The 144,179-nt window shown below is 42.5% G+C and overlaps 6 protein-coding genes across 12 annotated transcripts; 5 read left to right on the top strand and 1 right to left on the bottom strand.

Moving 5' to 3' along the window:
• Window positions 1–12,927: 12,927 nt before the first annotated feature.
• On the bottom strand, window positions 12,928–21,048 carry LOC306922379 (monocarboxylate transporter 13). 3 transcript variants are annotated; one of them, XR_013789914.1, is made up of 6 exons: window positions 20,913–21,048; window positions 17,970–18,201; window positions 17,417–17,560; window positions 15,919–16,707; window positions 13,769–14,740; window positions 12,928–13,300 (listed from the first exon to the last, which is right to left on the bottom strand). XR_013789914.1 is itself a non-coding variant. In XM_079499936.1 (5 exons), the coding sequence occupies exons 2-5, from the start codon at window positions 18,169–18,171 to the stop codon at window positions 14,519–14,521; spliced, it is 1,362 nt and encodes a 453-aa protein (XP_079356062.1). In that variant the 5' UTR covers window positions 18,172–18,201; window positions 20,913–21,048; the 3' UTR covers window positions 13,375–14,518. The 3 variants fall into 3 exon arrangements, 2 of the variants coding, with proteins under 2 accessions (XP_079356062.1, XP_079356061.1); XM_079499936.1 differs by lacking the exon at window positions 12,928–13,300 and having other exon boundaries at window positions 13,375–14,745; XM_079499935.1 differs by lacking the exon at window positions 12,928–13,300 and having other exon boundaries at window positions 13,382–14,740.
• A 39,141-nt stretch (window positions 21,049–60,189) lies between these two features.
• On the top strand, window positions 60,190–61,404 carry LOC306921212 (kelch domain-containing protein 3-like; the record flags this gene model as incomplete). The annotated part of the gene is made up of 1 exon (XM_079498323.1): window positions 60,190–61,404. The coding sequence occupies one exon, from the start codon at window positions 60,190–60,192 to the stop codon at window positions 61,402–61,404; it is 1,215 nt and encodes a 404-aa protein (XP_079354449.1).
• Window positions 61,405–63,964: 2,560 nt separating this feature from the next.
• Window positions 63,965–106,674, top strand: LOC306921582 (growth factor receptor-bound protein 2-like). 4 transcript variants are annotated; one of them, XM_079498770.1, is made up of 6 exons: window positions 63,965–64,047; window positions 79,503–79,608; window positions 98,357–98,454; window positions 100,384–100,506; window positions 102,593–102,803; window positions 103,945–106,674. In XM_079498770.1, exons 2-6 carry the CDS (start codon window positions 79,531–79,533, stop codon window positions 104,125–104,127), a joined length of 693 nt encoding a protein of 230 aa, XP_079354896.1. In that variant the 5' UTR covers window positions 63,965–64,047; window positions 79,503–79,530; the 3' UTR covers window positions 104,128–106,674. The 4 variants fall into 4 exon arrangements, with proteins under 4 accessions (XP_079354896.1, XP_079354895.1, XP_079354897.1 ...); XM_079498769.1 differs by lacking the exon at window positions 63,965–64,047 and adding an exon at window positions 79,147–79,350; XM_079498771.1 differs by lacking the exon at window positions 63,965–64,047 and having other exon boundaries at window positions 79,147–79,608; window positions 102,593–102,767.
• A 2,901-nt stretch (window positions 106,675–109,575) lies between these two features.
• gga3a (golgi associated, gamma adaptin ear containing, ARF binding protein 3a) lies at window positions 109,576–125,209 on the top strand. The gene is made up of 17 exons (XM_079499801.1): window positions 109,576–109,682; window positions 111,269–111,353; window positions 111,592–111,667; window positions 111,777–111,875; window positions 112,518–112,641; window positions 113,048–113,151; window positions 113,944–114,024; window positions 115,718–115,855; window positions 116,345–116,426; window positions 117,050–117,172; window positions 118,057–118,290; window positions 118,779–118,855; window positions 118,948–119,360; window positions 119,490–119,776; window positions 121,392–121,561; window positions 121,987–122,097; window positions 123,443–125,209. The coding sequence occupies exons 1-17, from the start codon at window positions 109,646–109,648 to the stop codon at window positions 123,551–123,553; spliced, it is 2,352 nt and encodes a 783-aa protein (XP_079355927.1). The 5' UTR covers window positions 109,576–109,645; the 3' UTR covers window positions 123,554–125,209.
• A 2,215-nt stretch (window positions 125,210–127,424) lies between these two features.
• LOC306921530 (small ubiquitin-related modifier 2) lies at window positions 127,425–131,393 on the top strand. Its single transcript, XM_079498694.1, has 4 exons — window positions 127,425–127,558; window positions 129,311–129,442; window positions 129,759–129,830; window positions 130,961–131,393. Exons 1-4 carry the CDS (start codon window positions 127,538–127,540, stop codon window positions 131,024–131,026), a joined length of 291 nt encoding a protein of 96 aa, XP_079354820.1. The 5' UTR covers window positions 127,425–127,537; the 3' UTR covers window positions 131,027–131,393.
• Window positions 131,394–133,184: 1,791 nt separating this feature from the next.
• On the top strand, window positions 133,185–143,129 carry jpt1a (Jupiter microtubule associated homolog 1a). Of its 2 annotated transcripts, XM_079498541.1 has the most exons (6): window positions 133,185–133,330; window positions 135,535–135,677; window positions 139,212–139,303; window positions 140,400–140,433; window positions 141,532–141,575; window positions 141,618–143,129. In XM_079498541.1, the coding sequence occupies exons 1-6, from the start codon at window positions 133,275–133,277 to the stop codon at window positions 141,714–141,716; spliced, it is 468 nt and encodes a 155-aa protein (XP_079354667.1). In that variant the 5' UTR covers window positions 133,185–133,274; the 3' UTR covers window positions 141,717–143,129. The 2 variants fall into 2 exon arrangements, with proteins under 2 accessions (XP_079354667.1, XP_079354666.1); XM_079498540.1 differs by having other exon boundaries at window positions 141,532–143,129.
• Window positions 143,130–144,179: the final 1,050 nt, after the last annotated feature.

Genomic DNA, 144,179 nt, shown 5'->3' with positions numbered 1-144,179 from the left:
TTTTAAACACTGTAAGCAACATGTCTATTGTTTCAAATGTTGTTTTTTGTTTCAAATGTTTAAAAGTAATAGTTGAATGTCTTGGTGTAGGCATTTTTTGCACACGTATATTGTAAGTGCTATTGTTCATTATGCACAGAAATGGGAAAAATGGACAGTGAAGGAATTAATTGTGGCAGCCGTCTTCTTAACTAAATAAGAATACATTCCAAGTCCAATAGCCAGTTTTCAAAAAAATACAAATAATACAAATAATTGATAATGCCTTTACTTTAAGGGATCCTGATTGATTTATAATACTGTATTATGTTGCTTGTGTTTAAAAGAAACGGAAAGTCAGCAGATGTACTGACTTTATTTAGGCCTAATTCAATATAATCACAGACAAGCATGAACAAAACCCCAGCTCTTATATGTTCAGAATGCTAACAAACTCAGTGATTCTCAAATGTTTGAATTTCAAGGACACCCAGTTTGACATGTATCATGCTACAGACCACCGTTTTTGGTGGAACCCTGTTGCATTCTACACTGTATCCTTTGCGTTAATTTAACTTTGGTCCCTAACTATCAATCATTTAGCTGCCCCCTCCCCCGACTGCTCATATACTGTACACATGTAGGCCTTAAAGATGGGGACCACTCAGTAAGCCTAGTATTTAGTGAATATTTCCCACAATTAAATGTTTAAATATTAAATTACCTTTATAATAGTTCTTACTGTTATGATTCAGAATACGCACACTTCTCGCTAGAAAATCACCCTGGCTACCGGAGAGTTTCCATCTCTTTCGATTTGTTCTGAAGAAAGAACTACAGTCCAGCATGCATCAATGTGAAATCCAAGATAAGGGCACAAGCTCTTTCTTGGCTATGGGATATTTTAGGAGTTCATTAATGTAGTCAGAACTGTTCAGGGTATAGGAGTAAAAAAATAAGTATGTCAACCAATTTGCAATTTGTATTGTCCTTATGTCTACCTGAAGACAAAGAGGTTAAAAACAAACCAATAGAGATTTATTTGTATGTGACGGACTAACAGTTTTCTTCAAACAGGGATAACGAGTCTGCATTGCTCATAATCAATATATATGAGTTTTTATTTCCATGGCTCAATATGTCCAAATAAGCACTGTACTAATCTAAGCAGGTGTATTGGGAAAGAAAATGAAAGGTGTATTTCTAGCAAATTACTTTTTTACAAATGTGGGTTGAAATGTTTTCTATACAGCTCTTTTATACATTTTATAAATGCTTTGTAAATATATGGATTATGCTGTAGGCTTGCGTGCATGTGGTTTTGTATGCACTAGCATCTATGTGTGTGTGTGTGTGTGTGTGTGTGTGTGTGTGTGTGTGTGTGTGTGTGTGTGTGTGTGTGTGTGTGTGTGTGTGTGTGTGTGTGAATTTGTATGTACTAAAGACAATTTGAAGGAATCGCCCCGTGGTTGATAACCATGGGCCATTATAATCATGGGTTGGGAAATGAAGTGAAGGGAAATGCAGCAGTATCCGGTTGAACACAAGGGCAATATGATCTCTGCACAAGGGTGTGGCAAGTCTGCTACAATAATACAAAGAACCTTTTCCTTAATGTGTGTGCTACTGTGATCACATGATCATTCAATAGAATTAAAAGAAAATATGAATCACTATTCTGCTGGACTGGTTCATTTTAGCACATTTTCTTAAGTACAATTTTGAGGTATTTATTTTTTACTTTACTTGAGCATTTCCAATTTCCAATACTTTTACTTCTATTCCACTACATCTCGGATCCAAACATTGTACTTTTACTCCACTACATTAATTTGAAAACTTTAGTTACTAATTACTTTTGGACTTTTACTTGTAACATAGCATTGCAGTATTTTATATCTTTACTTAAGTAAAACATTTGAGTACAGTTTTCCACCACTGGCTACAGTATACAGTGGATTGTATTGACTACTGACTGTAAAACAAAACAAACTAAACTACAAGTATATCCACTGTCTGCCAAGCATTCATTCAGCAGTTTACATACAGTAAGAAATTATGAACGTCATCAATAATGATTTAAAAATGAATACAGAGGCTACACTGACAAGGTTTGATGGCAGTTGGAGACTGAAAGAATATACTTAACATTGGTAGGAAAGATTTATTTAGAACATATTTTTGCCCTTGCTGTTTTACTGTCATTATCTGCATCAGGGGATCACGGTTTGTGTGTGTGTGTGTGTGTGTGTGTGTGTGTGTGTGTGTGTGTGTGTGTGTGTCTGTTTGTGAGTGAGAGAGTGCAGAGTACAACCATGGCTGTAACTACAGTGGAGGCATCAAATAGGCATCAAACCTTTTTTGTCTGACAGACTTGTCTGCAAATGTAGAATAATTAAGGCAACACTGCCACCCAGTGGTAATAGAGGCCCACTCAGAATGTTTGTGTAGTTCTCTTAATGTCTTCCAGCATGGATGCCTGCAAGTATTGAGTAAAGCAAAACATTGGAGAATCATGAAATTACTGTTCCACTGCACCTTGATAAGAAGCCTCAAATTATTACATCTGTGTTGATGTATATCTCACATATCATTGTCAACTCATACTGTAGCAACCATAGGTTCTTCCAACATGGAGGATAAAGGGGCATTTTATGCATTCTGAGAATGGTGGGTGGTACACACAATCTCAAGAAACGGCAGCACTTAAGGACTACTGATTGACCTCATCCCAACATACAGGCAGGATTAGATGTCAGGGAACATAAGGAGAGCCAATTGCCTTTAGCAAGTCAACATTTAATAGGCCTTCGACCCATTACTGTAACAAGAACTGTCCAGTACATTGTTCTACAAAGCAAAACTATGAGATCATGTGGCAAGTTCATCCCCTTAATTCACAGGGCACACCAGACAGTGCAGAGATATTTACACATTAGTTCATTGTGAAGGCTTACATTGTTGGAAACAATGCATGACTGTTCACCATTCACTCTTGTGCAGTTTAACTAGTCTACAGTATAATATTAACTATACATTGGTATCAAATGTTATGGTGATATACTATAAGTTTATGTCCAAGATATGCTTGTTTCCAATTTTAGTGTGCATTTAGTGTATGTATAGACAAATCCACAGAGGGGTTAACACACACAGCACAGCCATTACTGAGATGTACCATTAAGCACAGCTTTACACCCCAGCACTGATTAGTTACACCTGGCTTTACAGGGCACTGAATCCAGAGCCATTGAAGGAGAGTTATGCCAATGAGGGTGCAGAAAACAGCCAGGTCACGTGGTTCATGTACTCGTTTCGTTTGTCACTTGCGCGAGCCCATAGACAAAGAGTTGCCATTGGACTGGCCCCATGAAGTGAACAGAGATGTCGTAACATGGAGGTTACTTTAGTAACCATGGTTCTTTAAGTAAGTGAGCGAAATATTTCGCTCTATGGGAGGTTTTCCTTGCAAAACCGAGGTGCAGAACTTCATTTTAATGAACTCATCGCAGGACAGAAACTCTGCCCTGCGGGTTTAACTCTTTGAGCGTTTCAAGGATTTCTATATAGTAGGTAGACTTCTCTATGGCATAATGCCGTTTTTGAATGATTTATTGAAAATTCTCTGTTGTGAATGTGTGACAACGAAAGACCTTTAGAGAAAGCTTGACTTGTCTGCTTCCAGGGAAAAAATGAACTGAGTTGATAAAATGTTTAGTTTTTGTGTTGGAAGCCATTTAAAAGAGCCTGCATTTACACTGGGTAGTGTTTCTAGGACAACAAAAAAAGTTATGCCCGGTTGAAGTTTTATTTTCTAAATAACTTTTTTTCTGCTGGGCGTACATAGACATGCAATATCTCATTTTAAAGGGTGAGTTGTCTAGTTCAATTAAAATAAAATAAAAAGTTTCTCACATGTACCACTGTAGATATTTTGCCATCTATAAATAGCATGGTCAGTCATGATCAATCTGACCTATCCAGCTAAAAGTCCCCATATCTCTGAATTGGAACATCGTATAAACTCAATTCTTTTTTGGGGTAAAATTAGACATTCTAACGCACATTTTGATATATACCATGTTTACATAGTCTTACCAGTACCTTGGCTATTCATGCATGTATCTCAAAAACCTATTATGAAGAAACACAGTTTTGATAAAAAAAACAATGTCCTTGGAGGACATTGTTTTGATATGACTTGGTGCCCATGAAATGTATCAAAATATAGACTTGAATGTATACTGTATTATAAAAAAGAAATTGAGTTATTACCATCTACCGTTACAGAGTAAATCACAGTTGAAACTCGCTTAGTCATATACAATAAACCTCACAATAGTGAACAAAATAGCCATGACAGGTCTAACTCATTGTAAAAGCGTCTTTTATTTTTTATGGCTACTAACATAATAAAATTATAATAAATATTACAGAAAATAAATAGGCCTACATACAAAACAGTTGTCCCCAAACTCCCCAGTGTCCCCAAACCACTGCATTCCAGTTGTTCTTGACGGTGTGTGTGTGTGTGTGTGTGTGTAGGCTAAATAATAATAATAATAATAAAATAAAAAACTGCCCCCCTGAAATGAATGAATCCGGTTCAGTGTCGGAGAACTCCATCGCAGTCTTGACTCTTCGTCTTCATCATCATCATCCTCCTCCTCATCTGATGTCAGTTCTAAATATATAAAAAATAAACATTTAGCTGTTGTCAGTGCACGCTACTATTACATGGTGTTTGTAGCTGGCTGCTAGTATCACGATAAAATAATAGGCGACGTTAGAATGACACCAATGAGTGCTCGCAGGTATAATATCCAGCACCATCGCGTCGCCACATTCCACTGGCTGTTGGCTAGTTGCTAGCAAACACTGCAGAAATGGTACTGGCTATTGGCCGGGGGGGGGGCATAGGCTATCTGACATCATCGTCATCATCATCATCATCACACGGTGACACACTAAACAATGTAAAATCATGATTGTTGAGTGGTGTAAACCACTCCTACAACTGGCTTTTTTGTGCAGAAAAAATGAGCATGGTTGCTATGTTCACCCTGTTCACCCGGGTGTGATTCCTACAACTGGCTTTGTTTGTGCAGAAAAAATGAGCATGGTTGCTATGTTCACCCTGTTCACCCGGGTGTGATTTCATTACGTCAGACATGATTTCATTACGTCATACAGACCTTACACCACTCAGTTCACACGGGTGTGATTGTATACAATACAAATGAATGCGATTATCATGCAAGCTCATATAACTCATGGACAAAATAAATCTACAAGCTCACAACGCGTCGCGCATGTGACCTGTTTTAGCTTGTAGAGCTGGCTGCTAGTATCACGATAAAATAATAGGCGACGTTAGAATGACACCAATGAGTGCTCGCGGGTATAATATCCAGCACCATCGCGTCGCCACATTCCACTGGCTGTTGGCTAGTTGCTAGGGGGGGGGGGACGTAGGCTATCTGACATCATAGTCATCATCATCATCACACGGTGACACACTAAACAATGTAAAAGCATGATTGTATACAATACAATGAATGCGATTATCATGCAACTTGCAAGCTCATATAACTCATGGACAAAAGAAATCTACAAGCTCACAACGCGTCGCGCATGTGACCTGTTTGAGCCTGTAGATCATCATGTTTGTTCTCCGTCTTTGTAGACAGTAAAAGGTGCTGGCTAATGGCTGGAGGGGGGGTTAGTGTCGGTCGGTGCAGTACAAATGTATCGTAGCAGGCATGCAGCCATACACGCATGGCAGTACAATTATTTTATATTGTAGCGTGCCATATACTAGGCGATCTGATCTGAAGAGTAATGTTCGCTCCTTTTATTTACTGTCTACAAATACGGAGAACAAACATGCATGTTTACTGAAGCAACGCGTGGTTATGCGCGACGCGTTGTGAGCTTGTAGATTTATTTTGTCCATGATTTCTGATCACTATAGAAGGGCATTTTCTACAATAAGATTACCTCAAAACATTCCGGGTTGATCGTCTTCTTTCAATGGTTTCCCGGTATAGCTCATCGGACGACGATGAGGAGACAATGAGTGGTAGTGGCCGGTCCCCGCTCCGGTTCTAAGCCCAGCCACCGGTCCCAGCGACCGGGCTGGTGGGGACTGGAGAAGGCGACTGGGACGCGTATGGATCAATACTACTACCACAAAACTCGCTCAAATAAATATTACTGCTTTCAACTTTTTCTGATAGAAAATCGCTCGGGCGAGACGTCAAACGGGCTGAACACTGAAAACTATGAAAACTCCCTCCGCCCCCACTGTTTACTGGGGTGTGGGATCAGCTTCCAATGGCAAAGCGTACACGTGTGTCACGTGACACGGGTTTTCTGGGAAATGTAGTTGATATTTATGCTCAATACTCTATACAGAGGTGCGGACCGAATTAATCAATTGGTATTAATAAAAAAAGAGAACTACGGAAAATCACGTACAAGTCAGACAGAACTAATGCATAACTCCACGTGTTTTCCAGTAGTAATCTGTCTAAGGGTTAAGAGATGCGTGACGTCAGACGCCAAGACCCTGGGGGCTTAAAAGGGGGGTCTACGTCACCAGCTCTCATTCGAACACTTTCCTTCTGCCAAGAGCAAGACAGAAGGGTGTTCAGCAAAATATTTCGCTCACTTACTTAAAGAACCATGGTTACTAAAGTAACCTCCATGTTCTTTTAAGTTGTGTTCGCGAAATATTTCGCTCTATGGGACCTTATGAACTCCCGTATCTTGAACTAGCCAAGTGAGTCCTAGGACTTAGGAAGTAAGGGCTAGGGAACCTTAGGTTCGTAGCCCGGTCCCACAGGGTGGAAAGGTGCCAGTCTTAGACTGTCACATGTCTTTCCAGAGCTGCTGAATAGGGCAGGGTGGAGTCTGCCCTGGGCAGCTTGGGTTTTATAGAGGGAGCTGGCAGGGGGGGTTACTGCCTTATTTCCTCTAGAGCTCTTATGAAATGGACTTACCTGAAGTACATTTAGGGTGCGGCAGCCGCAGCTCCTAAGACCGCGTGCGCCAGTGAGGGCGCTGCCACATCTAGGTTATAGTATGTGGCGAAGGTCGAGGAGGAGGACCAGCTTGCCGCTGTACAGACATCCTGGATTGAGACACCCTTGTGGAGTGCCCAGGATGCTGCCATACCTCTTGTGGAATGAGCCCTCAGTGTTAGTGGGGGCTCCACTCCCTGGGTAGTGTAGGCCAGGCGAATGGCCTGCACTATCCAGTTTGAGATAGTGACCTTTGTGACAGGCTTTCCCAGGGTTCTGGCGCCCCAGGATACGAACAGCTGTTGACCTATCCTGGAGGGGCCTGTTCTGTCCATGTAAGTGCGAAGGGCTCTCACTGGACAGAGGCAGTTCAGCCTCCTATCTTCTTCGGTAGCGAAGGGAGGGGGGTGGAAAGCCTGCAGATCTACCGGTACACAAACTGAAAAGGCGTTCTTTGGTAAGAAGGCTGGGTTTGCTTTAATGGTGACCTTGGTTGACCTTTCGTCGAATCTCATGCACTCTGGAGAGGTCGAGAGTGCGTGTAGATCGCTAACCCTTTTAGCGGTTGTTAGTGCAACTAGGAGGGCTGTCTTTAGCGTAAGACATTTTAGGTCTGCAGTCTGCAGTGGCTCGAAGGGTTCGGTGGTTAGAGCCCTGAGGACCAGAGACAGATCCCATGAAGGGACCAGGGACCTGTTGACCTTGTGATCCCTGCGTACGCCCTTCACAAACTGCTTTACCAGAGGATGTTTCCATACAGTCTGGTTATTAATACCCACATGGCAGGCTGAGATAGCTGCCAGGTGGGTTTTAACTGAGGAGAGGCCTAGTCCTCTGTCTAGGAACTCCTGCAGGAATGTTAGGACGTCGACTACTGAAGCTTGGAATGAGATAACCTGGTTAGGTCGTTCTGAGCACCACTGCTCGAAGATGCGCCAAGCTGTTTCGTAGCGAGTCATTGTTGACTGGGCTCTGGCTCTCTGAATTGTTGCAACAACATTCGGAGGGAGGCCGGCCTCAGTTAGCATTAGCCTCTCACGGGCCAGACCCACAGGTCTAGGTCCTTGGGGCAAGGGTGGAAGATTTCTCGACCCGCTTGCGTGAGAAGATCTGCCCGTAGAGGGAGCTGCCATGGCTGGTTGTAGAGGAGGGGGGCTATCTCTGACCTCCAGACGCCCCAGGCTGGTGCTACTAGTAGTACCATCAGACCCTGAGTTCTCACTCTGTCCAGAGTGGGAAGAATGAGACTCAGTGGGGGAAAAGCGTAGAGGAGGGACCTGGGCCATTGGTGTGCTAGGGCGTCTAGCCCCAGCGTCGATGGTCCCCCCATCGAGAAGAAGAGAGGACACTTCGTGTTCTGCTCTGAGGCGAACAGGTCCGCCTCGGGTGTCCCGTACCTGTCCCAGATCTGGTTCGCTACCTGGGGATGTAGCGACCAGTCTGCGTAGCGGAGGGGTCCTCTGGACAGCAGGTCCGCCCCTGTGTTTAGGATACCCGGGACGTGACATGCTGTGATGGATAGAAGATGTGCGTCGCACCACATTGTGAGTCTCTGAGCCAATTGGTGCAAGCGAGGGGACCTGAGTCCCCCTTGCTTGTTGATGTAACACATAGCTGTTGTGTTGTCCGTCCTGACCAGAACGTGACAACCTTGTATGCGCGGTTCGAAATCCCTCAGAGCGAGGAAAACCGCTATCAGCTCCAGATAGTTGATGTGGTAGGAGCGCAATTGTTCTGTCCACATCCCCCTGGTTGTAGTGCCTTCCAACGTGGCTCCCCAGCCAGTCATGCTGGCGTCTGTGGTGACAACTTTTCTGGTCAGAGGTCTGCCCATAGGGACGCCCTCTGAGAGAGTCTGTCTGTCTGCCCACCATTGTAGGGCCAGCACGCATTGTGACGTCACTATCACCCTCTGGTGGCGACGGTGCATAGGTATGCGTAACGCATTCATCCACCGTTGGAAAGGTCTCATATGCAGCCTGGCTAGGCGAATTATGTGAACCACTGAGGCCATAAGCCCCGCCATCCGGAGGCATGCATGGAAAGGAATCGAACGTTCCTTTTTGAATGATGCTGTGGAGTGTATTATCGCCTCTATTCTCTCTTGGCTCGGGCGAGCTGTGAATGAGATCGAGTCTAGTGTTATACCGATGAAGTCTATAGACTGTGTCGGAGTTAACATGCTCTTCTCCTGGTTGATTTGAAAACCCAGTGAGTGGAGGTGGTTGAGTACTAGATGTGTGTGTAGCAGTACCTCTCGTGGAGAGTCTGCTGACAGAATCCAGTCGTCTATATACGTGGCTAGACGAATGCCCTGTTGTCGTAGTGGAGTTATAGCTGCTGCTGTGCATTTCACAAAGACTCTCGGGCTTAGGGACATTCCGAAAGGGAGGACATTGTACTCGTACACTCTCCCTTTGAACCCGAAGCGCAGAAATGTTCTGTGCGGTGGGTAAATTGGAATATGAAAATATGCGTCCTGTAGGTCTATTGACGTAAACCAGTCCCCTCTGCGGAGTGATCGCAGTAGGACTGGAGGCGTCAGCATTTTGAAGCGGAATCTCTTCAAAAAACGATTCAGGGCTCTTAGATCTAGAATGGGGCGGAGTCCGCCGCCTTTCTTTTTTACCAGAAAGTAACGGGAGTAAAATCCGTTGAGAGACTGGTTGGCAGAGACCTCTGAAATGGCGCCTTTCTTTAGGAGGGAAAAAATTTCCTCCTGCAGAATGTGCACCGCCCCTCGACTCGCTCGAGAGAAAATAACTCTCTCGAACGTGGGTGGTTTCGAGGCAAACTGGAGCCTGTACCCTGTCGCTATAGTGCGCATGATCCACGGGGATGCCCCGCAGCTCCGCCACTGTGATAGGTGACAGGACAGAGGGCTCCCTGTTCTCGAGGGAGGCTCTGGTGCCCTCTAGTGGCCTGGGCGCGTAGAGGGATGACCTTCCATTTAATTTCCTCTCTCTCTTTGTGAGAGAGTGAAAGAAAATTTTGGCGTGACGGCTCTGGCCTGTGACAGCTTTTAAAGCTGGCACAGAGCGGGTTATGCCTCCCACATTTGGGCCTATGCCCTTCAGAGTTCGTTTCATTGTTGTTTTTTGTGTTTTTTTGTTTTCTCTTTATTGACAATAAAACAGACACATGTGAATTGCACATTACAACATTTTTGGGGATTAGTACAGAGGCAGCATCTGCATGTACGTCCCTCTTGAAACATTTGAGTCTCGGCTCGAGAGTGAGGTCCGAGACCACTACTCTCGGCGTTGACCTCTGAACTGTAGGAAGAAGGGGGGGTGCGGCCTTGACCCCCCTCTGAACCCGGCCGGGCAGGTCATTTACGCTTCCCATAACCACGTCCTCTGGGAGCGTCCTTCTTGTAGGCCGGGGGAGAGCGGCGGCTGTCGGCCTTGGGACGTCCTGGGCCTCTCTGCTGCTGCTGTCTGTCCCCGCCACGGTCCTGGTTCCTAGGCGGGCCCTTGTTGTCCGCCCTGGGCTTCCATGGCGCCTTCTTGGCCTTGATAGGGCGGCTGGAAGCGGTCTGGGTGGCCAGAGGTTCGAGAGCCTTCATGGTTTTATTGGAGGTCTCGGCCTGTTGGATGGAGATGGACATCTTTTCAAGGGCCCCGTGGAAAAGGCTGTCAGGGGCGATGGGGCCTGCCACCATGTCCCTCTTGACAGAGTCGGAGAGGGGGGCCAGGTTGACCCACCTCATCCGCTCTTGTAGGATGGTGGACACAAGGGCCTTCCCTGTGTGGTCCGCTATTTCGCACTGCAGAGACGCCATCTCGTGATTGAGACGGCGGAGCTCAGCCAGTTGCTCTGGTTTGGACGTGTTCCCCATCTCCAGGAGGAGCTTCTCTGCAGATCCCTGCAGGAGAGCTCCAGCATTGACTGCTTTGGCCACGAAGCACAGGTGGCCATGCAGCCATTTGTTGATTTTGGAGGCCTCTTTGTCTGCTGTGGTGGAGAAAGTAGGCTCTCTGTCCATGGGGACCACCCGTGGGACTGAAGGGTTGGCCAGGTATGAAGCCACGGCCTTGTCCATGGGAGGCATAGAATTCAGGCACATGTCTTCCATGCCCACCACATCCATAACGCCCCTGGTGCTGCGGGAGGAGCACTCTGCCTCCACCAGGGGTTTTTCCCAGGCGCTGGTGATGGTTTCAAAGAAGCCCAGACCACGGGGGAGTCTCTGCTTCTTTGGTGGGGGGGGGGGGGGAGATGTTTCTCATTCCTACCTTCCCACTTCAGCCTTTTGGTGGTGGACTCATGCCACTCATGGTTGCAGCGCTGGACCGCCTTCTTGTAAATGCCCATGATGTTGGAATCATACATGAGCATGTCAGTGGGGTCCTGTGCCTCTGGCTGCTGCTGCTGTTCGACCTGCATGGTGCCGTCGTCCTCCTCGGGGAGACGGGGCATGTCGTCGTCATGGCCATCATCATTATTGTCGTCGTAGTACTCATAATCTTGGTAACTAGCCTCGTCGACGATAACGAAATCCTCGTCATAGGGCGCCTGGAAAGAAGGGACATATTCACCTTCTTCTTCCTCCTCCTCCTCGTCGGCCCAGCGTGGTGGGGAAGGATCCTGGCGTGCTGCGCGTTTAGGCGGGGGTTCCATAGTGGCTCTGACGAGCAGCTGGCGAGGTATGGCCACTGGAGCGGGAGGAAGAACCTCCGCGGGCTTTGGCTGCCCTGTTGGAGGAAGGTTATTCCCGCTGTCTGGCTGGCGAGGCCTGGTTGTCACTTTAGGCCTCGCTCCCAGAGCCTCGTATTCGGGGGCGTTGGCAGCCCTGACTGCCGAGGCCTGGGAGGAGGTGGCGGTGGCTGGAGCGCGGGTCCGTGGGGCCGCGACGGGCTGCTCCTGGGTAGCGTTGCTAGCACGTGGCGCCGGGGTGCTGCGTGCTAGCGGCGGGAAGTCCATTCTATGGTCCAATCTCACCCTCGGGGCTGTGCGTGGCTGTCCTCCGGTTGTCAGGACTTCAGACGGCCACGGGTCATTGGGTTTCTCGTACTCGAACTTGGCAAAGTATTCTTTGACCCGGAGGAGACGAGACCTCTTGGTAGCGTCGTTGGTGTGGTCGCAAGGGGAGCAGACCGCTCCGTCCCCGTTGACCGCATTACGGGCATGAGCGAGGCCCAGACAGTAGAGACAGACCTGGTGCTCGTCCTGTCCGGACATCGTGTTGCCGCATGCTCCTACGGCGCATCTCTTCTGGGGTCTTCCCTCGTGTCCACGACGGAGACGGCGTTCCTCAGAAGTGTTCTTGGTCTTCGACGTGTGTTTAGACATTCTGTCGAGGACGAAAAGCTAGCGTTTAGGCGCTAAGGCGTTGGCGGCCCGGCGAGAAAAGCTAAGCTGAGAGAGCAGGCGTTGGCGGCCCGGAGCTCTAGGCTAACAAAGTTAGTCGTAAAAGTTAAAAAGCTGAAAAGTGAAGCTTAGGCGGTGGCGGCCCGAGCTAAACTGTTAGCTAAAGCTGGTTAACTTCCCGCTCGAGCGGCAAGTTTACCTGTAAGAAAACTAGTAGTTTCCGAAGCTTGTCAAACTAATAACTTGCTAGGGAAAAAAGCGTGTAAATTCTTTTTCTTTCTGCAGTTCAGTATCCAGGGATGTCGGAGAGTCTCACGGAGCTCGAGGCCTTCTCTTGCCCGATTTTCGAGACGTTAATCACTCCAAACAAACTTGGCTAGAAATTCTTGCGGTACCTCTTGGCAGAAGGAAAGCGAATGAGAGCTGGTGACGTAGACCCCCCTTTTAAGCCCCCAGGGTCTTGGCGTCTGACGTCACGCATCTCTTAAACCCGCAGGGCAGAGTTTCTGTCCTGCGATGAGTTCATTAAAATGAAGTTCTGCACCTCGGTTTTGCAAGGAAAACCTCCCATAGAGCGAAATATTTCGCGAACACAACTTAAAAGAACTCTCCTTCAATGGCTCTGACTGAATCCACTTAGCAGTTCCCTGTAGGCCAGGTGTAGCTAATCAGTGCTGAGGTATAAACCTCAGTAATGGCTACGCCCAGGGCTACCCTTCTGTGGATTTGTCTATATAATAATTACAGGACCAATCTGAACAGAGAATATGCATTTAAAACAATCAGTGCAGTGATTGCATACAATGTGCAGAAGATGCTGCTAACGCAAAATACATTCATACATTCTGTCCTAAGTATTGGAGTTTGGAAGCACTCGTTATCAGTAAAGCAATCTCCTGCTGCCTCCTGCATTATGTGCAAATTCAAAACAGGTGGTACGCAGGGCTGTTGAGTGATATCCAACGAGCACTCCCAAACTGACACTCTGAAAAAATAATCTGCACAGAATTACTTGACAGGAAGTAGCTCATAACATGTCTATGTTGAATTTTTGTGAAACAAAGACTTTACAGATTGAAAGAGGATAATTCAGCTTTCCGTAGGCCTACAGCTGCAATGTTGGTGAGTTTGACGTTGTTTAATACAATTAGTTAGGACTTTTCTGTTTGGATGAATGGGCTAAAGAGTTAAGTCTTAAAAAGACAAAAGAGTGGCTGCACACACTGATGGCCAAAGAGCCGATTATTTATATATATTAGGATGCAGAGTAAAAACCAACGTTTCGGCAGTACAACTGCCTTCTTCAGGGTATATGGAAGAACCAGGGCTCAACATTCAACCAATCACATACTGATAGTGTTGCATCTTGCATCTGCATTATATTATTGCATCTGCTAAAAAACACAAACTTGTACAGTCCCTGAAGTTTTCAAGTTATCTTGCTAGAGTACATGACAGTCTGCAAATATAATATTATATTTGTGTCCGTAATAACGGACATAACAGACACAGTTATACCATCTGCAAGATGAAGTGCACCATTCAAATCTGTAACATTGTCATGTACTGTATAACCCAAGGACACTTTTACTGCAACTAAAATGACCAGAAAACCACGCCTTCATATAGCTGAGGTCATGTCAGTATACTTTTCAGATAAGGCCCGGTTTTGACAACACCAAGACGCTCTATTCTCTCCATTAAGCTCTGAAATGGATATGTGCGTTCTTAGAACTTAAAGTCTCTCTTCTTTTCTCCATTGATTCCATCAACACTGAATCTGCTGCATACAGTACGTACACATAGATATAAAACAGTAGTTTTAGGCACACATAATGAGTACTTTTGGCATTGGACTGGCACAATCCTATCCTGTGCCACAGAATTAACTTAAGGCATGTTTAGGCTGCTGTGAACAGAGCTGAATTGTGTTGACAACCATTTAACACCTCCTGGTCTCAACAAGTACACAGCAGCAAAGTATGCAGTCACCGACATGTGTGTCAGTGTTTTAACAATCTTTAAAACAATCTTTGGTCAATGGTCATGTCCACAATTTACTGACAGCTTGTATAGACTGACCACCAGGTGAGAGCCATGAGAAGACGGTCAACCATCCAGTTGTGCTCTGACTCAACATATCTCAGCAGTGTCATTCGGTTAGAATGCTAATTATTATGTGACGTGGTTTTCGTCTTCCTTCACACTACATGCTGACCCCTCCATCCCACTCTTCTCGTCCGTCGTTGACGTCTTTGTGTATTCTGCGGACGGGGCGGCATCTGCAGCACCTTCCGTACCTCCGACCTGTCTCTTCTTAATGAGGAGGTCGGTGAGGAGGACAAACAGTGCCGAGGAGACGAGGCAGATACCGGAGAAGTAGAAGGCGGCTCCGTAATCCGCCGTCTGGTCCACCAGCCAGCCTGCGCTATGCAGGGAGAACACAGGGAAATAGGAGATAACATATTAATGCCAGCCAGCCTGCGCCATGCAGGGAGAACATAGGGAAATAGGAGAGAACGTGGTCTGCCAGCCTGGGCTGATTAATAAATAAATATCCCTTTATCTATTCATTCAGTAAACGTGCAGTGAAAAGTGGCCCTGAAGCTTTATCTAAATTCAATGTACATTTAAAAAAACAAAATTGTGCAAATGAGGTGCAAACCCTCCAACATCTTATTATAAGTCTTTTGACCTAGATTGTGACCATGAACTTTGAGCGTTTCATCCCAAAAGTGAACCATTTATTTTGTTTTCCTAGCACTTTATGCACTTCACTCCTTATCCTGTTGTGTTTTGACTAGAGCGCATGCTGCTTATACTGATCTTTCACTTTTAAGTCACTCTGTCTGAACTGAACGAGCGCCAAATGCCTTATATAAATTGTAATGAATATCCGCCATTTGTGGTCAAGTTATTTCTCTGACGGACGGACAGGCAAACGGACACAGTAATGATTAGTCTATGAAAGTATGACCAACGACAAAAACCTCCCAAACACAGCAGCAAGATTTGTGAACTGTTGGAATAAAACATGGTTAGCCAATGGAATACAACCACTCTAAGGACAACTATCTGTACCAAGTAGACCGCCAGACCTACTGCACATGTAGCTGCTACCTTTAAACACATCTTAAATCTGAGGCTTTTTTTTGTATACTATTTAAATAGCTATATGTCCCAAAGTGACTGAAGATTGCTGCTATTTGTTTCAAAAAAGCTGAAATGTATATACCGATGCAATGTGACATAGCTCTGTTTACACAATGCTCCAACTGTATAAATTAGACAGTACTACAGTATACAGTATTTTCCCCATTTTCAACAGTTTTTAATTATATTTGACACTTGCTTTGGTAAACGTTTTCTCATGCCAATAAAGCTCAATTGAATTGAATTGAATTGAATCGAATCGAATCACAAGTAGGGGTGGGTTCTTAACCTCGGAACCAAGCAGGTAAAGGCTTAAAAGAATAAAAGCTTTTTGTTAAACATTTGTTGACCTCTTATTTAAGTAATTTTATGCCATTTTGGAACCGAATCGGTACCGGACTCATAACAATCCTAACGATACCCATCCCAAGTCAGAAGCTCAGCTCACCGGCAGCAGGTGGTCCGACGAAGCCCCCGATGCTCCTGAAGAGCATGAAGAGCCCCAGGCCACTGTCGAAGCGCTCCAGCCCCACAATATCCACGATGGCGGTCACGTGCACGGCCACCACGCAGCCGAACAGGAAGCCGTAGAGCGAGGAGAACGCCAGCAGGGCCCAGGCGCTGCGGCCGACCGGCAGCAGGAGCAGCACCACCCCCTGCATGGTGACCATCATGGTCAGCAGCTGCAGGTTCCTCATCAGCCTCATGTTGGCCAGCCAGCCGCACGCCAGCCTGCCCACCAGGTCGGCGAACGCCAACGCGGAGAGGACGGAGGCCGCGCCGTAATGCTCCATACCCAGGCTGGCGGCGAAGGGCACCAGGAAGAGAGGCGGGATGAAAAACCCTGCGGCCGCGAGGATGGCGAACGCGATGTAGAGGAGGAGCTCACGCTTTCTCAGCAAGGACCAGTGGAAGATGACCGTCTCCTCGGCAGCGGCCCCGGGAGCATGGCGGTCTAGAAGATCGTCTTTGGTTTCGAGGTCAGCTCCGCGGGCGGGCGCTTCCAGGGGTCTCATGAGGGCTCCGCAGACACACAAGTGGAGTTGAAAACCTCCGATGAAGAGCAGGGCGCCCTGCCAGGTGTATGCGTCGATAAGCCACTGGAAGAAGGGACTGAACATGATGGCAAAGACACATTCCCCTGAGCTGGCCAGGGCATAGGCGAAGGGACGCCAATGTAAGAAGTAGTGGCTCACCATGCTGTTGGCTGGGATCCATGAGAAGGCGATCCCCGTTCCTAGAGATAGCACACGGTAAAGTCCTCAGTGTTAATTGTACCAGTAAATAAACTACATACATCTCTCATTTGCAAAAGCATCTACTACAGATAAGGCTGTCACGATTACATGTTTAATTTGATGATTAATTGTCAAACTAATAATTGCGATTAAGGATTTAATTGTGTTTTGGGCATTGAACATTGGAACATATGAATAAAGAATGCATTTCTGTTTGCCTTTTTTTAAGTCTCATATGTTCTGGTGACATCAGATTAATCATGTGTCACTGTCTTGTACTGTGTATTCTGTGGAGTCTCGCTGGGGAACCACCAGACAGCGAGCACTCCACCACTCCAGTACTACAGAGACATGTCTGAGTTCAGCACCGCAGACGGTATTGACCCCTAGGACAGCTCAGATATTTGCCAATGGGCTCTATGCACACACAGCACTTTGGAAAGAACTTGGGCCCTACTTCCTTCATAGGTGTTACCACTGATACTAGTGTAAGTGTCATTCTCCAATCTCCACTATTCTCCGACATGTAGTATTGTTGCTTTTCTCATTGCACTGACTTACCCCGGACCCCTAGAGGTCATCTGGCCCCACGTTCATAACCTGTGCTTTAAGGTGTGTTGCAGTAGCAGTGTGATACTGCTTAAATATAAGAATATTCAAAACTGCAGCATCTCCTGGGGGATACAAGAACACCCTTGAGGTTGTCACCTTGCAGAATGCCCAAACTGAGGTACATCCAGGGCAGACTGAGGTCCAGAGATGCCAGCAGCATACCCGAGGCTGCCAGGAGGCCTCCGGCCATGATCACCACTCTCTGGGAAAACCTCATGCTCAGAGCACTTGCCACAGGAGCTGCAAGGAAAACAAAATATGATAGTAGCTATAAGGTCTGCCACTGTCTAATGTCATAGTAATTATTCTACAGATGCGTTGTGAACTTAGATCAGCAATTTTGTTTCCTTCTCTTGTATTTATATATATATATTTTTTGGAAACTTTTCAGATAGTTTGAGGATCCAATGGAGTTAGGTTTTCACCAAAGGACTTTTTAATACTTTCCATTGGTTCAATATTTTTTTTAACCAACACACCGACGTAAAGGGTGTTCAATAGCACTGATTTATGAAAAAGAAAATAAAACAAATTACTCAAAAAGGGAGTTGGGTGGTTTCTTCCGGACAGCAACGGATCCTGATCACAAACAATCCTGATTAAGGTACCGGTCTCACCCACAAGTTCTGCCAGATACTACATTATTTACCTGCTAAGTGAAACATGGCTATGGTGGTGGAGGTGATCCAAGAGGTGGTGCTGGTCAGGACTCCGAAATGCTGTTGGATGTCCAGGAAGAACAGGCCGATGTTCTTCATGACGCCAGCAGTGAGACCCATGGTGAGGAAGGCGGAGGCGACCACCACCCAGCCATAGCCCCCATCAGGGGGGGACACCTTCCTGGATCTCATCACTTCAAGCTGTTCCCCCAGCAGATGGAGCTATCAGGACACCACCAAACCAACATCATTATTATCAGTGCTGAAAGAAGATTTTACTCAAGTAAAATCAATCAAGTATCAATACTGCAATATACTAGCACTACTTTGTTACAAGTAGTTGAGTAAAAGTATTGGTATCTAAATGTACTCTTTATGCAGAATGTCTCATTTCAAGTTTTCAAAATAATTTGAAAACTAGACAATCTACATTAAAAAGCTCACAATGCGTTGCATTTGTATTTTAACCAAAGAAAATCACTTACACTACCAAGATTAGTGCTTTGGTAACACTTGCTATGCATCCCATGTCTATACATCCCACTGTTTCTCAACCAGTGGTCCACAAGATTACTAGTGCTCCCATGGGCATAATTAAGCCTGCAGCTGGTCCATGGGGAAACGTTTTCAAAAGTAAATACATAAATAAAATAGATTTAATTCATTGCACAATACGTGCAATAAATTTGGAGGGGGGATCATCCTCATCCCTCCTCCCAAGTCCCAACTCTGAACTCATCAGATCTGGGAAGGAAAAGGCCGTTGCGTAACTACATCACAGAACCCCATACGCAGGTCTGCCTTCTGCGCGCCAAGCGTTGCGTCGGGACGAGTGGTCTCCCCTCCCCCGGGGACATCCGCTGGGGTCCCCGCCACCGCGCTGCGCCGCGTCGCTCCTCTGCTCGCCGCCCACCGCCCACCGCCAGTGCGCTGATGCAAAGATGAAGGTCCCCGCCAACCGCAGCCGCACACTGCTCACCGTCTCCCCGCTGTCGATGCGACCGCTCCTGTCCATCCTCTCGCAGGGCAGGGTCGTGAGGCAGCATGTAGCCGGTGAAGGCCTCCATCTCCATGTAGAGTAGACCATAGAGTATATAAAAGGATAGAGACTGAACTGGCGCGACGCTCCGCCCCCCCAGCTATTCATGTCAGTGGAAGTTGCTCAGTGGCGTTTTGAAGCACCCGGAAGACTGCCGGAAGACCCTCCTCCGGACCTCAAATTTGAGGTCCGGGGTGACGTTGGAGTGATGGTCCTACGTCACGACACAATGTTAAAGCCCAGCTGCACGGGGTTTCCCGGTCATGAATCCACGGGTCCGCCTGTAGTCCCTCCTCCTACCACTAGGGCCCAGAGCTTCAACGTTGAATAGCCTCACTGGCCCCTTGAGTAGACGCACTGAACGCCGGATCACGCGACCCCGTCGTCGCTCACAAAAACTCGCTAATTAGACTGAATGAAAAAGCCGCCGGTTCTGTTTGTCTGGCGCATAAAAATGTCCAATGACAACGGATTTCGGTCACCATCTGTTGTATCTGGTCCATACCATACTTGTTAAAACTGGGAGAGCACTCTATGAAGTTTGTGAGACAGCACGACGGCAGATGGAGTGATGAGATGTTTTATTTCAGAGTACACAGCGCAGCATATACAGGTTAAAGGCTCACGCCAGCCAGAATGGCCCAAAGGTCACCAGATCATCTTCACTTTCCTACATTACTAAATTCATGGTCAGGGACCACATACATTACCTTCAGTGGTCCACGAACCACCTGTTGCAAACCCCTGGCTATAGGCTGTGTGTGTGTGTGTGTGTGTGTGTGTGTGTGTGTGTGTGTGTGTGTGTGTGTGTGTGTGTGTGTGTGTGTGTGTGTGTGTGTGTGTCTGAATTTGTATGTATACTGAAGACAATTTGAAGGAATAGCCCCGTGGTTGATAACCATCGGGCATTATAATCATGGGTTGGAACTTGGGAGATGAAGTGAAGAGAAATGCAGTATATCCAGTTGAACACAAGTGCAATATGATCTCTGCACAAGGGTGTGGCAAGTCTGCTACAATAATACAAAGACCTTTTCCTTACGTATGCCTACACATGTGCTACTGTGATCATTGACTACAATAAGACACACACACCCTGTGTGTGTGTGTGTGTGTGTGTGTGTGTGTGTGTGTGTGTGTGTGTGTGTGTGTGTGTGTGTGTGTGTGTGTGTGTGTGGGCATATAAAGTATTGTGTCTATTTTTACTTGCATCATCTTTCTTGTATTTATATTTATTTAGGCCTACTTCTAATTTTGTAGGCTACTATAGGGTTTATTATATTGTAAGAAGAGAGGGGTAATTTACTTGTTTCTTTTCAAATATGAACAATGGCTGTGTGTACAGGTAGCCTATACATAGGCAGGCAGCAGGCTACGCAACTATCTTTGTAAAGAAAATGTTAATGATGACAAATAAAACAAAACAAAACATGAGCTAATGTGCAGTGTAAAACTTCACTAAACCTAAGGGGATGATGAAAAAACGTCACATTGCAAATCGTCAATGAGATAATAAGACGATAACAAACCATATGGCTGCTGCCGTCCAACTAAACATGTGACGCAACGCAACATCTATTTCTGTTAGTGCTTATAATAGATTAAACTCCAACAGACTTCTGTGCCATAGGCCTATGTCTTTGTCTTCATTCAGTGCCAACAGCCAACTAAACTAATGGTGCCAGGCTAGCTGCCAGCCTGGCAGGCCAGGTATCCCCGACAGAACTTCACTGTCGATAATGAATGAGTCGAGTAGGTTTCGTGTCAGGGTCGAACCGTCGAACAAAATTGATTCGCAACATTTAAACATTATTTTACAGTTTGATAATCCAAACAAACCAAACGCAAACTAAATCTATTAAAATAGGCTGATCGGCAACCTTCATACACTTACCCGAGAGAGCGTTTCTTCGGCGATTGCCAGCGGTCAGCTGATTCAGTTTGTTTCCATTGAGTGATACTGTAGGTGACATTCTGGTCCAGCAGCAAGGACCAGTACAGGGAGAGGAGGAAGGACGCGCCTCCGCCCACCCGGCTAACGTCTATGGCGTCATGGAATGATATGTGACCCATAGAATTGTGTAGCAGTTCAGGGCCCGGCCAGGCTTTGCTGCCTGTCACACAACGGCACGTCGTTACCTTACCGGAACACATTAGATTTGCGTTTGTGGTTTGTTTACCCGCGTAATGCCTGTACCATATATATATATATATGACTATATGACTATATGGCACCGTGACATTTTTCTTTTTTTTGACGACGGTAAATTCGTCTTTGCGATACAGTGACCTCTGGAGTAACATACATCGTTGGGTCACCAATTTCGGCATATCCCTCCTCCAACTCCAACGTTATGACATGACACGATCGATCGAGGGGCCGTGGAAAAGAACTATATTGGTCATGTCAAGCATGATGTCAAGGTCGTGAATGGTCCTTTATTTGTAGCCTACCAGTCCAGTCCAAAACACATTTGTTTTGCAGAAGGGAAACACAACAAACAAAAAGCAAGACATGCCTAAATTGAATGAAAAGGAAAACATGTTTTTCCCTGATCTTTCCAAATGTTTTGCATACCGGTATATCTGTGTCTGTGGTAATAATGGATAACTGTAGAACTAAATCGGTGTTGTCCAACAATCTTTTAATAGCCTAATAATACTACTAATAATACTAATAATACTAATAATACTACTACTACTACTACTACTACTACTACTACTACTAATAATAATAATAAAAAATCGTATAGCTGCAACCACTGCAGCTATAAGACGGGGTCAAGCCCATAAACAAAAAAGCTATATGCAAAATGAGCTATAAACATTGATGACTGAAATAATTTGGCAAGTAAAAATCACACCTGTGGGAAGTGAGCGGTGCAACTGTACCGTGTGGGGGTTGCCGGGGGTCCCCGCAACATCCAGACTCCCATGAACGCGTCCAGGGGGGCGGCCCGGTTTCGGCGAGACTACTCGCGTCCAAAATGGTCGAGAAATGACGGAGTTATCGTGTTGCAGCTTTCCGTGCTGGGACACGTACGTGGACGCATACACATACATAGGGACACACATAGCTCCGTAATGGAGCGGAGGCACCGCTCAAAAATCACACTTTGTGTGAAGTGAGGGGCGCTTTTATCATCACATTGCGTGCTCAACCAATGAAATCATCACAAATGGGCTTGCCCATGTGGGCTTTAATTAGATTCTACCCAGGCCCTAGGTCAGCCCGAACCTGCTCATTTTTGTTTGGTTGACATGGCATAGCCGTAGGTAGACTGGAGATGATGTCAGTTTTTTTGTTACGCTGATTGGCTGAAGGGGTTGTTTGTCAACGCTGTTGTCCCGGAACCAGAGTCAGACTCCATTCGCATGTATGAAAATGCAATTCCTGTGACGTGGCCAAAAAAGGCCAAAAAGTGGATCGAACAAATCATAACAATTTACTCATCGAGAGACCTAAAGGTCAAAGGTCTTCAGTTCCTGTGGGATCCTTGTCCCTCTACCATATTGCCGAATTTCGTGAAAAACAATAGCACAGAACTGCCAAAACTGCTAAAATGGCGGAATTGTCATGAAAACAAAATGACGACATGAAAGAAATATGGGCTAAAGGGGATAACACTGTAGAATGCATGGAACACAGCACATAATAGGGAACATGGAGTGAATTACTTTATTTAATAAATAAAATATATCCATCAATAATCACACCTCAGTCCATTTCACTGCACTTTAAATCTGATCTTTATTTTTCTATAATGACAATAAATTTGGATCCCATAATCTCAATGTAAAAATATCACATTATATGAATATAAAGAATATCCTATACAATATCAAGGTAAAACATCCCATAAAATCAATACAATGTATTCCATAATCTTAATATAAAATATCTCACAATGTCAATGCAAAAATATCCTAAGGTATCAATGTAGAAAATATAATCATCCTACAGTATATAGACGTTTAGATATCTTATTTACAGTTAATTAATTAAAGAGAGTGCTATGATTTTGTACTTTTTCTGTTTTGTATGTGTCTATGGAGTTAACATTACTCTAATAGACCACCAGGTGTGGTTATAATATTCAAATAATATGTATTCCCTGTGTATTTTTGTTTTCTTCCTGAAAGCTGCAACGCCTTTTTGTCAAAAGGCCCAATCGAAATACACCACGTTAATGATCATAAGTAACCCTAACCCTAATCATAACCTTAACCCGTCCCCTAACCCCTCCACCATTATCATAGACTAGAGAGTCACACGGGGACTACAAATTTCACGCCCCCAAATGAGACAGCGGCCCCACTTCTGGTCCGTTAGAACGGTGTACTGCAGGCCAGCCCATAGAAGTCCATTGAAATTAAAACTGTAGCCTACTTCTAAAATAATACGAAATGAACGGAAGACTATTTTCTCAATAGAGGATGTATTTCACATTTAATTTACCACTTGAATGAGTTGAAGTTGAAGAGTTCATTCATGTCTATATTTTGAACATGTCACGGCTTATATGTTCTACCTACCGCGGAGCTCTGACGGTACATGTGTTTTACCGTTGTCAACTTGTTGTATAATTAACTTGGCTGAATAGTTGGGAAAATAACCCAGTTACCGAGCTAAATGGATGAGTGACATATCCTGGCATTTTCAACTACCTATAGTGAATTATCCAGATGAGTATTAATAATTAGTCTTGCAAGATGCTGTTTGGATAATTTTCCACTAATAGCCGAAACGAAACACAACAAATATATCTGGGTATTGCAAACCTCAAGGGATGTGACCGTGACGTAAATACCGTGCGACCACTTTAACTTGAGATTTACAATGCTAGCACGTTTGACACACTGATGGAGTATATTATAGTACATTGTGGGTTGTATATTGAGATGGCAGGTTTAAAAGGACAAATCAAACATATGGGACAATACACTTTATTAGAACACAAAAAAATCACTACAGCCTCAGTAATGAACCAGTGAAATTAGGGTATTTTATGATGCCTCTCATAGGGATTGCATTGACAGCTGCAGTACACCGTTCTGACGGACCTGAAGTGGGGCCGCTGTCTCATTTGGGGGTGTGAAATGTGTAGTCCCTGTGTCAGCCTGAGGCTTAAGTTCAGGTGGGTGGGTGGTGCTAAGGTGAAAATCAGGTATACTTAACGAACTGGTTGGTGTGACCACATAAAAACATAATTTTAACACTTTTCTGTACACTTTTTTGAAAAAAGAAAAATGATGCCCATAATAGTACAGTACAGTACAGTACAGTACTTGAGTAAATGTACGTAGCTACTGTCCCTCGCCCACAGACGGCATCTGGGATAATAGCGGAGCTACGGTTTGACACGCTCCTGATTCCTGGACTGGTAGATTGAGACTGGGGTTTCTCTCAACTTGGTTTAGACAGAGACTGGTCTGTCTCTCAGGGTTTGGGGACTTTACAGCATGTTCTGTTGTAAACATGTCCTGCAGAGAGGTCCTTGAGTTCCAGTCTTGTTCTTTGGCAAACTTGTAAACTCCTCCAAACAGATCAGGAAATATCTCCAACAGGTCAATGCGAGCTTCATCCTCGGCACTGTGGACACAAAGCATTGGTTTAACACATGCACGCATGCAAGCACGCACGCACACACAACCATTTTACTACAGCTGCCATATGGTTAAATATATCTAATCCAACTAAAACCAGATTGAATAGTAATATAGTCATTTCCATCACATGAAAGTAAAACGACTTTCTACGTTATTTTACTTCTTAAAACTGCTCCCCCTGGTGCCTGATGGAGGGGAAAGGAACTGGTTGGAATAAAGTGTTCCTTCCACGCGCTACGTCCAACCAGGGAAACTCCCCTCTGTCAGGTGTAAAGGAGCAACTTGGACACTCATGCATGAAGGAAGCATGAGTTCAAGTCCGTTGCTCTCCCCAGGTTGGCGGAGGGTGTGTAGAGCCCAGGATCACATTCGATAATTGACACAGGGGTGAAAAATGGGTTACAAAATCGTGGGATAAAAATGATTTTAAAAAAAATAAAGTAAAATGACGTTCTACGTTATTTTACTTCTTACGCCTTAGTTGTTGCAGTTAATTGGAGCCCAATGATTGCACCAGTATGAAGCCCTATTTAAATGCAAGCAACTTTGCACAGTGGCAAAAAATTACAAATTGTATCCATCTCAAAAAGGGGCTATATGGCTCAATAGGGCTCACTAGAAAATTAAAGCCCAACATTACGGTTTTATGTGTCATGTCCCAATGAAAAGTTATCAAAAGCGTTCGTTTTCATCCGACAGCAAGGCCATTGCAAAGCGTAAAATGTCCATGTTTCGCCTCCAAACAGTAAGTACTTTGTATCTCAACTGTGACAGTTGACACCTAGTTGTATCAAATTCAGTACACACATGTATCACAAGACCAAAAATCAGGAGGATGGTCAGATCCACCTCAAACTTGCTCAGCGTATACATAAAAGACCTTAACGATGAAAGGTGCATCTTTGTGAATCTACTGTGTAGAAGCGCCCATGCGCGTGAACATGTGACATGCAGTAACCAATCAGGAACGTTACACATCGTAGAACATTTTAAATCAACATTTGACATTTCATGTCACATATTAGCAATTACCGGTATATGTATATATATATATATATATATATATTAATTATTATAATTGTTACTCACTAGTTATTAGTGGTACTATTATATAATAATATTTATGTTGGTGGCTTGCTTATTTTAAATAAACTAGTCCTTATCCGTTCTGAATATATGAACAGCAAATGATGTTCAGTGAGGGTAATGTGATGTAATAGATCACATTACTGATAGGGGGGGAATTGTTTACAGATGGTCTTTGGAAGTTGGGTTGGGCACAAAAGTAGGCTAATTACTTGCGCAAGCAGAGCGTGCAAGTAATGCTATCAGTCAGGTGCTATCATGTTATCAGTCAGGGACATACGCATCGTATGTCCCTTAGCAGCATATGATATGACGTCATATGCTGGCACGAAGCAGACCGTGCAGGTATGTTTTCCGTCATGCTACGAAGCGTATGTCCCATGACGTGATGAAGATATGTACCAATGTCCCTTAGCAGCAAAAGATATGACGTCATATGCTGGCACGGGACATACGGAAGCAGATCGTGCAGGTATGTTTTCCGCGTATGTCCCATGACGTGATGAAGATATGTACCAATGCCAGGGTATAATAATGGTTTACGATGGTGACGTAATGATGATATGTTTCAGTGTCAGGTGGATTAAAAAAAGGGACATATGCATCAAATAGGCCATTTATGGCCTACTATATTCTGCCTATAAATGGAAGTTATTGAATATTTTCACGTTCGTTGTTGCACTTTGTAGACGGTCCCTAACCGCTCATCGTCTGATATAAGCTATTACACGGTGAACGCGGAGGTTGGCTTTTTGGGCTGCAAAGCAAGTTGTAGTTTGTTCTTTATATAATCAGGTTAAGAATGAGATGTTTTGTGTGATTTAGGATGCAAACAGATGCAATGCCCCGTCCGGGTGGAGTTAAACCTAGCCCAAACATTTAGACTCTCGTAGAGGTTTTTTTTCGATTCTGACGAATCTCTCTACGAGAGTCTAAAAGACTAGTCCCTCAAAAAAGGGCTCGTGTTTACGTTTGTGCCTCAAAATCACTCTTACCTTGTACAAATGCAAAATCTAAAATCTAAATAATTTTGCCCCACATGTCCGGCGGGTGTCCGGAAAACAATTACACCCGTAGCGACCGTAGTTTTCAATAAAAAAAATATTTTAATCCACTCCGTCCATACTCTGTCTCGGAATCTGGCGGCCATCTTGGTTTTCTCTCCATTGTAAATGCGCAACAGAACCCTGGCCACTAGGGGCGCGGCCAATGTTCTGTTGCGCATTTACAATGGAGGAGTATGGACTGAGTGGATTAAAATATTGTTTTTATTGAAAACTACGGTCGCTACGGGTGTAATTGTTTTCCGGACACCCGCCGGACATGTGGGGCAAAATTATTTCGATTTTAGATTTTGCATTTGTACAAGGTAAGAGTGATTTTGAGGCACAAACGTAAAAAAAAACCTCTACGAGAGTCTAAATGTTTGGGCTAAGTTAAACCCTGTTGTTGTAGCGCGCTAACGGTAGGCGGTTAAGAAAACATCTCCATTGGCCACCCCGAGTCCCCGACAGATAAGCATTCTGTTGTGATAGAGCTGTTCAGAGTGTCACGCAGCCACGCTGGGTGCGCGCAGGGCTGTAACCTGTCGTTGTCAGTGTCCAGGCTTTCAGTGTGCATGTAGCCCATGTGTACGGCACGGCGAAGGAGGTGGTAGAGGAGGGGTGCGGACAGTGTGGTGTTGAAACAGCGTGTGTGTTGACGTGAACATGCCCCGTCCAACTGTCAGAGCTGGCTTTCAGGTGCCTGTGCCACGCAACCCCCGTGTTGGCCGCGATGCTTCCCCAAAGAAGAAGTTATGTCGACGGACGCAAGAGTAGCTGTAGGCTATGGGTCAGAGTTGTTTTCCCCATGTGGGTCTGATGTATAGGTCTGATGCCTGCCTGGGGGCGGTGTGGAAAAGGGGAGGTGTGTTGGAGAATTCAAGGGGAATGTTGCACGGAAAACTGTGTCCCATTATTAATCAGTGTCTGTCCCAACATGCATTTCACTGGTGACACTGGTGACACGTGATTTGCGGGGAGATGAGTTGTTTTTGACGCAAATTAATTTAATGAAGATGATTGTTATGGTAAATAGTAAATGGTAAATGGTGCATTTATATAGCGCCTTTATCCAAGGCGCTTTACATAGATTGTGCATTACATTCACCCATTCACACACACATTCATACACCGATTGCGGCGGAAGCCATGCAAGGTACCAACCAGCACATCGGGAGCAATTTGGGGTTCAGTGTCTTGCCCAAGGACACTTCGACATGTAGACAGGAGGAGCCGGGATTCGAACCGCCGACCCATGGATCATTGGACGACCTGCTCTACCTCTTGAGCCACAGTCGCCCGATTGTTAGAATGTTTGGTGTGTGTAATGCAGGGCAGATTGAGGTTGGAGGACAGGGCTGCACGGCGCTAGGTTCCGTGAGGCTGTCCGTGCGTTGTGGCATTGTGAGGAGGTACTGGAAGCGAGCAGCTGTCTTGCTCTATGCTAGGGAAGTGGACAGACAGACAGCGGTTCTTGAATTTAGAATAGATTATAGGCTGGTGAGGCTGCAGACTTAATTTCTCATTTTTATTCAGGTCAGTGGGATGGTGGTGCGGCACATCAGTGCCCCCCTATGGACGGGCCACCACTGGTGGTCGCCATGGTGGCAACCCATCACATCTCCAGGCAGCAACCATGCACTGATAAGAAACAATGATGGTAGAAAATCCCTTATAGCATGTCTGAAGTAAAATCAGACAGAAGTAGCATGTGCTTAAATTCATATTTAGAAAATGTTTCAGATGTCAAAAATTTCTGAGATGATGGAATGGTGATGGATGATGATGGTCATGGAAGGGGAACCTTCTGAAAGCTTCATGGGCAAAGATAATCAACTTCAAAATCTTAAAAAAACGGTCAAAATGACCTCTCAGACATGCATGCTAGTGTTAAAAACAGGCTGGGTTGTTTTCTTTTATAAATTAATAATGTTCTACTGTACATGCACGCTAATTATACTTGTCTTATTTGAGTATGTTATATATTCATTCACATTTGACTTTTATATAATTGGATGGGTGTGAATGGGTGTTGTTTTTAAATGTAACTAGACCGGTGCCCGGCTGTAGAGCACCGAGTTGGTAATGATGGAAGTATCCATGCCCCACCCGACTATGCAATAGGCCTACCCGTTGTACCCGTGTCAGAGTACCCGTTCCATCCATCTGTCTTTTATGCCCATATATGGAGATTTCTGTATCTGTCTCTCTGTGTCCCTTTATTCCTATATATGGAGTTCTGTGTCAGGCATGCCTAAATATGGAGTGTTGTGATGTCAGGCATGCCCAAATATGGAGTGTTAGAACAGACCAACTCCATATATGTGACCATTTCTGACCGAGGCTAAGTGATTGATTTTTTTTCCCATGTCATATGAAAGCAGGGAATCAGCTTCAGTTCAGTTTGACCCACCAGTTTTGGAGATATGGCTTATAGAGTAATGTCTTGCAGAAAATAGAGAGTTGAGAAAACAGTCTTGAAAGGTTCACTTCTGTGGGATGTCGATTTCAGCTCTGACATAAATTTCAGACATGCTCTAGTATGTGAAGAGTCTGCCTGTGCTATTAACTAATTTTGGATAAAAAAAAAGAGTTAGTCTTGCCGCCCATGACCGTCTCTGTATCAAAAAGAGTCACATATGGACACTGCAGGGGTCCTGTCCAGAGCCCGGGCAGAGGCCCTTTGTGGCGGTTCTGGACAACCATGGGTCCGATCGACTCGACACTTGTGGGGGTGTGGAACGCGTGTGTCGAATTTGAAGTTGCTGGGGCGAATAGTTCTCGAGTTACGTGCATTCCAGATGTACATACGTACAGACTGAGACGTGGTGCATTTATAGATATATGCTGCTTACTAGTGCTGATGGAGATTACGTATGAAGCGCAGCAGTCCAAATGAGTTATCAGGGTAGGGCTTCTTGCCATCCATCTTCTGGACCAACTCCTGTGGGAACTAGAAAAACAAACAACTTAAAGATCTAATGCACTTCAGAACATATGGGCATATGCTGTAGTTAACAATGCCATTTGTTGCACATTTCATATGCACAGTTGCTTAAAGGCATTAAATAGGGTCTTAAAAAGATAAATAATTGACAGAAGGAATAAGATCGAGAAAAGAACAAAAGTTCAAAATGTATTTGTGTTTTTTATTGTTGCTCACACTATACTATTAGTAAAACAAGAAGCTAACCTTGTGTTTCCAAGTGTTGATCTTCCCCAGCTCAGCATCAGTGTTGGGTTTGTTGCTAAATAAAATAAAATAATGTATTACATCATTAATCATTACATTTTTCAAAATAAATGTTATTACTTGAAAAAGTGATAATATTATAGTAATACATTACTTTTACCTCGATACTGCCAAACACTGCTCTAACCTCTTGATGAGGTCCTTGTCAGCCTTGCGACAGTTCCCAACTTCCTTTAGATTTCCAATCTTTCTCAAGTAGTCTACTTTCCTGGGAAAAACAAACAAAATAATATGTCTGAAAGCATTAGGCTAAAATATTTTTTTAATTTTCATTTCTTTTTTAGATGAGCTGAAATAATATCAGAGAATGAATGAATAATGTGTGCCGTGCAATGTATAATGTTGTATTTTACCTCTCATTTGACCAAAAGAAGGGATGATCCAAGCATTCCCCAGCTGTAGGTCTTTTTTTGGGGTCTTCATTGATCATCCTCTCAATGAGATCTGTGGCAACCACATCCTGAACATGGTCCAGGTTGTACTTTCCATCCAGAATGTAACCTTCACATCTAGCACCTTTGCCAAATGGATAAGTTGTTGTTATTTACAACCTGATGAAGTCGTTGACATTATAAGTTGTGTTATTTACAACCTGATGATGTCGTTGACATTATAAGTTGTGTTATTACCAGCACCAAATGGATGGTGTCCTCCAGACAGGATGTAATATAACATCATCCCAGCCACCTTTAGAATGAACATTAGGTGGCATTATTTCATCATTATTTTGTGACAGTAGTCTAGTTTTCATTGATTAAATTGTTCTCATGCAGAATAAGAACTAACCTGGATGTCGGTACTTGTTTTATAACCTACATGTTTATCACAACCGTCTTCATTAATGGTCTCTTTCGCCATCCAGCATTTTGTTCCCTTACTGCTTGTGAAATGTGCTGTTTGTTCTCTGGGCAGCCGCCTGCTTATTCCAAAATCAGCCAATCTGGCCTTCCTTGTAACATCTACAGGGCAAATCGGATAGATAAATATGACAAATGATTTTTAAATTACAAAAATAAATTAGCTGCTTTTTTCTTCTGTAGCTTACCAATGAAGACATTCTGAGGCTTTATATCCCGGTGGATAATTGGAGGATTCTGAGAATGGAGTAACTTTAAGCCATTGAGAAACTCTTCTGCAATCTCACGTTCAGAAAGACAAAATGTAATTCCCAACTTTATGTTTTCTTCGATATATTCTGCCAATGTGTATTCACATAACTGAAGAACAAGGTAACCAAAGTTCTCATCCTCTTCAAAGTCCACATATCGTAAAATTGAAGGATGATCAAGCCTTGGAAGACGTAAAAAGTGTTCTTCATTCTTCAGCACTTCATAGTTTTCTTTAGTCATTCTCTTCACTGCGACTTCAGTGCCATCATCTTTTAACCCCAAGAAGACCTCGGTTCCACCACTTCCCGGTGCTATGCGAAATTCACCACCTTTCCCAATGACAACATTTCCAACGTTAGTAACGTTACAGTCATCAATGTTTGTAAGCTTCTCTAACTGTTGCCTCCATCTTTTACTGATTTGGAGCCATCTTCGTGGTTTTGATGATGTTGTTTTCTTCTTCTTCGATCCTGATGACTCTGTAATGGTAATCATGGAGACATCATCATCATGAGCTTGGCTTGTACTATACTGTGCACGCGCACACACACACACACACACACACACACACACACACACACACACACACACACACACACACACACACACACACACACACACACACACACACACACACACACACACACACACACATGATGTAATCGTAAATTATCATGTTTATCTCATGTTTATCTGCAGCCTTCGACACAATTGACCACTTAGTTTTAATAGAACGCCTGGAACACTGGGTAGGCCTGTCAGGCACGGCCTTATCCTGCCTCACCTCCTACTTAACAGGCAGAAGCTATTTTGTAAATCTAGCTGAATTTGACTCAGACGACCACAACATTTGTTCTGGTATTCCACAAGGCTCAATACTTGGCCCCTTATTATTTGCCTTGTACAGTATATACTGCCGCTGGGCGAAGTTATCAATGCTCACGGAGTAAATTTCAATTTTTATGCTGACGATACACAGCTGTATCTTTCTGTAGCTCCAGACGACCCCTGTGCTCTTGACCCGTTATTGAACTGTCTATCCAGCATTAAATGCTGGATGAGTGAAAACTTCCTCAAACTAAATGAAGACAAGACAGAGATTCTCATAATTGGTTCTAGTTCTAGTGAACAAATATAATCAATAATTAATAGACTTGGTAACCTAACTGTAGGTAATACAGACACAGTAAAGAACCTGGGGGTTATCATCGACTCAGAACTGAATTTGAATGCACATATTAAACATGCCACCAAGACGGCCTTTTTCCATCTCCGAAACATTGCACGAATCAGAGCCTACCTGTCATTAGATGATGCAAAAACATGAATCCTCGCTTTTGTCTTTTCACGTTTGGATTATTGCAACACACTTTTAACTGGCCTCCCAAAGAAATCAATTGACAAGCTACAACTTGTGCAAAATGCCGCAGCCAGAGTCCAAACAAAAACCAAGATGCGAGACCATATCACCCCAGTTTTAGCCTCCTTACACTGGCTCCCGGTTGTTTTTAGAATAGATTTTAAAGTTATTTTACTTGTTTACAAAGCTTTAAATGGCCTCGCCCCCACCTATCTTCAGGACTGCTTGCCCAGGTATGTCCCAAACCGCCTCCTTAGGTCCGCCACTGCTGGCCTGCTTGAAAAGCCACAAAGAATGGCATTGAAGAAATATGGCGAAGCAGCGTTCTCCTGCCCAAATGTTTCACATCGGCTTGTTATAGCGCAACCAGGAGGCAGAATTTTTTTTTTATATTACTCCTACAGATTTTGTCCAGACATCACGCAAATACACATTGGGCCCGATTCACTAAGGAAATTTAAACCCAGGTGTAAATTAAGTGAATAAAGGAGGGTGTATTTTCAATAAGCAAAAACCAACGTAGTTTAGACTAGTCATTGGTTAGACGGTGACCAGTCATTAGTCCTACAACTACAACCCCCAAATCTCAAACCCTCAGCCTAAACCTTTTTGATTGATTGATTGAAATATTTATTAACAGTTTGCAGAATTACAGTACATTTCAAGCACAAACTCAATACCTAACCTCCCACGGGGCAGCACACCTAAACCTAACCTTAACCCATGTCTAACCAATGACTAGTCTAAACTAAGTATGCACCCCGAGTTCCTCTCTCAATGGATGAATTGACTGAGCGTTATAAAGCATAGACTACTATAATGAGAAAGAAGTTAATTTATATAGAGTTCAACCTACGACCAAAGGCTATTAAAATCACTTTTCTATGTCAGAAAAGATCGATTTCATCCACTGTTTCCTCATCAAATGGTGAGACTAACATATCTATTGGGTGCATGGCATTCATGTGATCAATATACAGTAGTATAGTAGCTGGGGGCAAACTCGTAAGAAATCACCAAGAATTGGCTTTTGGTGGCTAGTTTTTGAATTTTGGCATGGTGTTAGGTATGGGCATAAGGTTTTCAAAAACCATCGCAAACTAATTTGGCTCACCCCCTAGTGGTCGGTTAGATATCTCAGAAACCCCAAAAAATTGATAGAAGAGATTTTTCAATGGATTCTGTTACTATTGGGTGTGCTAAATAACATACAGGGGCTTAAAATGCCTATGGTTTCATTGCAAACCGACCACTAAGGGGCGAGCCAAATTAGTGTGTGATGAAGTGGGTGAAATTGTGATATATAAACTGCTTACGGTAATTCAATTGAACCTTCCAGTTGTAAGGATAATATTTTATTTCGGTTTGATCTGTTATATTTCTGCCATGGTTTACGTGAGGTTAAGGTTAGGTTTAGGCATAGTGTTTGTACGCTTATGGTTAGGTTTAAGCATAGCGTTTGAGGTTATGGTTAAGGTTAGGTTTAGACAGTTTACTGAGATCCAACCCCCACCGGACACGAATCCGACTTACTCCCGAGCACACGGACACAGCTCTCGCTTTGGGTGTACAGAGATTGGATGGCCCTCAACAAGGTCCCCCTCATCCCATACTCCTGCAGCACCTCCCACAGGACCTCCCGGGGGATCCGGTCATATACCTTCTCCAAATCCACAAAACGCATGTAGACCGGTAAGCTATTTGAAATACTGATTTGTTGATTATACAGTCTTCTTTCTCTCAAGTTCAGTCTTCCATGTTTCTATGGCTTATTGTGCATATTGTTCTTGTTGCTTATTGCTTTCCTACTTGGCCCCCGTTATCGCTGCTTTGCCGCAATATTTTTTATTGAAATGGAAGTCGGTGGGACCACCCACTAAGTTTTGAGCCTCTAGCATGCTGGGAACTGGTCTGGAGTTATGGCTGTTTAAACCCCAGTCAATAGGAATGCAGAGGGAGCGGGGCTTCAGCAAATTTCAGCCCGTCCCTATTGGCCGTCTACGAGTACCCACCAAGTGTGGCGCCTTTAGCATCCTGGGAAGTGGCTGTTTAAAGCCCAGCCAATAGGAACACAGAGGGGGTGGGGCCTAAGTAATTGCAGCTCCTTTTTTTCCAAGAAAAAAATGAATATATTGCACATATTCATCGCAATAATTGTATATTTCCACACAAGATACGCGCAATATGTGGGGCTCGCAAGTTGCATGTGTGCTAAATTAACATGCTCCATCAAAAGTCAAGAAACTTTCATAATAAATGTATTTACTGCCAAAGACGACTTTGACGACTTTCTTTTAGGTTTTATTGATTCAGTTTGAGTTCGCTCTTCACCACTGTCTGTTTAGTTCTCTGTTGCTAGGCAACGCTCGACTAGGCTATGGTCCATCAGTGAAAAAGTTCCCCCTCGTCAACTGCCATGCTGTATTAACTGAAATCTTAAAACCTTTTCATCTCAGATTCTTTTCCTAGATTTAGATGTTTGATCAAAGGCAATGTTCACATAATTACACACAGCGTTGCTGCCTCGCGGTTACAGTATTAACGTTTCAGTTGACTTATAAAAAGATTGCGGCTAAAATTAGCCTAGACGATTTTACTTCAGAGTTCAGGGGTCGTGAATTTGGGGTCTTCAAAATAAGATAACCGGTTCATTCAAAAGAGTATCCAAACCAGCTCAGACAAAAGTAGGCTATTGGAACAACACGTCAGTTGTCAGCATAACATTTTAAATCCCTTTAGAGAGTAAAACCACATTACATTACATTACAGTCATTTAGCAGACGCTTTTATCCAAAGCGACTTACAATAAGTGTATTCAACATAGGTAGGGAACAAAAACTACTAATCACCAGAAGTCTTTAGTGCATTTTCTGCAAAAACAAGCAACCAAGAGTATACCTAGCGCTAAGGTAAAAGTGCAATATATCAGCTACCTATTTCCTTAACCAGATGAGACAAAATAGCTAAATCAAATGAGCATGAGCTAAAACAATTAAGTGTATCGACTAAAGCATGAGGTCAGTCCGCATTGAGATGGACCTGAGATGGCCCTGGGGCCCTGCTAGGGGCTTGACTGTATTACTATGTATAGACTGTATAGATTTTGGACCCCGATGTAAACTAGTCGTGTGCTTTTCATGGTGCCATCCACAAAGTAACAGTTGTTGTATTGAAAGTTAGCCTAGATGTTGATTAGCTGTTTTTAAACGTCTATATATATAGACCGTATATATAGACCACGTAAATAAACCAGAGTTTAGCATAGCAATTCACTTAGCAGTGACATAATGTCAGTTTTGCCTTGATAGTAATTGTGAGGCAAAGAGTTGACAAAGGTTTGCTTTTTTGCCTTTAAAATAAGGATCAAGGGGACCTCCATATTTTGTGCCAGGCACTCCCCATATACCAGATTTGGGTTGTTATGTTTAAAAAATTCTAAATGTACCAGCAATTCCTCCAACTATTTTTTTACAATTATTTCTAAAATAGCTGTTCTACAAGCTCACAGTTGTGTTCAGATAGTGTGTTTGTGTGTGTGTGTGTGTGCGAGCGTGCATGCGTGCGTGCGTGCGTGCGTGTTAGTATAATATTTTCTGGCAAAAATAAAAAGTACCATATAGTGTTAATGAAAACTATTTAGTGTTGTTTATCATCCATGTTTTGAACAGGGCATCTTACCAACAAGGAGCTGGATCTTACTGTGGCCCAGGTGTGGAACATGGCACTCATATGTTCCCTGATCTGAGAACTCCACCTTGGCCAGCTTCAGTGAGACGTTACCATGAGACAACTCATCATCAAACAGGGACGTCCTCTGTTGGTATGACGGGTTATGATCCTCAGAATTCACATGTCCATCTTGGAGACGGTGCAAGCATGATGGCCACACCAGGTCAGGTCTGGACCACTCCACTGTCTTCTTTTTCATGTTGACAGGAGGTTCAATGTGACAAGAGAGAATGACATCATCTCCCACCCTGGCCAGCACAGGCTGAGATGAACCAATCAACTTTCCTTAAAACGAAACAGAAAGGATTTAGTGTAGTGATATTAATGTGTAATGTTTAATTAATTCAGATAGATAAGAAGTACATAGCCTCGGAAACCCAGACGTTTTTATTTTCAGGGAGAAAAGAGTCCACTTCAATTCGAGAGTAGCGCAAACATCTCTCACTCTTTGTTAAATGACACACGCACACATGTACACACACACACACACACTCCTCTCTCTCTAAGTAATTAGTCTCATGTCGCGCAGCTACGCATAGTTTTTCCCGGCGGATCCTGCCGGGAGCTGCCTATGCCATAAAAAGCATAGGTGAGTTCCAGGCTAAGAAGTACATAGCTTTGGATTTCAGAATTCAAAATGACATTCTGTACCACATGCTGTTTACCTACTGACCAATCAATCAATCAATCAGAGACGAGAGGAGAGAAGAAATGGTCTTATCAACTGAGGCATAGACAGACAGACGGACTCACAGGAGTGAAAACATGATCTCTCTCCTTCAGCCTGTCCTAAAATGTTGATGTCCTCACAAGTGTAGTAATACACTTCTTAGAAGTTATGTGTGTGTGTGGACTGTACGTCCATATAGATTAGAAAATTAAATCAGTTCAATACTTACTAGTTTGCTTGATCTGGATTAAATATACCAGTATAAGTACTGGCACCACGATGCAACCGATGCTGATCACCACTTTAACTACTAGATTGGGAACTGAAACACAGTAAGTAAGTAAGTACATTTTATTTATAAAGCACCTTTCAAAACAAAGTTACAAGGTGCTGAACAGTGTACACATAACAAGAAATCAACAAGTTAAAACAAACAGTGAGTCATAATGTGATGGGTGTCAGGAGGCTGTTTTTCTTTTTTTTCATATTTTGCATATGAGTTCCCTTATTTCCTTTGGAAAAATGTATAAATGTATGATGATGTCCGGGAAGACCCAATGTGTTGCATAATGTGTTCTTGAACGTCCCCCTACCTAGTTGGCATGCGCCAGCTGCTCTGATGACTTTGGGGGCGGGCTTATGGACGTTTGAATGGACAGGTAGCAGTCAAAAGGAACAGAGCTGTCAGAGAGGACAGACGATATGAGGGTCGGTGTCGTGGAGGAGGAAAAGTGGATGGTGGAGAGACCGCGGCTTTGAAATGGAATCGGATTTGGAACATCCAGCTGAGGAAGAAGATAAAAGAGGAAATAAAAATAAGAAAAGAAAGGCATCTGAAGGAAGCGATAAGGAAGAGTCCGACGAGCAATTTGTTATTGGAATTGTTGCTGAGAAACAGGTTGATGGCCGTTTTAGTGACACACATGCGTTGGGAAAGTTTGTTGTCGGAAGGATTGGAGAAGTCAACTCAGTCAGAGTTAGCAGAAGAGGCATGGTCATAGTAGAGTGCAAAAGCAATGATCAGATGGTCACAGCTTTTGATAAAATCTATACTCATTCAGAGAATGCCCGCTAAAGGTGTTTCGGTTGGGAATGAGATCTTGGAGAAAGGGGGTAATAAGTGGTGTTCTGCTGTCAGTGAAGAAGGGAGCATTTGCCAAATATGACGACTATGTATGTCAGGAGAAAATAATGACACGGTTCAGAATGACACGGTTCAGACGGGGTACGGGAGGAAACCACATCAATGTGCTTAACGTTTTAAGGGGATACATTGCCAGAGCGTGTTTATTTGGATTGTGTAAGTTATAGGGTCAGGCCCTACGAAAGAGCACCGCTCTCCGATGTTTTTGCTGTACAACAGTACGGGCATGTCGCGGCTGTTTGCAGGGGAACTAAGAGGTGTGGGGGATGTGGGGTGGAAAGCTGCAAGGAGGAATGCAGAGAGAAACGGGAACCAGCAAAGTGCCTACATTGTGGAGGTGAACATTACGTAGGGTCGGCACAGTGTCCCAGGAAAGTGAAGGAGATCCAACTGAGTAAGATCAGAGCAGGAAAGAAGCTGTCATACGCTGAAGCGGTTAAGAGAGTGGAGGGGAGCAATGAAAATATGGTTTCACATCAGGCTGAAAAGGAACCTCATCTGAGAGAAAAGTGAATGGAACTGAGAGGGGTGTCTATATGGATAAGAAAAGGTTTCTTGCATTCATTGCCATGGTGATCAATTGTGCGGTGGAGATAAAAGGCAAGTCAGAAAGAATGAACATGATTTTAGATAGATGCAGCGAGAAGGTTTCTGGACGTGATGGATGTTAGTGGAGAGGATCTGGGCATTATTCTGAGAGAGGGATTCACGCCTGCTCCGACCCCGGAGTAGGATGCACACAACAAAGCGGACGAATGTTGAACGGGTTGATAGCGGTTCCCACGCCACCCATTCGAGCAGGAGCCAGGACAGCTTGAGCGTGACCGCGTATTAGATTTAGTGAGTAAAACCAGTGAGACAGATAGTAACACAAGTGTGAAGAGAAACCAGCCAACGAAACCAGTGAACGAGACCAGACGGTTCCCACGCCATCCATTCGAGCAGGAGCCAGGACAGCTCGAGCGTGACCGTGATGATATATATACTATATATAGTGAGTGAAATAAGTGAGATAGATATAATAACGATTGAAACCTTCCGACGGCATCACTGATGAGGAGGATCCAGTAGACGTGCCAGGAGCAGCAGGAGTCAGTACTGCGCGCCGTGTTCAGAAGGGAGGCAGGGTCAAATCTGCCTTCATCTGTAAGTAACCGATCTCTGCAGTACTTGTCCACCTACCTGTCTTCAGGACCATCATTAGTAGAGTCACCTTATATCGAACAGTTGAACTGGTGTTCGTTGTTATGTGTGTTACAGTAACGAGAAGCAGACGAGAAACGACGACTGATTTCCCCCTCTCAAGCACTTTAAAAAGTGAGCTAATTCCCAATTGACTGCTATTTGCACAAGTGATTTGACAGAAGTTTTTAAGAAGTTATTGATTGTTTCCTTTTCCTTTCGTTCTTTTGTTATTTTTAGGTTTAGTTAATTAGATAGGATTTTAAGAATAGGGTTTTAGTATTTTTGCTATATTGTAGTTTTATTCGGCCATATAGAGTGCCCCTTGTATTAGCTAAATACATTTTATACATGGTTGTTACCCCTTTAAACCGAACATTTCAGTCTCAGTCATTCCTGGTGGAAATACATATTGCTCTTTACCTGGCATAAAACGAACCTGAGTGTATTGTACACGGTATATTTAAGAGTGTTATATGGAGTTCTTTACCTCTGGGAATTAGTAAAGTTGCGTAGTCTTTTAGGGCAGAATAACTGTCTGTGGGTTCACAATAATTATACAAACCGCACTTTAAAACAGTGCACCGATACATATATGTTTTTTGTGTTTCCCCATAGAATGGTAATTCGTAATCAATCAACAAATTTGGGCATGTACAACTTCCTGGTCTCAACTGCGCATGTTTCTTTCCTTCCATGGAGCAACATGGCGTCGCCCGTACGGTCTTCGCATCTCGTCCTCTTTAGACAGTGTGTGTCCCCTAGGGTAGGTACCCTCACAAAAAACAAGCAGTAATCCTGGTCTCTAAACTGCCTCCCCCTGGCCAGCCGGGGCGTCTGATGGAGGGGAAAGGAACTGGTTGGAATAACATGTTCCTTCCACGTGCTACGTCCAACCAGGAAAACTCCCCCATGTCAGGTGAAAAGGAGCGACTTGAACACTCATGCATGAAGGAAGTTGGCGGAGGGTGTGTAGAGCCCAGGTTCACATTAGATAATTGACACAGGGGTGAAAAATGGGTTACAAAATCGTGGGATAAAAAAATATTAAAAGAAATAGTGACTTAAAATGTGCTCTACCAATTGATCGATTTTACAATATTATGGTGGATTCGGTTATGCCCCGAAATACCTGTATGTGTCTCAAGGTATGTGTCTCAAAGAATATGCTTCTAACTTAGAAAAAGTTCTCCTAAAAAGTTAGGAGAACCAGGAAACCTTTAGAAGCACTGTTTAATTGGTTAAAATGACAGTTTCCACCATCCTAAAACATTAGCGGCCGTCAACAGTTTGACGGCCAAAGCAAAGCAAAGCAAAGTTACTATATTTACCCAGGGTATCTGGGCTAAGCTCAAGCACTTGTTTCCAGCCAGGCCCTGCTCATAGAACATTTCATGGTAGTGGTTCAATGCCTTGCTCAAGGGCACTTCAGCGGTGGTAATTTGAACGTGTCGGACCGCTGATTCGAAATGGCGACCTTCCGGTATCAAGACCGCTCCGCAATCCGTTCGGCCACCGCTGCCGCTAATTGTTTAATCAAACGATCGACTCTGCTTAATACGCTAAACCCGCCTTTTGTTTTATGTGTTTAATTCGCCGTATTTTAATAATTAAAAAGAAACTCCGGCTTTGCCGCGGAACTGGTGACGAGGCCGTCATGTTCTGATGACGAAACCGGAAATCAACCCATGCGCTGGGCTGCTAGGGCTTCTGGGAAATTCCGCCCAATGCAAGTGAACGAGGGGGGAGAGACCATCTTGGCTCAAGGAAGTGGCTTTTTTGTCGGCTCGATAGAGACACACAGGGACTACAAATGAGACAGCGTCCCCACTTCTGGTCCGTTGGAACGGTGTACTGCAGGCCAGCCCATAGAATATTAAAATAATATGAAATTAAATGATGACTATATTGATTTGAATAAAAATATGTTTCCAAATGTATGAAGTGTCTTTGTCAACATATATTGTTGTTTTCTCAATAGAGGATGTATTTCACATTTAATTTACCACTTGAATGAGTTACCCATAATGTTAACGGAGCAGAGGGGAGACGGCAGACAGAGAATCTGTCACTTTTAAGGGACGTCACTGCCTTTACGAGGCTACGAGCGCCGACTTTGAAGAGTGGAATTCTCAATATACATCCCGATCCCGACTGACTTTGTTATTCATGTCTATATTTTGAACATGTCACTGGCTTACTATATATGTTCTACCTACCGCGGAGCTCCGACGGTGTGTTTTACCGCTGTCAACTTGTTGTATAATTAACTTGGCTGAATAGTTGCATGGAAAATAACACAGCTAAATGGAGGAGTGACATCCTGACATTTTCAACTACCTAGTGAATTCTCCAGATGAGTATTAATAATAGTCTTGCAAGATGCTGTTTAGATAATTTTCAACAAATAGGCCTACATAGTAAAAAAACGAAATACAACAAATATATCTGGGCATTGAAAACCTCAAGGGATGCAACCGTGACGTATATACCGTGCGACCACTTTGACTTGAGATTTACAAACTTTTCACAAACTGGTGGAGTATATTATAGTACATTGTGGGATGTATATTGAGATGGTAGGTATGTGACATTGAAAAGGACAAATCAAACATATGGGACACTTTATTAGAAAAAATCGATACAGCCTCACTAATGAACCAGTGAAATTAGGGTATTTTATGATGCCTCTCATAGGAATTGCATTGGCAGCTGCAGTACACAGTTGAAACGGACCAGAAGTGGGGCCGCTGTCTCATTTGGGGGCGTGCAATTTGTAGTCCCCGTGTGTCTATAAGAAATGCTGGGAAAGTGGGAGTGTTTACTAGCGGATTTTTACGGATCAAAAGCCCAAATACTTCGGCGTGTGCTGCAAAGGTAATAAAACAATCTCGGCAGCGTAGAATATTTGATTAAAATGCGGGTAAAGCGTTTTATGGAGTCAAACGTTTAACATTGAAAGTAGCCACAAATGCATGGTAGGCAACTGGGGCTTTGGGGTCAGGGTTTAAACTGAATTGTCCCTCATACAGTCTAACAGTATGGTGTTCAGTTACAGAGATTCCTCAAGGTGATATTATTTGGGACATTATGTTCTCACTAGAAAAAGGGAATACCATTACCAAGCATAGAGTGTTAATGAAAGCTAATTAGTCATGCTCTTTTAGTGTTGTTTACCACCCATGTTTTGGACAGTGCATCTTACCAACAAGGAGCAGGATTCCACTGCGTCCCAGGTCTGGAACAATACACTGATATATTCCCCCATCTGAGAACTCCACCCTGGCCAGCTTCAGTGAGATGTTACCCTGAGACAACTCATCATCAAACAGGGATGTCCTCTGTTGGTATGACCTGTCCTGAGCAGAATCCACACGTCCATCATGGAAGTGTATGCTGTTTGATGAGTCTGACCCCCATCTCGTTGTCGACCACATCACTGTCTTCTTCTCCATGTTGACAGCAGGTTCAATGTGACAAGGAAGGATGACATCATCACCCCACCATCCCACCACAAATGATGAAACAATCACCTGATGTCCTTGAAACAAAACAAAAAATATTTAGTGTAGTGATATTAATGTGTTATGATTAATTTATATATGTTCACTTATCAACATACTGTATTAACATAATGTTATAAGATAGAATGTTTTTAGACCAGTGGTTCTGCAACGGTCCCTTACCCCACCCACCCACGCCACCTAATTAATAATTATGTTACATTGCTGCTGTGAAAATGTGTTGTATTTTCATCATATATTATCTAATTCGATAACAAATAACACATTTTCTGTAATGCAGCCCGCGGGGCACACCCTTGTGGCCCCTAGAACAATAACAAAAAAGGTTTTACGGCTAATGAAAGTTACAGGTATGGTGTGTGCGATATGAAGTGTGAGATTACCATAATAACAGTAATCCTTACCAGTAATTCCATCATATTCAAGGGCTTTTGGAGAGAAGTGAGACAGACTCCTTTAGACTAGAGCACTGCAGAGGGCAGGTGTGTGTGTGTGTGTGTGTGTGTGTGTGTGTGTGTGTGTGTGTGTGTGTGTGTGTGTGTGTGTGTGTGTGTGTGTGTGTGTGTGTGTGTGTGTGTGTGTGTGTGTGTGTGTGTGTGTGTGTGTGTGTCCAGCTGGTGCTCGTTAATGTCAAGGCAATTATGTTCGTGAAGTGTCAATAGGTCCACATGTATTCTAAGGTAGCATATACCTGTATGTCTATATAGACATATTATCCTGCTCATTACTGTGCACAAATGTATTATATATATAAATAAATCTTCGTATATAAATAAATCACAAAATGCATTTAGACAACGCGCAATTGTTCCGCATGGGTGTGCAGCCCCCCCCCCCCCCCCCCACACACACACATGTTGTGTTGAATACCCCTGCTTTAAGACATAAAGTATACTTTATTTGTTTCAACTATAGTTATACTATTTTATTATGATCAAGTAGCAACGGTTACTTTAAATTCCATGAACAGATTTATTATTGATAAATATAATGTTATGCTGCTGAACTGAATCCAATCCATCAAAAAATTCAACATCACTTCAGGATACTGAATTATTTTGTAGATATGCAATATGTAACCACTATAGATATGTAACTATTATTACAAAGTACAGCTCTCCCACTTTTATGTCTCATATAATGTGGGGGGGGGGGGGGGGGGGGGGGGGGGGGTATAAATCTTACCAACAAGGAGCTTGATGTCACTTATTCCTACCGAGTCTGCCTGACAGATGTATATTCCCTGATCTGAGTGCTCAACCCTGGTCAGCTTCAGTGAGATGTTACCATGAGACAACTCATCGTCAAACAGGGACGTCCGTTTGAATGATGGGTCCTCCTGATTCTTCATGCAAATCACGCATCGTCCATCTCGGAGAATGACATGGTATATGAATGATACCAGGTCATTGAGGTCAAGTCTGTACCACCCCACTGTCCTCTTCTCCATGTTGACAGGAGGTTCAATGTGACAAGGAAGGATGACGTCATCTCCCACTAAGGCCACCACAGTCTTAGATGAACCAATCACCTGATGTCCTTGGAAAAAAAGAAGTGTAGTGATATTAATGCAGGGTGGTGTCTAAATTGTGTATTACTTCATATCGTTACATTTAAAGTATGTATGTATGTAGTATGTTTGTGTGGTAATTTCACCACTGCTGTGTTTTACATAAATAATAATACATCAGGGAAAATAATAATGAAGAACAAACCAAAAGAGATAGCACATGCATCACTTTTCTACCGGGACACCCCCCCCCCCCCCTAGACTGAGTGGACACGCCCCCTCATCTAGACTGAGTGGACACGCCCCCCTCATCTAGACTGAGTAAACACGCCCCCCTCATCTAGACTGAGTGGACACGCCTCCTCATCTAGACTGAGTGGACACGCCCCTCTCATCTAGACTGAGTGGACACGCCCCCTCATCTAGACTGAGTGGACACGCCTCCTCATCTAGACTGAGTGGACACGCCCCCCTCATCTAGACTGAGTGGACACGCCTCCTCATCTAGACTGAGTGGACACGCCTCCTCATCTAGACTGAGTGGACACGCCCTCTCATCTAGACTGAGTGGACACGCCCCCTCATCTAGACTGAGTGGACACACCTCCTCATCTAGACTAAGTGGACACGCCCCCCTCATCTAGACTGAGTGGACACGCCCCCCTCATCTAGACTGAGTGGACATGCCCCCTCATCTAGACTGAGTGGACACGCTCCCCTCATCTAGACTGAGTGGACACGCCTCCTCAACTAGACTGAGTGGACACGCCCCCTCAACTAGACTGAGAGGACACCATGTTCTATAACTTAGCCATTGAGTTCTCACAGATGTGTACCCAGATATTGTAGGCTATTATTATACCACTTGTAATCCTTGTCGTCGCCGTAGGTCGCATGTACTATGAAAACCTGCATTTCCGTGTGTCACGTCACACCTCCATATACATGGTCACGCCTCATGACATCACACATCCATATATGGTTATGCCTCGTGGCATCACGCCTCTATCTCCATATATGGAGCTGACCGGTTCTGATATTCCATATGTTGATCCCCCCCACCCCGTCCTTCCTCTTCGATGTCTCCCTTTTGACTGATACCTGTCCATATTACTTCATATCGTTACATTTAAAGTATGTATGTATGTAGTATGTTTGTGTGGTAATTTCACCACTGCTGTGTTTTACATAAATAATAATACATCAGGGAAAATAATAATGAAGAACAAACCAAAAGAGATAGCACATGCATCACTTTTCTACCGGGACACGCCCCCCCCCCCCCCCCCCTAGACTGAGTGAACACGCCCCCTCATCTAGACTGAGTGGACACGCCCCCTGATCTAGACTGAGTGGACACGCATCCTCATCTAGACTGAGTGGACACGCCCCCTCATCTAGACTGAGTGGACACGCCTCCTCATCTAGACTGAGTGGACACGCCCCTCTCATCTAGACTGAGTGGACACGCCCCCTCATCTAGACTGAGTGGACACGCCTCCTCATCTAGACTGAGTGGACACGCCCCCCTCATCTAGACTGAGTGTACACGCCTCCTCATCTAGACTGAGTGGACACGCCTCCTCATCTAGACTGAGTGGACACGCCCTCTTATCTAGACTGAGTGGACACGCCCCCTCATCTAGACTGAGTGGACACACCTCCTCATCTAGACTAAGTGGACACGCCCCCCTCATCTAGACTGAGTGGACACGCCTCCTCAACTAGACTGAGTGGACACGCTCCCCTCATCTAGACTGAGTGGACACGCCTCCTCAACTAGACTGAGTGGACACGCCCCCTCAACTAGACTGAGAGGACACCAAGCCCTGGCCACTAATGTTCTATAACTTAGCCATTGAGTTCTCACAGATGTGTACCCAGATATTGTAGGCTATTATTATACCACTTGTAATCCTTGTCGTCGCCGTAGGTCGCATGTACTATGAAAACCTGCATTTCCGTGTGCCATATACATGGTCACGCCTCATGACATCACACATCCATATATGGTTATGCCTCGTGGCATCACGCCTCTATCTCCATATATGGAGCTGACCGGTTCTGATATTCCATATGTTGATCCCCCCCACCCCGTCCTTCCTCTTCGATGTCTCCCTTTTGACTGATACCTGTCCATTCAAACTCTAGACGGGCCCGCCCCAAAGTTATTAGTGCAGCCGCGCCCGGCAGCCAGCAAAAACTTCTCAACAGGCCCGAAACTTAAAACCATCAAAACCTGTACACTCAAGACACTGCCCCAGCGGCCACCCTTAGATCTCCATACTGTATATGGAGCTGAACCCTGTTAGAGCCATTTTCTATTTATGATGATTTGCATTTAATATGCTATTTATGGCCTGCTATATGAATTGTTTATTTTGTGGTCACTTCATTATTATAATTACGCTATGAATCTGATGTGCTGAATGGAGGTTTCCCCTCCCCTTTGTGAAATGATTTGTAGAGACAGACAGGTGACTCCCTGCTGGGAGAGAATGTGACACAGACAGGGAAGCTCACAGTTTGTTGACCGCGCAGGCTCTTTTTTGTTTTATTACAATACCCAGTTAAAGTTTATGTGACGGAGAAATAAACATTTTGTTTTGATGCAACTGAACCTTCTGATCTCCGAGAGTATTTGTATTAATAAGAAGAGACGCGAGTTAGACAACAACAATAGACTGCTACAACACCACCCCGACCAACAGTGGCCTTATTTCGCTTGTTAAGAAAGGCCACGATAGACCCGTTCTGACATTCCATATATGATGATCTGACCTCATCAATCACTGTGCGCTCAAGACACGCTCCCTATATGGCCAAACCTCATCAAACCCTGTACACGCAAGACACTGCCCCTGCTGCCACCCTTAGATCTCCATATATGAAGCTGACCTGTTCTGACATTCCTTATGTTGATCTGACCTCATCAAACCCTGTACACTCAAGACACGGTCCATATATGGCCAGTACAGAACACACAGATGTTGATCTGACCCCCCATGCCAAAGCGCCAGTGCTCACCCAGCGGATGCGTGCACGCGACCATTCACCCTCAGGATGTCTTACTGGTATTAAACTGTATGAGTCCCCACTTCCTAGTCTGTAACAAACTTTTATAAGTGGTATATCTGTCATGTTTAACGGTAATATCTTACCTGTTACTGTTACATCTGTGGTGTAACAGCTGGTCCAAGTTAGCAGGAAAATGTGTAAATAAATCCTCATGGTTGATTTTAAACAAACTGTGACTTAGAAGGAACTACAAGAGACCGAGTGAGACGGTATAATTTCCTGCTGCTTCAGTTCTGACTGATGAACACATGTGGTAACTACTGATGGTAGTTACCACAGTGTTTGTGCCAGGGCACACCTTTCATAGCCATATAAGATCAGAGGTGTGTGTGTGTGTGTGTGTGTGTGTGTGTGTGTGTGTGTGTGTGTGTGTGTGTGTGTGTGTGTGTGTGTGTGTGTGTGTGTGTGTGTGTGTGTTTATTGCTGCTACAATGTGGAGGAACCAGTATATCTTGTGCACCAGTTGTGCACTTGGGTTGGAATTGTAAGTGCATGCAAGACATACTACCTGATGAAAAGAGAAATGTTTTCGCACGCACGCACGCACGCACGCACGCACGCACGCACGCACGCACGCACGCACGCACGCACGCACGCACGCACGCACGCACGCACACACACACACACACACACACACACACACACACACACACACACACACACACACACACACAGCATAGTGGATCCCAAACAAGGGGTCGGGTCCCCAAATTATGTTTGGGGGTCAACAGATGATTTTTGTGCAACAATGTTTTCTCACTCAACATTAGGCTAAACAAACCAACATACAATATAACTAAGTGTAAACAGTGTATCTGCACACTTTTAAAGTTACAATTGAATGACTTTTAAATGTAAACACTTTGTCTAAAAGGATAGCACCAAAGAAAATCCTTGAGTTCTTGTTTATCCAATTCATAATCATGACATGAAAAATAACAACATTCAAATAATCACAACAAAACATATCTATCTACCAGTAGGATGCCTGAGGGCGAGAAGCGACCCTAAAGGGCAAGGTCGCGTGCACTGGCCATATATGGAGCGTGTTGAGTGTACCAGGATTGATTAGGTCAGATCAACATACTGTATATGGAATGGTCAGCTCCGTATATGGAGATCTAAGGGTGGCAGCGGGGGCAGTGTCTTGAGTGTACAGGGTTTGATGAGGGCACAGGTAGGGCCAGGACTTAATTTTCGGGCCTGTTGAGAACTCGGCCGGGCGCAGCTGCACAAATAACTTTGGGGCTCTGGACCTGATCATATCTCCATATATGGAGCTGGCCTGTTCTGACATCACAACACTTCATGGCATGCCTGACACAGAACTACTGATGGTAGTTACCACAGTGTTTGTGCCAGGGCACACCTTTCATAGCCATATAAGATCAGAGGTGTGTGTGTGTGTGTGTGTGTGTGTGTGTGTGTGTGTGTGTGTGTGTGTGTGTGTGTGTGTGTGTGTGTGTGTGTGTGTGTGTGTGTGTGTGTGTGTTTATTGCTGCTACAATGTGGAGGAACCAGTATATCTTGTGCACCAGTTGTGCACAAGATATAATAATACAGAAACCTTGAACGTTACAAAATAACACATCTGGCCTATATATGCATATATAAACTTGGGTTGGAATTGTAAGTGCATGCAAGACATACTACCTGATGAAAAGAGAAATGTTTTCGCACGCACGCACGAACTTCGCACGCACGCACGCACTTCGCACGCACGCACGCACGCACTTCGCACGCACTTCGCACGCACGCACGCACGCACGCACGCACGCACGCACGCACGCACGCACGCACGCACGCACGCACGCACGCACGCACGCACGCACGCACGCACGCACGCACGCACGCACGCACGCACGCACGCACGCACACACACACACACACACACACACACACACACACACACACACACACACACACACACACACACACACACACACACACACACACACACACACACACACACACACACACACACACACACACACACACACAGCATAGTGGATCCCAAACAAGGGGTCGGGTCCCCAAATTATGTTTGGGGGTCAACAGATGATTTTTGTGCAACAATGTTTTCTCACTCAACATTAGGCTAAACAAACCAACATACAGTATAACTAAGTGTAAACAGTGTATCTGCACACTTTTAAAGTTACAATTGAATGACTTTTAAATGTAAACACTTTGTCTAAAAGGATAGCACCAAAGAAAATCCTTGAGTTCTTGTTTATCCAATTCATAATCATGACATGAAAAATAACAACATTCAAATAATCACAACAAAACATATCTATCTACCAGTAGGATGCCTGAGGGCGAGAAGCGACCCTAAAGGGCAAGGTCGCGTGCACTGGCCATATATGGAGCGTGTTGAGTGTACCAGGATTGATGAGGTCAGATCAACATACTGTATATGGAATGGTCAGCTCCGTATATGGAGATCTAAGGGTGGCAGCGGGGGCAGTGTCTTGAGTGTACAGGGTTTGATGAGGGCACAGGTAGGGCCAGGACTTAATTTTCGGGCCTGTTGAGAACTCGGCCGGGCGCAGCTGCACAAATAACTTTGGGGCTCTGGACCTGATCATATCGCCATATATGGAGCTGGCCTGTTCTGACATCATAACACTTCATGGCATGCCTGACACAGAACTCCGTAATAAAGGGACACAGAGAGACAGATACAGAAATCTCCATATATGGGCAAAAAAAGGACACAGACAGATGGGTGGAATGGCTACTCAGGTACAATGGGTATTGCATAGCCGGGTGGGGCATGGATCTCCAACTTCCATCGTTACCGACTCGGTGCTCTACAGCACCGGTCTATAAGAAAAAACAAAACATGTACAGGTGGAAAAAACGGGGGGTGGGGGGGTTATAAAAGGGTGTGGGGTGGTCACTTATCTAAGGGAGGAGCACTAATTTCCTCTCCCTTTGGCCTGCTGAAAGGTGGATTTCATCAGGCCTGTTTTAAAGGAAGCCAGTGATTTGCATTTTTTGAGGGAAGGGGCCAGGGTATTCCACACTTGGGTGGCAGACTGGCAGTTCTGTAAAAGGAGAATTTACCCATGTTTGTTTTAAAAGTGGGTCGTACCATGTTGTAATCGATCCCTCTAGTATTGAGGCTGTGGGTGCTGTTTGCTCATTTTTGAGGGGCGCTAGCCCCTCCTACATCTTTTGTCCCCACACGTCTCAAGATTTGACAATGAAAGTGGAATTCAGGTCAAATGTCTGCTAAATCTTGTCCCCACACGTCTGAAGATGTGCCATTGACAATGAATAGCGAATGAAAATTCCGCTAAATATGACGTAAATTTAACATCAAAACATTAAACGCACGCCATTGACATTGAAGGGACAATTTACATCATATATAGACGAGCAAATCAGCTAACCAATCACAGGCAACAGGCATTCTGATTGGCCAGTATGAGATGATGATGTACGATGATAAGAGTGCCCCTCATTTCACTGTTTAATTTCAATTGCTTAACTCTGTCTTCTACCCAGATCCAATCCAGGTATAGTCACGGATAGAATCCTGGCACTAGCAACTCGGCATATGCGCAAACTGGCTCATATGCTGAGCGAGCCAGCCACAAAAGGTGGAAGTATAAAGTAATGAAAATGGATATACTCAAGCTTTTACCAAAATAGCAGATCACATTGTATAGATCAGCGTTTATGGGCGGGGGTCTGTCCCCGTGTTTGTCCCTGTGTCTGTACAGTATGTCCGAGCACGAAAAGCTGCAACACGGTAACTCTGTCATTCGCCCCCCCTTGCATGGTTTCCGCCGCCATCGGTGTATGAATGTGTGTGTGAATGGGTGAATGTAATGCACAATCTAAAGCGCCTTGGATAAAGGCGGTATATAAATGCACCATTTACCATTTGACGACGGAGTACGCCAACTTGCAATGGTCCTGGTCTACAAGATTGCTACACCACCAAGATACCCATGTACCTGTCAAAATACTTCCTTAAAAAGAAAAAAAAGTGTTTTTCTCCTCTGGTGAAAAGCTGGAGTTTGCGCGATGGCAGGCTCTCAGTCAAATCTGGTCACATATGATGATTTCTTGTTTTTCATAGAAGTGTATATTTGTATGTCTTTAAATGTCCTGATTAATTTAAAATGAAGGACCCTGATGTAAACAAGTCTTGGGCTGCGTTCAAATTCATTCCCTATGCCCCATATAGTGCACTACTTTGGGGTTCCGCCATTTTGTTATAGTGTCCGAATATGTAGTGAGCATTTTTGCACCCTAATGTAGTGGACTGAAGTATCCCACAATGCACCGGGAATTGTAGGGACCATCCGATGGTCACTACAAAAACACAGCGAAGCAAATCTGCTTCACTGTGTTAATAATGCATAATGCATTGCGCAAGCTCGCCCTTGAGCGCACATGCACGCGTTTGCGCGCACGTGCGCTGCTTCTGCATGCATGCGCTCATTGCGCTCCAACTCAGAAGAGGCAGAAGTTGAACCAGCGAAAGAAATCAACACAAATGTACTTTTAAAACTTTCGTTTCCCCTCTCTTTTCTTCCCTGGCGGATCTCGAAGCTACAGATCTCGAGACAAATGATCTGTGCATTTATTTGCAATTGTTTTATTTTATTTATTTATAATAAAACAATTCATTTGCAATAGTATTACTAATCTGAACCCCTTTCTGACAGCTGCCCTGCTGGCCTATTTGACTCCTATGCTGCTACGCCGCCTTTCAAACCATCGTTCATCGGTTCACGGTTTCGCTCCCTGCTGCCGACACTATTTTTACAACCGCAGACTTTTTTAATAGTTTTTGGATTAAGGTTGGTGAGGTTGTCATTTATGTGCTAAAGTCAAATATATATTTTGTACATCACTCATTCTTGAGATAAGGGACAAAACCTTTTTCAAATCAGATTTTTTTTTTTTAAGAAACCATTAAAATGAAATGGATGTATTTGTAGACACAGGTCTCAACTACCAATCTTGAGAAGGAACAGGTTTTTCGCATAACATTTATTTCTAAAATGGGACATTTATGCACTTTATAACTGATTTATGTCAACTCCGTCAGACACACTAAAATCCCTTTTATTTTAATTTGATAATTTCAACAATACTATAAAGTCCTCAGTTATCTTATAATGGCTTTTAGTAGTCAAGTTAAGTAATACAATTCATTTAATATTGTTTTATTCCAATATCACACTATTATGAAATATCCCATTTCTCAAATCCTTCATTTTCAACCTTTACTTTCAATATTATAACATAAAAACCATGTTAAAAACAATAAAAAGCATCATTAAGTAGTATTTCAGTTGGTGTTTCAATACATAAGCACAAAATATTTGACATCGAATCATCTATTTATTTGGAAATTAACAAAAACATCATGTGACCAACGTCTGACGGAGTTGACGGACATCTGACAGAGTTGACAAGTTGAACTGATTTAGGTTCTAGACCACCTAGGATCTTGATTCTGGTAACTAATCCCACATTTTCAAGGATGAGGAATACAGTGGTACTATTTAGATTTGCCCTGTGACCATGGCAGCCATCTTTCAAAATGGCCGCCACCTGCTGTTACTTTACAATAACTCAAGTTCTAGCTAGGATCTTGATTCTGGTAACTAATCCCACATTTTCAAGGATGTGGGATACATTGGTACTATTTAGATTTGTCCTGTGACCATGGTAGACATTTTTCAAAATGGCCGCCAACTTTCTGTTATTTCCCAATAACTCAAGTTCTACACCACCTAGGATCTTGATTCTGGTGACTAATACTACATTGTCAACGATGAGGAATACAGTAGTACTATTTAGATTTATCCTGTGCCAATGGCAGCCCTTTTCAAAAATGGCGGACCTGCTATTATTTTACCAATTAGTCAGGGAATAATATCAGAATGTCAAATCTGGGAATACACCCAAGAATTTTCTTGTTTGTAAAGGTGTCTACTAACATATCCCACATTGGCTTCTATTGAACCACCCTAGGGGAATTTTTGACAGCTGCTGAAAGTTGGGTACCATCAACAACCAATATAAGGCTAAATGTTCTAAATTTCATTATTTAGAACATGAAACATGAATTTAGCTTTAAGTAGCATGTGGCATGTCAAACGAGGGGGTTTTCGTGATTCTGAATCCATTCCAAGCATTAGTTTTGCACGAAAAACACTCCTTGGGCTAAAAACGGCCATAGCCATCATCACAGATGTGATGAAGTCAGCACATTTGGGCACATTTGGGCAAGTGGCTATGGCCAAACTAGGGGGTCTATGGCCAAACTAGGGGTCAAACTCCTTGGGCTAAATTCGGCCAAATCCACTTGTCCAAATGTGCCCAAATGTGCTGACCTAATCACATTTGTGATGACGGCTATGGCCGTTTTCAGCCCAATGAGTGTTTTTCGTGCATAGCTAATGCTTGGAATGCATTCAGAATCATGAAAACCCCCTAGTTTGACATGTCACATGCTATAAGCATAATGAACATTTTGCCTTATATTGGTTGTTGATGGTACACCAACTTTCAGCAGCTGTCAAAAGTTCCCCTAGGGTGGTTGAATATAAAGCAATGTGGGATATGTTAGTAGACACCCTTCCAAACACATTGGTGAAGAAAATTCTTGGTAAGGAATTTATTACCAGATTTTATTAATATCCCCATACTAAATAACTCATGTTCTAGACCACCTATAGACCCGACTTCACCAACAGAGACCCGGGTGACACCTAAACAACAAGTTTGGACAGCCCCACCAATTAGTGTTACGGAAAATAGCAAGTGTCTTGGAGGCAGCCAACATCTGTCGAGGCGATGGGGTGGCCTTTGAGAAGTTTGCGCTTCAAGTACAGTCGCTGGTAGGCATGCTAACAACCCTAGGCCCAGAGGGAGACACAGAACTTAGATGAGGCTCACAAGTTGCACGACTCCTCAACAAGCTGCCACCAGAGATAAGAGTTGAATTCCGCCGCACAATGCTCTGCGGCCCAGGAGCAACCAACCGGAGTTCTCGGAGTGGTTGAAGCACGAGTCCTAGCCATATAGCCTGTGCAAAGGCAAACACCTTGAAGTCCTGCTTGAGGTGAACAGTGAGCGAAAGACTCTGCCTCAACGGAAAACCTGAAGATCTGCCTTCAGAACTATCAGGCAGGATGTGCAGACACTGAAGGCATCAGTGTCGTTCTCTGTGTCCACAGCATGTCAACCAAAGCAATGTTACCAAATCAAAGGAGCCTTCACCTCAAGTCACCTGGGGCTGGGTGAGCAATCGTATCCTGTATCTAGCCTCACAACTAAATACAGACACTTGGCCAGACTGCCGCTACAACGGTTTGAAAGGGTCAAACCCCTCATCCTGATTGGGGAAGACCACCCCACCTAATCACACCAACCGAACAATTGAGGTTGGGGCCTCCAGGTGGGCCAGCAGCCATCTGCACAAGACTGGGCTGGACCCTGCAGGAAAGCAATCTCCAGCCAAGACAATGTAAGAGCCCCAGAACACAGAGCTCATGAGGACGGAGAAACCCTGGCAGGAGGCCACCAAGATACAACGCCCAAGAGACCCCAGAGTGTGCCACCGCTCGCAGTAAGGAGATCAACTGCTGCAGCAACGTTGTCATGAAAGGCAAGTCTCTACCAAAAAAACCCTGAACCTAATCGGGGTGTCAAGAGACCAAAGTTTCTCCCCCACAGTTCCCTGCAGTGGCCAGTGAAGTCAAACTGTGCGTCTGTGCCTGAAAGGGACAAGTCAAAGGCCATAAAGCCCACCTCCTGTAAGATCCTTGGTGGTCTAAAACTTGAGTTATTGGTAAAATAACAGCAGGTTGGTGGCCATTTTGAAAAACAATGGCTGCCATGGTCACAGGACAAATCTAAATAGTGCCACTGTATTGCTCATCTTTTAAAATGTATGATTACATTGATTAGTCACCAGAATCAAGATCCTAGGTGGTCTATAACTTGAATTATTGGTAAAATAACAGCAGGTTGGTGGCCATTTTGAAAAACAATGGCTGGCATGGTCACAGGACCAATCTAAATAGTACCACTGTATTCCTCATCTTTTAAAATGTATGATTAGTCACCAGAATCAAGATCCTAGGTGGTCTAAAACTTGAGTTATTGTAAAATAACAGCAGGTGGCGGCCATTTTGAAAAATGGCTGCCATGGTCATAGGGGAAATCTAAATTGTACCACTGTATCCCTCATCCTTGAAAATGTAATATTAGTCACCAGAATCAAGATCCTAGGTGGTGTAGAACTTGAGTTATTGTAAAATAACATCAGGTGGCGGCCATTTTGGAAGATGGCTGCCATAGTCACCACGAGACAAATCTGTGATGGCCCTATAGCCAAAAATGTTCCTTAACTCTTTGAGAGTTTCAAGGATTTCTATATAGTTTTTAGACTTCTCTATGGCAGAATGGCGTTTTTGAATGATTTATTGAAAATTCTCTGCTGTGAATGTGTGACAACGAAAGACCTTCAGAGAAAGCTTGGCTTGTCTGCTTCCAGGAAAAAAATGAACTGAGTTGATAAAATGTTTAGTTTGTGTGTTGGAAGCCATTTAAAAGAGCCTGCATTTACACTGGGTAGTGTTTCTAGGACAACAAAAAAAGTTATGCCCGGTTGAAGTTTTATTTTCTAAATAACTTTTTTTCTGCTGGGCGTACATAGCCATGCAATATCTCATTTTAAAGGGTGAGTTGTCTAGTTCAATTAAAATAAAATAAAAAGTTTCTCACATGTACCACTGTAGATATTTTGCCATCTATAAATAGCATGGTCAGTCATGATCAATCTGACCTATCCAGCTAAAAGTCCCCCTAGCTCTGAAATGGAACATCATATAAACTCAATTCTTTTTTGGGGTAAAATTAGACATTCTAACGCACATTTTGATATATACCATGTTTACATAGTCTTACCAGTACCTTGTCTATTCATGCATGTATCTCAAAAACCTGTTGTGAAGAAACAGTTTTGATAAAAAACACATCCAAGGACATTGTTTTTGATATGACTTTGTGCCCATGATATGTATCAAAATATAGACTTGAATGTATACTGTATTATAACAAAAAAATTGGGTTCTTACCATCTACCGTTACAGAGTAAATCACAGTTGAAACTCGCTTAGTCAAACCATAAACCTCAGAATAGTGAACAAAATAGCCATGACAGGTCTAACTCATTGTAAAAGCTTGTCTTTTATTTTTTATGACTAACATAATACAATTATAATAAATATTACAGAAAATAAATAGGCCTACATACAAAACAGTTGTCCCCAAACTCCCCAGTGTCCCCAAACCACTGCATTCCAGTTGTTCTTGACGGTGTGTGTGTGTGTGTGTGTAGGCTAAATTTAAAAAAAAACAACAACTGAAATGAATGAATGCATCCGGTTCAGTGTCGGAGAACTCCATCGTAGTCTTGACTCTTCGTCTTCATCATCATCATCATCCTCCTCCTCCTCCTCATCTGATGCCAGTTCTAAATATATAAAAATAAACATTTAGCTGTAGTCAGCCCGGCCAATAGCCAGTTGGGGGGGGGGGGGGGGGGGGGACGTAGGCTATCTGACATCATCGTCATCATCATCATCACACGGAGACACACTAAACAATGTACAATCATGATTGTGTACAATATACAATGAATGCAATTATCATGCAAGCTCAGACGTCAATGAAACGTCATACAGATCTTATATAATACGCTACTGTTAGCTTCACTCCCCGTCCCCCCTCCGATCCTTGTAGCAAGGTCATCATAACCAACCACGCGTTGCTTCAGTAAACGATGCATGTTTGTTCTCCGTCTTTGTAGACAGTAAATAAAAAGGAGCGAACATTACTCTAAAGATCAGATCGCCTATAAGGCACGCTACAATATAAAATACTTGTACTGCCATGCGTGCATGCCTGCTACGATACATTTGTACTGCACCAACCAACCGATCGACACCAACCCCCCCTCCAACCATTAGCCAGCACCAATGCACCGACCAACACCATTAGCCAGCACCTTTGGTGCTGGCTAATGGCTGGGGGCCATCGTGGTGAGTCATTCTGGCGTCATGATCTGACTAGTAGTAGTAATTATCCAAGCATCTATTTGTAGCGATCATCTTATGATTTCTGATCACTATAGAAGGGCATTTTCTACAATAAGATTACCTCAAAACATTCCGGGTTGATCGTCTTCTTCAATGGTTTCCCGGTATAGCTCATCGGACGACGATGGGGAGACAATGAAAAAAGGAGGGAGGGAGCAGCGAGTCTCGCTGTAAGCACTGGACCAGGGCTACTCCGCCTGGAGAAGGCGACTGGGACGCGTATGGATCAATACTACTACCACAAAACTCGCTCAAATAAATAGTACTGCTTTAAACTTTTTCTGCTAGAAAATCGCTCGGGCGAGACGGCAAAACAGGCAAAGCAATGAAAACTATGAAGACTCCCTCTGCCCCCACTGTTTACAGGGGGTGGGACCAGCTTCCAATGGCAACACGTACACGTGTGTCACGTGACACGGGTTTTCTGGGTAATGTAGTTGGAATATAAGCTCAGGAATTTAAACAGCGCTTCGGAGCATATTAATATGTTTAGATTCATCAAAAACTGTGAAGACGCCAATTGGCGTCATTGATCATTTACGGAATTCTGATGAAGACGCCAATTGGCGTCTTTCACCTTCTAAGGGTTAAGGCATGCTCTAACTGTCTGCCAAATTAGAATACTTCCCATTATTCAAAAACTATAATTTTATTGTTTTGGGAACACTTTTGTCAACTCCGTCAGATACATGTCAACTCCGTCAGACACAAAACCTGATGGAGTTGACGTCTGACGGAGTTGACAAAAGGGCATTTGTTTTCATCTTAACCCTCTGTAGTACAATTTATCCATTTAGTTTTTTCTTCAGTTGTTAGCTAAACCTAAACCTAAACTAAAATACTAAACATTATTTTGGAATTCTTAACAAAGATCATAATAATGTCCTGACGGAGTTGACATGTAAAAGCTGTGACCACATTGATATCAACATTGTTTGTTTAAAATATCAAACAATTGAATGCTTGTCAGACCAGGTGCTCCACTGTTGCAACAAATATAAACAGGACTTGGAAAAGGAGTCTTCAGGCTAAATCTGTCGACAATATTTTCTGATTAATTTAAGACTTTTAAAAAACCTGACGGAGTTGACGGAGACGTGGGACACACATTTGATATGAGATATTTAATTTAAAATATAAATTAAAATTAACTGTGTATATTGTTTGCTATGTTTTTGACAATCTACTTTCATTTAGTATGTATATTTATGTGATTGTGACAGTATTAGACACTTTTTTGGCAGTTTGAAATTGTGACAACTTGCTGGGGACAGGCTAAATACAGGCCTTTTTGGGTACAGTGCCTGCTTTTAACTAATTTAGATGGCATATGAAAACATATATAATGAAATTAATGGCATAAGAATACACAACTGTATTACATTTATTGGACTGCTGTTTCTGTTAACGTCCGTATTGTGAGCAGAGCTTGTAGATCGGCTACTTTTGGTAATTCTTTACCAAAAGTACCCGATCTACAAGCTCACAACATGGACGTCGCGTTGCTTATAGATCGGCTATTTTTGCCGTATCCCCCCCCCCCAGGATTAGCGGGGTTCATAATCATGCTGCTGATATTTTCATATTGTCAAGGTGGTGCACTGTTTTCATATTGCTGGATAATGGATATAATATTAATTTATTGATAATAATCATAGGCCTATGTTATTTTAAAATAATAACCTTTTTATCATCATTTCAGCAGCAGCGTTTTGACTGGTGTCAGTTGATTCTTCATATCCAAATGAGTGAAACGGCGGGATGATTTGTTTATTTTTCATACAGTTCTTTATGAGGCGATCTGAAAAAACCCTATGGGGAATACAATGCAAATAAAAAGTACATGAACCCGCGGACCTATAGCGCCCTCTACCGATATTGACGTCAGAGTCGGTGCTCCCCATACAGGGAGTATTGTCCGAATTCATCACTATTTGAGTCCACTGAGTCTGGGTCCCCGTATGGGGAGTAGGGAGTAGGGAACAACCCTAGCAATTCGAACGCAGCCTTGGTGCTTTTCCTGGTTTCATCCTCGTAGAGCTTTTGTATTGACTTGTGATTTCATTTGAAATGTATACCCATTCTACACACTGAATAAAGTATAGAGACAAGAAGTACTGTCTGTTTTTTGTGATGACATGAATGGCCCTTTGCCACCCCACCTAGGGTATGGGCGCTGATGACGCGGAGGAGAGATCACGCCCCCAGCATCCACAGAGTCCCTGGTGGTAAATGAATGCTTCAAGTTTGCATGATTCAAGTTAAAGTTATTAACTGTCTGGTTATGTGCTGTTCTTGTTACCCATGCTATTGCTCTCTGATTTTTGCTTGGCATGCTGCTTCGATCCCAGGGAATATCTTCCAAATCTTCCAAAGTTTAACTGTATACCATTTGTTGCAATAAATGGTGAATCTACTTTGGCGTGAGTGTTTCCTGTCTAAATGCCTTCACAGTGACCACTGATCATTGGAACAAACAGCTGCTTGACACAGGGGATTTCCAGAGTCTGTCTGGGTTGAGGTTGCTGAGGCAATCATCAAGTTTCCTAATAACAGGCATTGGCTTCCTTGATTGGCCAACCCAGCCATCGGCTCGTGGATTGGTCAAGGGCCATGTGACATTTGTGCCACCGTTCCAATATAAGTTGTAGTACGTGCAACACAATAACATTCTTGTAAGGTGCGACATTTGAAGAATTGAGTTTTAACCACCGTGGTGCGGGTGTTTAAAATGATCCGCTGGTCCTTGCATCTGAAAGGGCCAAAGAGAACACGTCATGCTGCTGTGACAGTCGGGCACAAGGTTTACTCGTTTGGAGGCTACGGCGATGGTGAAAGCGTCATTTGCGACATGGGTCAGATCGGGGTGCACGTCTTCAACACTGTGTCTTTGCGCTGGATGAAGTTGCCCCCGGTTACAACTGGAAGAGAGCATCCCCTTGAGGTTCCGTCCCGGCGCTGGGGTCACACAGCTGTGCTGATAGATGATATAATCTACATCTGGGGGGGTGAGTACTGCAATGTGCTTTATGCATTCGACGTCAACACCCATAAATGGTTCAAGCCAAAGATTTCCGGGACTGTTCCAGGGGCGAGGTGGGGCCACTCGGCCTGTGTCTTGGCGAAGGTCATGTATATCTTGGGAGGATTCAATGAGCTGACTGGATGCACTAATGATATTTATAAGCTGGACACCACCACCATGGTCTGGTCTTTAATTAATACCACAGGCACGCCACAGGCTTTAGCATGTCATTCTGCCACCATCATTGGGACAAAGATGTTTGTATTTGCGTGCCAAGGGGACCAGCCGGGACCAGACTACAATAGCATCCGAGTGTTTGACACAGAGACCAACTGCTGGCTGAGTACGCCTTCTGCACAGCTTCTTCCGGAAGGACGCTGGTGTCATTCAGCCTTTGCCTACAATGGAGAACTTTACATTTTTGGTGGGCACAACTTTCTTCTGGACCGTTTCTTCAATGATCTGTGGAAATTAAATCCAAAGACCTTCTCGTGGAAGAAGGTTGAGCCCAAGGGGAAAGGCCCTTGTCCATTGATGTCTAGGATGTGCTGTTGCATGATGGGCGATCGTATCATCATCTTTGGAGGATATAGATTCACCATTCCAACTGTGCCAGCTTTGCGTGATGTTGGAAATCTTAATGAAGATGATACAGAGCTGTCTGACCTGTACATCTTAGACTTTAGTCCTAGTCTGAAAACGCTATGCAAGCTAGCAGTTATTCAACACAGTCTGGAGAAGTCAGGACTCCCACACGACATCACGTGGGAACTGGAAGCTATGACTACTAACAGCAACAGCAAACGTGATGAAAAGAAAAAAGATGACAGCAGCAGAGAACAAGTTCCATGCAATGGAATAGAGGTTATAGAAAGTAGAGCTCAGGAATGTGCTCATGCAGCAATACCCATACAGAACTAAGTAGCATCTACAGGATAAACTCTACTATGAATGAACTGTGCCAGGGGAGACATGGCTATAAAGATCTCAGAATAGAAACTTCGACACCCAGTTAAACTCCGTCAGGAATGAATGTGGAAACAAAGACATGCTTTGGGCACAGAAACAGACACTTATGGAAGAGGACTTCAGGAGGGATAACTGGGAGTGGGAGACGAAAATGACCGCAAAGATGGAGACCTTTGTGTTTTTTGTCATGTTTTTTTTTATTCACTCTATGAATAAATTACTCCGTTTATTTAAGGCAATATTAAAGCCAACGTCTCTCTGACACTGACATAAGTGTGACTGCATGCTGCCCAACATACTATAGAGATTGCATATAGTGGGAGTAATATTTTACACAATCTTCACCTGACCCCTAATAGATATCCCATAGACAGATCATCATGACCGTGCTCGTATGTAATAAGTATATAAGCAATATAAGATATCAGTCCTATTGTAGCAAGGAACTCTCCCAACCCAAGAAGAAAGTAGGCACTGTCAAACTAGAAATGCACCTTGTACACTGCCAACTTGCACCTTGTACACAAGTAGGCCATACATGGTAATGACCAAGGAGCACCACTATACCTATCTTCCTACAAAAGACGAGAAAATGAAGTACCAATATATTAGAAACTAGAACTGCACTCTGTCTACTTTCTTGTTGCACCCAAGTAGTGCGCAAGCAGAGTGTGCAAGTACTGTCGACCGCTACAAACTTTCAAATCTCAGCCTCTCTGTGAAAGAACGTTTGCAATATTTAATTATTAGGTTTAGCTATTTCCTACGTACCTAGTGTTTGGAGGTAAAAAAGTAATATTTTGAAGTATTGTAAAAGCCTCTAAATACCGAAATACAGTCCCATCGATTTAGAAGTGTCCAGGATCATATGACGTAATGATTACTTATGCCTGTTATGGCAGTGGTGTCGGATTACATACATGTATACATAGGGGCATTACCTTTAGTCCACCCGACACTGAAACATGTCATTGTTACGTCACCATCGAGAACCAATTATACCCTGGCATTGGTACATATATTCATCACGTCATATGCTCATATGCTACTAAGGGACATACGCATCGTAGCACATGACGAAAAACATTACTTGCACGCTCTGCTTGCGCAAGTAACTAGAACTGCACTCTGTCGAGTGGCTACTTGCGCACTAGTAGGCCATAAATGGCCTACTAGTGCGCAAGCAGAGCGTGCAATTACTGTTGACCGCTACGAACTTTCAAATCTCAGCCTCTCTGTAAAACATTGAAATTAAATACTAAAGTCGGGTTATAACTGGCCGTTAATGGTGACGTAATTACGATATGTTTCAATATTGGTTAGCTAACAGGTAATATGTAAGTTGTAAGTTGAAAAGTAGTATATTGTGGTCACTTACTTGGGTTGTTTTATGCGTATGCCGTGGGATATAGTGTGACATAATGAAGATATGTATCAATGACGGGATATAACTGGCTTTCAATGGTGACATTATTACAACCCAGTCTAGGGCAACCTTGGGTCGCAACATTAAAATGGACTCCCTCCTACCCAGTTCCCAATTCAGTCAGGCCACACATGGTTAAAATCCTATGGCTGTAGGATTTATTCAAGATAAAATGCATTTACAGCAGGGGTGCCCAAAAGGTAGATTGTGATCTACCAGTAGATCACAAAGGCTGTGCAGGTAGACCACATGACATTCCCTTAAAACATAATATGTAAACAAAAATCACAAAGCTCCTCCTCTTTTTGGCATCCGTCACTTGAATTGAGGTGACTTGATTGAGAGCCTGTCAGCTCCCTTTACAGCTTTAGTTGTATAAAAATGTGCGAGGCAAAGGACCACTTCCATACAGAATGGGAGGAAGACTATTTTTTCCCATCACATTTCCCATTATAAGTGTGTTTTTCTTATATGTTTCTAATATTTTTGAGTGGTGCAACCACTCCAAGGAACAGCAATGTACCTATGTCCATCCCTATGTTTAGAGTACCAACAGGGGGCGCTGTTGCACCACTCACTTCAGACTCGTCTGATTTTTCTTATCTGTTTCTTATATTTTCTCCTTTTTTTTGGGTAGATCTTGTTGAGCTCGTCATTTTAAAAGTAGATCTCAATTCAAAAAGGTGTGGGAGCCCCTGATTTACAGGGTACAATACCTCAGGGTGGGGACCATAACACAGAACACAACTCCTAACAAACAAAGGAAACCAAAATACAAAGTTGACAAAGAGAGGTCACCCACCCCTACCGAATACATCTAGATCACATCACAACGCTAAAAACTGAACAAAGTGCTGGTGCTTAGAACTTGGCTAGAAGGAAGACATCAGATGTACTGACAACAGGCAGCTTTATAGGTGAGCCTGGTCAGAGGAGCCAATCACCAGCAAGGTCCACCTGGTAGTTAGCCACTCACATTCATGCACCACTCAGTCTACTCACACAAGCTGGCAACCACTCACTCAATCACTACTCATCCCACATTCACCCCAGCTGGTCCTCTATCAGTCACTCCTCACTCTTTCACACAAACACTGAGGGAAAAAGACAGAGCACCACAGGAATATACGTGACATTATGACCCACAGGGCCATAACAACATAATAAAGGTAGGTTTCAGATTACATACATGTATACATAGAGGCATTAGACGAGATAACAGTACATGACGTCTTATATACATTGTGTGAACAAAAGGCTATTAGCCCCATCTGGTGACCTGGGGTGACACCAATAAATACATGTGAACATGATTGAATAGAATACATATAGAACATGATTGATATTGTCAATTCTGATTGTATACTCATGATTCTGATTAAATACATGATTCGCATGATTAGAGGCAATGCCAAAGATTATTTACAACATGATCTGACGATTATATAAAAATAGAGAAAAGTAGAAAAAGTTTAAAAACATTTTGACAATATTGAAAGCAGGCAAGCAGCAAGTACAGTAGAATCCCAAATAGCCCTAAGGGCTATAAATGGTCACCTTCAAGGACGGTAAAGGTGTATACACCAATTTCCAAAATCTGTTGTCTTATTTGTAAAAGACAGAACCAGGAAAAAGAAAACAAAAATACACAAGAACTCTAATCCTCTATTGGTTATATTTAAAGACATGGCCTAATGTCAAACTCTTCATTGAGTCCTACGGGTGCCATCGTTTTAAGGTAGTGGATCCACCATAATTCTTTTTTTAAGAGGAGATTGTCCATATCGCCACCTCGTCTAGGAAGGCGTACTTTTTCTATACCCATGGTATCTTAAAGATGAGACATTGTGGTGAGCCTTTTTGAAATGCAGTGCTTTTTTCATCCCCATTTCTGATGGTACTCCTGTCACTGTGTTCTGCAATGCGTGTTTTCTATGCACGTTTTGTTTCCCCGACTGATGGATAATTTTGAATTATTAAGATTGAATTGTTTGTGGATGGAAGTTTACACATTCCCAATGACTTATTCTTCATATGCCCTGTGCCCTGCATAATTATGAATCGTTACTTATGCCCCATGCCCATGTATTTGCCATGTGCCTCAGGTCACATGCACTGTCCCACTGATTTCGGTTTTCACTTCTCCCCTAGCCCGCGAGTAAGATATAGAATTGTTATTTCCCGTTTATCTCCTCCCTGTTGGAAAACATGTTATTTTGGCCTTGGTGCTTTGCCAACGCAGACAAGCCGTCTCCCTTTAACTATACTAGTCTCCAACTAGTAGCCCGTAACTTGAGTTATAAACTAAATCTGCCCTTAAAAGACATACATATCCCATGCATTATGCTTCCTGGTTTTGATAGGAAGTGACAGTGAATCATCCTTTGGTTATTTGACACGTTGCGCTCTGTGCCTTCTCAAATCTTGATTAAAATGATATATATACCGTCTCCATTTTGGAGACGGCAGAGAGACATTTTGTAATTTGGCTGTATGTGGGATCTGTTCCTGTGCTCTCCGAACTGAAAATGAATTGACAAAAACCATATATGCTCTGACTGGACAATCATTCTTTCGGTGGACTAATTTTTTCTATTGGGTATTTAAAGGTATTTTTCTAAAGAGTATTTCCTGCTTAAGGTAACATTTGGATATTGATCATTCTCTTAAAAGTATTCCTGTTAAAGCTAATTCTTAACGTTATCATCTAAAAGGTTTTAAACCATTTTAAAGGCTCTCTGCCTAGAGTTGTGGTGCTGAGTATTTATTTGTACTCTTTCAAAAGTATTTTTACAGTTCTATAGTTTCAGCTCTGGTTATCGAAGTAATACAGTAATACAGTCCTTTATATTAGCATTATTAAATATGGATTCATAATATTTCCATTAATTGGCCTTTCTCGCCGTTTTATTTGCATCACCGACATATGCTTTCCCACATAGGGACATCTGAGCAAATAAATGACATGAATAGTTGTACATTTACTTAGTTTTATTTTGCCTCTTATTTTGATCTGTTTTCCCGTTGATGGGTGATAGAAAAAATGTCATTTCTCTGTAGTAGACGAGGGGTATAAAAGCACAATTGAGCTATCATATCCAGCTATAACACATACAGCATTGGATGATCTAATGAACATGAAGTGATCTCTCTCTCCCATACTGACGTCACGTGCACCCAGTGCATGTAAGTGGAGGAGCCGGACAGTTATAGCCTGCAGAGGAGTCTTCTGACCTATTGACCCTCAAGAATGGTCAGCATGGTATACTGACCAGATCAGACTGACTGTCTGATCAAAAACTGCCCATGGTAGCAGAATTGTGTGCACAAATGTACACACTCTTACTGAGAACTGTCCAATTCCAGAGGATTGGCCTTCATAGGAAATATACATTCTATTGACTTGTTTCCCTACAGACTCAGAGACTCAGTCCCATGGGATACCCTTGTACCATAAAGACTTGATTCCATTCAGTTGGATGAAGTGTCATCGCCACAGATCACACCCTGACTTTGGATATGTCATAATGTTTGAATGTTCCACTCACTCACTCAGTCATAAAAGCATTCATTCACAATTCCTTGATCATCGATTGGAAATATGACATTCACTGTACAATAAATGTAATTATTGCAGATTGTGTGTTATGTGAAATCTAAAGCCATGATAAGTGCATGCGTACACCTTTCCCAAAATGAACTTCAAAGAGACGTTTGCCTCACAACAACATGTTGACAACTTCTGGGAATGCATGTTGAAAGGACTTTGCGTCACAAGACATCTCAATGTCTCCATCTTGCAATGAGAGTGACATATGGTAACTGAGCCATGCATTGCACAACAAAGAGAGCTACAGTATATATTGAGGAGGCAGAGAGAAGCCCAGCCAGGATAAGGATACGACAAGGATCCAGGACCTGGATGGAGGGAGAGGAGAGGAACCAGAAGGAACCAGAAAGAAGGATGTCTGATGAGAGCGTCTTGGCCACATCGCTACACAGACCAACCCCGACGCTCTGACCTGAGCATCCCAGACGATCCCAGGCAATCCAAGGCACTACAACCAGAGGCTCAGGGGTTATTTACCCAGACGATCCAAACCCCTGCCGCCTGCCACGCAACCTCTCTCCCTCAAGAAGACAGACGACCCAAAGTCTGCCTCTCTCTCAAAGCTCTCAACAAACCAACACTCAGGAAAGTGATGCATTACATCAAGTTTCTAAGTTCATGGCAAAGGACATTATCTATCAGATAATTTCATTATCATTTTGAACCTGCATTAACCCTTGTTTAAGAATTCTTTGATTATTGTGATCCATTCTACTAAGTTTGTATATAGCTTAGGTATGGAAATAAATTGATTCATATTTTTAAACAAGTCTATTATTTGCTCAAGAGTTGAACTTACTGGTTTTTGACACATGCAAAGTAAAAAGGCTATGTAATGGAAAAAGATCTCTTACCTTCAGATTCCATAGATTTATTGAGATAAAATAATAATTGATTATTTTATAATCTTTTTAATTATTTTATTAGTGGTTTAAACTTAAGGGTTAAATACAAATTAATCTTGTGCTTATTCCTAAACTCATTTCACTGGTGCCCCTTCTAAAATTCAGATTGATTTGACTCTTAATTTTGAAAACTTATAATTCAGATTTTTGAATAATTAATTCATAATTATGAATTCCACTGATATAAAATCTACAGGATTAAATATATACACACACTACATCTCTGTGAAGTGACATTGAGCACATGACCCACAGCGTCTATTTCCATCTGGTAGATCATCTAGAAAAGTATGACGTTGTTCAGGAGGCAAATCTGACTTTACCACAATGTCTCTGATGTTATGTGCCCTTCTATAGACTAGACGAGGGGTGGTCTGAAAGGACTTGTCCAAGTTAGGGTCTGAACTGAGTAGATGCCAGTGTGTTTTCATAGTTTAAAAAATCACACCCGTGTGAACTGAGTGGTGCAAGGTCTTATATAGTCTGATCAGCTATGTCAGTGACGTCACACACTAACCATAGTAACCATGCTCACGTTTGCACGTTCACGTAGGTACACAGGTACACAAACATACAGACAAAGCTGGTTGTTGGAGTGGTTTGCACCACTCAAAAAAAAGATTGCCCGGGGTATTGTGTGACACATAACAAAGGTTGTATTGAAGTGCATGGTTTTCTTTTTTGTAGGTTGTAGACATTCTTGTTGGGTTTTTTGGCATACTTTCCTTGCAGCTTCGTCATTTTTTCTATCACCCATCAACGGGAAAACAAATACAATTTTCCCTTTATTGTCAATGGCATTTAATGTTTGTGTTGCCACAAATTTATACGTCATATTTGGTGGACATTTGACCTAATTTCTCCATTCATTGTCAATGGCAAATATGAGACCTGTGTGGACAAAAGCTGTATATAGGAGGGGCTAGCGCCCCTCAAAAATATATCAATTATCATCATCATACATCACATTCCGTGCCAATTAAATCATCACATTCATGGTACACACAGACACAAAGAAGGAAGAAGGAACATTTGACCTAATTTCTCCTTTCCTTGTCAATGGTAAATATTGAGACGTGTGGGGACAAGATTTGGCGGACATTTGACCTAATTTCTCCTTTCATTGTCAATGACAACTTGTGTTGTCAAAAGCTGTATATAGGAGGGGCTAGCACCCCTCAAAAATCGCACCTGTGTGAAGTGAGGGGCGCTCTTATCATCATACAAAATCTCATTCCGGCCAATCACAATTTGCTTCCTCACTTTTGTCGTCAATGTTTGTGTTTGCACAAACACTCACAACTGGCCATTTATTGTCAATGGCATTAGATAGATAGATAGATAGATAGAAATGTTACAACAGCAACATGCAGCCACATCACGCAGCGTCAAAACAGACATTCGATGTTTGTGTTAGGACAATGTTTGTGTTTACACAAAGCTGGACATAGGAGGGGCTAGCACCCCTCAAAATTCTTTTAATGTATTTTTATTTCACACTTGTGTCATGCACTAGGGGATACATGGCAAAAACAGGGAGTCCACACATGAGTATAAACGTTTTAAATTATATTTATTATATTAAAGTAAATAAAGAATAGCAAAGTAATGAAGGGTGGGATGTGAGGATATCAGTTATCAGTAATGTTTGCAGTGTATGGATGTGTGGAGAGTGGTGTGTGCGTGTTGTATGAACTGGTGCAAAACATAACTGAAACAAAAGGGTGGTTAGGCCCTTGAGCCAGGTGGCAACCCGTAGCAGGTCCTGCTTGCAGGGAGGACAGAGAGAGACTGAGCTGCAGCCAGGAGAGCTCCCTATATACTGCCCTAAGCTCCACCCACCTCAGGTGAGCACAATAATGGGCTGACGGCCTGCTCCACTCTGCCATCACAGAGGCTGCCGGCTAGCCTACAGTGAGGCAGAGGGGGCAGGGCCATCACACTTGTGTGAAGTGAGGGGCACTCTTATCATCATACATCATCATACATCACATTCCATGCTCAGCCAATCAGCTGAGCACATTCCATGCTCAAACGGACACGCATGCACATAAGCTGCGCATAGGAGGGGCTATAGCGCCCCTCTTTTCTTTTAATGTTGTGACCCATAAAAAAATCTATGGTTTTTTCGGACATACAAGAGTTCTCGACCCACTGTTTGGGAAACAGTGTAGTCTATTTCAGTGATGTATACGATTATGTAATCTAAGGCACCGCTCACTTCACACTGGGTGTGATTTTCTTGGGTGTGTTTGCATGCACATTAGGCTGTTCAGGCCACTACGCCCTTCACACCTAGAAAATATGAGGTCAAGTGGTCTCCATGTATGGGCATGTGTAACCCAAGACAAACAATGTGTCAATTGGGGCAATTTGCATCCATGAGCCATTAACATTGAAACACAAAAGAAAATTTCCCCATAGTTTGTCTCCATGTATGGGCATGTGTAACCCAAGACAAACAATGTGTCAATTGGGGCAATTTGCATCCATAAGCCATTAACATTGAAACACAAAAGAAAATCATTTCCCCATAGTTTGCTGACAAATAACGACACATACAAATGTTCATGTTCTCACAATACATATCAATATTTTTTTAAGTGGTGCAACCACTTCCTTATGACTATGTGTGTGGGTCGGTCTCTGGCTGGCTGGGTAGGTATGAGCACGAAAACAGCATGGTTGTTTTTCACCACCTGTGCGCAACCTAACACACACACAAACACACACGCACATATTAACTGTATATATGGTGATTTCGGGTGCCGAAAGTCAGGGCCGGATCTAGCCAGCACCACTAGGGTGGGCAGGTAGAATATTAGGGTGGGCGACCTGCGTTGGCCTCCTTGGGTCCTGGCCTGCTTGAAAAGCCACAAAGAATGGCATTTAAGAATTTTTCCCCAAAATTTAAACCTCAAATTATCAGGTGCGATGTCTGGCTTCTTCCCTCACAGATCTGAGTTTACACTCGGTCACTCTGAAACGATCAGTCTACCGCCTGTTTCTTGGTCGAGAGCTTCAAATTGTCACTGTCGGGAGAAAATCTTGTATGTCCGAAAAAACCATAGATTTATTTCCATGAAAAAAGCGCATCGTGGCATTTTGACCTTTCTAGCGATGAAAAAAGCGCATCGTGGCGTTTTGACCTTTCTAGCGATGAAAAAAGCGCATCGTGGCGTTTTGACCTTTCTAGTGATGAAAAAAGTGCATCGTGGCGTTTTGACCTTTCTAGCGATGAAAAAAGCGCATCGTGGTGTTTTGACCTTTCTAGCGATGAAAAAAGCGCATCGTGGCGTTTTGACCTTTCTAGCGATTAAAAAAGCGCATCGTGGCGTTTTGACCTTTCTAGCGATGAAAAAAGCGCATCGTGGCGTTTTGACCTTTCTAGCGATGAAAGGTCAAAAGGTGAAAGGTCAAAAGGTCAAAGGTCAAAAGGTGAAAAAGCGCATCGTGGCGTTTTGACCTTTCTAGCGATGAAAAAAGCGCATTGTGGCTTTTGACCTTTCTAGCGATGAAAGGTCAAAAGGGCAAAGGTCAAAAGGTGGAAAAAGCGCATCGTGGCGTTTTGACCTTTCTAGCGATGAAAAAAGCGCATCGTGGCGTTTTGACCTTTCTAGCGATGAAAGGTCAAAAGGTGAAAGGTCAAAGGTCAAAATGTGAAAAAAGCGCATCGTGGCGTTTTGACCTTTCTAGCGATGAAAAAAGCGCATCGTGGCGTTTTGACCTTTCTAGCGATGAAAAAAGCGCATCGTGGCGTTTTGACCTTTCTAGCGATGAAAAAAGCGCATCGTGGCGTTTTGACCTTTCTAAAGATGAAAAAAGCGCATCGTGGCGTTTTGACCTTTCTAGCGATTAAAAAAGCGCATCGTGGCGTTTTGACCTTTCTAGCGATGAAAAAAGCGCATCGTGGCGTTTTGACCTTTCTAGCGATGAAAGGTGAAAGGTCAAAAGGTCAAAGGTGAAAAAGCGCATCGTGGCGTTTTGACCTTTCTAGCGATGAAAAAGCGCATTGTGGCCTTTTGACCTTTCTAGCGATGAAAGGTCAAAAGGGCAAAGGTCAAAAGGTGGAAAAAGCGCATCGTGGCGTTTTGACCTTTCTAGCGATGAAAAAAGCGCATCGTGGCGTTTTGACCTTTCTAGCGATGAAAGGTCAAAAGGTGAAAGGTCAAAGGTCAAAATGTGAAAAAAGCGCATCGTGGCGTTTTGACCTTTCTAGCGATGAAAAAAGCGCATCGTGGCGTTTTGACCTTTCTAGCGATGAAAAAAGTGCATCGTGGCGTTTTGACCTTTCTAGCGATGAAAGGTCAAAGGTCAAAAGGTGAAAGGTCAAAGGTGAAAAGGCGCATCGTGGCGTTTTGACCTTTCTAGCGATGAAAAAAGCGCATCGTGGCGTTTTTACCTTTCTAGCGATGAAAAAAGCACAGCGTGGCGTTTTTACCTTTCTAGCGATGAAAAAAGCGCATCGTGGCGTTTTGACCTTTCTAGCGATGAAAGGTCAAAGGTCAAAAGGTCAAAGGTCAAAAGGTGAAAAAGCGCATCGTGGCGTTTAGACCTTTCTAGCGATGAAAAAAGCGCATCGTGGCGTTTTGACCTTTCTAGCGATGAAAAAAGCGCATCGTGGCGTTTTGACCTTTCTAGCGATGAAAGGTCAAAGGTCAAAAGGTGAAAAAAGCGCATCGTGGCGTTTTGACCTTTCTAGCGATGAAAAAAGCGCATCGTGGCGTTTTGACCTTTCTAGCGATGAAAAAAGCGCATCGTGGCGTTTTGACCTTTCATCGCTAGAAAGGTCAAAGGTCAAAAGGTGAAAGGTCAAAAGGTCAAAGGTCAAAAGGTGAAAAGCGCATCGTGGCGTTTTGACCTTTCTAGCGATGAAAAAAGCGTATCATGGTGTTTTTACCTTTCTAGCGATGAAAAAAGCGCATCGTGGCGTTTTGACCTTTCTAGCGATGAAAGGTCAAAGGTCAAAAGGTGAAAGGTCAAAAGGTCAAAAGGTGAAAAAAGCGCATCGTGGCGTTTTGACTTTTCTAGCGATGAAAAAAGCGCATCGTGGCGTTTTGAGATTTCTAGCGATGAAAGGTCAAAGGTCAAAAGGTGAAAGGTCAAAAGGTCAAAGGTCAAAAGGTGAAAAAAGCGCATCGTGGCGTTTTGACCTTTCTAGCGATGAAAAAAGCGCATCGTGGCGTTTTGACCTTTCTAGCGATGAAAAAAGCGCATCGTGGCGTTTTGACCTTTCTAGCGATGAAAGGTCAAAAGGTCAAAAGGTCAAAAGGTGAAAAAGCGCATCGTGGCGTTTTGACCTTTCTAGCGATGAAAAAAGCGCATTGTGGCGTTTTGACCTTTCTAGCGATGAAAGGTCAAAGGTCAAAAGGTCAAAGGTCAAAAGGTGGAAAAAGCGCATCGTGGCGTTTTGACCTTTCTAGCGATGAAAAAAGCGCATCGTGGCGTTTTGACCTTTTGATCATTAGTGTTTCATTAGTGTTTCATTAGTGTTCGTTAGTGTTTGTTAGTGTTTCATTAGTGTCCGTTAGTGTTTCATTAGTGTTCATTAGTGTTAATTAGTGTTCATTAGTGTTCATTAGTGGTTCATTAGTGTTTATTAGTGTTCATTAGTGTTCATTAGTGTCTCATTAGTGTTCATTAGTGTTCATTAGTGTTTCATTAGTGTTCATTAGTGTTTCATTAGTGTTTCATTAGTGTTTCATTAGTGTTCCATTAGTGTTTCATTAGTGTTCATTATTGTTTCATTATCACCTATCTCCAGGACTGCTTGCCCAGGTATGTCCCAAACCACCTCCTTAGGTGACAATTTTTTCAACTTTTTTTCAACTTTTTTTCAACTTTAAGCTATTTTACTTGTTTATAAAGCTTTAAATGGTCTCTTGCTCCCACCTATCTCCAGGACTGCTTGTCCAGGTATGTCCCGTTGTGTTGCAAGTACCTATAAGTACCAGTAGGGGCGCTGTTGTGCCAGAAACAGAGAGAGAGAGATAGTGCTGCACTGTTGTCTGCTAATGAGAGAGAGAGAGCGAGAGTGGAGGGGCAGGGGGAGTTGCACTACTCAGTTCACACGGGTGTGATTTTTCTGTGGCATTGGCTTGATGCGTGCTTCGTGAGTCCCTTGTCCTTTTCCAATGCCGTTTTCCAATTATTAAATCCTTGTTTTGTAAAAACCAAATCCGTCATTGTTCCCCCCAAATTTGCGACATGGGAAACAAAAGCACGCATCAACCTTTGACGAATATTCCAGCCATGGTCTCCCACGATACCAGCCCGGGCAGAATGAGCGTGCATGTTCGCCAACCTTAATGCATGTTCGCTGTTCGGACTAACGGGACTTCGGATCTATGCCGGAGCTGTGGGTTGCGACCGTGCTATTGTGTTCAAGCCTATGTTTACATAATCTGCAATGGCCACTGCTGGGCTGGGAACAACGGGGGCAGCAGCAGGGGCTGCGGTGCTTGTGCAACTAGAAGAACACTACTGGTACTAGGTTGGGCTTGGGGCCGGGGGTTAGAGTTTGTGGAGAGTCGAGGAGCAGTACTGATAGAAATGTTATAATTGGAATGTGAATCTTAATGGGGTCACACAGGATAGAGTGGTCACTTGCTCTAGACAGGTTGAAATTATCCTTATATTGAGTAATACTTCCTCGATTTTGAAGTGGAAGTGGCTAATTTAATAATGATGAAAATGAGAAAGGTTGTATAATTCTTTGATAACCGAGTGAAACTCGGTTTTGGGATATCAAGTCTCAAACACAGACGGACAGTCTGGCAAACAAATGTTAATTGTCCTGGTGTATAGTTTTGGCCTTCAATGAAGCCAGCCTGACCGAGAACAGAGTTCACAGGAGAAAGTGAGAGAATATGAGGAGACCATGAGGTCAGGGGCCATACCACAAAACGGCATATCAGAAAGGATCTAACAAGTACCACCCGACGAGGGTTGTGATTCTGTCTCTGCTGTAAACTGTGGACTCTCCCGACTGGCTGGAGCTGCTGCTAATCCCGTAGCACTGCCAGCAGCAGCTTCGCTAGTGCTAGGCAGAGTAATCTAATCGCGGTAAGGCGAACATCATTAGCTTCTCTGAAACCAAACTTGATGAGTCAACCAAAGACCCAGAAGTTGAAATAGAGAACTATTCTTTGATCAGAAACGACAGAAACAGGCATGGTGGTGGCGTGTGTATGTATATTCACAAAGACACTGAATATGTTACTCGTACTGACTTACAGCATGATGAAATTGAAACTGTGTGGGTTGAATTAATTTTCAAAAAGGCTAAATCAGTATTAGTAGGTCTACAGACCGCCTGACCAACATGGGTTCTATGATATACTTGAGGGGTGCTTAGCTGAGGAGGAATGTGTAGAGAAAATCCTGATTGGCGACTACAATACAGACATGCAACGTAAGGAAGCACCTGTGTTTAAGTCATTCAGTAAGTTCTGTGATCTACATAGTGTCAGTCAGCTAATTACCCAACCCACTAGAGTGTGTGATTCTACTCAAACTGTCATTGATCTCATTCTGTCCTCGGACAAATCCAGAATCTCCAAGAAAGGGGTTATTGTATGTGGGCTTAGTGATCATTTTATGATATTCTGTACCCGCAAAATACAAAAACTTAAGACCGGCTGCCACAAAACAGTCATATCAAGGGACCTCAAAACCTACTCTAGTGAGGTCTTTAACCAAGTATTGGAGAGTCTGGATTGGTCCGATGAGCTTAAAAGCACACTTGTCGAAGAAGCTTGGCTTGGCTTCAAAACCAAATTTACATCAGTACTGAACAACATGGCTCCTTTGAGAACCACCAGGGGCAAAACCCGCTCGGAACCATGGATGAATTCGGACATACTGGCTGCAATGAAAGCCAGAGACAAAAAATGCTCTGAATTTCTAAAATGCAAGTCAAAGCTAGCCAAGCGCTTCGACAGTGTTCGCCAAGCTCGTTTGAACAACCTAAATACACAACGAATCAAGCTACGAAACAGTGTAACTGCCATGACCAAATCAGCTAAAAGTAACTTCATTAATGATAAAGCTCAGGAAAACAAAAACAATCCTCATGAGCTCTGGAAGCTACTAAACAATCAACTAAGCTATGGTCAGAAACTAAAAACCAGATTTTCGAACATAAACATCAAATCGGACAACACTCTCATCACTGACAACTTTGATGTGGCCAACTACTTGAATATCTTCTTTACAAACATAGCAACAACTCTGGTTAACAAACTGCCCTCCCACTCTGGGCTCTTTGGTGTAGAGCACATTACAACCTTCTACAGAAACCTAGGTGTTTGTAAAGACGATTTTAAACTAGTTATGGTAACAACTGATGAGATAATTAAGAAACTGAGTGCCCTCCAACCCCACAGGCCATGACAACATTCCCTCCAAATTTCTCAGAGACTCAGCCATCTCTATAGCTCCAATCATCACCCACATAGTAAACCTCTCCATCAAACAGGGACAGGTCCCCCAAGATTTCAAACTGGCCAAAGTAACCCCCTTGCACAAGAAAGGGAGTAAATTAGACCCCGGCAACTACCGCCCTATTTCTATTCTTAGTTCCATCTCGAAAGTGATGGAAAAAATAGTCTATGAACAGGTTGAAAAGTATCTTGCCACTAATAAATTATTGTACGAGTTCCAATCTGGCTTCAGAACATCCCACTCCACTGACACATGCCTTCTCTATTTGAGCGACCACATCAAACAAGAGGTGGACGCTGGCAAATACTGCGGCATGGTCATGCTGGACCTCCAAAAGGCTTTTGACACCGTGAACCACTCCATACTGGTTAACAAGCTAAAAGCAATTGGTTTCGATAGCACATCAGTGAGCTGGATGCAATCCTACCTGGAGGGGAGAGAACAGATGGTGGAAGTGAACGGAACACTGTCCCCCCCCCTCCCAGTGAGCTGTGGCGTTCCACAAGGAAGCATACTAGGGCCTCTACTGTTCCTAATATATGTAAACGACATGACTTCAGCCTGTGACTGCAACTTGTTCCTGTTCGCAGATGACTCAGCACTGCTGGTCTCGGACAGGGACAAACTGCAGGTTGAAAATGCCCTCAGCTCTGAACTCGGTAGAATCTGCACCTGGCTCGCTGATAACAAACTATCTTTACACCTGGGAAAAACTGAATCCATTCTCTTTGGCTCTATTAGTAATCTCAGCAAGGCAAATGGCTTCTTGGTTAGAGTGGGTGACCATGTTATCACACGTAAAGATGAAATTACCTACCTAGGTTCCATCCTGGAGGCTAATCTTTCCGGTGATAGAATGGCCACCAACGTAATCAAAAAAGTCAACCATAGAACAAGATTCCTCTACAGGATCTCCTCACTGGTCAACAAAAACACCTTGAAGACCTTAACAGGAGCCCTTGTACAGGGTTTCTTTGACTATGCATGCACCTCCTGGTACCACAGCACCTCAAAGGCCCTTAAAACCAGGCTCCAGACTTCCCAAAACAAACTGGTCAGGCTCCTACTTGATCTAGCCCCCCGAACCCACCTCACCCCTGCCCACTTCGACAGGCTGGAATGGCTTAGGGTCGACGACAGAGTACAGCATCTTGCAATGGGTCTGGTCCACAAGATTCGATACACCACCAAGATACCCATGTACCTGTCTAGATACTTCCTTAATGTTAACGAAGTCCACACCCACAACACCAGAGGGAGTGCAACGAACCATGTACAACCCAGATTCGGCACAAACAAGGGACTAAATTCTTTTCGCTCCTATGCCACCAAAATGTGGAACGCCCTACCAACTGTCATTAAGACATGCGAATCCCTTGACTCCTTCAAAACCGCTCTCAAAGGGCACCTACGGATGGCTGCAATTCGAAACTGGCCCCCGTAAAATCTGAATCCCCCCCCCCCCCGCCCCCCCCTTTTTTCCCCTCACTGTATATATCTCTTTTCCCTTTTTACCTCCTTTATGATGAATTCCTGTTATGTCTATAGAAGTGTCTATTTGTACGTCTCTAAATGTTTTGATGATTTGAACATGGTGGACCCTATTGGAAACAAGTGTAATGCTTAATTGGGTCGTCCACTCACAGTTAACAGCCTTTGTATTGAGTTTGTGCTTGAAATGTACTGTAATTCTGCAAACTGTTAATAAATTCTTCAATCAATCAATCAATCAATAAGAGAGTGGTAACACGCTTTGATCTCGCCGCAAAGCGGGTGCCTATGGGCGATAGTTCCAAACATTGCTCCTATGGCTGGAACTATTCCATTGAGATAGAATGAGCACTTCCGCATTCCATTGTTACAATGAGAGTCAACGGGAGTGTCATTACTCTCTTTTATACTACTCTGGTGCTAGGTTTAGCTTTAGCAACCAGAAATCTGCGCATAGTCGGTTGGTTCACTTCAAATTACAAAAGAGAGAGCGATAGAGAGACAGAGAGAGAATGAGAACACCAAGTAGAAATTTGGAGAAAGAGTAACCAAATAATTTCGGCGACAGACGGCGGAAGAAACTGTAGCTGAGCAGCTGACAGGCAGTGTGACTGTGTCCGTGTGCTGTGCTATGTGGACCGGCGTTTACTGTACACAACAAGCAAGTGAAGCGACTGGCCACTCCCTCCCTGCACCTCCTAACCAATCAGTAACTACTTTGAATGAGGGACGTTACGGTTGACAAATCAGGGCTGGTTATTCAAGCAGAGAGCGCTCTGACCATTTATTTCTTTTAAATTTGGGATTTCTGCATGCCATCACGTTTGGTGGGGCAGTCGCGGCATGTAGGGGGGCATTGCCCCCCCCAGGCCTAGCCCATGCCTATATATCCGGCCTTGGTGTGTGTGTGTGTGTGTGTGTGTGTGTGTGTGTGTGTGTGTGTGTGTGTGTGTGTGTGTGTGTGTGTGTGTGTGTGTGTGTGTGTGTGTGTGTGTGTGTGCGCGCGCGCGCGCGTGGCTGCATGCGTGCGCTTACGTAGAGTGTGCAAAACTAGCAAACTACTACCATTCAGTGCCACATTTCTTGTGCACACTGCCAATATGCCAAGGAATATATGATTAGATTGGGCACATATGGCTGGTGACTGCAGTCAGATTGCTGTCAGGAGTTTTCCAGATTAAAGTGTTCTCACCCCCTTGGAACCAGGGGGCCCAAAAGGACCTTCTGGGCCCTCTATGAACATCCAGAAGTTGCCCTGTTGATATATCTTGCAGGAGGGCTTGAGAAAGAATTCCCCCAAACAGATCTATTAGCCTATTGAACCACTAGATGGCCTTACTTCCCCTTATTTGAGTCCTAACCATATAAGTGTCAACTTGTCAAGTAAATCTGATGATGATCTATTGTAGTACTAGCACATACTGTATGTGCTATAATAGAGGGATATCATACAGTTTGACTTTATTGTGAAATATTTCACAATAAAGTAAAACTGTGCTTAATGAAAAAGATTATTTTATATAATAGCCACACACATGACAGCCACACATACTATACCCACTGTATGTTTTGTTATAGCTCTGGTCCATAGCTAGGTGTGTTATAAACATGTAGTAAGTAAATCATCTAAACACATCTGGATTGGTTGTCAATGTTCTTCACACTACCGGTCGATAGATAGGCTTTTTCCTGATCGGTGCTACTATTGGCTAATTGTCATAGACTGTTCTCTAATTGGCCCTGCGTGGCGTCAATCATATTGTTTTCTTCCTCCGTTGGCCACAGACAGTACTCGCCTCAAAATGCATTGTGTGGGTGCGGCAGGCAGCACATCGCAGCAGACTCCTCTTCGTGGTGCTGTTGCGTTATTGTGTCTCTGAAGTGTGGCGCGCCGTTACCATTAGGCTGTGTGTTACATTGTATCCGATAGAAGCATAGAGGATACAACAAGTCTATTCTTCTCGAAGACGCGGCGATAGAAGACGTCTCGTCAGACAGTGCGAGCTCAGGGGAGGGGAAACGTGAGATGTTGCCGAATGCCGACTCGACTGTGTCATTGAATGTAGCTTCTTGAAGGAATATAAAACTGTGCTGGAAAGTGGAAACTTTAAACCGGGGTTTTCTCTCTCTCTCCCTCTCTCTCTCTCTCTCTGGGCTTTTTGACATCCTGAAGTGTTAGTAGCCTACGCCGCGCTGACGCTATGGAGGCCATAGCCAAATTCGACTTCACAGCTACAGCGGATGACGAGATGAGTTTTAAACGTGGAACTATATTGAAGGTATGCTATCCTTTGTTTCTCTATTATACAGCTGGCCTACACTACACCATCTGCAAGAAAATAATATATCAGTTTAGTGGAACTGTAAACTGTTTCGTTAGCAGCCTTATATCTTATCAGGCTAATTTGCTTGGAGATAGTTTGTTAATGTCCAGTATTTTCGTCTTAGTCAAGACTACAAAGCCCATTCGTGTTGTACTGTATGCCACATTCATACAAGGGATGGTACTATATTGCCATTTGCGTCTATGGCTATATGTACTCCATGGTCTTGTATTTGTTCTATATAGCTACACCTATATAATATATCTGTGGTTCCAAACATGTCTAAATTGGACAATTAGTTAACAGTTTTGCCACTATATATATATTAGCAAATATCTGGAAAGGCTATGGCATAATGTATTCTGTACTTGTATGAGGCTTTAGCATATTACTAATATATTAGCCTTGGTACAAGACTATATCACCCTTTAAAAGTTCACATAAGCCTCATGGTGGGGCATGAGGGTGGTGTGGGTAAATGTGGCGCTAGTGTTTACAACCACACCCCTTCCCTGGGAATTTGACAGCTCTGTAATTTCAGGGTCTGTCAGAGGGAAAACGCCAACCTCACATTGACCATGGTCAGTGAGAGTGGCCTGGGGAACCCCTTTTGGAGTTTTTACATTTACCTTTTTTTTTAATATGTAACACCCGGGAATCGAACCCAGGAAAGCCAACATCTTAACCAATAAGTCAAAGGGATATCCCTATATGACTCGGGGAGATATTAGACTTTTAGGCCATCAGGCTGAGGTTGTGAGCCACTATACAGCAACATAATTTTTGAGGGGCGCTAGCCCCACCTATGCCCCGCTTTGTGTGTGTGTGTGTGTGTGTGTACCACTCAATGTGATGATTTGATTGGGTGAGAACGGAATGTGATGTATGATGATAATAGTGCCCCTCACTTCGCACAAGTGTGATTTTCTTTTTCCAGAAAACTTAGGTCAGGATTTAGAATCGGCCTTAGGTCTAAAACCATCGTGAGCCCAGTGTTACTACATCTGAGACATAATACTGCAGGCAGCCAACATGTGGTTACTTTGCATACCAGCTTCTTAATTCAGACCCATAGGAGGTCTCCTGCATGGGAAAGACAGACAGGACCACCGCTCATCCAAAGGCCAAAGGGAATTTGGGGGCATCTGGGCTATGAGCTTGTAGATCTGCTATTTTTCAATAGCTAAATTATAACAATGCTTAAAACACCAAAAGGGGTTCCCGCCCAAAATGGTTTAAGGTTATTGTAGCAGTCAATTTATATTGGGGGTCGGGAGGGGGCGGGGCGGGGGTCCCGAGACATTGCCAAAGCATTTCCGGGGGTCCCCGGCCAAAAACGTTGAGAACCCCTGTACTAGACTACAGACTACTGTGTTGCTACACTTTTGTCTCTGTATATTTGTGCACAATGCATTTACTGCATTTATGCATATTAGCAGCAGTGGTTAGGCACAGCAACCAGGAGGCAGCTGATCTATGGGTTACCCCGTGAAAACCGAGGAAGCATCTGTGCCATTTGAGACTTTAACCACTTTAATGATGCATTATTTTACACTTTGGCTATTCAAAAGCAGCAGATATACAAACTCATATAGCAACATAGGTTTTTCAGAAAACTGTTAGGATTTAGAAGACATTTTTAGAATCTGCCTCAGTTCTTAATGGGCTAAGTGACTCTTGGCACTCTGATCTTCATCTTTGCAATGAAAGCTTGTTTCTGAGCAGTGATGCTTTTCCACTGTCTACACATGGTAGCCTGTATGTGTGGATATTGTCTCGGACCACTTGTTTTTCACAACAGTTACTTAATCGGTTACGACACAGTGTAAAATAAAATCTGTGGCCTGTATCGGAGTAAACATATAAGCCTATTCTGAGATGTAAGCCAATTCTGAGCTTTAAAAAAATCTCCTGTTACTGTAATTTTGTCAATAATGTTACAGTATTTTTCAGTTGCTCCTGATGCCATTATATACTAAAAAAATATGTGCCACATGCCAAATGTGTCGGCATGGCTCCAAACAAGTTTACAGAATATAAACAACAGAACTATTATTTTGATTCAAGTTTTATTTAAACAGGACAGTAAAAATAAGGGTAAAAGACTGTGTGTGTGTGTGTGTGTGTGTGTGTGTGTGTGTGTGCGTGTGCGTGTGCGCGCGTGTGCGCGCGCACGCGCGCAAACAGTTGGCATGGATCTCAGCAGTCTACTCTGCTGTGTTGGGCAAGTCTTAATGCAATCTCTCTGGAAAGCTTTGTCGAAAACTGCCTCAGCCCTCAGCTGCTAGATTCTGAGAACGAAGGGAGGAAGAAAAAGAGAATGTTCTGGAGCTGATTCAGGAACATTGGCTAACCCCCATTCCTAATTGAATAATAGACTACAGAGGAGGGGGCTGATTGGTTGGGTTTGGGTTTCCTAGAGTCAGCAGAACCCTCAGTCTCCATTTCTGTCTTTCTCTCCGTTCCTCTTTCTCACTCTCTGTCTCATTCTTGCTCTCTAGCCATACACTTCAAAGCTGCCTGCTTTGGTTTTGGTTACTGGGTTTTCTCTTGTCATTTGTACTCTGTTAGTTCAACCACAACAAGCCCTACTTCACCATGCTATTGTGCAAAAAGAAAAAAAGCCAATGTACAAGCTCACAACGTGTTGCATTGCAATTCGTTGTCAGCTTGTAGATCTGGTATTTCCATGCTCAAAATAGGATGCCAGGTTGAACGTTGTTCTTTCAAGAGATAGGATTTATCTCTGCAGTGCTGCACGTGATTCACTTGCACCGTAATCAAATTGTAGAGAGGACCTCTGTACGCTGTGCGATGCACTTCCATATTACCTTTGGTTCCTCTGTGAATTTCCCTTCGAATTGGATGTAATCGAGGGTTGTGCGTCTGTCAGTCTTGTTGCAAGGACTGTAAAACTGGGGCAATGTTTACTCTTGAGATTAATTAAAACTGACAATTTTACTGTGTGCCAACAGTCACTTGTATGCTACAACTCTCCCTTCCACCAAGGGGCCAATTAGGGGCCAGTTAATTAAGATTCATTTCACAGAGCTAAAAAGAGTGCTTACATTAAAGCTCTGTTTATTTTTGACAGTTTCGTACCCAACACGGTTTTGTTATGAAACCTTTTGACATAACATAGAATTAGAACACAATTTGACTTGTAGGCAACTTAAGTTTGAACTTTCTGAAAGTGCATAGACCTTTGTCCCTAATTCATTACAGTTTAGCATGCATGATGTCGGCTACATGCTGTGTCAAACATGGCTCACACAGTAGCCTTGCCTAGTCTGGGCAGTATTTATCATTTTAATGCATCCCTGTTATGCTTATTGGCCTGTACGGTCTGCACATTTACAATTAAGCGTCATCAGCCTCAATTAAGACTCTTTGGCTCCTCCAATGTTACTAGTCAATAACAGGACAATATCACATTTACGCAGACTATTGATTGATTAGTAGGTGAGAAACCGACTTATCGACGGGGCTCAGTAGGTGTTTTGTCGCTGTTCTGTGGGTCGATGATGGCTTAGCAGTCTGGGCAAACCCCCAAAACATGATTTTACTATTCTGTGATAATAATGTCCCATTCAGTGCGTTGACAGCATGTGAAATGGGTGCAACACACCTATAGGACTCACTATAGTGCAGTGAGTGACAGAGGTCAACCTTCCCACATCGCTTACAACTTTGAACATGGCCAGTTATGTTCGTTGGAGCACCTGGCCAAGCCAGGAGGCACTGTGGAGGGGGGAATGAAACCCCCGGCCGTCTCCATGGTGGAAATGTACATCTGCACCACCTGGATGCCGTGACTCTGTCTATGTGAGGCCGCCCTTTTCCAAATAGCACCTGTGTGCAGAAAAAGAATGATCGCTGCTTTTCTATAGCCCTCAAATGACAAGGAGGTGTTACATTCTACATTACACTACATTCCAGCTAACACATTTCTTTGCTTATTTGATTGACTCCATTCGACAGACCTCAAATAGTTCTCAGAAACTTTCAGTTGATTCTGTTTGTTAAACCACCTCAACAAAATGTTAGGAGCCTCTTAAAAATCTCTGCGGGGTGGGCTAATCCACACAGAGCACATTTGACATTTAGGAACAGTCAGCATGAATGTCATAAATTAATGTCTTCTAACTGGACCCAAGAGTTCCTCAATGTCCCTTTTTATGAAGTGTGATGGGCCGTCACAGTTATCAGTATTGCATTCACCCCTCAGATACCAACGTTATCAGGTCTCCCCTTACAGTCCCTCCACCCTTAGCTGTGGATATTGAGAGCCCTGACAGGAAGGTGGAAGGATGTAAGGGAGGAAATACACCCAAATCAATTGTGGCCATTTATAGAGCAGCTCCAGAACACGGTAATCTATCCCATCACACTTTTCTCTTGACAGCCACAGTGCTGCTACTGGCTCTCCACCTGGAAGACATGCCAGGGAGATTAGAGAGAGATATTACTCTCTCCTCTCTCCTTTATATGAAGACTGTCAATCATGTGTGTATTCCTGAACTATCTGCATGGTGCTGATGTTGGTACATAGACATCAGACCTATGTATACAAACAGAACAGATAAAGCCTACTTTTAAATAATATTTAAAAAAAATTATAATCTATGCCACCATTGACTGCGCCGCTCTCGCAGCAGTGCCAACAGAATACACGAAAAAGGCAGCGAAGAAGACACATGAACTGGCTGCGTGAACCGGAAGTAGTAATCGGCCATTTTCGAGTCACCATGGGGAGCCCTAGCTATAGAAATGCTAATATGCTAACCGGGAGGTCACGATAATTTATTTTTGAGCTCCTTACATCGTCCCCATATCACCTCAATCTGAGCCTCTAAAGCCACTAAAGATCACGTGTGCACAGAGTTTTGGGATTTCGATGACGTCATGCCACTCATTCTGGATCAACAGCAACAGCAAAAACTTCGTAGGCCTACTTCAGTTAGTAGTACGTTTACTACGTTATTTAAGTTAGTTTTTAAAGTTTTCTACCTGTTTGGTTGCAAAGTTACAATGTTATGCTGCTCTGTTTACACATTTATATATTATATTCTATAGTACATAGTATACATTTATTTTTGTCTCCACCAGCCGAAGGCATGGGCAGAGTATGCTTGGCACTCCGTCTGTTTGTGCATGCGTCCGTCCGTCCATCAGCTAATCCCCGGCACCGTTGGCCCGGTCCATAGTATACCAAGTGTGCACACACACTACCAAAGGGGAGATGCCAACAACGAACCTCTGCCCCAAATTCTCCACAACGCCCTGTTGTAGCGCCCCCATTAGGCAGAGTTTTGCAAAACGCATTTCGGTAGATAACTCATACGTATTTTAACCATACATCACGCACATCGGTATACACTATCTCCATAGTCATGCGATCAACACGAGTCTGTCCGCTTTCTCATATTCCATCCCGATTGGCTAAGATTGCCTTCCAAAGTTTGCAGGATTGGGCCATTTTGAACAAAATGCCTCAAACCATGAACACAGCGTGTGATTTCCGTGAAATTATGCACACATGACACATTCCCACTAGGCAGAGGAAGAAATGGCACTTACAAATTTCAAATCAGCCTCATGGTGGCGCTAAAACAGGCCATCTATAACTGCACCGATCCGTGTACAACTTTGTATGCGCACTACTAAACATTATGAATACACTGTTACGGTGTTAGGCCTATATGTTTATTATTTGTATTGCCCTGTTTGTTGCAATAGCTAAAAAGAACGAAAAAACATCTTTATATTACTCCTACACATTTTGTCCAAACATCACAAACGCCATTATCCTGGTGGAGACCTGTGTTTTTCTAGTTTTTATTGTTTTTATTTCACACTTGCTTTAGAAATATGTCTGTCTGTCTGGAGGGGGAGGGAGAGAGAGAGAGAGAACAGGAAGTGTGAAGCTCTGAGGAAATTGTCTTGTTTATGTTCTTTCTCCCCTCCTGTAGGTTACTGGCAGAGACACACACACACACACACACACACACACACACACACACACACACACACACACACACACACACACACACACACACACACACACACACACACACACACACACACACACACACACACACACACACACAAATAATGAAGAACTGGGGGGGAATCCGCCCCACCCCACCCATTTCTCTGTTAAACTTAAACTAAAAAATTACCTTTTCCCACGACTTTAGTCTCCGTCTTCAATCCCCACTTTCATCTGTCACTTCATCAGTTTGTGTTGTATTTCATCTGAGGCCAGTAGTTGGAAATGTCAACAGGCTCATGGTTTGTGGTGATAGACGTAGGGTTAGAATTGCATTTTCAATGGGCTTTATGCACACACGCCATTTTGGAAAGAACTTTGGCCCCTTCTCTACTTCCTTCACAGGTGTTACCGATGATACTAAGAAGGCTCGTTTCCATTCTGGTCAAAGAGGGCACTGCTAATATTGTGCATGTTGGCTCACTGGAAACACGTTGCTACACCAGTGGGTCTCAAAGTGTCCTTGAGTGGGTTCCAAATGGCCCTGTACAGGTCTGGGTCCATTTGTACACTGACTACACTCTCAGAGTTATGGGGGTCCTTGAAATTACCGCTGTACACTAAATGGAACAGAGCCTCTTAATTAGCATCATCAGTAACACCTGTGAAGGAAGTAGGGAAGCGGCCCGGAAGTATAGAGTTATTCTGCGTGCATCTGCATAGAGCCTCTATTCCAGGCCTGAGTGAGGTGGAGCAGGAAGCCAGTTGTACAGGGCTAAACATAAAAGGTCCTATCAGGATCTTTGTTGTACTCAACGTTGTCATTTCTGTCTCAGTGGATGAGGGAACAGCGGCAAAGCCTAAACAATTAAGCTGAAAGCTTCGGCTAAAAGTTTCAGCGGATTTCCTCGAGCTTATTATTCCATAATCGGTTTTCATTTCACATCTCCCTTCAGGCTTTTCCCCCCACAGGGGTGTGTGTGTGTTTGTGTGTGTGCGTGCGTGCGTGTGTGCTTAAGCCGAAGAGACATGTGTGGGGGCTGAACGGAGAGTCATCCGAGAGTGAACGGATGAGTTTGAAAGAAAGAATAATGTACAACGAACACAGCTCGAGGCTACAAATCATATATCATTATTTATAATTTTTGAAACATATTGTAAAATAATAATAATAATCTTTATTGTCACGAAGGATATTCATCTTCACTATTCAACACACACAACAAAACAACATATCGTACAGAAAAACATTAGGCTACACACCAAGACAAAACAAAAACATGAGGTTTGTGTACAGAACCATCCTATCTGCGGGGCAGATAGGATGGTTTTCTATAATTTTTATCCCACTATTTTGTAACCCATTTTTCACCCCTGTGTCAATTATCTAATGTGATCCTGGGCTCTATACACACCCTCCGCCAACCTAGTCCCCATATATGGGGGACATGGGGAGAGCAACAGACTTGAACTCATGCTTCCTTCATGCCTGAGTGTCCAAGTTGCTCCTTCCCTGGTTGGATGTAGCTCGTGGAAGGAACACGTTATTCCAACCAGTTCCTTTCCCCTCCATCAGGCACCCCGGCTGGCCAGGGGGAGGCAGTTTTAGAGACCAGGATTACTGCATGTTTTTTGTGAGGGTACCTACCCTGGGGCAGTTTGTTTAATGGCGTGATGGCTGAGGGGACAAAGCTCCTACTGAAACCGACCTTTTTCCATAGTAAGGTTCTGTATCTTTGTCCTGATGGCATGAGGTTGAAAAAGCGATACAGGGGATGATCAGTGTCATGTGATATTGAAAGTGCTAGCCGTGTGATGGCCTTATTGTTCATATCAGAAAGTGTTGGTGTGGGAAGTCCGATAATCTTGGAAGCAATACGGGTAATACTGAAAAGTTTGTTTCTGTTAGGCATGGACAGTATGTTGTAGAAACATGCGGAACAGTACAACAGAACCGCTTGAATAATGCTTTAGTACAATAATAACAGAAGATGAGGGGATTACATGAAGTCTTTGCTGAAAGCGTGAGTGGATAGATGTAATATGTTGATCAAGCCTAAGTCTATTGTCCATAGTGAGTACAAGATATGTGAAACTGGCACATTGTTCTACTGTTTTACCATTAATGATCATGAAATGACATGCTTTGGGCAACAAACTACTGCTTCTGCTGTGTTGTGTCACCCCTTCGCCCACAGTCAGTGGTACAGTATACTTATTAGCATTGAAATCATGTCTGACCCAATTAGAGGATCACTTGGCTAGCACACCGTTCCACAGATGTTTGAGTCTGCTACTCATGCTGTCATCACTTTGAACACGGCTGGTGTTATTTTGTGGAGAGACCCTCCTATAAGAGTTGAGGGCGCGCTTCCTATATTTACCATACATTCTGGGACTCCTCTCTTTGAAGCCTGTTTTCTGCTTCCCTGCCAGTGTACTTTAGTTTGGAACCCATTAGTGTCTCCTCACCGGGAAACATCCTGGGGCTCTGCTACTCAACCTGAAGAAAGGGTGAATCACACCAGGGGAGAATAGGGCTGTGTGTAAGGAGGCTACCTTACAATATGTTATGGAACTAAAGGACGTTTTTAATGAGCTACAGTTATGTCATCATCGCTGATTAATGATACTCTGTCCAGGTACACTCAACTTTGTTATGATTGCAACTTAAAGTGTGTGTGTGTGTGTGTGTGTGTGTGTGTGTGTGTGTGTGTGTGTGTGTGTGTGTGTGTGTGTGTGTGTGTGTGTGTGTGTGTGTGTGTGTGTGTGTGTGTGTGTGTGTGTGTGTGTGTGTGTGTGTGTGTGTGTGTGTGTTGGCCCCGAATTAAAGATTCAGATGTCGTCATTTTTTTGCAATTAAAATGTTTATTAACGTTTTCTTAGTTTATTGACTTACATCTTTAAGTTTAGCCAAATAAAAATGGAAGGTTTGAAATTTGTTCGAGGGGGAAGAAAACGAACAAACTGACGAACTCTAATAAATACATTCAGGGCGCACGCACGCACGCATGCACGCACGCACGCGTGTGCACACCCTTTTCAGAAAATGAAAGTTTAGTTTGTATTTGTAATGCATTTTTGTTCACTGCTGGTTTCAGTTAGTAATGGAATTTGGTATGCGTAGACTGTCAAGACAGTAAACTGTAATGGTACTGTTGCCTGATGCGGCTACTTTTTAAATGAGGAACAATGGAAATGAGTCAGGGCTTTATTGTGTTTTTATCCTCTGTGATGTTGTGTCTGCTGCTATACGTTGTGGAAGTGCTGATGTGCTCTTTCCGCTTATCAGCAAATTAATTAATCAATTCATTCATTCATTCATTCATTCACACTTACTACTACTACAACCACTCAGCTTTTTGCGTCTTTATGTCTCCTGAGTCAGTGCCTCGACACCCAGGGTTTTTAGGAGATATTTATTTGTTTGACAGTGTGGAAATGGAGACATGGGCAGTATTATGCGTGTCTTAAGTACCAGGTCTTATTACTTAACTTAAGACCTGGAGGCGTGGTCAATGCTGTTTGGCCACTCAGAATAGCCAAATGGCATTGATCACGCCTCCAGGTCTTAAGTTAAGTAATAAGACCTGGTACTTAAGACACGCATAATACTGCCCATGGTTTCTTGTCAAATTAAATGTCTTCACACACTGGTAGTGCTGTCATTGCTGTGCACACACATATTGCAGCACGCACGCACGCACACACACAGAAAACGCTGACCCCTAATTGCTCCCGATGAGCAGCTTGGTGCCTTGCATGGTTTCCATCGGTGTATGAATGTGTGAGTGTGAATGGTCAAAGTAATGCATCATGTAAGGCGCCTTGGCGCCTTGGATAAAGGTGCTTTATAAATGCACCATAAACATAGACATATGTACTATCTCTGAAGATGCTCACACCCTGCGTGATTGTGTCCATCTTGTGGAGACAAACTTCTCTTTTGGGGTCACAGGCTAAAACGTTTGGGAACCACTGGACTATAGGATTCGAGCCATTTACTCCGATTTTGCTGATGATGAACAGCTGCTGATTCACAGTGATTCATCCTATTTTGCTAACGCCACACACAACACATCTTCTATTCATGCACAAATGCAGGTGCACACACGCATAAAGGACTAGTGGATGAATCACTTAGGGATGACATCAGGACTAACATGGCCCATGGCTGGTTTGCACGCTACATGCTGGTTTGGAGAAGGGTGTGATGTTAGTGACTGTTGATGAAATCCGACTGTCTTAATCTATGGGCCATTACATTAGTGGTGTTGTGTGCATGTGTGTCCCTCACACTGTTATTAGGGTTGTCACAATTATTACATAATATATATATATAATTTTATAATTATTTTTGTCATAATCGTCATAATCGTGTCAATGCTGCTTGGCTTTGTGTGTGTAGACATGAGAAAAGGCACCGTTCACTTTATTTTATTTCTTAAAACTTTTTGTTTGTCTTATTCATGCCCCCCGTTTTCAGCATGCCCTTTCCCGTGACGTCATGTGACAGCCAAGTCTATGGACTTTTAATTTTCGCTTTAAGCAGCCCCCCCCCCCCCCCCCCCCCCCTCCATGACGTCATATGGCAGCCACAGTGGCCGTTTTTTGTGTGTGTAATGATGTCATTTCCGGTGTGTCCTTTTTATGCCCAGCTTTGTGTGTTTGTACAACAAACATTTGATTGGCTGAGCATGGAATGTGATGTATGATGATAAGAGCGCCCCTCACATGAATGAGATTCTTTTTGTATTTTCTTACAAAATAAAAAGGGACATCATTGTACTTCACTGAAAGAAGAAGAAGATGTTATGTTTGTTTGTGTGTGACTATGTGACTATGAGAGAGAGAGATAGTGCTGCACTGTTGCCTGCTAATGAGAGAGAGAGAGAGAGGGGGGGGGGGGGGGGGGGATTTGCACCACTCAGTTCACACAGGTGTGATTTTTATGTATTAAAACGTCTTAAAAGTCCTTAAATTGTCATGTCACTGTCATCTGGGAACCCCCCCCCCTGTGTGTCCGGACCCCCAGGTTGAGAACCACAGGCCTAGATGGGGAGAGGCACGCTAGCGGGGCCTTTAGGCACTTTTTGTCTTACTCATTTCATTTTCTTTTTTTCATTTCATAATGATGTAATGTTGAGTTCATAACTCAGGCCTGAAGGCTAGTTTAGACCAAAGATATGTAATGAGCCGAGTTGAAACTTGCAATGTATTGCAACAGAATACCCCCAAACTGTGGTTTGCAACAGTCAAACTGAACACCAAGGCCAGCAATGGATCTTATCTTGTCACGTCAACCTTCTTCCTTGAAGCACATGATGGCAAAACCCTTTCTCCTGTATCTACAGTATATTGTATTCTACTTCTATTTTTTTGAGGGGCGCAGCTCCTCCTATAAACAGCTATAGTGTTTAATGTTTGTGTTGTCTGAACAAACATTAAAAATCACACCCATGTGAAGTGAGGGGCAACATGATGATGTAAAACAAACATTGAGACAAAACAAACATCAAATTCTCTTTATTGTCAATGGCGTTTTTAAAACAAACATTGAACTAAAGACAAACATTACACCTGTATATAGGAGGGGCTAGCGCAAAAAATGCCATTGACGAACGATGAATGGATAATTTACATATGTGTCTGAGCGAATCGGCTGGGTATGTCGGTGGGAACCCTTGGCCAATAAGGGACCACCATTCTTGATGATGTGCGATGATTAGAGCGCCCCTCACTTCACACGGGTGTGAATTTTTGAGGGCCTCCTATAGACGGCTTTTGTCTCCACAAAATGTCCACAACACAATCATTAAATGCCATTGACAATGAAGGGAAAATGTACGTCATCTTGTCCCCACACGTCTCATATTTGCCATCGACAGTGAAAGGAGAAATTAGGTCAAATGTCCGCCAAATATGACGTACATTTGTGGCAACAGGCATTCTGATTGGCCAGTATGAGTTGATTCATGATGATGTATGATGATAAGAGCGCCCCTCACTTCACACAAGTGTGATCTTTATTATATAATATATTTTTACTTTTTGTCCTTTCCTACATTTAAAAGAATCAGACCTGTCTCTGAAGTTCTGAACTGAGTGGTACTGTACTGTACTGTACTGTACTGTACTGTACTGTACAAGCCCTCCTCCCTGGTGTGTGTGTGCGTGTGTGAAAATAACAAATCTACAAGCTCACAGCGCGTCGCTTAGAGCGCCACATTGTGTAGATCTGCTATTTTCACAGATCTGTGCTGGGAGTGACAGATAAACAGAGAAATCATAATGGTATGATCTGAAACTTGTTGCTTGTGATTTGACAAGTTGAATCTCATGAGACTAAAATCAGCCGGCTTCAGCTGACCTGCAACAGTTCAATCCAGACCGCTGTGATTTATCTTTGCAACATTCTAAAATGGTTTCTTTGGGTTAAGCTTCTTCTAAGATTTTGTGCCAGGGACCCCATAATAATTTGTGTTGTTCAAAATTATTCGCATATTTATTATTTAAAAAACAATCACACCTGTGTGAAGTGAGGGGCGCTCTTATCATCACATCATACATCACAATTTGCGTCCTCACTTTTTTATCCTCACTTTTCTTTTTGAGGGGCAACTGTATATACAGGTTTAATGTTTGTTGTTAATGAAGGGAAAATGTACGTCATATTGTCCCTCATTACGTCATGTCTCTTTATTGTTAATGTCATTTAATGTTTGTGTTGGCACAGGTTGTTTTACATCACCATTACATCACCTAATCAACATGAGTTAGACTTTAATATATTAGCGCCCCCTCACAATCAAATCATCGCTATGGGGTGCTCAGCCACCGCTATGGGGTGCTCAGCCAATCAAATCATCGCTATGGGGTGCTCAGCCAATCCTATGGGGTGCTCAGCCAATCAAATCATCGCTATGGGGTGCTCAGCCAATCAAATCATCGCTATGGGTACACAAAAACACACAAAGCTGGGCATAGAAGGGGCTAGCATCGATCCTGGGCTCCCCTAGAGTTAGTGTCAAAGTGTCTTTGAGCAAGAACCTCTAATTGCTCCAGATGTGCAGGTTGGTCCCTTGCATGGTTTCCTCCGCCATCGTTGTGTGAATGGGTGAATGTATTGCACAATCTATGTAAAGCGCTTTGGATAAAAGCACTATATAAATGTACCATTTACAGTACGTATGTTACCACCAGACTAGCGGTATAGCCTCTTAAACCTGACACGTGTCTGTCGTGTCCGTGTCATTTGAGCCAAACATGTCATTCAAGTTCACAGCACGTTACGGCCAATTAACCAGTCTGCTGGCCCTGGCCTCTGTGTACTTTCACTTGTGTACTTCACCCATGCTGTGTAGTTTCAAGAGCCCTCTTCATTTCCTTCTCTTTCTTGTTTCAACACTGCTGCCTTTTTTCTCCTTCTCCTTTATGTTCTAACAACTTCCCTCTGATGATGTGCATCTCATGTAGGCCTGTCATGTCACCATTCCATAATCTCCATAATCGTCAATTGTTTCCATGTTGAAAAAGGTACATTCATTATCAGACGTTTTTCAGCAATTTCCGCTATTTTGCAATTTCTTTGGGGAAAGAAAACATCACAAATGTAAGATTATTTAAACATCAGTGATATATCTGATACATCAGTGTTATATCTCCGCTGTGCAATTTGTGATTATTAAACCTAAGAGGCAATCAGAAATATAAATTGTTCCAATGTTCAATTATTTTGTGACGATTAATCGTCTGTTTTTTTTTAATTCATGTACTTACTTTCATGCAGTAGCTGTATGATTATTTGCCTATGAAGTCAGAAATGTTTCTGTAACCTCACTTTGGGATACTTAGCCACAATTTCAAATTTTGTTTGTTTTATTTTAAAAAAGTAAATCGCGAAAATGGCTATTCTACAAGCTCATAATAACATCCATTTCCGCTATCCATAAAATAAAGTACTGTATTTAGGGCTTAAGTCTTTACGATGTGTGCTGCTCAGCCTTCGGCATGCACAGAACCCCTCTGAATAATACAGTGCATGAGATTAAATCCCCTTTGGCACGCGAGAGGCGTGAAACTGTACCCCCCACTTTCCCTTTTATCCTCCTTTCCCTCTTCTCATCTTGAGCCCGATTCATTAGTACTGTATGTCATCACACGGCGGTGTCACGCCTTGGAAAACACCAACCTACAAGCTCACGACGTGTCATGGATACGGCACGTTGTGATCTTGTAGGTCTGCTGCTCATTTCGGCATGCGACACCATCGTGCAACGACGCATAATTTAGACTTTACTCTGCCCCTACCCCCCGTTCTCCAACCACACGCACACAGAAGTAATCTTTTCCCCCTCTCTTTGAGGCAAGAGGAAGTCAGGGATTGAAGGAAAATTGAGGGGAAAAAAAAACAAGACAGTGCATGCCTAATCATCGTTGCCCTGTATTTAGATGTACAATTTCACAGACCTAGCCTTGTGGGTAGTGCTGCACGATTCTTGCTCAAACGTGAATCTCGACTTTCCTTTATTCTCATTTTTTTCTCCATGAAAATATTTATTGTCATTAGTCTGTAGTTGCTGAACATTACTACTGTACGTTCAAAATGTGGCACCTAGATCCAACTGTGGCTTTAAACAGACAACTTGACTTTAACCTCTCTTAAATTCTCTCTCTTGTAGCAAAAACGTAAGAGTAACTAAAATGAATTGGACAGCCAACTGCTGCAACATTCCTGCTCAAATTTAGAAAGGTGTTTGAATTCAAAGGTGTAGATTCAAAGGTGTTTGAATCTAGATCACGATCTTTTTCCGATTAATCGTAAAACTTGTGTCTGTGACGCGTGTCTCTCTCACTCGTCTTTCTCTCTCATCCTGGTGTCGCTCCCCCCCCTCCCCCTCTTTGTAGTGTATCTCTCTTCCTCTTCCTGCTTCTCTTTTCCATCTCTCTCTTTCTCTCTCTCAGCCGCCCACTTTCTGTCTCTCTCTTCCTCCTCCGGTTGCCAGATTGTTCCTTTGTTCCATTCATCAGTACAAAGACTTTTATCAGTCGGGGGCCGTTTGCCTGGTCATTATCCCCTCTCATATCCTCCACACACACACACACACACACACACACACACACACACACACACACACACACACACACACACACACACACACACACACACACACACACACACACACACACACACACACACACATACATACAGGAGAACAACAAAGAGTGGCGCATGAGGTCATGTCCAACAGGCTGTCATTGTGTGAGTCATACAGTACGTGTGTGCGTCAGCTGAAACCAGTGGCCCCTTCAATTAAGCACCTCATTAATTTTCTCCCGGAGTCTGTCTGCTCTGTGGATTGCTATCATCACTTCGGAGCCATGCCCAGGTAATTAGATCTCCTAGGCTGGTTGAGTCACCGCATTTAAAGGTGCACGTGTGTGCGTGTGTGTGTGCAAGTAGTGAATAAACATGTACTGATACGTTTATACTGCAATGAATGCACACTGAGTTAATCGCAGTCCCCTAGATGTACATTTTAGTTTGAATTGGAACAGTTATATTTAATTGATATTGTACCATGCTGTCATGTGCTGACAATAGACAATCTAGATCCATAAGCTCGGGGCTCGTCAATCGGTTATTTCCGGAAGTAGACACACACACACACACACACACACACACACACGCACAGGGCTCTCCACTCTGCCCCATGCCGTGCTGGGAAGAGAGAGGCACAGCTGTTAGCCACGGTAGCAGGTTGTAGAATTGGCAGCATCCGGGCCAGAACGGAACAGATGGCACAGGGCAGCTGTGGAAGAGGGAAGAGAGGTGGAGAACAGCCCAATCTGCTCGACCCATTTGACTGAGATTGGCAATTACAATACACATGGGGATTTAGGGACCCCAAAGAGAAGAGACACTCACTCATGCACAGATGTGCTCCAACAAAAGGGAATAGAGATTATGCTAAATGACACCCAGTGATGAATACGTACTGTAGGTAGTTCAGTTACAGATTACCAGTCATTAACAGAAACCATTTTTTACATTTATTTGTTTATTTAGAGTAGACGCATATCAATGATGCAACGTAAATACACCGGATTTAGCAAAGATGCTAATTTACATCTGCAGCCCCCACACAACTGGCAGGCAGTAGAGTACATTACATTATATTACACAGGGAAAACGAAGAGCATAAAATATAAATACAGGACAACGGGTGCAAAAGGTTCAAAGTACTATTTGAGGCTAAGACTAAAACAATTTCCGCTTGGCTAGTGTAGTATTGCACTAAGAAGATAGCAGTGTTTTAGAGGGCAATATATATTTGTATACTGAACTGTATAAAGTGCAGTATTGCTTTCCGTTTTAAGTAGTTTTTATTTATATATTATATTGATACTTAAATGTGTTACATATTGTCATGAACTTGATTTTACGCTGTGCATCTCCTACATACACTGACTAGAAGAAGACTTTTCTCCTGCTCTCTGCTGGCTTGTATATTCTCCTGTTTGTTTATCCTTTTTAAAGCGCCCTCCTTTGCTGCTTGAGGATTGGTGCTGAGTGAGAGAAGAGAACTGAAATTGGGACAGATTTTGCATTAATGCAGGTTTCTTTCTGCAGGAAGAAAAATACCCTATAAGCTGCACACAAGCTTTAAGTTGCTTCTGTTTTGTTTTCCCGATGAGGAAACTGTATAGGCCTCAGCCTGTGAGTGATAATGGAAAAGGTAGCAGCTGGACAGAATGAAAGATGAATACACAGAAATGAACAATGATTATTTTTAGTATCTGCTCTCTGCGTCGATGTAAACCTGTGCATGCTTCTTCTCTGAAACGGTTACTTTCCCTCCTGTATTTACTGTATCTGTTGCTGTTGGTCCACATTCTTTGTGGCATAGGAACAGTGGTACCACCACGCAGTTGATTCTTTTAAATGAAAGGATCCATAAAAAATATATATTATATATATTAAAAATAAATGAAAGTAATTGAAAATACACTGGCACCTCACATTAGAAGGACAATATCAGTCACCAGAACCAATACAAGGACAGGTGTTTTCGATTAATATCAAAATACTGAATCGAGCAACTTAAAAACTGTCCTGGGGTTCTCAAAAGCCTGAAATGACCAAATGTTTTTTTTTAAAGTGTAAATATCCCTTTAGGGAACACAAACTGGGGAGCAGTGGTTTACAGTACTGTATGTGCGTGCAGCGGGCATGCCTTCCCAATTAAGCCCATACACCGTAAACAAAATGTTAATTTAACTCTAAAAGTGTACAAATGTAGCCAAAGGGGCTCCATGGATGTGGTTTCATTTGTACACTAGGAGTTACAAATGCATAAACCGACACTGAGGATTTCACTGCGTAGGCTGCATAAGATCTGCCCCATTTTCCGCATCAGCAATTTGAAGATACATTTTTAAATGAATTCGATTCCATAAAGTTTCACAATACCTCCTTTTTTTTTTTAGCCTATCACTGCACATTTCTACCACCTTCAGAGTTTCAATGGTTCTCTTTGATATTTAGTGCATTATTAATGACTTTCATTTCTGCTGCATGGAAATTCCTTTCTTCATTATGGATGCATGATAAATGATACATTACCGTATCATGCATGTCATGTCATTATAATTTCAAAGCATTGAAAGTGTGATGATGTCTATATGGAAGACATGGGGATCCAGAAAAAAATGGTTTCTGGAAAGGGAGATAGATAATTGACTGAAATTATATAGTGATGCCTACAGTTTAAAAAAAATAGCAGACGTACAAGCTCACAACGTGTCACTTCGTGCCGAGATGCGAGCTTGTACATATCTGCTATTTTTAAGTGTTGAGTTAGAAAAATGTTGAATGATTTTGAATTACGAAATAGATTGAGAACGACGAAGGATTTAGAAGGCAATATAAGAATCTGCCTCAGGTCTTAATGGATTACGAATATTTTGATGCCAATACCTTTACTGAAGTAAAGCTTTGAATACCGGACTTCCACTTAAGTAAGAGAGTATTTTCGACATTGCAGTAACGATGCTTTTAAGTAAAACACGCAAGTACTTTTTTCCACAACTGCTTAAAAGCCACGCATATAAGCCACCATTATAAGGGTGTTTAATGTGTTTCTATAGCATGTGTTGGTGAGGCGTCAGTACTACAGTATGTGAGAGTCCTTGTCCTGCTGGGAGGGCATCAGTGACACTACTGAGCTGATGCATGGTGACAAGGACAGATGGGATATCACTGGAGGTCTACTGAGGACTGTGGGCGTCTGGCAGAATAGCCACTGTATAGTGTATGCTACATACTGTGTCTACTATAGACGCACGTATGCAGTGCACACACACACACACACACACACACACACACACAGACACACTAGATCAGTTGTTCTCAACATGTGTGGGTCAGGACCCCCAGGGGGGTCCCCACATTATTTTGTAAAGTGCCAATTTAAGGACTTTTAAGACCCTTGAAAAATGACAAGAATAAGGAAAAAAGCAAATTGGTGATCGGCTATTGCTGATGAGCTATTTCCACACTACTTCCGAATGCTTGTCAGGCTGGGGGGTCCCCAGTTTAAATGTGATTATTTTGGGGGGGTGGGCTGAAAAGGTTGAGAACCTCAGGTTTATTGGCTTGTGTATGTTGAATTATACATTTTAAAATGTTTTCCTGTTCATTTTCTCCAGGTTCTGAATGAGGATTGTGACCAGAACTGGTACAAAGCGGAACAGAATGGGAAGGAAGGTCTTATCCCTAAGAACTACATTGAAGTTAAACCTCGTGGGTAAGACATCAATTAAAAACAAAACAAAAAAAAGTTTAATGCTGATATGTATTACCAATGAATGGTAAATATTATAAATAATTACATTTCCATGAAAAAATGTGATTTCCCCAGAATCCCCACACATAACAGCTCTACGTTGATTTATCGAGGGCCTGAGAAAGGTCCTTGTGACTGAAATGTTGACCTTTTGTGTGCGGGAATTCACTTTTTTCATTGAGAATCGTAGCTTTGGGGGATTTGATTCCCTGCACCATGGAAGAGACAAAGTGTGTGTGTGTGTGTGTGTGTGTGTGTGTGTGTGTGTGTGTGTGTGTGTGTGTGTGTGTGTGTGTGTGTGTGTGTGTGTGTGTGTGTGTGTGTGTGTGTGTGTGTGTGTGTGTGTGTGTGTGTGCTGCCTACTTGTATTATAATTTACTCATATAAAAGCCTGTCATTGGACAAGTGACGTCATTTCTGCTCAGATGAAGCCTGCAGAATTAAATTTCAACAAAACATATTACTGTAGATGGAGATCTCACAAAACGAGCAAAGTCGATGCTATTCATCTGGCCACTAGACTGAGGCCGTTGACAACATTGTTGATTTTGCTTTTTGTGCAAAGATAAAGGATGGTTTGTTATTCCAGCGCGGCCTGGAACAGGGATATGATCTGAGTTTGTGGCTGTGTGTCAGATCCCTGTGGTCTCGCTTGTCTCTGGTTTGGCTGCTCGGGGGCCCTCTATCTGTATGAAAGGTCTTCATCATCTGGCGCCGAGATGATTTCTGCTGAGTCGGCTGCGTCTCAGTATTCCCCTCAGCCTCGTTCCATAAAGCCAGTAGACAACCCACTGTAATTAATGTTTGAGAGATGGTGTCCTTTTCTTCTGGACATCTCCCAGAGAGGATCAGAACTTTAGTGTTCTGTGCATCCACATCCATTCTGCCTGCCAGAGAGGGAACATATTGTATTGCACATTTAATATCCAGAGTGCCAGAGATAACTAGAAAATATGAAGTTATGGTTAGGGCCCTATTTTCGCCAGTACTTTATCCCTTATCCAGGGCTGGACTGAGAAAAAAATTCGTCCCGGACATTTTCGCGGAATTTGGCCAAGACTGGCCCACCACAACCAGCGCGCAGATACTCTACTGACTTTTACAAATAGTTGCAATACAAGCCCTTAACACCACCAAATTTACAGTACAACATAAATGATACACAACCAACAGACAACTAATTTAACATTTGGCCCAGACAGGCCCACCAGATGGTCGGCCCACCAGGCATATGCCTGGTACGTCCTGTGGCCAGTCCACCCCTGCCCTTATCCCTAAACTTCTTTGCCTTTTTTTTTTTTCTTTTTACTATTTTGAAAAATAGTGTGTGGCCCTGTCTTTCCCTAATGGGAGTGATCGTGGTATACAGTAGCTACTGGGACGTAAGTCGGCACTTGATCATCCCGGCTTTGTCACCTGAGTGAGGGGTATGATGTTGCGAGACCCGAAACCCCGATGACCTTGGGATACATCACTGAGGATACGTCTCAGGTGCATCCATGCAGTGTTTTTTCGTTCTGAAAAACATTTTTAAATTGTTCCACTAGCCGATCTACATCGACACATTGTGAGCTTGTAGATTGCCTATTTGAACTGCCGGTATTCAAAAATGTTTTTCAAAATGGTAAAAAAAAAAAAGGCAAAGAAGTTTAGGGATAAGGCACTGGCGAAAATAGGGCCCGAATAATGTACCTACAGTGCAAAAGCACGCACGCACACACGCGCACACACAGGCCAACCTCTGTCCATTAACTGTGGCTATAGAAGATTTGTTCTTAAAGCGCTTCTTGAAAAGAAACGGTTTCGCACATACAAGGTTTCGGCGGTGATGTCCTAACCTAAGACGTAAAAGTGACAGCGGGTTGTTTGTGGTGTCGCTCCTGTTGACAGCTGGTTCCATGGGAAGATCCCGCGGGCCAAGGCCGAGGAGGTGCTGAACAAACAGAGACTGGATGGAGCCTTCCTCATCCGAGAGAGCGAGAGCACGCCGGGGGACTTCTCACTTTCTGTCAAGTAGGTTGACAACCCACGAGTCATCACAACCACCCCACGGGGCAAGGGGGGAACAAACAAACACACTACTGTGTATATATAGCACTGTTTACCAAACAGTGGGTCGCGGGTGGCGGACCCTTTTTTTATGGGTCCCTTTTATTTTTTTTAAACTTTTTTCCATGAATTAAAAAGAAATTCAATGATTTTGTTTTCAGTAATTTCATGAAGAAATCAAAGAAAAATCGAAGAAATTCCATGAATTAGAAAACAAATGTTTAAGTAGTAGACAAGTAGTAGTTCCTTTTTCTCTCTCTCTCTCTCTCTCTCTCTCTCTCTCTCTCTCTCTCTCTCTCTCTCTCTCTCTCTCTCTCTCTCTCTCTCTCTCTCTCTCTCTCTCTCTCTCTCTCTCTCTCTCTCTCTCTCTCTCTCTCTCTATGTCAGCCAATACTGTTCTGAAATGCTAAGACAGTTAATGTTTAGTTGACAGCTGCTTTAAATCAAGAAAAGACCACTGAGGGTTCTCTGGTACAGGCCTGTTCCCTCTGTGCAGATTCTTATCCGCTAAATAGCCTGAATAGTCCCAATACAGGCCCAATACAGTGTCGTATAGCTCTCATTGAAAACACATCAGTCCAAGAAGGCCTGCTAACAGGATCATGTACCACAACAAACATTCAGTGGCTAGCCCAGTTTGGTGATAGCGGTCTCTCTCTATACTTTGTTTACACAAGACGTGGGCCAGTTCTTCCCCCGCTGAAATGGCCAATCTAGTGCTATTTTCAGCAGATTTGCTGTTGCACGCATGCATGCAAACAAACTTTAAGATCCATAGACTTGGCTGGGAAAAAAATACATCATAACTGCCCTAAACAAACATTAAAGTCCATAGACTTGGCTGGTGACGGAATTTATAATTAGGCTTTAAACAAATATTAAAAGTCAATAGACTTGGCTATGGGGTGTCCTGTACATTTAAAAAAATCACACCCGTATGATGGTGTAAAACAAATGGTGGTAAAACCAACAAACAAACACAAACAATAAACACCATTAACAATAAAGAGACAATATGACTAATGAGTTACATTATGACGTAAATTATCACTTCATTGTCAATGGCGTTTACAAAACAAACATTGAACTAAAGACAAACATTAAACCTGTGTATAGGAGGGGCTAGCGCCCCTCAAAAAACTGAGAACTGTACCGGTGCAACATTTAGGTCCGTAGTCAACTTGTGACCTGTATTCTGACTGGAAAAACTGCTTGAAAAACCACAATCCGTGTCAGCATGTCTGGAATAATTTAATTGACCTTGTGCAATTTTACAAATCCTTCAAATGATTGATGCTACAGCTTTCTACTCTGAGGTAAACTGGCACACTCCGCCAATACCTACACAGTGCAGTTTCATTCTGAGTGAGCGGGTTGCACACAGCAGGCGCTAAAGAAATATCCTGTCAGTGCAGACGTTGCCAAGTACTGTGAGTGACTGAGGCTAAACGGTCTCTGTTGGTGGGTGTGTCGGCAATATTCCGCTGACAATGTGCAAGTTTGACGGACGACAGACCTAACTGGCAAAACAATATCACATCCCTCTTCCGCTTTATTTGGGAAACCATGCTGACTGGATAGGACTGATAATGAAATGATCAAATAAAGTGCTGTAAGAGGCGATGTTCTTGTGGTGGGTTGTCCCTTTGGCCCACTTTAATTGTAACTTCTGAACTCATCAGTCGTGCTGCCGATAAACATTCACGTTACTCTCGTACTCTCAAACTAGAGGCCTTAAATATGAAAAAATCTTGACTTCTTCTTGTACCCACGTCCCCACGGGAGTAACTGATAAAGATGATTAATATATATTTGTTCAGGTTAGCTATGCATTCCATAGATTCCATGGATAGTTTTTCAGAACACCTAGGTCAGGATTTCGAGGGCGTTCTTAGAATTTGGACCTCCGGTCTAAACGGGTTCAAAGTACATTTGAGGACCACTGGTCTAGTATAAAGCAACCCGAAAATCCCCCAGAGGGCATGATTATTATCCGGCTTTTTAAGAGTTCATATCGTTCGGTTCACGGTTTCCCTTCGTTTGTTCACAGGTTCGGCAACGACGTCCAGCACTTCAAGGTGCTGCGCGACGGCTCGGGGAAGTACTTCCTGTGGGTGGTGAAGTTCAACTCGCTGAACGAGCTGGTGGAGTACCACCGCACGTCGTCTGTGTCCCGCAGCCAGACCATCCTGCTGCGGGACATGGAGGAGGTCCAGATGCAGCAGGTCCGAGGCAACACAAACAACACAGGGGTGGAAGAAGTATATACTCACATTTTGTACCCGATACACCACACATGTAGAAATACCCTCTGTTACAAATCACAAATAAAAGGTCTGGTATTCAAAATGTACATAAAAGTGCAACAGTGTTCGCAAAACAAAATAGCAAAAGTACTTATTGTGCAGAATGTAATGCAAGTTTCAGAATGTATAGAAATGTTTTGATTTGTGACCCGTTGTGAGCTTGTACTGTAGATCTACTACTATTTTCAAATAGCCTAGGTATGCAAAGGGCTGAAGCGACTTCAAAGTAACTAGAAGTTTTCAATAATTATTGTAGTGGAGTAAAAGTACAATATTTTCCTCTTGAGATGTAGTGGAGTAGACAAAGTATTAGGAAAAGTGTACCTAAGTACAGTACTTTAGTAAATGTACTTAGTTACTTTCCACCACTGCGCAAATATACCTTCATCCATCTAATAATATTATCATTGCTGTTGTCAGTCGGAAACCTTGTATTGAATTGTATTTATTACCTGATCGTTTTATGAAAAACTGACACAAAATCAAACTGGATAATTCAGATTCAGTTTCTGAATCTGGATTTTCATTCTTTGAAAAGGCCTCTATATTGCCATCTGTTGGTTAAGAGAACCACTGTGTCGCTGTCCGGCAGAAACCACCTAATTCCATTTTGAGGTTTTAGATTTCTTTCTTTTTTTTTTCATAAATCAGTGCTATTGAACACCCTTTATGTCTGTGTGTTGGTTAAACAAATATTGAACCAATGAAAAGTATTTAAATGCGCTTCGCCCAAAACCTCCTAACTCTACTTGAGCTGGATGTATTTCCTGACAATTTAACAGTTTGGAGTTAGGTGGTTTCTGCCCGACAGCAGAGAGATGGTGCATGCATGAGTATTAATCTAAAATGATGACGGTGTGTGTGCACAAGTCTTTTTAGTTTTGTGTGAACCAGGGTCTTCTCCTAAGCACCTGTCTACCTATACTCAGTTGTGCAAAAGCTTTACTGTTGACAAAAAATATATTTGACAATTTCAGAGAGATAAAATGCTGCTAATGATATGTATTAAGCATTTGCTGTTTTACCTCTTGCTGTTATACACTACATGTATTTTATTTAGTCCTTAACGTGTATTTTCTCTGTGTTTCCCCTCCAGCATCTGTATGTCCAGGCGCTGTTTGACTTTGAGCCTCAGGAGGAGGGTGAGCTGGGCTTCAGACGTGGAGAGATCATCCATGTTCTGGACAACTCTCATGCCAACTGGTGGAAAGGTATGTGCCACGGCCAGATGGGAACCTTTCCCCGCAACTACGTCACGCCAGTCAACCATCACATGTAACCACGCTCGCCCTGACACGCGGAGGGACTCGATGGAGGACACGGCAAAATGCACCTTTCATGCTTCAGCCATCACATCCAACTGTAACAAACGGCACGTGGTGAGAATCTCTGTCGAGGAAATAAGAGGCAGAGCTCAGATTCATTCCTTTCGCCCCCGAATGAAGAGAGGGATGAAGAATGGCAATTGTGCGCATAAAGGAGGGAGACAAAGAGTCGAGCAGAGCATTTTGGCAAACTGTGATTCTTAAACACTGAGACATTGTTCAGCTGCCCGTACAGCGGACAACACGTGATGCTCAGAAGCAGAGATTCAGAGAGCAGAGCCCTCTGCATGGATACACTTTAATTATTAGCTAGCGAGTGACTTACAGTAGAGGGTGTGTATTTGTCTGAGGACATAAGAGCCGTTAATGGCTCATGGCTGTATTGACTGCAATGTTGACTCGCACCTGTAACCTTTAGCTTGTCGTCGGCTAGTCTCTCTAACCACTAGCGCGCTCTGCCACCCTTAAATCCTACTGTGGAATAAATTGGGGAAGGTAATTCTTCAAGTTCTCATTCTTTCAAGCGACGATGCACTATGTCCAACGTCCCCCCTCGTGTTCTCGTTTTGTGTCTTTCGTCATGAATTAATTACCATTTTGTTGAAAGCGTCTGTGGAAAAGTGGATTAATGAAAAGGTATTGGTTGCAGAAACCAAAGACTGGTGTTTTGATGTCAGCCCAGTTTTAGATTTATTTTATTTTTTCATTTTTTATTGCCTGAATTCTGTGTAATGTACAGTATTGTATCTGTTTGATCGATGGACTCTTTGCTGTTTTGGTTGTTGCCATTTTATTCTGAATGGAACTATTAGGCCCAAATCACACCAGTTGCAACTCCTTGCAACTGCCATTGGGTTTAATGGTTGCAAAATGTTGCAAGGAGTTGTGTCTCGAATCATTGGTGTGGTTTGGGCCTTAGTCTGTCTTCAGCAAGTTCACTGGTGTCAAGATGCCAAGCAAATATTAATTCAGGAAGAAATCAATTATTATTGATCAAAAAACAAATCAATAATGTTAGCATGCCATATACTAGTATTCTGTATGGACCAGCAGTACCGACATAAATACAACTTATTCATATCTTCAAGCAGCTTACCATGTGAAATTACATTTTGATAAATACCATCATGCATTACTGAAATATGTTCGTATAATTTATCCAAATAGGCATGTGAAAGTCTCATGGTATGCCTTTTGTCATTGTTTACATTTCTTTGGTATCCTGATAAAAAAAAACAGTTATTAGTGTGGTTATGACGTAAAGATTTTCATTTTAAAATGTCATATTTATTAAAGCACACGAATGTAGCCATCTTGGTCTCTAGGGTTATTGGCATCAGGGAGTATATGACTGGATTAATTAAAAATGACGACAATTTCTTGTAAAAAAAAAATACAATTATAAATATTTTATGAGTTTGTTTTATCATCTGATAAAATCAAATGTGCATTGGAGGTGACTTGAGGACATTTTAACATCTCAATCAATCAGTAGTGCCTTCTCTATTGCATGTCATTTCTGCTTCTTATGTCCAACTTTTTAGTAAACAAGGTCAGGAGGAAATACTGACCTGTAACCTCATACAACGCAGGACGCAAACCATTCTTTAAATGCATTTAAAATTAGTTTGAACCCATCTCAACTCTGCAATCTATTTGGTCTTGCTGTGAAATAATCAAGATGTGCGGTGTGTTGTGCCTGTCCGTCCAACTCTGTTACAATGAACAGTGGACTGAATTTTTAACTGGACAGTGGCGGATAATCAGAAGGGCTTCTTTTAACTCTGTGTACTTGCTGTTAAAGCAAGAGATTGATAACAGTAGATGGTTGGTTCAAAATGTAACGAGCTGGATATCGGGATGGTAAATTGTTTTACCGCACACATTTCATGACCACCATCCTAAGTATTACTGAGGAGATATGCCTCACAGGAGATTCGGTCTAATTTGGTGCAATGTAGATGCAGGCTAGAAATTCATGTTTGGTGGGTGAAAATGCAGTATGTTTATTTTCAAAAGGTGATACGAGGATTTGTGTTTTGCATTGCATGTGATCCCCTTTACTATTATACCGAATATGTTGGCCATTTTCTGATGATGTTATATTGGACTTCAGCCCATTTCCCTCATGTCTCTACAGGTATGTGTGATATAAGGACATGCTTTAGTGAACGTGGAATCAGTCCACACATAGGCCTACTTAAAATTCCACAAGGCTTCTCTTATAGTTTAATTTCCTCCTGCACGGCCTGCAGCTTATAGCTGTATTTTCATTCACCTAAATAATGTCATCATTTCATCGCCCCTCAGTAACAACCTGTGATTATTTACAATGCTGGAGATTTATTAAAAAAAAAGAATGAAAGAAAAAAAAGATGTGTGTGCGTGTGTCTATGTATTCATCCGTGTGTGGATGCAAAAGCATTTCTCCGTCGGTGTTGAACTCTGGATGTGATTATGTATCATCTTTGGAAGAAGACGTACAGTATAATAAAATAACTCCTGTTGTATGTGTGACTGCGACCTTAATTATTTATTTAGATTAGTGGATCTTAACAAGCAGAGTTTTTATATATTTTTCCATTAAGATCAATTCAGTACATTTGTAGCCATAACTAACACCCACCCAAAGTGCATCTTTACTTTACATGCCTCTAGTGATGTTGCGAGGTGTTATTTTGATTATGCAAATATAGTGATAATAGGGTTGAGATCATGGAAATGTTTTGGTGACCTTTGGGTGAATAGTTAGAGCTTGGCTGGCATGTTGTTGTCTTGTTTGCTGATCATTTTACTGCAAGTGCCCTCTCCCTTCAGTCAGGTTCTCAGTAGTAGAACACAGCAGGCAGGACATACAACGTTTCGACCAGTATAGGTCTTTCTCAACTTGAGAAAGACCGTGAATAAAATTAACCTGGAGCATTACAAAGTGAATTGCGAGTCCTTGCTTTCGTCCATGAATTCTGTACTGGCCATATATGGAGTGTGTCTTGAGTGTACAGGGTTTGATATGGTCAGATCAACATACGGAATGTCAGAACAGGTCAGCTCCATATACCGAGATCTAAGGGTGGTAGCGGGGACATTCTCTTTAGTGTACAGGGTTTGATGAGGGCCGGGCCTTAATTTTCGGGCCTGCTGAGAACTCTAGTTTTCACCGGCTGTCGGGCCCGCACTAATAACTTTGGGGCAGGCCCGTCTAGAGTTTGAACAGGTATCAGTCAAAAGGGAGACATCGAAGAGGAAGGATGTCTCTTTTTTAACCTTTTTTAGTGCTCGGATCGCCACCTTTTTTTCTAGGTTCTGACATATATCCATATAGGAGATCTAAAGGGTTTGAGGTTTGAGGTCAGATGTAGAGTTGCTGGCCAATATTGATGACAACTACAGGGCAGCGCTCTGTGGATTCGTCTATATAGTCTACTTGCCAGCCTCGACATTTCTAACAAAAACTTTAGGGTACTCAAAATGACCGGGTTCACAATGGGGCTCTAAAGCCCTAACCACACCAAAGGGTCAAGACAGTTTTAGTGTTGTCCCTGTGGTGTGATATGTCTTGTTGCACGTTGACCAATGTTGACCCACGTTGACCCTAGTGATTCAACGCATGGAATTCAATGGCCCAAACCACACCAAATGGTCGAGGCAGTTTTAACTCCTTGCAACCGTTTGGACCCAAGGAGTTGCATGGTGACCCTTTGGTGTGGTTAGGGCTTAAGGGCTGGCAAAGACTAATTGTGACAGCAGGTCGCATTTACTATGACATCGGGGATCTGAGGATGTCACGTGACATCACGAGACCTGGGCACCATATATGGGGGCTTTCCCATGTATGGGGATTTTGAGTGATACACTGACGGACAAAAATGTATGATTTCATAGTAAATAATATACAGTAAATAATAATAACAATAATGCTACAATAATAATCATTTCTCACTGCAAACTCCCATTAATTTCCTATCAGGAGTAATGGGGGGAGAAGGATGGGCCCCAGAGCAGAGAGAACATATTCTGGCATTTAGGCATTGGTGTTTTTTAAATAGTGTTTAATAATATGCAGTTTTTCTAGTTATCTTTGCCAGGCTGGAAGGCCAGGAGCCAGAGATTATGTTTTGTTTCATCTGCCCGTCTAAAAAACTAAAAACAACATACTGTAGGCCTACAAAGAAATGTAAAAAAGTACAATAAAGCACTCACTTAAAGTCAGGTGCCGGGCCGAGGTAGTGACAATATAACAAAAAGTAAGATCCGCAGTGCACGTTTCGAGCCTCTCGGCTTTTCATCAGACGCAAATGTAATCATGGAGGAGAGAGCAGTATTGCAGTATTTTATTTGATGAGTGATGGTTTGACTATGGTGTGACACTGGACAAGGGTGCACATGAGAGGTACGTGGGGCTGTGCATCAGGTTTGTAGCACTCCTAAATGGACAGAACTGAAAGTGTTTTTGGAAGCTATAGAGGGCCCCCAACATGCGATGCCAGTTTGCGGATGATTGGATGTCGTGTTCAAGATGTGCCATTTTTGCAACTGGTTATGGAATCGTTTCCCATCAAGCCCGGTCAGGACCTGGACAAATTAGTGATGTCTAGATTGGTGCAAGATCAAGTCAAACCAACACTAGTCGGATCGAACTGCCTCAGGATATCACCTGATGGACGTCCAGAGAGAGTCCGATCGAGGCCAGATCAACTTAAGTCATATCATAACTAGTCAGATCTGGCCCCGAATAAGCTATATTGTGTCCAACCATTCCATAGTATAACGGTAATTTTATTCTTTACTTATGAGAGGTTTGTGCCCATTCTACCTGTATAAAAAACTAAACCCAATTTAGGCCTATGCTGTATTTCACATTGTGGGGGACAAAATCTTATAGTTTATACTAACTGTACATGATGACCCATATTAAATACATTCAAAGACAGGCACAGTTTATCATCGGTGGATGAGGTACCTTTGTCAGTACTTTTACAGTACTTTTACTACTTCTACTCCACCTCAGTGGCAAATATTGCACTTTTACTCCAGTACAATTATTTGAAAACTTGCGTTTTACTACTTTTCTGATTCTGATTATTATTATCGGCAATTTTTTATCTGCTATTTTCAAAATATTTTTTTGTATGAACATGTAGAATGGGACATTCTGCACAAGGAGTAGTTTTACTTTTGGTACTTTAGGTATATTTTTGAATGAATGATGCAGATACTTTTGTACTTTTAGTCAAGTACATTTTGAATCCCAGACTTTTACTTGTGACAGAGTATTTCTGCATGGCAGTATTGATAATTTAACTTTTTCCACCACTGCAGTTTATTTTTATTGGCAGGCTAATATTGTTATAAGTAGACCAATGTGTACGATCGATACAGTCTCTGACCACACGAGGGCAGAGTTTTCACCATCACATCCACACAGAGTCACGGGTTGTTTGCCTCAGACAGACAGAGACAGAGAGAGAAAACATGGCGGGTGATGGGGAGTCTTTGGAGTCTTGGCTCAGTAAGTACTCCTTCAAATGATCTATTTTCACGTCATTTACACATATAATAAATAATGTGCTAATAACGTGCGATGTAGCCGGCGGTGTTTGACATGTTGCTTATATACATATGACAAATTGACAATGCTTTCCCTGTAGAATGTGCTGCTTTACGAGTGTTGTCAAACCATAATGATCATGCCATGCTATTCCTCGATGTTTTGTTTTGAATAATAGGCTACTTAAAATGAGTTACACCGAGTTGGGTACAATTCAATTTTCTTGCTATCGCGTGCAATTAAAAAGATATATATTTTTACTGTATTAGCTTAGTTGTAGCCTGTTTTTAGCATCATGTCACCTGCAGGCTGTCACTGTCGGACAACACCTGCTTTAATTCTTTGTTGTTATCCCGACTGCATTATAACATAGCTGGCTTTATTAGAGAATAATGTATGTCTTCAGCAGCAGTCAAGCTAGACGCAATTAGCAAGACTAATATGACCTAATATGTTGCAGCACCAACCACTGACATCCAAACAGAAAAGTCCTAATCTGATTCAACATATTAAAATAATAACAACAACAATAATAATACATCATATCTGGTGTTGGAAATTGCGGCTCCAGTCAACTCACCAACATTGCAGCTGTACGGAAAGCTTGAATTATCCTTTTTAATTATATCTGTAAAGTTTTTGTTTAATACAAATCAACCATAGACATGTTATATGAGCTGTCAATAAATCCCATGCAGGTGATAACTAAGTGTTCTAATTTCACTCAATGGTCCTAGTCCTACATACCACCTGTTTTGAAATTGCACATTATGGAGGAGGCAGCAGGACATTACGTTCGACATCACTTTTTTTCTTGACAGAAAGTAGCTCAGCTCAACTCAATTTTATTTATATAGCACATTTAACATGACCAAGTCAACCAAAGTGCTGTACAGGTTAACAGAAAACAAAGAGCAAACAATGCAATAAACAGACATTAGCAGACAATAAACAAACAAGAAAACATTTGCCCCAGTGAGGGGAAGACAGGGCTGCCTCAGCTCACTAAAAGCCAAGGAGAAGAAATAAGCTCATAACATGTCTATGGTGGATTTTTATGAAACAAACACTTTGCAGATAGAAAGAGGACACGCTTTTCAATACAGCTGCAATGTTGGTGAGTGTCTTTTCTGTTTGGATATATGGGCTGTCAATGGCTGGTGTTGCAACTCTAGATTCAACATTAAAATAAATATATAGTGTTGCAAAATGCGGCTAGATGAGCTGTGACTGGTCAGTATTTATTGAGAGGATAGATAGCCCCTTGAGATGCAGCATCTCATTGTAGAGGCGGTCCTATACACAATAACACAAGTAAGACATTAAATACACTACAAATACACAATACACACACATACAGATACAGTTAGCTTGCTCACACTCTCTCACCCACACCCCCAGCCCTCAACTCATTTTAAACAAAGAAATGGAGAATAACCTGAATCAAAGTAAAAAAGAAAATAATAATAATACAAAAAAACATAAGTACAGGTTGTATTGAGTTGTGAAGACAATTAAGGCCTGAAGCTGTTTATTTTCTTTGACAGACAAAGCCACCAGTCCCTCCAACCGACAAGAGGAATGGGAGTACATCATGGGATTCTGTGATCAAATCAATAAGGAGCTGGAGGGGTATGGACAGATGTCTGTCTGTCTGTCTGTCTGTCTGTCTGTCTGTCTGTCTGTCTCATCTATCTCATCTATGATTGAATTTGTGCTAGTATATATAGCTCCTACCAAGTATTACTACTCCTGTGACCTGTCCCTGTGATAATGAAATGGAACAAGCCTACTACATCCTGTTTCCAATATTGCTGTTACAGTAAACATTGTAATGCAATATTTACTTATATGTTTTTGTTTTTCTCAGCCCACAGATCTCTGTAAGATTATTAGCTCATAAGATCCAGTCTCCACAAGAATGGGAGGCTTTACAAGCCTTGGCGGTATGTTTTCTTTCATAAAGCCTAGGCCCTAAACGTATGCTAGAGGGTAAATAACTTCTTCTTGATATGACATGGACATTGAACTTGGGCATATTGTGTCTTTTCACAGGTTCTAGAAGCTTGCATGAAGAATTGCGAGAGAAGATTTCACAGTGAAGTTGGAAAATTCAGATTTTTGAATGAACTGATCAAAGTAGTTTCCCCCAAAGTAAGTTGGCAAAGGTTTCTGCCATCAGGTGCCCGAAGTAGCGTCACTCTATTAGGCAACCCAGTTACACAAAGACCCAACCCCGCCTGCCTCTGATTGGCGATAGCTCGTTGCTCGGAACTGCCTCTCACATGTATGGACGGACCGTGTTAAATATCTCCCCAAACAATTACAATATCAGATATCTCTGTGGCATGCACCGTTAAGCACGAGACTTCCAATCCTAGCGCCTCGGTATCGAATCCCTCTCCGTTTCACATTTATTTTATTGGGATTAACGTTAGTTAGGTTTAGGCATAGTTTTTGTCCGCCCCAGCGCCGACTTGGTGAGAAAAGAAAACTGCTACGACGACAGAGTTGCACCATCTCTGGCGGGCTTGAGCAATGAGAGGCATCGCCGAGACTGCCATTAGGCGAGCTAGTCGCAGTGCTGAACGTTGTGATGGCCACTAGCACCGTTCGAGTCATGTACCGATAGGGACAGAATTGTTAATGGGAGGGAGGGGAGGCAGGCGGGGGCATAACTTTGCATCTTTGCATAACTGGGTTGCTTAATAGATACACACCCCAAGACGCACTGATCGCCATTGATATACAATGCAAAGAATGTTATTTTTTCACTGCCAGTACCTGTGTCTCCAGTACCTAGGAGACAGAGTATCTGAGAAAGTGAAGACGAAGGTGATTGAGATGCTGTACAGTTGGACTGTCTCTCTACCGGACGAGGGGAAGATCTCTGGAGCATATGATATGCTGAAGAAGCAGGGTGAGATTAATCTCTTCGAGAACAGATTCCGAGCTGCGCTACTGAATCTGTTGGCAGGGGCATTCAGAACGTGCATGTACAACATTGGGGTTTAGTGGAATTAAATCATAAGCGCCACACCGGAAGAGGAAGGTTGAGGGCGGACCAAGCGGGCCAACATCCTGTTATCCACATTGTATTGGGCGGCACCCCCAGACACACCATATAATAAAGACTGACAGAGCAGCGAGGCTACACATACTACTGTTGTGGGGCACACCATCAAAGAAAAAGCATTGGCACTCACATGTTAATCATATTCACATGCATTCCTCCCACATTTGTGAATTTAAACAACTGTGCTCTGTATTTGCACTCCCCAAGCCTACAAACCTGACTATAGTTGGTTTTGTGTTTTATGTTGCAGGTATCGTTTCAGTTGACCCAGATATCTCCCTTGATAGCACACTAATACCATCACCTTCCTTAAATCCCAAGAATCCTGTGTTTGAAAATGAAGAGAAAAGCAAGGTACTTTTTTTTACTGTATCTATAAAACATTCATAGAACATTGACTTAAAAGGAGGGGATAACTTGAATTAGCAAATTTATAAATTATTTCACCAGAAAATATCCCAATGATAGATAGATTTCAGTTCAGTCTGTTCTGAGATTTCTTCAGGTGGACATTTTTTCCACCACTGCTAGTCTTGGCCCATCATGCTGTACATCTTGATAACTATGTTAAAAGTCTGATTGTCACCTAATCTGAGTTCCCAGAAGTTTCACTTTCGTTCGCCACTAGGGGGGCCATTTTTTACTATTTTCTAAATCGTTTTAAAATAGTTCAACTAGCCAATCTACATCTACATGTTGTGAGCTTGTAGATCTGCTATTTCAACTATTTTAAAAGGTTTTTTTAAATAGTAAAAAAATGGCAAATTAGTTTAGGGATAAGGGTTAAGGGGTGGCGCAAGATATAGCCCATTGTAAGATTTTACCTTTTATAAATGAAGGTGAAATTAAAAATAAATTCATATCAGCAACCAAGCGTTCTGTATCACAGCTGAAACCTTGAAACTGCTTTCATAGTTTCTACGTCATTTGTTTAGTTTTGTTGTGCTTTATCAAACTAATGATGGTGTGCTATGACCTTCCAATGTACGTCTTGACATACGCAGGATGATTGATGATTGAAGTTTGCTTTTTCAAGGCCTGGGAGCTGACTTTAGCTATGCTGCTTTGGCCGTTTTGGTTTCCCGCAGATGTCCATCTTGTGGGAAACCATCTTTTATGCTGGTTATTTTGTTTTTCTTGCTGCAGAGATTAGCAGAGCTACTGAAGAGCAAAAAGCCGGAAGATCTGCAGGAGGCCAACCGGCTCATCAAGAACATGGTGAAAGAGGCAAGTTGTGGAATGTTGCTATCTAGACTAGAGGTTGCTGGATCTTCCAAGGCCGATATCAAATATTTTAGAGAACGTGAAAGGTGATATTGTGTTCTGTATCACTCAAGTTAAAGAGTTAATCTCTAATTAATACAGCGAACACGGTTACTGTTTTAAAAGATGTCTGATACCACTGCTTGTGCAGTTTGTGCACATGCCTTTGGTTCTAGGCAGGCCATGTTTATTGTTGACCCTATTTAACATTTCAAGCTTTACTGACTATTTATAGTAGTGCTTGACATGTTCTTTTTTGCACTCAAAACACATGTGAAACACCAGATACCAGATAACAGATACCAGATAACATCTTTATCAGAAATGTCTATGCTAATCTATTTTGTGAAAATGTGTTTTATAAAATAATAAAAATATCATATCACCATCCTTAGCCTAGGGCGACAATGTCGATACAAAATTATAATATCAGACCGCTATATTGGCCAGTCTTATATATTGGACTATCTTTGATCTAGACAGCGCACAGCTGTGTCACTCTTACAAAAATAAAATAAACTAGAAAAAGTGCCCTTCTGGGCACAGGTCTCCACCAGGAGGATAGGGGTGTGTGTGTTCATTTTGTTGAGGAAATGTAGAGCCAGATCACTCTCAGCCAGATCACTCTCTGAGGATAGAATTCTGGATGAGCAGGATTTTGTGCAAAATGGGCCACTCCTGAAAACTTTGGAAGGCAATCTTAGCCAATCAGTGTAGAATCTGAGAAACCCAACAGACTCGTCTTAATCACATGCGACTACAGAGATCATGTGTACCGATTTGCGTGAGATTTGAATGAAATCTGTGCGAATGTGTTTTGCAGAAATCGGCCTCATGGTGGCGCTAGAACCGGCAGATGTGGAGGGATGCAGGGAAAATGTTTTTCCATGGCCTCTAGGGAGTGCGCATACATAAGTTGTATACAGATTGATGCAGGAATTGCCCTGTTATAGCGCCACCGTGAGGCTGATTTGGAGAAGAAATAGTGGCATGTCGTCCTCAGCCTAGTGGAAATGTGCGTGTATAATTTCACGGAAATTGAACACTGTGTTTGTGATTTAGGCATTTTGTTCGAATCGGACCAATCAGCTTTGGAAGCCAATCTTAGTCAATCAGGATGGAAGATGGGAAATGGTGCAAATCCGTGTTGATCACATGACTATGGAGATAGTGTATACCGAATTGTGTGATGTATGGATAAAATGTGTACGAGTAATGTACATAAATGTGTTTTGCCTAAATCAGCCTCATGGTGGTGCTATAACAGGCCGTTGAGGAATATTTGAGCCAGAGGTTCGTCTTTGGCATCCAGGGAGTGTGTGTGCAAAGTTTGGCATGGATCAGGCTAACGGTGCCGGAGATTAGCTGGTAACGGACGGACGGACGCATGCAAGCATGCACGCACGCGCACACACACACGGACGGAGTGCAAAACATACTCTCTCCCCATGTCTTCGGCCTGGTGGAGACAAAAATGTGCTCCGTGTGTACTACACACTATAATCAGTCAGTTCTTTTTTTTTTAACAGCAAGCCTGTGCTTGCTTATATACAGACAATCAAGTTTGACCAGCATTGTCATAGAAACCACAATTCTTCTAAGTCGCCTCGGGGTGTAAATGTCAGGTGCTCTTTGTTTTCTCTGTTTGTCTCCTCAGGATGAGGTGAGAGCAAAGAGAGACATTAAGCGAAACAACACCCTGAAGGAAGTCGACAACAGTGTCAAACTGCTCAATGAAATGCTGGCCCATTTCAACACAGAAGACTCCACAGATGGAGACAAGGAGCTAATTAGGGTTTGTCTCCATCCATTATGTCTCAAATTACCCACTGAAATTTGATTCACATGCATTAATTTGTCTTTGGCGGTGCAGCACAGTCAACAGTCAGTTTTGCTAGGACTGCAAATTGTACACATCTTGCGTCCCTGTCAGCCTGATTCAAAATGCTACTGTTGGGCTTGTTGTTATGTACAGTATATTAACACCCATACAGTTTGAATGTATGTACATTAGTTTTGAATTTCTGCATAGGTTCTAGTTACATGTAACCTAAAAGATTTAATTCAGCCAAGTGCCAGGACTCTTTTGTCCAACTGTATTGTCATTTCTATACATTTATAAATCACTAATTCAGTTCTGCCACATACCAGTTAAGTTCATCAAGTTGGATGACTCATAAATGCATTTAGATGACCGTGGTACCGTTAATGTTTGAATGAATTGCAGATGTCAGTTTAGTGGTGTGTGCTTATTATTATTTTTCAACCTTTCTTCTGTCTAAAGGAGTTGTACGGTGACTGTGACAAACTCAGAAGGACTGTATTCCAGCTCGCCACTGAGACCGAAGACAATGACAGCAGCTTAGGTGAGAAAAAATAATATATATTATATATATATATGTCTTTGCACCGCCAAAGACAAATTAATGCATGTGAATCACATTTCAGTGGGTCATTTGAGACATAATGGATGGAGACAAACCCTAATTAGCTCCTTCTAGGTCCTTCTTTTATTTTTATTTTTTATTGTTCATACCAGCAGCAGTTGGTCACAAAATACAGTATCTCGCCTATAAGGGAGAAAAGAAAAAAGAGGGGGTACAGACATTTTTCTCTTTTTTTCCCTAGAGGACAACCTCCTAATTTTTCGGAAAGAAAAAATATGAAATGTGTCAGTCAGTGATTTATTTGTATATTTAAGTTATTTGTCGTATCTGTCCTGTGCAATTTGTGATTAAGAAGTCTAAAAGGCAAACAGAAATACAAATTGTAACGTTCCAATGTTAAATGCAAAGAACACAATTAAATTGTTATACACAATTATTTGTGTGACAATTAATCGTCAACTTAAATGTGTAATCGTGACAGCCCTAACCGCAGCACCAGTGTCCCAACTCCACACTTGGAACAGGGACTTTGATTGTTGTCATAGTGCAGGCCTGAATACCCTTTTTCCAGGGTAATCTTTTAACTGTGTTACCGTCACTAGGAGATATCCTGCAGGCCAGTGATGACCTTTCCCGTGTCATTAACTCTTATAAGATGATTGTGGAGGGACAGACCATCAATGGAGAGACAGAGGAGCCACACACACTGTCACCATCTTCACAGGGTGGGTAGATTTGGATGCTATTTCTAACCTTTTGCTTCTTAAGTGACATGTAGGATCATGGGGTGGCAGTAGCTCAGGGGTAGAGTGGCCGGTAGAGCAGCCGGGCTGCCTCAGCAGTTAGTGTTGAAGTGTCCTTTAAGCAAGACTCTGAACCCCTAATTGTTCCTGATGTGCAGGTTGGTGCCTTGCATGGTTTCCTCCGCCATCTGTGTATGAATGTGTGTGTGGATGGATGAATGTAATGCACAATCTATGTAAAGCGCTTTGGACAAAAAGCGCTATATAAATGCACCATTTACCATTTAGGATCAGAATTTATCACACAGATGCTTTATTTACCTACTTTATATGACTTTTCCCCCCCTCCATTCATTCAAGCCTTTATTAATTCTCAAAAGACATTGAGGTTTCCCTCATTTGCAGTGTTGTCACCAATGATGATAAAACAATACAGAAACTTTCCCATATTGTGTGCTACAACACAAGTTTAAAAGCAGCTGCACTTGTGGGTAGGTCTGCAATCAAAGATTTAAATTGAATATCTTATGGGAGAACAGATCTGTGTGGTGAAAAGGCTGTTTTCCCCAGCTCTGTGTTTACGTTGACCTTTAGTGTGAGCCAGTCACTGGAGCGTGTCCTTATATGTTACAGGATTCCAACCCAGTAGAGATTCAATATACAATGGTAAAGTGAAAGTCCCATCAATTGCCTTGAAACTAAATAAATACCAGTGTTTGTTTTGCCTGCCATATTTTCATGTCATGTGTATCACAAATACTACAGATGTTGCTTCTTCGAAAAGATAATACTATTTTATCTATGTTATCTCTGTCTCCCAACCACTCTGTGTTCCTCGTTCCATTTCACTCACCTTCCCTGGGCAGGCGTCAACCCATCCAGCACTAGCAGCATGGAATCAGAGATCCTGATTGACCTGGCGGGTCTCAGTCTCCAGAGCCCTTCTCCGTCGTCGGACCTGCAGCCGAGCCAAGCCCCCCCGCTCTCCATCCCTGCCGACCTACTCTATGGGTGTACTCCCACTGCTCCCCTCCAAGCCCCTTTCCCCAACTCGCCTTCTGCAGCCGTCTCCCTACTCGATGGAGATCTGTTATCTTTAGGTATTGCCATAATGTACAGTTCTGGTAGTTCTGTATTGTTATTTGCCCATTAAGACCTGGAACACCTAAATTATATATGGTGTTAAACATTTCAAGCCGGGAACACGTTTTGAGCTTGTCAATCTGCTATTTTTGAAGTTGAATCTCGTTTTTCAGAAAACCTAAGCCCAAACCACACCAATGATACGCCCATGCTGCAAGTTGCAACATGCAACTACTTTACAACCATTATCCCCTATGGCAGTTGCATTGGTGCCCTTAACAGAACTGATTTGTTGAAAGAAGTTGCAACTACCGGTAGTTGCATTGGTGCAGTTTGGCCTTTACAAGTCTTTTTTTTAATGTACATTTCATTTAATGGCAGTGTTGTAACTTATTCACTAATAGCCTTCAAAATATATTTTGTTTAGATAAAGACAAAGATGCTTGTTTCTGATTTCAGGAGAGAAGGAATGCATATATATATTTGTTGTTTGTTTGTTTTGCAGCTGACCCTGTTACCATTTCATCGAACTCAAATGTACCTAAAGATGAAAAGTGGAGCAGTCAGCTGACGTCTTCACAGGTTTTTAAATTTTTGTCAAACATTTAAGTCAAAACTATTGTAGCTGAGACTATGCTCGACGAATAATAGTATTTTCACATTATCTGTTCCAGGAAACCATCCAAGATTTAGACCTTTTCAGCAGCGCTTCCCTTCCGAACCGTGCCTTTTCTACATTGTCCTTCCATACAGACATGCTTTTTTCTTCGACCGTGGCCCCGGCTGGTTTGCCCCAGCAGTCTTCCGCAACAGACTCAACCTTATCCTTCCCTGCCACGGCATCATTCCCCGCCCCTCCCTTTCCCACTGAATCGCCTTCGGCGCCAATCATTCTCCCACAGCCGTCGCTCGGTGCGGTCACCGCTACCTCTCCCCCTTCTGCTGTGCTGTCTAGCAACGTGGCCATCCTACCTCAGGCGCATGATGCGGCGCCCTCCTCTCCCTGCAGCTTTGCCCCACCTGCGTCGGCCTCACTTCACCACAGTTTGCAGGACCTCGCTATGCTAGACCTGGACTGCCCTAAAAAGTGAGCAATGGCTTCAGTTTTAACTTACGTTTTTAAGTTCCACATTTGCGTATTCAGGTGTTGGATGTCCTTCCATTGTGTTATGTATTGGTGTTTGTTAAATCTGTCATTAAATGTTGTTCTCGACAGTGTCATGGACCCTGGCAGCTTACTGGATTTGAGCGAGGATGTTGACGCTCTCGCTGGCTCATCCTCCAGTAACGGTGTTCCGTCCTCCAGATGTAGCCCTCTGCTCCTGGCGGGGGTTCCAGGTGAATCCATTAATGTGCATCCACAGCCGGTTGGGAGTCAGACAAATGCTAGTCCTCTGCTGTGCTCTCTGTCTCCAGCCCTACCTCTGAGCCAAGCCAGTCCAGTCAGAGGCCAGGAGATCTCCCTGGCCAAGGTTTTTGTTCCACTGGATGCCATCACACCAAGTGAGTTGCATAAAAATGCCCTTTATTTTAATAATATAATTAAGTAAACTTTAGGTAAATGGTTGAGGTTGACGCCAGGTATGACGTGACAACAATCTAGAGGTCCAGGTTTCTAGGTAATCTTATGTTTTTGTACTTTTGTTATTTAAAGTTAAATATTGGTACAAGTTCGATTTATTTAATTGATTCTTGTGAAAATTTGCATGAGCTCCATCTTTTACATTTTTGTCTACAAAGTGAAAGCTCTTATTAATGGTTATTATGACATGTAGAATAACCATTGAGGTACACTGCATGTGTGACCTGCCCATAATGCAAAATGTACTACTTCCACAACACATTGTGGTCCTATATAATACCAGGTGCACACACATACTGTATGAGTACATATTACATACTAAGGCTGCAACGATGAATCATAATCGAATGGATTATTCAATTAGTTGTCAACTGATCGATTAATCGAATCGGCAACTAATCGCAATTAATCATGGGTGTTTTTCCATAGTTTTTCCAGTGTTAAGTGTAAGTAAAGAGGAGTGAGCCAACTCTCTTCCCTTACAATCTGGTGATAGTTGCACATGCACAGTAGCGACTGCAAAGCTAAATATGACACATGATAATGCAGAATCACATGGTATCCAAAAACATCTAATGTATGAGGAGATTTTACCCTCAACATCTTATTTATAAAAAACGGCCATAGCCGTCATCAGTCATCACAAATGTGATGAGGTCATCACATTTGGGCACATTTGGGCAAGAGTCTATGGCCGAAATTAGCCCAAGGAGTGTTTTTCGTTCAAAACGAATGCTTGTATTGGGTTCAGAATCATGAAAATCCCCTAGTTTGACATGTCACATACATTTTTGCCTTATATAGGTTCTTAATGGTACCCCAACTTTCAACCCTGAATTTACCATTATCCACTAAATATTTAATTCACCATTTTAATGTTATTTGGATGACCATAAGGATAATAAAAAACCTTGAACGATTACTATTGCAATTTATTTTTGGTCTTTTTAGCTTAGATTGACTAGCCTAATGGCCCATGCTGCTTTTCAGAAAAAGTTGTTTTCCTGCCACCTACAGGTTGTTGTGTGTGTGTTGTTTTAACTGGTCGTTTGTAAATAAGCCACAATCGGTGCGTTCTACGTCACCGCCCAGTGCACTCAAAGAACTGAGCACATTCCACATGCACATTTCCAAACGCACCCTATGTTGAGAGTGACCGTGCAGAGAGAGCAGCTGGCATGATGGGGGTGAAAACAGTCGTAATGTTAATTTAAATTGAGATATTCCTCTAATTTGGCCTTTCTAACGTAAATTGACGTTAAAAAAGGCCAAACAAATTCACGTTGCCGCAGTTCGGCCCCCCACATAAAGAGAGATATTGGCCCAAGGTAGAGGAGCCATACCGCTGTTCTTGTCAATGTAAATGGTTTGAGAGAAGAAGAAAAAGCTTCACTGAGAGGTGATTTTCCACAAGAAATTGCAGTTCCTATTCCTGAGTTACTTTATGGCATAACAGTGTTGACTTCTGTCTTTAGTAAATTATATGTCCTGAATAATGGATTAAAATAACATTTCTTTCTCTGTCTCTGTTATTAGGCAAAGTGTGTCCAGTGACGGTATATGACAAGGATGGCATCCGCGTTCTGTTGCACTTTGCCACAGATTGCCCGTCGGGCAGACCGGATGTTCTCGTCATGGTGGCGTCCATGCTTAACACAGCCCCACTGCCTGTCACCAATGTCATTTTGCAGGCAGCTGTGCCTAAGGTAAATTCAGTACCTCCAATCCTCCATGCTTTCACCTTCCACTTCCTACCATTTCGTTTTGATGTGTGAAGATAAAAACAAATGTACTATCGCTTATGTATGTAGGGCTGTCACGATTTAAGTTGATAATTGTGATTAACGATTTAATTGTGATTTTGGCATTGGCAATTGGAACATTTAATATGAATAGAAATTACATTTCTGTTTGCTTTTAGGCTTCGTAATGAAAGTGCACAGGACAGACATGACAAATAACTGAAATATACCAAGAAATTAGGGACTTTTATACATTTTATACTTTAAAAAAGGTAATAATAGCAAAGAAAATAGCATAGCAAAAATGGCTGATCTACAAGCTTGTACGCTACTAAAAAAAACATTCAGGTCATCCGACATCATTAACCCCTTCCTCCCCTGCTCTGCAGTCAATGAAGGTGAGGCTTCAACCGCCCTCGGGAACAGACCTGGCTCCATTTAACCCTATCCTTTCCCCTGCTGCAATCACCCAGGTCATGTTACTGGCCAATCCTCTCAAGGTAGCTCTGCATTTTATTTAAACATTCTAGTACATTCACTCTCTAAAGCTGAAATCCATAACTTTAATTTACTACCCGGGGTTCAAATCCGGGTCCCCTGTGTGGGCACCAAATCTATTACAGCCGTAAGGGAGTGCACAGTTTTTGGAATTTGAGTTGTATTCAGTACTCCTTGTTAACCAAAAGTAGGTCCTACCAGCCTGATGGAGGGGAACGGAACTGGTTGGAATAACGTGTTCCTTCCATGCGCTACGTCCAACCGGGGGTCCTACTTGACCACATGTTTCAACAGAAGAGCAGGGAGACCACCTCAAGCCACTTCAGTTGTCTTAAAGACCTAGTGAAATGAATAATATGTTTTTCACACATTTAGACCATCTGTGGTCACCATATGGGCATACCTAACAATGAATGCCAAAACAATGGGACATTTTTCATGTTTGTGTATTTTATATCAAAAGTCAATAAAAAGACAATTTGAATTACTTCCTTTGAACGAAAACATGCTGTGTGATGTCGTGTAGAGACTCGCATGCATATAATATGAATCTTGATTTAATTCACCTGTTTGATTACCATTGCTGCGTTGTCCTCGAAATACAGCTGGTTTTGATTACAGAACTACTCCGTATTTAGGGTGCGTTCGGAAATGTGCACCCGGAGCGCACTAGTTTGTGTGCGCTCAGTGCGCTATTTCCGAACGCGCTCTTAATCTCATTCAAGATGACATCCAGACAGTGTCAACTTGTTTTAAACTTAAACATCACCTTAAAATATGTAACTGAAAACATTATAGGTTATAAATAAGCCATGAACTTTGCTGCCCGTCTCTCTGTCACTTTGTAAACAAAGTTAACACTCTGCATGTGCGTGCATACAGTACGTGCATGAGAAACACACAGCTTTCCTTTTCAGAGTGAAACTTCAAAATAAAATGTCTGTATTTTTCATTTCACTAGGTCTTTAATTACTGTATTCACATACTCTACAATACATATTGGTTCAAGTAAAAAGTGTTTTCAGTTCATGTACTACATTAGGCACGTTCCAATTTCAAATGCATGCAATTAATTAGCCAGATTTAAGCATTGGCTGGTATTATGAGGAAGCATTACTGGCTGGCTAGAGGCTTTGAAGCTAAGCCTTGTGTGTGTGTGTGTGTGTGTGTGTGTGTGTGTGTGTGTGTGTGTGTGTGTGTGTGTGTGTGTGTGTGTGTGTGTGTGTGTGTGTGTGTGTGTGTGTGTGTGTGTGTGTGTGTGTGTGTGTGTGTGTGTGTGTGTGTGTGTGTGTGTGTGTGTGTGTGTGTGTGTGTGTGTGTGTGTGTGTGCGCGCGTGTGTCTTGCAGGAGAAGGTTCGGATGAGATACAAGTTGACATTCACTCTGGGAGAAGAGCTCCGCACAGAATTGGGAGAAGTAGACCAGTTTCCACCTGCTGAGTGTTGGGGGTCTCTATAGCCCAGCCTGTGCTTTTTGAGATTGGACACCCACTACAGGATTTCTTGATCTAAATTATCAAAGTTAACATCACACCGTAATGCATGGCATTAGATGTTAAGAAATCTGACATGGGATTTTCGTCAATGTTCATTGGTGTAAAAGGTGTCCTTGTTTAGGCTGTATCTGGTCAAAACCCCATAGTGTACAGTCCAATCAACCAGTCAGTGTCGGGCTAACAGCCTGGAGTATTTACCTGGTTTCAACAATTTGAGCACAACAGGTCAAAAGACAGTTAACTAAATAAGGTCAAATTTTACTTTTCTGTTAACGTTTTAAGTTATTAAGTGCTATTTCCATTAAGGAACTGTTTTCTTTTTTGTATTACAAAACAAATTACTTTTATTTATTTGCACTTTAAATATGCCATAGTCCTGAAAGCATTTGGTTTTAGTAATACAAACAACACAACAGTAAAGTGATCTATGGCACATGAACATGTGACAATAACATTTTGCTATTGACCATTTACGGTTCCAATATGTTACACTCATAGAGAGTTATAATACATTGGTTACACTCAACACATTTTACTGGACTAGACCATAGCTTTTCTGGTTTTAAATTGGTACATGAAGAATGAGTTACTTCCTAGTTCCTACCAACATTTGCTGACTGCAGAACGTTTCAACTTAACTTATGAGTTCATATACAGTAACCAAGCTTTTTAGTATTCTACTTTTTTTTTTTTTTTTTAGATTAGTAATCTTGTGTGTGTTATTTATATTTTATGTTGAGATTTTGTTTATTTCTGGATTTCTTGTGACACTAATCTATCAGGACAAGTGGGTGACCACTGTCTTTATTTATTTACTCATGAATGTATTTGATTTGGGTGTAGGGGAGGTCTCAGCTAGTTCTGTTCACAGTACGGTATTAAAGTTGACCATGACCAACCTTCAGGCGGGTGTTTTCAGGGCCATGATGACCAACTCAACACCATTATTAACACAATATGGAAAAGTGCTTTTTCTTCTTATTAAAAATGTGGTATGCATCTTTGCAAGGTATGCAAGGAGATGCAGGAAGCAAGCACAGCAATGTTTAGGTTAGGGACTGATTGCTAGTCCTGCTACAACTTGTAATATAAACCAGGGCTAATGTGACAAGTGAAGCTTACCTAGAATGATGACTACAATTGTGGGAGTTTTCTGTACAAAGCAGTTGTTACTTAAGTCATGAAGTATTGAATAACGATCAAAACATGGTGGTTTCTCCAATGCAGTAAGCAACCCAAAAACTGTGACACCATATATTGATTATTATATTGTGATAATGTTGATTTGTCATATTGTCAAATGGAATATGTGTAATGCATATTGAGGTATATTTTTGAAGAGAAAAAAACTGCATGATGAATTAAAAAAAAAAGGTTTTGCAAATTGTAACATTTTTTCTCCTCAGTGTTCACTGAAGTGGATGCAGTATCAGATTTTACCCTGAACAATGATTGGAATCATGCAGTCTTTTATATTCAAACTGGCACCCCTAATCAGACTGTTCAGATTTAAATCAAATTGGCTTTCATCAAGTCTGTTATAAAGGGAGAGACATGCGTGCACAAACTGCACATCCACAGCGAAAACCCTCGCACACTGTAGGATTTCCCTTATAAGGGCGAGAACCCGACGTGTCACAGCAGCACTCGGGTGCAATAAAAACAACTGGAGCGAACAGTGTTCGAGCTTTCTCTTTCAGTTCTCTTTCATCAAGTCTGAACAGCAGAAAAACGGGGGAAAAAAACATGGATTTTTGCTGATGTCATTCCTTAGCATAACATCAATCCAACTCCAATCTGGATTAGCCTGGTTAACCACTCCCCCTTGTAATCACACTGCATTCCCAGAAATTAATGAAATGTGATTTCAAGGTGGGTGTGGTTAACCAGCTACTAGGCTTCTGCAGGTCTACAGGTGTATATCCTTCAAAATCCAGCATGCTGGAGCAGTGGTGTATGGCAACGCATAAACAAAGGCTAAAGCAATGAGGTCACACACTCGTTTGGCTTCCTGGCAGTGGCACTTGGTAACTAATCATGAGAAACTAGACTGAATAACCAACAAGCCGTTTGCTGTCATTTTGGGCATGCATGTCATAGGACATTTTTCACAAAAAAGACAATTGCACAACGTGATATGTTGTATGATATGTTTCAAGAGTTAAAGATCTATATGGTCCATTTGGTTACCAACTCTCCATCATTTAGCTGGGGACCACCTGGAACATCATCAAGGACCACTGGTGGTCCCCAGACCACTGGTTGAAAACCACTGTATATTTCACCCATGGGTCACCACCACTGAACTACTTTATAAGTTACAATGTATAAAATTGTGCTTAATTGGTACAAATCTAAATCAAAACCTACATCACAATTAAGCATAACTTGAATGTGATTGATTGATTGAAAATTGTAATCACAGTTTGTAAAATGGGTACAGTTAAAAAAAGAAAGTACAGAGACTTATACTCCAGTAAATATGGCTACATCAGTTACAGTGCATTAAGACATGGACTGAATCAGTACATTAAGACATGATGGACTGAATCAGTACATTAAGACATGATGGACTGAATCAGTACATTAAGACATGATGGACTGAATCAGTATATTAAGACATGATGGACTGAATAAGTATATTAAGACATGATGGACTGAATCAGTATATTAAGACATGATGGACTGAATCAGTATATTAAGACATGATGGACTGAATCAGTACATTAAGACATGATGGACTGAATCAGTACATTAAGACATGATGGACTGAATCAGTACATTAAGACATGATGGACTGAATCAGTACATTAAGACATGATGGACTGAATCAGTACATTAAGACATGATGGACTGAATCAGTACATTAAGACATGATGGACTGAATCAGTACATTAAGACATGATGGACTGAATCAGTATATTAAGACATGATGGACTGAATCAGTACATTAAGACATGATGGACTGAATCAGTATATTAAGACATGATGGACTGAATCAGTACATTAAGACATGATGGACTGAATCAGTACATTAAGACATGATGGACTGAATCAGTATATTAAGACATCGATGGACTGAATCAGTACATTAAGACATGATGGACTGAATCAGTACATTAAGACATGATGGACTGAATCAGTATATTAAGACATGATGGACTGAATCAGTACATTAAGACATGATGGACTGAATCAGTACATTAAGACATGATGGACTGAATCAGTATATTAAGACATCGATGGACTGAATCAGTACATTAAGACATGATGGACTGAATCAGTACATTAAGACATGATGGACTGAATCAGTATATTAAGACATGATGGACTGAATCAGTATATTAAGACATGATGGACTGAATCAGTACATTAAGACATGATGGACTGAATCAGTATATTAAGACAAGAATGGAAGGAGCTAGCAGGAGCAGACGGGACTGTGGTGGAATTGGGTATTTATGGTCAGTTCAGTTCTCAAGAGAAACATTCTGTAGGGCAGTCAGTGGTTCTCAAAATAGGGTATGGGAACCCCCAGGTGTCCTTGGGGGGATTGCAATAGTTCCCAGCTATTCCATTTTTTAGAAACCAAATGGAACTCTGTAACTCTGAATGTGTTTCCATTTGTACACTCCTGGGGCCTAATACATATCTTGAAATTAAGAACGTTTGAGAACCACTGTGATGATTAGATTGGCTATCTGACAAAACTGGACACTGGTCTGGGTGCAACTAACTCCAGAAGATGGCACTAATACAACTGCTGTTGTGTTTTGTGTTTTAATCATAGACTGTAGAAAAACATAGGCTACTACAATACCATACCATGCCATCATCAAAACAGGTCGGGAGTAGCCATGCTCGAGACACTGCGCATGCGCGTCAAGCGCACTTACTAGCGCAGTTGTTGTCCCACCACGACACACAGCGGCATACAGGCAGTAGTCATGGCAGACGAGAAACCAAAGGTGATGTGCTATCTATGATTCTATATCCATCTTTTTGGAAATCAAACAACGCCTCAAATCATCGTTAATGTGTCTCTGCTGAGCATGTATAATTAACCATTCGCTTACTTACCAAGTACATTGTTTTAACAGCAGCACCCACCAGAAATAACGTTAGCTAGCAGCAAGTAAAGTTAGCCTACTAAGCTAACCTAGCTTAGCTAGGGCAACAGCAAATGAAAACAACCGAGACTTATTTATTTCCCTATTCCAGGTTTTAATCGACCATAGCATCATCGACATCGTTTAGTTTCAGGCATAGTCCGATGATGGGTTGTGGAAGCATTCAAATCGCCTAGGATTATTATACACCGGTCCGGCAACGTTGAAATTTAAGGCCATAATGGCATCAATGGAGGAGGCACATACAGAATTCTCGGCTACGTTACTTTATCCAAACGCCAATTCCCTTAGCCTCGGTCCCAGGCTCACTTAACTGCGAAAAAGAAGAATTCCCTGCAATTCCCTGCGCTTTACGTGGAAAACCTAGCAATCATTGGCTTTTTTATTGGCGTTATTAGAATCATTGCCTCATCCCAACTTGAATCGACCTCCCATGCTTTGCGTATCTGACAATACAACTAGCACAGTGGTTCTCAAACGTTTTAATTTCAAACACCCCAATAAAACTCTTGAGTGTACAAATGTACAGAGCTCTATTTGTATGCATTTGTACGCTGCCAGGTAGCCAGAGTCACAGACCTGTAAGGGTACATTTAGAACCTTCTCAAGGAACCCAGAGGTTCCCTAGCCGCAATTTGCAACGCTAGATTTTTTTATAATGGGATGAATCTAGAGTTGCAATACCCTCCATTGACTCCCCACTCATCCATTTTGGTTTGCGATCTGCTTGTCTTAAACGACGTTAAACTCACCAACATTGCAGCTGTAGTCCAAGCTTGAATTATCCTTTCAATCTGCCGAGCTTGTTTTTCATAAAAATCCACCGTAGAGATGTTATGAGCTACTTTCTGTCAAGACATCCTCTGCAGGTGATTCTTTTTCTAAGTGTTGCAGTTTGGAATCACTCGTTTTTGTTAATGGGTCGCGCTGCTGCCTCCTGCATTATGTGCAGTGACATACGACGAGTGCTTCCAAACTCCAGCACTTAGAAAAAGAATCACCTGCACAGAATTTATTGACAGAAAGTAGCTCATAACATGTCCACGGTGGATTTTTATGAAAAACAAGCTCGGCAGATTGAAAGGGGATAATTCAAGCTTGGACTACAGCTGCCATGTTTGTGAGTGTAACGTTGTTTAAGACAAGCAGATCGCAAACCAAATTGGATGAGTGGGGAGTCAATGGAGGGTATTGCAACTCTAGATTCATCCCATTATAAAAAAAATCTAGAGTTGCAAATTGCGTCTAGAGTCTAGACGCAATTTGCGACTCTAGAGGTTCCCTAGCCTAGTGTCCCAAAAGAGAAATTTGATGTTTGCCCGGGACCCAAAACTAGTGAAAATAGCAACTCTACAAGCTCACAATGCGTTGTGAGCTTGTCTGTTTTATGGAATTTCCCTTTCTTTTCTTTATTCTTGAAATTACTTTGAAATCAACTCGACTCAGTGTTTAAGAACCACTGCCCTAGCTAGCCTGTGGAAAACCACTAAGCCTGCACATCCTATATATATATATATATATATATATATATATATATATATATATATATATATATATGTGTTTTTACTTTATTTCTGTATCTTTATTTAGGAGGGTGTGAAGACTGAGAACAATGAGCACATCAACTTGAAGGTGGCTGGTCAGGATGGTTCTGTGGTGCAGTTCAAGATCAAAAGGCACACGCCTCTTAGCAAACTGATGAAGGCGTATTGTGAACGACAGGTATGACAACCAACAACTTGGATGAACTCATCCAAGTTGAAATTGTACACAATAACAATCTTTTTTGCTTTTATTGCAGATGTGACAGATTAAGTAGTAACTATGCACTGCTCGCATGCCTTTACAGCCTTCATAAGTTGATATACTGCCAATGTAATAACAGTATTCCCTTCCAGCTATATTTGCAATGGTTAACAATATGTTTCCTCAGGGAATCTTGGATTTATGCATTCATGCATTTCCTCAAATAACTTTCATGCGAAGATGACTTAGTCATATTCTGAATTCTAACTTTGTCATTGTTCTGTGTGCCTAGGGGCTGTCAATGAGGCAAATACGTTTTCGGTTTGACGGTCAGCCTATCAATGAGACGGACACCCCCTCACAGGTAAGATTGCAGTACAGGGCCTTTTCCCTTTGGTCAGTTAAATTGAGTAACTGGTTGTGATTGTTGACATTGTTGACTAGCCTAATTCTAAATACAGACTTCCAAATCCCAAGATTGTAACTGCTCGCATTACACCAAATGACAGAAAAAACTACAAAATTGGTTAAACATTTGATAGCTTCTGAAACATTTTGCTTGTGAATGAACAGTGGTACAATGATACGGCATGTGTTGACCTGCAACGAGGTAATTCAGTCAGACTATGGAGGTAATGCTCACGGTGTGAGTATGGTGGTCACACCGGTAAATTGGAATGGATTATGGTGGGGGAAATGAACTGCTGTTTTGCAACAAACACTGCCTGGGCTCTGGTCAGGGCCCCTGCCCAGGCTCTACATACAGTACGTATGTAATTCAGTGTTTCCCCTAAGAGACCGGTCTGCTGAAATCAATCATGTGATTTCTGCGACCGGGGTGGTTTACCAGGCTAGGTTTCCCCTATTGTCCATGTCAGACTTTTGAATCCCATCTGTTGAGTTGACTGCACAGGATGGAGAAGCTTTTTAATTGTTTGATATCGACGAGCGATACACTACAGTCTGAGCACATCCGTTGTGCAACTGTCAAAACCACTTCCGGTTGGTCGTCATCAAAAGTGTTCACCCTCCATTTTAGCAGACGGGAGGAAAAATCTTCTAACGCTGATCTCTCTGAATGATCCTCCTGCTATGCTATCTGCACAACAAGATGGAGTCACTGTGTCTCCTTGAAAAGGGCTCTGAACTTACCCTAAATAGCTGGGCACACCAATTTACTGGTTCCTCCAACTGATGCTGGGCAGTAAACGTTAATGGATGCATTATTAATCCCATGTTTTTTTCCAATGCTGTGTGTTTCAGTCCAGCTCATTCACATACCATTCCTTTGCTCATTGTAACATACTGTCTTACTCTTTTTGCACTGTACACATCTAACTTATGATAAGAGCAGCAAGATATATATGGTGAAATAGAAACGGTTAACAATTTCTTAGTCGGTCCAAATGTACTGACTCACTGTAAATTCAACACAATACACACATATGGGATTTGGATTCTAAGTGACTTTCTTTTTTCATTTTTTCCTAACAGCTTGAAATGGAGGATGAGGATACAATCGATGTGTTCCAACAACAAACTGGAGGGTTTTTTATGTAAAGACTATTTTCTGACCAACACCCCTACCTCCCTTCTCACCCTTGAACCTTTCAGTTATTGTTGATACCATCCAGGGGAATTCAAATGCTCAGCAGCGCAGTTGTTGTAGATACATTTATCATCCCGCCATTTGTACGTAAACTTTTGTTAGAACTGTGGAGCGTGCACAACCTGTGAGCTGCACATTTTGTAAGGTGTGGAAAATCTCCCAGATCCCTAGTCTTTAGTCAATTTTTTATAATTCGGTCATTGAGGGATTTTTCTTTTCTTTTCTTTTGTGTCAAGTAAGCCTGCCTGAGTTTTAATTCACTGGCATCTGTTATTATGGATAATGTATTATTGGAATAAATTGAATCTTTTATATTAATATCTGTGTGTTTTAATTTAAGTAAAAATGTCAGAACATGGCAGATGTAAACATTAAGCCATATTACATACATTGTCACATCATGATAGTTTTATTTGATTTTGTTTTTTACAATTGTTGTCTATAATAAACAGGAGAATGGCGCACACCAGTATTGGTGAGGTGCTAATGGCTTTGGGTGGTAAACGTCAAAAATAAAGGAAAAACTATAATGAAATGCCCAAAAATGGGGACACTCCGCTAAAAGTGCATTGAAATCCTATAAAGCAGTGTTAATTTTGACAGATTCTGATTTTTGTCTTAGTCTTTTTAACACACCCTTTAGTTTTAGTCTTATGTTAATATTATATATTATTTAGTCATCTGAAATGGTTTAGTCTAGTCTTAGTTGACTAAATATCAAAAACCTTGGGCTTTTAGTCTTAGTCAACAAAATGAACACTGCTATAAAGGTTATAGAAGTCATGTGTGAGATGATGAGACTTGCCTTGTTCTGCTGTTCCTCATAGATTCAGGTAGAAGAGACCCATTCTCCTATAGGCTCCATTCTCCCACGCTCGGGGTGACCATTATTTCCAAAAACCCAAACCAGGACTGTTGATCACTAAAATACCATTACAAAAAAGTTAAAAAAAAAAAAAGCTGATCTACAAGTGTGCAACACATTGAGGCTTGTATATCTATTTTTTTTACTTTTTTATTCACCTGGTGTTTTCATCTTGTCTGGGGTCAAATTAGTTTAGCATTTACTAAGTGCCACTTAGCACACCAGAACACCTTAAAAAATGACACCTACTGTATGAAGCACTCAAAACAAGTATTGGATTAACTGACAACTGTAGTGAAAACCGGGACTATTTGGTAGTGCATGTTGAAAACAGGGACATGTTTTTGTTTAGAGATACAAGTATGTTCATGTGATGGTGTTGTCGGGATTAACCCTAACCCAGTTTGGAACCGGGACATCAAGCCATAACCACGCTCCATCCTGGATGCTGTGTTTGTGGTACCAAGTCTCCCTTCCGGGGGTCACACGGCACTAATGTGTTTTTTACACCGTTATGTTCTTATTTTGATCGTAAGACCCACATTGTCTTATTTTCTACGACAGTATGGCATATGTGGTTCTCAAACGTGTTATTTGCAAACACCCATTTAACTCTGGGAGTGTGGTCATTCAGGGCTAGCTCTTAGTTTATGTTATTTGCACATTATGTTTTTAAAACAGGATGATAAAAAAATGCTTTTATATGGAAAGGAACAAAAATGTCAAAACAATGTGACGGAAAGGCCAACAAAAAAAAAAAAAACAGAAGGGCTTGTCTTGTCTTATTAGGCTTAAATTAAGTTTTCAATAAAATATATGGGAAATATATCTAACAAGCTTGTGTGTTTCTGGTAATTTGTTCGCTCATTTTGTGTGTCCGTGGCAAAAATGGAATTTTGACAAAAATGACCACCACAAGCCAGCTTGGCGATGATGACCATACGATGATGACCCAGTCCCTTCTGGATGCTGTGGTACCAAGTCACCCCGCCTGGAATGGATGCTGTGTGGTACCAACCAAGTTCCCTTTTCTGAGCATGATTGCACGAGACCCGGCCGACTCTCCAATCATAAAATGTGATTGATCTCAAAGGGGCCAATGGGATGCACGAAACACCGACTTGTAGGCGGGACATTGACTGGAAAAAAGACGCCTTCAAGTTAGTTTTCACCATTCACCAGACGGCATAGCAGGTTGATGAATTTTCGGGCGCCACTGGCTACAGACAAGTGATGAGGCGGTGGTGAAATATACTGCTTAAAATTATTAGCTAGTGGCAATTATTCTAACTGATCAGATTTCCTACATCGTTTACAAGTCCGCAAATTAAAAAATGACAACGACAACGATCTATCAAGGGATGGAGCCCGGTGCCAAAAACAGTAGCAGGTAAATCACGCCAATACGGCTTAGTATATAGTTCGCCACCCTTTTAGCTGGACAACATTTTTCAGTTACAGAAAGCGTCGACACTTTTTAAAATGAAAACATGTAGGCTATATTCTTTTGTTGCGCTTGCCTTTATACGCGCGCTATTGCGACGATCAAATCAAATAAATAACTGCGAGCCTTTGAGCTATATATAATCATCATCGGTATAGTTGAACTTGATATTAAAATAACTCATTCGTTTTTAAAACCTATCATCTGGTCGACGCGGTCTCTCGCATGGCATGATCTAACCGTTGCTAACGTTATAGCGTGGTCAAAGAATAGCCCACTACACTACCACACCTTAGAATGGAGTGGATGGATGCTTATTCTAACGCTAGCTAGTAGCAGCAGTGTCTTGCCTTCCTTTGTGGAGGTATAGACGTGTGTGTGTGTGTGTGTGTAGCTGCTGACTCGAACTCCATTGGTATACCCAGTTGTAACAATCATGATATATATGACCAGAGATTGCGCGATCTTACACAGTCTTAATGTTCAAACTAACTATCGTTTGGGAATTAGATTTCCACTATCCATCCGATAGAATGAATGATGATGATGCTGAGACACTATTGTATTTTCTGCTGCCAGTAGCATGAGCTGGGTTTATGGCTGGGTGGGGTCCCCCCACATTTAAAACAGTGGTCGAAATGAACATTCGTGTTGTTGTAGCCTACTGCACAGATTCTTTTACATTATGGTCCAGATTCCAGACCCACCTGCTATCGATCTGGCTTTGGCGTGGTGATTGTAATTTGTATTCGCCTGAACTGTCTGGGTCTTACCGTTGTCGTTGGCCACACCTGACTATACGGTATAGGGATGCCATGCCAGGAGAGCTGTGGGAGAGTCACATAGGCCTAGCCAGACCTCATACAATGACAGTAGTATTCTGAATATTTGAATATAGTATAGAACTCAACCTTATAGTGAGCTGTAATTGATTAAAAAAGGAAAATAATTTGAATAAGTCGAAATTAGAACTACGACAAGCTGTAGCATAAAGTCAGTGACCATGTGAGACTACAATTTCATACACTACAGAATAGGCTAATAGGCTATAGGCTACTAGGTCAAATGTTACAACAATTATTATGAATACTGATAGGCTACTGTACATAACTCAGAAAAACAAAGAGCCATAGCCAGATTTAATTACATCTAATGTTGGTACTAATGATGAATTGCGTATTCTGTGCGACACATTTTCTGTTCATATTTACACCTGTCTCCATGTTAAGAGGGTATAAGGAGAGTGATTGATATGCTAACTTAAATGAAGAATGGTTAAATGTCTGTTCAACTCCAAGTCCAAGCTAGCGTAGCCTACATAGGAGACAAACTCATGCTGCTCATATTAGAAATGTCTGATGCATGAGGCAAAACAAGAAGAGCTGTCAGGGAAATTGAAACGCACACCTGTTCAACTTCAAACACTGCTCATTAGATCAATCAAAGTAGATGCAATGTGTCTAGCCTTCATATTACATGATGGAGTAACAATGGTACAGCAGCACTAGGTTCATAGCCTAGTACTAACTAATAACTATATCACTGGTTTGCTGCTGCTGCCCCCTAGTGTGAACTTTACTTAAGAACAGCTGGTGCAAAAATGCATATTTCTGTACATCATTCAGTCCTCTGTCTAATTCTAATACAGTCTATCCAGGAGTTGAGATAGTCAATGTTTCTGAACAGAAAGAGAACGTAAGCAACCTCATTTTCTAGACGTTGATACATTAAACAGGTAATGCTGTGTACAAAAGGGTCAGAACATATTTCCCACAATGAACATAAAGCAGAAGTCAGCTGTCCTAACACAAAAGTACATACATGTGTAGGGAGGGAGGGCTGGTGGCAGTTCAGAAACCTGTCCACCTGACACCATCGTTAGGCAGATTTAAAACAAATAATAAGGAAAAAGGAATAGAAAGCCTGCAGTTTCTATTAGGTTGGATTCCCCATCGATGATGACTGGTGGACGGGTTTCTGAACTGCCCACAGCCCTCCTATGAGAGTAATGAGACACAGACTGAGTAGGAAAAAATTGTGCTATTTTATCATTATCATTAGTGAGGACCATTTATATGAAGATAGGTTGAAAAGTGGTGAAGTGGTCCTTTTAACAATCAACTAAATACAATCTTACTTTGTTCTCTCAGGATTTTGCGCCCTCCGGGAGGTGCCTCGAACATCACTTTTGGCACAGACGAGGAGAAGCCCCCCGTCCGAAAAGACAAGATGGCGTCCACTGTCTTCGCTGAGGATGAAGACCTTTACGCTCATCGAAGGAACAACCCACCTGGTACAGCCTGCTTCTTCCCAGACAGCATGACCTAGGCCTTCACACATTTATGTCAATTACAATTTAACATCGTCATGTGGTTCTCAAATGATGTGCCCACTATTGTAACAACTAAACAACAAAAAGTCATGATTATTATTAGTATTTTTGTTTATAATTTACTGTATCAGCACTTGTGGGTTCACTTAATTTCCCAATACAGAGAGACTTTATTTCTATAATTATCCTAAAACATATTTCAACCACTTTACAGTACACCTATACATACACCATACATTAGCCTATCTATTATTTACACAAAATATAATGAAAATAGAAGGTCTCACCACACAACGTTGTTGTGAGCTTGTAAATCGGCTATTTGAAAAAAGATTGTGAAAGTATAAAATAGGACTTAAGTGGTTAAAAGTCAATAAAAATAAACATTTACAATACATAGTGATAAGGGTCATAGTGTCTAAAGGCTATTTTGCATGGATATGAATACAGGTGTCTTGAGATTTTGATTTGCTCATAGGCATGCCTAGGGCACAAAGTGTTTGAAAACCACAGCTTTAAGGTATGTGTAGGCTGTACTTACTTATCGCTGTTCTAAAATGATTCCAAAATGTTTTGAGGGTATCTATCAGATGTCTCTATTTGTTAGGCATGCAAACTTGTCACCTTTCGGAACTTCTCAGTTTTGAATCAGAAATAGATACCTACGTGACTCGTTCAGATGCAATTAGAATTTGCTTCTTGGTCTAAAGGGCTTTTCAGACGCGGATCGGCACAACGCCTGCGTTCTCGCTTGGATCAGCAGGATCACACTGAGTTTCTCACATAGATGCCAGGCGATGTACACATTGTAACCAAGGGAGATTAGCCCTGGTCCAGACTCAGAATGTTAGCAAGTTATGGTAATTTATTCAAAAATGACAAAAAATGTATAAGGAGAAATCATGCGCGCTTTAGCCAGCAGAAGGTAGAAGGGACAGCTTGCATCAGAGAGAAGATACGTATGATACCTGGGCAGTGGGCACTTCAGAAGACTACCCTGATTAAGTCACCAGTGCCAAACAATAAAGAACGTGCAGACCAGTCGAGTGCTTCGCTTTATTTTATTTGGGTAGTCTTCTGAAGTGCCCAGGTATCATATCTTCTCTCTGATACAAAAAAATGATGTTGCTATATACTGTACATAGCTATAGCAACAAAAAAAAACAAAAGGGATTCCCGGATTGAAAGGTATAGTTACCAGGGTTCCCGGTCTACATGGGTTGACCTGCTTGTTTTTTAAATGGAAGAGAGGTTGACGTGCATCCGCACACACTCTCTATGTACAGTAGGTTACACAGCAAAAGACCATCCTTCACTGCTTTGACATTGTGACATACAAAACGTCCCCTGGCCAACAGAAATGCCATGCTGAAACGTCTTTCTACCAGTCAGCAGGTTGGTGGTCTGCCATTCTTCTAGGTCGTCCTCAGACGAGCCTTCCATCATCGCTTCCAGTCATCCCGGTTCTCCATACATCCGGCCAGCTCATTGGTGCTTTGCACTCCTGCATCTTTCTTTCTTGAGTACGTCCACATATGTTAGTATGGGACGTCCTCGTGACCGGTGGTGCCCGTTGGTTCCCACAGCACCAGTTTGATGGCTGGCAGCGCCTGGTGTCTTTGGCAGTGTCAAGTCTCATTCTCCTGGCTGCTATTTTGTTGCTCACCCTGAATATTGCAGCATACAGATTCTCATTGGTAACATGTGTACTCTTGCTGATGTTGAGCACTACACGTAACATTCTGGTGTAGCACCTGTCTAGAGCCTTCTGCAGAGTTATCTTCAGGGTCCAGCATTCACTGCCATATATAGGAGAACAGATTCTACCGTCACGTAGAAGAAGTCTGCCAGGCCTTGCAGCTAGAGTGGGTGAAATCGACTCGACGACTGTCCATCTGTTCTTACTGGTGGTGGTGTCTATCTTTTGGAGAAGTGCTCCGTTGCATCCTCGTCTTCCCTGGGGCACTATGGGACTTGTAACTCATTCACTGCCAAGCTGCCAATTCAAGCAAATGTCTAATTTCTCTTTTGGGTCACAGGCTAAAAACGTTGGGAACCACTGATCTATAGTGAGGGGGTCTGAGAGAAAACACAGGACAACAAGATCTTCAGACAAGATCTAATCTGATCAATTCTACAACTGTGCTGGTCAAGGCAAGCAGCAAATACCTGCCCTGAAGATGAGATGTAGATCTCACAGACTGCTTATGGAGAGAGGATTATATAGTATAGCATATTTTGAGTTCATATAAATGCTCACATCTCAATCACTTTGATGGTAAATACCAGGTCAAATTGCATAATATGGGAACAGCACTACTGGTGTGCAGATCTTTATTCTTCTAAACTATGTTGAACATTTTGATCCATAAAACTAGTATTGTTCATCAGACCTGAATGACAACTCTGACTGACACTTTGCAACCTCAGCCTGACTCCCATTGAGATTCCATTCTCTGCGTGCCTGCGTGCGTGCGTGTGTGTGTGTGTGTGTGTGGGGGGGGGGGGGGGGGGGGGGCTAGCCGAGTTCGCCGATGGACGGTGGTGTTGCTGTTTTTTCCTCCGCGGTGGAAAGACATAACGGTTTGTTATGCAGTGATTCTGTTGACTGGAGTTGTATATACGCTCGCATGGGAGCCTCCGAGCCGCCATTACGTGACAATGCGCCCCTCCCGGAAGGAAAGGGGAGAGGCTTTTAAAAAAAAAAAAATTATCAAGTGACCGGAATGTTGTGGGATATTTCTGGGCTGCTTGATATATTGTCCGGGTGTGTAGAAAGGCAATTGAAAGTAATCAATAAAAAAGTGCTCAAAACGTATTAATACGGGTCTAGCATGGTAAATGGTAAATGGTGCATTTATATAGCGCCTTTATCCAAGGCACTTTACAGAGATTGTGCATCAGACGCATGGCTAATTAAGAGCATATTAATACGCTTATTGCGTGCTGTGTGTTAAAGAAGCAACACAGCAACTTTCAGGGCACCCGAGGAAACTTTACAGTCATTGTAAAAAGGAGCCAATACATAATACAAGCTAGCAGAAAATGCAATAAACTGAAGAGTGTGGAAATAAATCTAAAATTGAAAAGACCTCATCTAGACAAAGAATAGACATTTTTATTGAATTTGCCTCAAGATCTTTAACATTGTTTGTAAAGGTACTTCTGTGGCCTACTGGCAGTATGCACGTAAGTAATGTGTAATGTGGCCTCGAACCGGTCCAGCAGTTTGTCGAGATTAGCCCCAGACACACAGCCAGACAGACATACAACACCCTCTTCTAGACAGCTTGCCTCTGAGGAGCCACCCATTCTAATTCGAATCATTATGTGTAAACCATTAATCAATTCCCTTAAGGTGTTCCTGAGATACCCCTTTCACAAAGTTGGCATGGATGGACATAATTGATAGATAAGGACTTGCAGAGGCATACTCTAGTCTAAATGGAGTTAAACCGTCCCTTAACTAGTGTATATGTTTCCTCATTCTTCCAGGTGGCAAGGCTGTGGGCGTCCTGGTTGGCGAGTCCTCTGCTCCTCCGAGGAGAGGAAACCAGTCCTCCAACCACCCAGAGGACAATGGGATGGTGAGATAATGGCTCAGTTGTTGTTGTTGTTTTTTTAATGTTTTTGTTTTGTGGCTTTTGCCTTTATTATATTTATATGTTTTAAGAGGGATAGAGATAGTAGGTTGACAGGAAATGGGGGGGGGGGTGACCTGCAGTAAAGGCCGAACCCGGGAGTCGAACCCGCGGCACACTGCCAGACTGGATTAGAAGCCAAGGTGCCCAGACGGCTACGCCAGCCGCCCGGGCCAGTTGGTTTAATTTGTATTTGAAACAGTGTAACTACCTAAACCGGTGTCCCTCAGGGCTCTATACTGGTGTGTTCTGTACTATAGGCAATCGACAAGCCGTCTGTATAACCGATCGACATGCCGTCTGTATAGTCGATCTGCTTTCAGAAACCAATTGTATAGCCAATGGAATATGACACATCTTATGACAATTTGATCACATGACCAAAAGACAGATGAAATGAAAAGTGTGCCCATATGTGAGTTGTTAACAAAATGTGTACGCTTCATGTTGTTAATCTTACTAAGACACCCCACTAATAGGTCAATTAAACGAATATGAAGAGAGACAGAGCCCGCACACAGCAAATTTGGAATGTATATTCTTAAAGAGCGAACGTTTTTAACTCAAATCTTTGCTTCTGGGGGGTCCCTGGAACAACATTCAGATGGGAGTCGGTGGCCAATTACATATATTTTTGGGGGTCCTTGACATGAAAATGTTTGAGAACGACTGACAGAAACATGTCAGGATTTAGAAGACATTTGTAGAATCGTCTAAATAGGCTAAGGACGGTCAATACCTTCAATTTCCCTTTCTTAGCTCAGCACCATGTGCTGCATGTCGGCCATCCCATCTTTTTCATTTTCCCATCACAATGAAACTAATGGCAATTAAACTGTTAAACTTAATTCAAAGTAAAATAAATAAAAATAATAACTAAACACTATAGGTGTGACTTATTCTGTGGTTGCTGTTAACCTTCCATAGAATTGCCCTCATGTCTTAAAAAAGGGATAGAACAGTGACAGTTATTTACTAATATTTCACTTTGCTTTCCTTCCTATTCTGATTGTCACCTCTTTATTGTTGTTGATTTCTTTAGGATGCAAACGGTGATGCCGGTGATGTTGGTATTGGTAAGTATTGCTATCTAAGGATGGGGGGGAGGTAATCTTGCAAACCATAAACCAATCAGCACTACATATTTAGCCTGGGGTCCACCTATGCTTTCTATGGCATAGGCAGCTCCCGGCGGGAGAATCTAGACGCAGCTGCGCGACATGAGACTAATTAATTAGAGCGACAGAGAGAGAGAGGAGTGTGTGTGTGTGTGTGTGTGTGTGTGCGTCAATTTAACAAAGGTGCAGACGATCAGAAATCAGCAGAGAGTGATCGACGTTTGCGCTACTCTTCGCCGAATTGAAGTGGACTCGGTCCCAGACTTTTTTTTTCTCCCTGGAAATAAAAACGTCTGGGTTTCCGAGGCTACTACATATTTAACTTGGCTCGAATCATACTTGTGTCTGGTGCTATGACAGTTGTATACAAACTATCAACACAAAATACAGCAGGTGTCTTTGTTTGTATTTACAGAAACTCAGAAATTGCCATAACTCTGGCACAGGGAATTCATCTGCCAATCTGCTAGTTTATGTTCAGAAACTGTCTGAACATTTCTTTCTGTTTCTTTTTTAGTTTTGCTTTCATGAGGTTAAACATTTCCCCAGCGTAGGTCGACAAATGTGAAAACAAGCACCTTAGGAGATGCAATTGCAACATGCAGTTGGGTCCAGTTTGGGCATGTATCAAACATTCCCGGGGGAAGTATCTCCTCTCCCACCTGGACCTTGTTGTTATAATGTGCTATGCGAATAAACTTGCCTTTCCTATTACGTTTTTATTTGTATTATTATTGGTATAATATAATTTATACAAATTGACAATACAAATACACACATGTTCAGAATACAGTTAGCTTTGTCATCCTCTCTCACTCACTCCACTCCGCCAGCCCTCAACTCATTTTAAACAAAGACATGGAGAATACAGTACAATGAAATGAATGAATACAATATAATTTATACAAGCTCACAACGCGTCACACTGCAACACTGCTTTGTACATTAGAGATTGTCTATTTTCAATGTGAGACACTGGTGGCACAACCAAATATGAATCAGGCTTTAGCATGTGGCAATAGTTTGATGTGTGTTTCTCCTCCTGCTGGTGTTCAGACAACAGCGCTGAGCCAGAGCACGTTCCGGAACCAAAAGAGCACGTTCCGGAACCAAAAGAGCACGTTCCGGAACCAAAAGAGGAGGGCAACCAGGGCACCCCCGCTGAGCAACCTGCCGCAGGTCTTCTTCCCTCAGGCCGTAGGAACCCACCCGGCGGCAAGTCCAGTCTCATTCTGGGCTGAGTGCTGGCTAACCATGCCTACTTAACAGTACTTCTCTGAACTCATCGATTTCTTTCCACTTTTTTGATAAGAAGGACCCGTCATTCTGTACGCCCTGGAATCCTATCTTGAACCCGGCCTATACACCCATCTCTCCACCCTGTGCCGGATTGCATTGCTTTGATACCTTCTTTTTTTAAATGTTTTCTAAGCTTTTTGACCGAAGCACTTTATGTATTTGAGTCAGAGCCTCTACCTATCCCACAGTGTCTGCAGTTCATCAGATCGGCTGGGGAGGCTAGCGAGGTTCCTGTTGTTTTTTTCTCTCACAACTGCCCCTCAAATCAATCTTTTCTTAACATTGTTATAATGGCACAAAGATCCCATTGATGCGTGACCACCACTCTCTAAGAATGCAAAGGAAAATGGATGCGAAGTGAGTTGGTCCTTTTGCGCCGTGTTCAGTTATGGTTATGGCCAAGTCTGCATGCATGTCTGGTCTGTAATGTATGAATGTGAGCAGGGAAAAAAAAGATTTTCTTTTTTTCTTTTATTTAAGATGGTTATGCTGGACTAAATAATGACTTTTCAAAATTGTTGGATACAGGTGTTATTGTTGCATGAAGTTGGAAAATTTCTCTTGATTACAGTATCATTATTGTACACATAGAAGGGTCAAATTAATTAGTCAGTACACTGAAGGATAAAAAAACCCCCTCAAAAATATGTTCTCAGAAGTATAATTAAAGCAGAATTGGAATTAACGATTTTGTATTGTATCAGTTGCCCTTACAATATGGTAATCCCAATCATGAATGCAATGTGTTTTTTTTTTACAAGTCAAATGTTACTCAAGAACAAAGTGTGCCTGTTTGTGTGTTAGGCTACATCAAATGGGGTTGGGTTTCTCACAAACTGCACAGTAAATCGACTGCTATTCGTCACACGACGGGTTTAATTGGTTCAATTCTTGGTTCAGTTTTTGGCGCCATGTTGTTTTGGACAGACCCAGCCCAGATTTGAAGAAGTGACCTTATGACAGCTCAGCCTATGCCTATGTTTTTCATCCATGCATTCACGTTGTGTGTACTTATGTTTCTGTTCAGTGGAAATATATATTGTATCAAAAAAGGCACATTCTTTTGTACATTGTGTTATGCAAGGATTCCAGTCTAGAGTTCATTATCTCTCTCACCTTTCGTCTTGGTGTCGCAGGTCTGATACCGTGTCAGACAGCTGTCATGCAAAATCGCCAGCAGGTCAGTCTATTGAAAGAACCACCGGTACATGAAATGAAAACTCTAGGGTTAGTTACACAGAAGAGTCAGTTTTCATCGTACATTGACTTGATGCTGGATGTAAGTCACAGTATGAAAATTGAATCCCAAGAATCTGTGCAAATTAAAATGAGTATTAAAAGTCATTTTCATGGACCATTGTTGTAGCTTTTTTTTTACTGGGATCATTTGGCAGAGAATAATATTAATATATTCTCTAGACTAGAAAATATTCACATGAACTTATCAGTGTATTTTATATTGACAAACAAGCAAGTGAGCATCAGCATACACCGTAAAAAAACCCAAAACAAAGTTTTTAAGTGGTGCAACCACTTCATTAAGTAGTACACCATTTGAGCTGGAGGCAGTTTAATAGTTGATCTCGCGCCACCTCACAAATCAGTCCCCAGAACCACAGGTGGGTGTTTTCAATGAATCTATTACATGGTTAAAATTGAGTTTGAAGTTAAGATGGGTTTGTATAGGAAGGGGGCATGTGTTTAAATTTATATAAAATATCTAAATACTCAATCAAGCAACTTAAAACTGTCTGGGAGGTAGTGCATAAAAGTAGCAGATCCACAAGCTTGCAACGGGCCGTGAAGACGCATTGTTACCTTGTAGGTATAGGCCTATACTATTTTCACTATAGTTTGGGTCCCGGCAAATGTGTAATTTAATTTCTCTTTTGGGTCTTGAGCTAAAAAGTTTGGGAACCACTGCTCTAGTCATGACTTAATCCAAAAAATCTGTCCCGTCTGAAGTGAGTGGTGCTGTGCTATACTTGTGCTGTACGTACTGTACTGTACTGTACTGTACTGTACTGTACAAGCCCTCCTCCCTGGCCTGTGTGTGTAAAATGGTAAAATGGTAAATGGTGCATTTATATAGCGCCTTTATCCAAGGCGCTTTACATAGATTGTGCATTACATTCACCCATTCACACACACATTCATACACCGATTGCAGCGGAAGCCATGCAAGGTACCAACCAGCACATCGGGAGCAATTTGGGGTTCAGTGTCTTGCCCAAGGACACTTCGACATGTAGACAGGAGGAGCCGGGATTCGAACCGCCGACCCATGGATCATTGGACGACCTGCTCTACCTCCTGAGCCGTGTGTGTGTGTGTGTGTGTGTGTGTGTGTGTGTGTGTGTGTGTGTGTGTGTGTGCGTGCGTGCGTGCGCGCGTGCGTGTGTGTT

Source organism: Electrona antarctica (assembly GCF_951216825.1).
Source record: "Electrona antarctica genome assembly, chromosome: 4".
NCBI lineage: Eukaryota > Metazoa > Chordata > Actinopteri > Myctophiformes > Myctophidae > Electrona > Electrona antarctica.
This window is presented reverse-complemented; position numbering and strand designations above follow the sequence as displayed.

Excerpts from the sequence above, each read along its gene's own strand:
- LOC306922379 (XM_079499935.1), bottom strand. The coding sequence starts at position 18,171 with ATGAGATCCAGGAAGGTGTCCCCCCCTGATGGGGGCTATGGCTGGGTG. Across the intron at positions 17,561-17,969 it reads AGCCATGTTTCACTTAGCAG|CTCCTGTGGCAAGTGCTCTG; the intron begins GTAAATAATGTA and ends TTTTCCTTGCAG. Across the intron at positions 16,708-17,416 it reads CAGTTTGGGCATTCTGCAAG|GAACGGGGATCGCCTTCTCA; the intron begins GTGACAACCTCA and ends TGCTATCTCTAG.
- LOC306921582 (XM_079498770.1), top strand. The coding sequence starts at position 79,531 with ATGGAGGCCATAGCCAAATTCGACTTCACAGCTACAGCGGATGACGAG. Across the intron at positions 79,609-98,356 it reads AACGTGGAACTATATTGAAG|GTTCTGAATGAGGATTGTGA; the intron begins GTATGCTATCCT and ends CATTTTCTCCAG. Across the intron at positions 102,804-103,944 it reads ACAACACAGGGGTGGAAGAA|CATCTGTATGTCCAGGCGCT; the intron begins GTATATACTCAC and ends TTTCCCCTCCAG.
- gga3a (XM_079499801.1), top strand. The coding sequence starts at position 109,646 with ATGGCGGGTGATGGGGAGTCTTTGGAGTCTTGGCTCA. Across the intron at positions 111,668-111,776 it reads AGGCTTTACAAGCCTTGGCG|GTTCTAGAAGCTTGCATGAA; the intron begins GTATGTTTTCTT and ends GTCTTTTCACAG. Across the intron at positions 112,642-113,047 it reads TGATATGCTGAAGAAGCAGG|GTATCGTTTCAGTTGACCCA; the intron begins GTGAGATTAATC and ends TTTATGTTGCAG.
- LOC306921530 (XM_079498694.1), top strand. The coding sequence starts at position 127,538 with ATGGCAGACGAGAAACCAAAG. Across the intron at positions 127,559-129,310 it reads TGGCAGACGAGAAACCAAAG|GAGGGTGTGAAGACTGAGAA; the intron begins GTGATGTGCTAT and ends ATCTTTATTTAG. Across the intron at positions 129,443-129,758 it reads AGGCGTATTGTGAACGACAG|GGGCTGTCAATGAGGCAAAT; the intron begins GTATGACAACCA and ends CTGTGTGCCTAG.
- jpt1a (XM_079498540.1), top strand. The coding sequence starts at position 133,275 with ATGACAACGACAACGATCTATCAAGGGATGGAGCCCGGTGCCAAAAAC. Across the intron at positions 133,331-135,534 it reads GGTGCCAAAAACAGTAGCAG|GATTTTGCGCCCTCCGGGAG; the intron begins GTAAATCACGCC and ends TTGTTCTCTCAG. Across the intron at positions 139,304-140,399 it reads ACCCAGAGGACAATGGGATG|GATGCAAACGGTGATGCCGG; the intron begins GTGAGATAATGG and ends TGATTTCTTTAG.